This window comes from Salvia miltiorrhiza, chromosome 1 (genome assembly GCF_028751815.1).
Source record: "Salvia miltiorrhiza cultivar Shanhuang (shh) chromosome 1, IMPLAD_Smil_shh, whole genome shotgun sequence".
NCBI lineage: Eukaryota > Viridiplantae > Streptophyta > Magnoliopsida > Lamiales > Lamiaceae > Salvia > Salvia miltiorrhiza.
In genome coordinates this window covers 64,717,246-64,860,163 of record NC_080387.1, presented here as the reverse complement: position 1 = coordinate 64,860,163, position 142,918 = coordinate 64,717,246, and the positions used below count along the sequence as shown (strand labels likewise).

Here is a 142,918-nt window from a genome sequence, read left to right as displayed (position 1 = left end):
TATACTAACTAAATTTCTTAGTTTTTTCACTCTCAGCTTATTGCGTCGAAGATTTCTACTTTTATACCATAACTAGTGTTTTGCTTCAGCGTTTTGTTGAACATCCAAATGCTAAGATAGGTACCTTTTTAAAGATTAATTGATTAAGTCACTTACTTTGCAGCCTAACATTTGTTTGTGAAAGTTGTGGGTGAGCCGCATTCAAGAATTCCGGTTCAACTTATTATGGATAATTTTGTCAGTATTCTCGAATATGTACCAATCAATATGTAGAGCGAGATTATTCTTTCAAAAAAAAAACTCGCATATAAGTAAGTCTTTAATCTTATATTTACAATTAAGTAAATTAGGGTCAGTTCGAATTTCTCGATGATAATGATTTTACACATTATACTTGTCTACGGTGGATAGGTGATCGTTTCTGAATAATTTTACTGAGAAGTGCAATGAAAAACAAGATTCGAATCAATTAACAGAATAATAGTCAATGAAAATGGAATAATCTCTACTTTCCTTTGGTGTAATGGGATAAACTCATGTTTGCGTATAATAATCTCGAAATCATATAGGTCGATAAATCACATTTACTACAAGTCTACAATAACCTGAAAATCAAACAATAGCATGATTCAACTCGATAACTTCCAAAAGCCCGGTGCACCAGACCAGGCGCCTATTTTACCACCTTTAATCAAAAAATTTGAATTCGAATCTACTGTCACGTAATCTTTTAAAATTTTGTTTCAAAGGGACAATAATCATTATTTTTGTTTTGATTGCAGTCACATACCAAGCACCGTCAACAAGTAAGTGAAGTAACTGACAAAGTTGACTAAAATTTACAACTCTAGTACTCCCTTCGTCCACGAAAAAACTTCCTATCTTTTCTTTTTGGGATGTCCACAAAAGAACTTCCTATCTATTTTTGGACTATACCCCACCACTTATAATCCTCTTACTTTTCACTTTTCACAGCTCCCAATATTAATTATAATACCTTTTCACCACTCCCAATACACTCAATTACCTTTTATCCACTCTCAATACACTCAATAATATTTTTTCTTAAAACCCGTGCCACTCCCTCCTAGGAAGTTCTTTCATGGACGGAGGGAGTAGCATTTATGTATATATATATATATAAGTATATATATATATACTTATATATTGGATTTATTTTATTTTATAAAATAAATTCATTATGACACATTATGAATTTAGTGTAAAAATGATTAAAAAAAATAAAAAAAATTGCCATTTATAATATTCGAACTATGGACTAAAAGTTCATTTAGCAAAATCATAAATATGTTGTATATCTTTACAATCTAAAGATTAAAAATAGTTCATATTTTATACTCCTTTCGTTTACGAAAATTATAGTGTGATTTTTAGGGTAAGAATTTTAAAAATAATTAAAAAAAAAAGATATGTACAAAGTGGAAAAAGTGACTCATCAAAGTTTATATGTTAAATAGTTAATTTTTTTATAATTAATGAATAATTATGATTGAAATTTTAAATATAAGAAGTAATTTTCAAAAAATAAAACACTATAACTTTTATAAATGAATGAAAATAATAATAATCTAAACAATTGTAATCTAATTATTCCATCTGTCCACGAATAAATTTCATGAGAATTTTTATACTCCCTCCGTCTCACAAAAACATGAACAAAGAGAAATGCACGGGTTTTAAGAAATGTTAATTGAGAGTTAAAGTAAGTGGAAAATGGGTCCCACTTTAAAAGGTGTTGTGAGAGTAATGAATTAATTAAGGAAAAATAGTGGTGGGCCATGATGTACTAAAATGGAAAAGATTCATATTTTTGTGAGACACCCTAAAATGAAAAAACGTTCATGTTTTTGTGAGACAGATTGAATATAATTTATTAATTTGTATTCGGCGGAAGATAGCGACTGCTTTATGGGTGATTACTGTGAAGCGGACCCCGCGGTATGAGCCCATGGCCCATTTTCCTGACTGCGACGCGTAACTGAAAATACTAGAAACATTCTCTAACATTCCAACACGTATTGCCATTTTCCACTAAAATAAAACCATCTTTTATTGCTTTGAGGTTTTTAGGATGTCTCGTTGGAATCCATAACAGTAGTAAATATTAGCTTATTGACCAAATTAACCCTGCATCAGCACAATTTTTCAGAATCTCTTTTTCAATATTCAATGAAATTCTCAACATTTTTTTCCCATTGAAATTTTGATTGCACTAAAGTGTAAAAAGTGGAAGTATTAAATAAATCTATAAATAAACTCAAGACGAATCAATATTTTAGCAGATTCTTGCTGTCATTATCATTCTGCAAAGACGTTGTATATTCTACCCGATGAAAGGCTCTCTTCAATTATAATATTGTTTGGTTACGAATAAAGAATTATATCGTATACTTTTTTATTTATGGGCGATTTTGTAAATGGACGTAGTGTGATGAAAGTGACAGCAATCCAAGTATTCAAGTCAAATGAATATGGATAAACTCTATTGAATTATTTGAATATACACTCATCACTCAACCACTTCACGAGAAGAAAAAGAAATTAGAAAAGAAGGCCATCAATATGCAATTATGATGATAATTGTGTCACATTACTGAACAATAAACATATTTCTGTACGTTAAAATAAAAGATAAGATAAACACTAGTATTTATTAATAATTATTGAGTCCCAACTTCCCAGTGCTCTCAGCTCCTGAGGTATGGGGGAATTTCCTTTATTTACATACCTCTCTTTTTCACTTTTTCTGAAAAATAAAATAAAATTATTCGATTGATTCAATATTGAGAAGAACTACTCACATTTATTCATATAAGTATCGCCTATAGATTTTATTTATCTCATGCATGTGCATGTATTTGAATAATCACACACACACATGCTTAAAATTGCATGAAATAACATTAATTTCATTTCAGTTCTGCAAGATTTAGTTCTACAAGAATCCAGGGGTTTGGTACTTTCATCAATCAGGTATGCTTGTGATCGAGCTCTGAATTTTCTCTATATATATGTCTCAAGATTTTGAATTTGGTTCAAGATTTAGTGCAGAATCATGCCACTTTTGCAGAAATAGAAACGATTGTCTTAGTTTTTTCTTTAGATTATATTTGTCAGCTTATAACTTGTTCGATTCAATTATCAGTGTTAAACAATGCAACATGACGGGTGCAAGGTTGTCGTCTGGTTCATCAATTTTCTAAATTAAAACAAAAATTAGGTTCATGGGCAATTGAAAAGCAATTTCCAACTTGGTATTATTTTAAAGATTGATTCTTTCAAGAAGAGAGTTAATGGAAGAGGTTTGGAATTATTATGATATTCTGTCTTCATCATTTTCACGAAATATTGGCCTTTCTCCACTGCAGTTTTTCCCAACATTGTTCAATTCAAGAACTAGTGAATTTACATAAAAATGAGAAAAATAATTGGGGCTGCAAGGCAATTAAGGGCAGCTCTTTGGAAAGGAAACTTTCTTGGCGATGGATTAGCAAAAAGACGCGATTTCTGGTTCAGTACGAGTAGCTTCTCTGTATACAACTTAGCAAGAAATCCAAGAGTTTGTGAATGTAAACATCCATCATATTCATACGTGGTATCTCGAGCTATTTCTGCTGGCGTAGCTGATGTTGCTACTGGAGGTTGTGTTAATGTCTTTGAAATATTGCATTAATATTTTGAGATTTTTTTGTACTTTTAACTCGTGTCAAATTAATGATTTGATAAAAAGAATGGGCATTTATTTTCTTGGACAAATTAGTGGTAGAACTAAACAGAGATGGACCTCTCATGGAATATGGTCGAAGAATCGCTGCTGGTGAACTTTTGGATGGAGATGCTTCACAAGTATGTTGCTATTTTTCAAGTATTTTATGAATAATTTTGGTGCAAGATTGTAATTTTGAGAAGATTGGAGTAGTATCATATTTAAATGCAAAGTTATAACTAGATGACTTTGAATTTCTGGATTTTGTTCATAAGAGGATGCCTGTGTTACAGCTGGATACCTTAGGGGAGCTTCAACGGCTACATGATGATCTCGTTGCAAATGCAGGAGCTTGCCGGTTAGATGGATACAGCACATCTCAAGGAGCTGCAAGGTAAACTGTTGATGAGTTCCTCATCACATGATTTTTTTATGGTTGATTTTTACTTGTATGATTGTATATGCTAGCAGAAGTCGGTGGTACTTTCCTCGTTTCATCCCCCAAACTTCTTCCTACACACCTGTGAGAGGACTTTATCTCTATGGAGGAGTGGGCACTGGAAAGACTATGCTAATGGACTTGTTTTATGATCAGCTGTAAGGATCAAAACATGACGTTTTCTTTTCTATTAAGGTAAAGTGTGATTTTGTTAGCTGCGTTCTGCATCTTCCTAGGCCACGCAACTGGAGAAAGAGGAGGATCCATTTCCATGACTTCATGCTAAATGTTCACAGCCTTTTGCAGGTATCTATGATGTTTCTCCCCTTGCATTTCTTGGTACTTCTTTACCCTTAATACAAGAAAAAGCTGCTTTGTGATTGCATTTGCTGGTATAATGGTTTTTGCTACGCTGAACAGAATGAAGTTCATAGAGTTGTAGTAGCAATGAATTAGGCGTATTGGCAACAAATACATTCAATAGGAAGATCAGCCAAGTAAACAGAAAAAAAAAAAAAAAAAAAAAAACCATGAACCCTCAACTTTAGAAGCATTCTTGGAGGTTCTTCTGTTGAAAGGACTCGTAATTATGTATGTTATTGTGATGGAAATTGAAGGTCTCAAGTTGATATTCGCTTGCAGATGCATAAAGGTGTTGCAGATCCTCTAGAAATCGTTGCTGGGGAGCTCTCAAAGGAATCTGTCCTGTTATGCCTCGATGAGTTCATGGTGTGTGTTCATTTTATTGAGCACGTCTGCATGCTTATATAGCCTAGTGATTCTGGCTTAACATTCTATATATATATATATAGGTGACTGATGTAGCCGATGCACTCATCCTAAATCGTCTGTTCAGACATTTGTTCAGCAACGGCGTTGTAAGTGATTTGAACCTCTTTGTCTTCCTCTTCATGAGTAGCACAGTAACTGAATACATTGCAGATTCTGGTTGCTACTTCGAATCGAGCTCCGGATAAACTCTATGAAGGAGGGCTGCAGAGGGACCTGTTTCTTCCATTCATTGCCACTCTCAAGGTGCATTCATGCATGCATGCATTCTCTCATTCACTACCAAAATATGTATTTAATTTCTAGATTCTGTTTTCATGTAGGAAAGATGTGTAGTTCATCAGATTGGTTCATATCTGGACTACCGCAAAATGACATCGGTACATTTTCCATATCTTAAGCCTACCATTTTTAGCTCTATGCATTGATTGGTTTACTACAACTGCAGGCAGAGCAAGGTTTCTACTTTGTTGGAAAACATTTGTCCGATGTTCTTGTACAGAAATTCGGACAGTTGATCGGGGAAATGGTGGCTATTCCGGAAGAGGTTGAAGTGGTCATGGGCAGAAAACTGCAGGTGGATCATGCAAAGTTTATAGTGAGGTTGTCACTGCTTTCTGCTTATAATGGTGCTTGTATACTTGTTAGGTTCCGTTGGGTGCCAATGGCTGTGCCTACTTCCCTTTTGACCAGCTCTGTGATAGGCCACTCGGAGCTGCAGACTATTTTGGGTTATTCAGTAAGCCATTTCTTGTTCAACATTTCGAGTATTAGCATTCGTAATGTTACACGTTGTTGTCTAGTGCTTAATGAGAGTTCAAGCAGTTCATATATAGGCTGAACGGACTCTTCTAGTAACTTGAGTTAACCATTTTTACAGAGAAATTTCATACATTGGCTGTGGAAGGCGTTCCGATTTTTGGGCTGGCCAATAGGACTGCAGCATACCGCTTTGTGACTTTAGTTGATGTTAGTCCTTCACTCTACTAAATTATGTCATCATTTTTTGTGGTGAAAACATCTGAGTAAAAAAAATCATAATTTTCTTGCAATTTTGGATTATAAATGGTCTCAAAGATGCAGAGATCACTTATTTTTCTAACTCTTTATTTTGTTTTTGATATGCATATGCATAGGTGATGTATGAGAATCGAGCTAGATTAGTGTGCAGTGCAGAAGGTACTCCAACGGAACTATTTGAGAATGTAGTGACAATATCTGATGCTACGAGCTTCTCGACATCAATGAGACGCGGCGTTTCTGAGATGTGCGTGGACAACGAGTTAGGCTTCGCTAAAGATCGCACCATTAGTAGGTTGGAAGATCCATCTATCTTATTTTGGTTTGAAACATGATCGTTATAAGAGTTGTGTGATTGTTTTTGTTTATGGATTGAAATATGTAGGTTGACCGAGATGAACAGCAGAGAGTATTTGGAGCAGCACGCCCAACTGCATCAATATAGCAATTAGGTATTTCTGTTAGAGAAGGAATCTTCTAGTCCACATTTGGTATGCAATGATGCAATAATATTTAAAGAAGCTGAAGCCTACTTTTGGCATCAAATCATAGGCGAAAGAAGATTTATATTTGTAAATGATATTTCTTTAGATTGGTTTGCAATAACACTGGTCTTTCTGTGAAGTTGTCACAAATACACAAGAATTGACTACCAAAAAAGACAATATTTTATACAAAAGTAAATGCTAAACCATGCTTATAAATTTCTCACGGAAATGTAAAGGCAACATTTTGTACTGGAATAAATGCTAAATCATACCTTCAAACTTGAGAAATTTAAATAGTGTGGGCGTAGGTGATTTTTTGTAATACGAAATAATCAGCAATGCAACATTTTAATATACTGGCTATAGATTTGGCACACCTATGAACCATAATTAGTGCCGTTTCCCACATCAGGTTTAGTTGGCACGCTTCAAATTTTAGTAACTAGCTAGCCTATAGGTCAGTATTTTCTTTTTAATTTATTATTGATCAACTTTCATTCAAAGAAATTATATTGTAAGCATTCAAAGCAAAATAGACTAATTAGCCGACTATGGGATATAAAAAAATTAATACAAGGTGCGCCATATTTAAGACTCGAGCAAGCAAAAATGTCAAAAAATTCATGCGACTGAATCATTATTTGAAACATTTGCACTTGTCAATATCTCATCTAACAATATGGCCGAATATTTGACAGTCGACGTCAAAAATATTCTTGAGTTTTAGCCATATTGAATTATTAAACTAAGCTTAAAGTCATTATTATTTTTTAAATTATGGTTGTTTGACTTAGAATCTAGATCAGTTTGTTTGCACCGCGTGCGGTCATGATTTTAAATAATTTTAAATGAAATATTCCAAAGAAAAAATCTTGGCGTTTTCATAGTCGCCCATAATCTGGAATCAAAGATATGGTTCAAAACTCTCAACACAGTCACTCATAATTTAGAAATATCAAGACAAGTGGAACAAATCTAAAGTGGTTTCCGAGATCAAGACAAGAACGTGGAGCTCAAGTTTACAAGCAGACGCCACAGCCTTTGGACTTAAAATCTTGGATGATTAAGCCTAAGGTGATGGAGTGAGCTCCTGTCTGCTCCTGCACGGGAGTGATGGACTTGGTTTTTGGTGTCTGTTTTTGTTTGGTTTTTGTTTGCTGAGCTTTTTGTTGGTGTTCTGGTTTTTTGGGTTGTGGACTTTGGTACTACTGGTACCACCCATTTTATTTTATTGAATTCTCTTTTCTCTGATCAAAAAATAATTTAGAAATATCATTTCTAAGAATATTGGTAAATAGATGCTTTACTTATAAGAAGTCAAGGCAGACAATGTCTGGTCTGCTTGGGTAGTCATAGTGGACTTTATTAAATCAAATTATTTGTGATTTGGAGAAGAGGAATTAGATAAATGAAAAGAATATTTGGTTTCAGTTTGATCAGATGGCTTTCATGGTAAATGTTTAACCAATGGCCTAAGTTAAAGTGGGAGGGGTAGGCTACAAACCTCTTTTAAAATACAAATTACAGACCATCAGTTTTGAATAATCTTCTTTGAAATTCGTATATATTTATTGTGAAAATATTTGAATTCAAAAATTAAAATTACCTTCATGTAGGATTTGAACCCAGAATTATGAATTCATCCAATAAAATTATGAGTTCACCTTAGGTTTTCAAGATCTAAGGATTAAAAATAATTCCAAATTTATATTTTAATAAATATTTTTGTTTTAGCCTAACCCCTAAGTTAAAATATGATCGTCATTTAATGATATTTTGCTTTGAATATAAATATAGATATAGATTCATCACATGTCTATAAACTATAGGTAATAGAGTTAATATACTAATTTCCACAATTACATCCCCCATTTTTTTTGAAGAATACAAGAAAAAGGAAAAAAAAAAGAAGGAAAAATTAAAAGAAAACAGAACAAAATTAAGAACACAATAATTTTAAGAATGTGGTTTGGGAAATATATTTGTGAGAAAAAAATAAAATAAATTATTTTAAGAAGTTTGAAATAAAGTTTTTCTATAGATTTCTAAAAACGGTTGAACCTCAACATGAAATTTTGGCGACATTTCCCAGCAGAAATCTCAAAATTATGCTCTTATATTCCTCCCTAAAGCTTTCCTATTTAATTTTAGGATCTCGATTTTATAAATGCATACATCAGATCTCCTATTTTCTACATAAAAACAATAATTATGTGTGGGCCCTACTAATTATAAGCTTAAAATAAATTTAGGGTGGTGTAAATTTAAGATTGAATTTAGGTAGGTGTAAATTTTTTTGTGGACCCCATCCAATTTAGGGGATCTGCTGGATGCATTTTTTTTATCTCATTTTCAATTATTTTAGCCTAAATTTAGAGTTAGTGATGCATTTAGGTGATCTGTTGTGAGTGCTCCAATAGAGGTTAGTACTTATTTTAAGAAGTACTATGAATTAAGAGGTACTCTCTTAATTGGGACAAACAATATACTACTTTTGTTACTAACATTGTAATTTTTCTATAGAAAAATTGACTGTATTATTGGATATAAGTGAATTGGATCAAAAAATTAAGAATAAATCAAATTGGTTATTACAAATTAAATTCATGAAAAATATGTGCTCTGTGTTTCTTCAAAGAAAAACTAGAACGCAAAATCAATAGCTTGTACTCCTATGGCTAGGGATGTAAATCCAGCCCGAAACTCGTGGACTGGTTCGATTAACCCGTCAATTTGAGAGGGTTGGGGTTGAAACTTTTCAATCCGATAAAAATTACAACCCGACTAGCCCGTAACCGAATAACCCGACACCCGATAGGGTTGGCCCGGCTAACCCAATGGGCTAGCCCGAAAACCCGAATACATAACATAAATTATTTAGATATAAAAATAAAAAAATGATAAAATATTATAAAGTCTCATAATTTCGCTTTTCTGTATTTTTGAGATGCTTTGATTTTATGAGTTCAAACTATTGTTGGATATTTTATTATTTTTTCTTTAACAAAGTTGAACATTTTATTGTAACCAACTTATTTTATATGTTATGTAATCTTGATTTTTTTTTCTTCTTCAATATTTTATATTTTTGCATTTCATGCTTGCTAATTGCTATATAATTTAGTGTGAATAGGGGAATCAAGTTGAAGCACCAAATATTATCAATGTTGAAGAAGAGTGTTACTCAAATGTTTAGACTTTATATTTATTTTTGAGATGCTTTGTTTCTTTAATTTCAAATTATTGTTGAATATTTTATTTTTATTTTTTTAACAAGTTAAACATTTTATTGTTATTAACTTATTTTATATGTTATGTAATCTTGAATATCTTATATTTTTGCATTTCATGCTTTGCTATATAATTTATATCTTTAATATCTATGTATATTTTATACATTATACATTAGATCATTAAAATTAATAAAATACAAATGATAATTTTATTTTTACGCCTTTAACCTGATTAGCCCGATGGGCTAGCCCGAAACCCGAACGTTTAGGGTTAGGGTTGAAGATTTACAACCCGAAAAAATCTCCAGCCCGATTAGCCCGCACCCGATTAATCCGAAACCCGATAGGACTAGCCCGAAATTCCGATGGACTGACCCGATTGACATCCCTACACAAGATCAAGATCTCTGTCGAAATAAGATTTTGACTTAGGAGTAGACCATTTGTGATTTTCTATTCGACTCTTCAAGTTAAAAAAATATTGATGTGATTCGAACTCATAGTCTTTCAACAATAGTAATAGGAGCCTAAACTTTCGATCAATTATGTTATAATTCTTCTTACTAAATAAAAAGAAACAAAAATGATTACATAGTATCCTGTTTCCCACGTGACTCAATGTCAATATAGCACCAAAATGACTATTTCACTCAATTATGAGACAAGTTTGGAGTTTGGTACCGTAGGCCTTGCTATTCTTTGTATGGGAAGAGATCTTGAATTGTATTCTAAATAAAAAAATTAAATCAATGTCTACTATGGATCCGTCTCCTGCGATCTCGTTTGCTCATCAATTCGTAAAACCAGAATGAACAACAAGATGCCATTTTTGCAAAATCATAAAAGCATCATGGCCTATATATTTATTTGTCCCAATCAGAGAACAAAGGAAAATTTTAAAAATAATATCAGAATATTATTTATTATCCCAATCTGTGTATTATTCTGGAAACTCAAATCCTAAAAACCACTGCTAGTTGAATGTGAAAAGCTCACGACTCCACCTACAGAAAGAAGGTGACTCTAGAATCCTCATTTGGGAATGGTATTAGGCGCGTGTTTTTTCCTCCTTGATGCTATTTCCAGAGCCCAAGCTTTTCCCATATCTGTTTGGAACTTCCCTGTAGAAAGAAAAGTTACAAGAAAGAACGCTTCACGATTATGAGTTATGTCTATAAAGGCAGCTAAAATGCACGAAACTATTTTGTGCCGTCACATTTGTGATTATGTAGCTATGTGTATAGATGTGTACTTTATTTACTCCTATCCAAGAATATGCCCATGCATGCACCAATGCAATGGATTTGCTAATTGCGAATACTTCAGCTGAATTTTGACAACAAATATATATGGGAAATAAGGTTCACCTGCAGTTGACTCAAAAAACTCTTCCAAATCTTTCCCCTGCTCTGCATATAAGAAAAAATTGCGTTCTAAGTGTCTTTTATAACAAGACATCTAAGTCGGACAACTATAATTGGATGCAGATATCATGGAAGCTCAACGAGAACAAAAATTAGGTAAAGCGCAAGACTACTAACTTATCATTTATCTTCAGGAAAACTTGAGTCATGATTGGGCATATTATATGCTAAGAAAGCCACTTGATATGTTAAAGCAACACTGATGTCCGGTTGACAGCAATGGTTTTTATTTATTTAAATTTTTTTCTATGGTTGGTTTGGGGATGGGGGCTCTTTCTCTTGTTTGTGCTCATTGAAATTTCTTTGAAACACATAACTGTTTCCCATGTACCAACTACAAGTCCATTGCATTCAACCACCATCAATGCATGAAAACAAAATGACACTAGAGACGAGCACCATTTCCAAGACCAGCATTATTAAGATATTATCATGAACTTCATATTGGAAAGATAATTGAATTACTATGGCATGATGAATTACCATTTTCATACTCTAAAGCTTGCAGTATCATCTCCACCTGCGAATAAGGCCAAATTTCAGATGATTGCAAAAAACTAGAACTAAGCAGATAACTTCCCAAATTACCAAATGACAGTACTAAATAAATGCAGCAGTCTTAGTGCCCAATTGACCATGCACTCAATGACTATCAAAATCAAACGTTTTATGTTAAGCTTTTGATGCATCAGTTCTGCAATAATCATTTCTACCCTCCAGTTTGCAATATGATAGATGTGGTAATGTTTCCTGTAGAAATGCACCCAATTCAACCACAATTTACTTATTATATATAAACACACTTTAGAATTCTGAGCCTTGAGCACAATAACACCACATTGGGAAAAATTCCCATTTCTCATAAGAAAACTTTATACATATTACCTTGTCAAAGTCCTTCACAACCTTAGCTTCCATAGAAGAATTCTCTTCATACTCCATCCACAATTCTTTGATCTCCTGAGCTGCAGCGAACATATTATGGCCAGAAAACTGGCATATGAACATGGTAATATCACATAAATTAAGTTCAAATAGAGAAACAATGGATGGCTAAATTATCTCTAACCTCGTTCACCTCCTCCAAGTAGTTCACACATTTTCTGCAATGCTTCTTGCTCACGTCGACTCTTTTCTTCCTTTGGAACCCCATCAGAAGGAGTGATATCACCAACTATAGCTATACACACAAACCAAACATGAAATCTTTTGCAATTGGCCAGAAACATGCTAAAAAGAGATTCGGATCATTCCACAATATAAAGTTTGAGGCAATGTTCGTTAGCCAATCCCCCTCCTTCTCTTGAACGCAACCAAAAGCATCCACATTTTCTGATGCAATCTATTCCTAACATATATACATTGTGCATTACATTGAATCCCTCACCTTCAGCAATGTCATGCACGATTGCCATTTTTATACACCTGAGATTCACAAGGTAACAGGTGTATAAATTTTAAAACAAGACATAGATTACAAAATAAATATAAAAGCAAGTACAAAACCGCTCACTTTTCACGGTTGACACTAGAATTATCAGAAGCTATAAGAGCCATTAATCCCATCCGATACATGTGATCAGCTATCGATTCTGGTTCCTGAACCCCCCTTTTTACCCATCCTGCTCGCTTTGTCGTCTGGTAAGATTGCAAAAAGAAGATCATACTTTGTGCTAATTGATTCAATTATGTAAATTTAGGTAACAGAATGATGCATACAACAGCATATCCATGGAAGAAAACATGGACGCCTACAAATTGAAGCGGTTGGTCAAATTACAAAGTAACTCTTCCCTTACCCCCGTGTATTTCCTTCAGACTACAAGGTTAACAAAAGAAATTCCACAACCAAATGATCTGCTTAGCTTATTGTCAAATATATCGAATCGAAATCACATTGCAATCTATTTCATTATTGATTACAAATAGAAAATATATGAAAAAATTAGTTTTCTTCCATGCTCTATCAGAATTCGTACGAGACGACAAGCGAAGATAGAGCAGCACCCTTTCCAGCACAGCCAGATCATAAGTCATAACAGAGGAATATCAAATCTACAATGTTTTCACGCAGCGAATGAAGGAGACAACTCGCCACCGGATTCCCGACTCTGGCTGCCAATTACATATAGTTTATTTACAAACTTAAGTTGGCACTGATTCAGAAATACAGAAACAGTTACCTTGAGACGGTGGCAAAGAGTGAGAAAATCGACGGCGGCGGAAGGGGAAGGTGAAGGTGGAGAAGAAGAAGAAGAAGCTTCAGCCGCCATTCGCGAAGCCCTTGAGGCGGCGGTGCAAAGAGAAGCGAAGCGGAGCTGAGTAGCAAGGATAGAGGGTGATAGTATGAATTTGCATATCACTCTACTCATTTTTCTTTCCCCCTTTTTTTTCTCTTCGATTGAGGGAATAAGCGCTTTCCCCAATTCTCACTATTCCTAATTTCTAAGTATTTTCGGAAATAGGAAGCAAAATTTTATAATTAAATATTCCTTTTATAATTAAATATTTCTTCTTTTTTCCATTCAAAAGAAATCTTTATCTTACGAAATAGAGAAAAGTGCAAACCAAATTCAAATCACTATTTTAATGAGATTATTCGTCCCACACACCAATTTGACCCACGTAAATAGACCCGATATGGTTTACCTTTTTCAATAAATTGATATGTTTTGTAAAACAAAACAAAAAAAATGTTTCTACTGTTTTATAAGCCTAATTATTGGTTTGAAGTGGGATTAAGAAAATGAAAGTAATATATTAACAAAAAATTCCTGCAAATTATGATCTTAATTTAATGGCAGTTAAATTTTCTTACATTGAATCTCCACGTCCTGAATGATTGATTCTCTTGTGTTGTTATTAACAAAATGCAATTGTCTATTGACTCAAAAAAAAAAATGCAATTATCTACTTTAACTTTTCTGCTTTCCAAATTCCAATTAGGTTCTCCACTATAATTTTATAAATTGTTATCTAAATACTACCTCCATCCACCAATTTTTTTTAATAGGAAATGATACGAATTTTAAGAAAAGATTATTGAATATATTGAAAGTGGAAAAATTGTTGTTGATTGCATTGAAATAGTGAAAAAGGTGTTTTAATTAATATTGAAAGTGATGAAAATGTAAAAAGTAAGAGTAAATGAAATATTTATAAGTGATTGAGGTTTTTTGTGAACGTTCGATAAAGGAAAAGTAGAAAGTTCTTTCGTGAACGGAGAAAAAGAGTAGGAAATACTTTCATTTTATCATTAGTGAGAGAAAAACTTTTCTTGTTATTTGGGCTCAAGGAAACAATATGGGCTTTCAAAATGAGGTGGGCTGTCAATTTTTGACCCGGATCCGAATATTTTATCCGACATGAACCGTTGGCCATGAGTTTTAAGATATTGTTGTGTAGGGTTAATTGCATAAGATGTCACTGAACTATAGTACTTGTATCAAATTAGTTATTAGAAAATTTTAATTTGTTTCAAAATGAATACTAAACTTATATTTTGTATCATTTAAGTTTTTAATTTAAATTCTCTAATAAGTTTATCCCGCATGAAAATTAAAGTGTCACATAATAATCTCCACTTAAGTCAATTAACTACAACATCTGCCACAATATTTTTGTACAAAATAAGGTAAATAAAAGAAAACTAAAGTTCGGTAAAAGAGGAGAACAAAACTCGATGACGAGAAGGAGCATGGGATCGAAACTGATAGTAAATGTAATAGGCTAACTGAACAATTTTTCACTGATCAATGTGGAATTATATCAACTCCGAACTTCCAGTCCAATATGAATAGGCAAACTAAAGAAGAAATTCACTACTTTGAATACACATACCGACCTTTTCAAGGAGCATTGTTCATGATAAAATTTTGACATTGGACATACGAAAATAGCAAAGCCATGTAAGTAAAACTACTTGCTTTGTTAAGAAAACCATAAGCGACAACTGATTAAAGAAGCGCCAAAGATAGAGCTCAAGGCTACAAAGGCACAACAGGTATTCGATGAAATGCCAGAAAGAAGTTCGAGACTATAGAAATGATAAACATTTTTTTTTTCATTTTTTGAGCTGTAGAAATGAAAGACTTTTAGCAGAAGAAGACGTACTCTCTCGTATTTCCACAGTGCCAGTATGTTCTAGTATGTTGTATGAGTTTAAGTTTATTTGGTTGATATTAGGTTTTCTTTTATTTATCTTATTTTGTATAAAAATGATGTGGCAGATATTGTAGTTAGTTGACTTAAATGGAAATTATTATGTGGCACTTTAATTTCCATGTGGGATAAATTTATTAGGGAATTTAAATTAAAAACTTAAATGATACTACAAAATATAAGTTTAATATTCATTTTGAAACAAATTAAAATTTAGTAACTAATTTGATACAAGTACTATAGTTTAGTGACATCTTATGCCATTAACCCTTGTTGTGCATTATAAAGTTCCAAACGGAGTGGTTATACAAATCATATTTATTATATAAAATTAATTTATTATAAGTATAAAATATTATGAATACGTTGTAGAAAATATGAATTAAAGAAAATGAATTTTTGCAATCTATAAAATTCAAATTATAACCATTAATTCATTTATAAAAATTATAAATTCATCATAAATCTTCATAATTTAAAATTTAAAAATAAATTTTATTTTATTCTATAAGTATTTTGACTCGTTTGAACCATCACAAGATCCAAAATATAGAAAATTATTATTCCCATACATATAGGCCCACAGGCTCTGGCAATTTCAAATGTTTTACGTCCATACTATTTCCTATCCAGTATTACTAAAACAATAAAACTTATCAAATATTTAAATTTTGATCGTTCTAGCTTAGCCAATGAGACATAATTCAAGTGAAAAAGTTGAGACATCAAAAAATTCTCATTGGTGAAAATTTTTGGATTCAATTACGCCTGCATACAGTGTGGTGTTTTTTCCTTTGTATGGATAGTGGTCCCACTTATGTGCGGTTATTTTTTTACCTTTATGTGGTGTAGAGGTCTCATCTGTGTGCGGGTTGTTTATTTACGTATCATTTATTTTATTTTTACATATTTTATGTTCATTGTTACTATTATTCTAATGTAGATATCACATAAAAATTACGATTATTCTACTTGCTTTTGGTTCAGTCTTTTTCACCCTGTTTTCCTTTCAAGCCACTTTTAGAAAAGTAACATATACTCTTCAGAGTAGCCGATAATAATTTATCAAATAAATGATTCCCTTTTTATATATTTTCAAAATATATGAAGAGGGTGAAGAATGTGCTTTGACACTATCATAAATACATGAAGGAGGAGGAGGATCAATAAAAACTGAATAGTTTTTTAGTTTAGTTGGAATCTTTAAATTTATACTAACAAGGATGAGAATAATTGCTCAATAGTTTGTCTGAGGTAAGGTTCAGTCTGTTGATTGCTTGGTGTCGGAGGTCAAAGCTCGATGCTGGACTTGGTTTTGTGTTTTTAAGATTGCTGGGTCTGTCAGTAACTTTGAAGAATGGTGTTCTCCGGATTTACTTGCTAAACTCATGTAGCTCCTTCCTTTCGGCATCTCTGGTGCCCTAATGAAATCTTTTTCTTATAAAAAAAAAAAGTTTGTCTGACAACTATACTAATTTAAATCATTCAAAAGAACTATACTAATTAAAAATCAAGCTCTTCTACTAACGGAGGAAAAGTGTCAATTTTTATTGGAGAATATTCTTGAGATTATTAATGTTGCTAGATCCTTTTACTCATTGATGTTCATCATGTCTTTTGAGAAGCTAATAGAGTGAACAGAAGGATAGAGATTCAGTGTGGTACACTTTATGTCTCACTTTCAATTTTATTTAATTTCTTATATATTTTTTCTTCAATTTCAACTTTGTATGTTTTAATTTAATTTTGTGGTTATTAACTAGGGTTTATTCCATCAATCTAGGGTATATAATTATTTTTTATCATTTAATTTCACTTTTATTAGCTAATAATAGACTGATAAATTTAAAGTCATGGTATGTACTTTTTAAAAAATTTAATCTTTTGAAATAAAAATTAAATATAATTCATAGTATTATAATGAATTTTATTTTTATAAAAAATATTTTTAAAATAATAGATATAAGTATGAGACACAGTGGTACATATAAGATTGTGGGACACTGGATCTCATTCCATGAACATATGTAGTTTATTGTTCGCCGCCTTGTTGTTGGACCGTAATTTTTCTTAAGTGATTTAGAAACATTGTTTTGAAAGACGTTTCTCAATAAAAATAATAAAAACAAAAAAAACAAACTCTCTTTTATTATTGGGGTTAATTGCAAAAGTATACGCAAATATTGTGTATTTGTAATTTTATTGGCCGATTTGTGAATATGTTACTATGTAAATTGATCCAAAAAATCATTGTCAACGATTTTCATAAGTAATTGAAACTACTAACTAGTATTATTACTAGCCAAAATCGACTACTAATATAACAAAAGAACTTATTCATCCATTCAATTATATATGTAGCTGAAATCTGAATATGTAGCGTGACACATGCATGTCAATAACAACAAATAAAGTGTTATAAACTAATTTGAAAATCACATAACAAACAATTAAAAATGCCACTTGAAATTTAAATACATGAAAAGATTGTTTTTGATCTACACAATCCAGTTTGTTGTTTGCCAGCTGAATTATCTTAATTTCATTATATATATGTTACAGCACTTAAAAAAATTAACGTTTTAAATTTAAGAAAAGAACACATTTTAGGGATGATTCATAAACTTAACAAAAGAAAAAGTAAGAATATGATTTCAATTAAAAATAATAAAAAAGACATTGATTTTAGTACAATTTTTAGAAGCAAAATTATTGCTCGTGCGGGGGGTGTATTGGTTGGTTGTAGAGTCTGCAGGATTTTTTTGAATTTTGAAAATTGGGGGTATTCAATCCAGACTTTTAAAAGTCTATAAAAATCTAAAGGTATTCAATATGGATTTTAAAAAATCTTTAAAAATCTTTAGGTATCCAAAAGTCTGTAGATTTTAAAATTTTATGAATTTTGATGGATTCTCCTCCAAAAATACAAAGAGAGAAATCTCACCTCATCACACGAGATTTATGTGGATTCTTTCACCTCTATTTTGTAATCTCACCTCATCACACGAGATTTTTGTAGATTCTTTCACCTCTCTTTTGTCCATTGCTCGCTCGAGACCAACTAGCACAAATACCACACCCATTATTACAATCAGTCGTCCCATATCTTCAACATATTCGAGGAAGGAACAAAGTACTCCCTCCGTTCCACCTTTTTGTATCCACTTTTAGTAGTATTTACTACTAAAAGTAGATACAAAAAGGTGAAACGGAGGGAGTATTTAAGGGAATGCATAACCCTGGATTTAGTTGGTCTTTAGGATTCACAATTATCTGGTTAACCTAATGATTAGAATGGGAAGGGAGGCATCATGAAGATGAATTTAATATAGAGAAAAACATATAGTATAATATTTCCTGCTTTTATTCTAATTTTTCAAATTATTTGTACATGAAGTAATTATTTTGTAACTCTTATATGTGAACTTCTCCCTCTTGCTGAGCAACCTGTTTGAAAATTTCAAGGTTCTTAAATTTCTTTTCTATAATTTAAGATTCTGTCATTTCAAGGTTAATATTTTTAGTTTTGACGCAGACAAATGATGTAGATGCTATCGATGATTTTGACAATTAAACCTGAATCAAAAAGTGTTCCAGCTAAGGGTAGAACTGAGAGATGGGTGAAAAATCTGGTTTTGGAAGCGAAAGGAAGACTTTGGAGCTCGATTAAATCTTTCAATTTGTTTGAGGTTGATTGTAGCTTCGAGGCATGGTGTTCTCCGGATTTTTCTCTTTCTTCCTGTATTAACTTTTAGATACTTCTGGTACCAGTTTTAAGTTTATTCTTTTATAATAAAAAAATTAAAAAAAAAGATGGGCGAGGGCCACATTCAAAATACTTATCTCTTACAATGGAAATTCTTTTGATGGGTGGCAGAAACAGTATGGTTTAAACAATGGGTATATATTTTTCCATCAGTGGTTTTGTTTATTTGAATGAGTGTTTTAGTTATCCATTTTTAGGCTGCTACATTTGGTTGAGTAACGAATTTCTTATTACTTTTATGAACAGATTGGTCGAAAGTTCTCTCAGGAAATTTGTTGATGAAAAGAAAGCTCAGATGTTGAAGAAAAGGAAATTGTCATTAAAAGAGCGTTGGCGCTTTGAGCATCAAGCATCTCAGCGGTTGCCGGGCTCCAGCTCCGATTCCAGCGATCGTTGGGCACCGGCCGATGCTGGGTTGCTCCGATTCCAGCGGTAGCTGGGCTCCAGCCGACGCTGAGTTGCTGCCTTCCTAATTCCGATCAAGTCGATGAAAATTAATATAAAAAAAAAAATTAGTCAAACTCTGCATAAAATTTATGAATTTTCTAAATCCACAAAAATTCATGAACTTTTTAAAGTTAAAAAAATCCAATAGAGTTCCAAATCAATACACCCCGTTTTGGCTGAAGATTACAATAAATAGAAATACTTTAATTTGATAACTAACTGAAGAGGACTCCCACCAATTGTCGGTGGTGGGCTGGTAGCGTTGCATTCACTCACACATTAGCCGAAAAAGCAAATTCATTCTCTCAAAACTCAAAAGGAAAAAGTTAAAAATTAAAATTAAAGTTCGCACTACTCTCAAAGTTGACTCTTTTATTTTTGTAAACTTATTTTTTTTTGTGAATCACGAAGCATGACACAGTTTTCTTTTTAATTTATTCCATAAAGTTTGACATATTTTTAAAAATGACAAAATATTTATTTTTTATTACATTAATTTTTATTTTTTCACCTACCATATTTAATACACAAAATATCAATTTCTTAATTTCAGTGTCGAAATGAACTAGGTCATGCTTCATGGGACGGAGATGTACAATTTTTGCGCTATAACTATGAATTTGATTTATAATTATAATATTAGAATTTATTTTTTGACCGACTTGATTTTTAGTTTCATCAACAATTATCTCATGACGGCACTTTTTAAGAATCCTAAGTAATACAATAACATATAGTAGTATATAATTGCAGGTTTATTTATGCCGTGGTGATGTCAGTATTGATTTTATTGCCGACCGCGACAGATGGATAAAATGCATATACATGCTTGTACCATTTTAAGCGTTGGCATAAGATTTTTTTTTTTTAATTCCTTATACTAACTTGACAGTAGCTATTTCTATTTGAATAGCAGTATATTATTTTTAATTCGAAATTAATGTATTTATTTAATAAATGAAACGATTAATATACGTAGTTAAGAAGAAGAGAAATATGTGAAGTTAATAAAACATTTTTAACACTATTTCTTATTTCATTACATATCGCATTCCACTTGCAAAAATCTTATGTATATTATTAAACTTTAATTAATTATCGTAAATAGCACAATATTAATTTCATTGTAATTACTACTTCATTTACCAATGGAAAAACTAAAAAATTGCAAAAGGTTGAAATATTGGCTTGTTTAACTACTAATTTGATAAATCACATCCAATCTTGTGGGGTTGAACATTTGTGGTTTTCGAATATTAATTCGCTAATGAGGAATCTGAAAAACTAGCTTTGGGTAGCACATTTTTCTTGGACGTTTTTTTTTTATTAAAGATCACATCCTAACTATTAGTTAGAGTAAAGAGTGTTTTTTTTAAAAGACTATGTTATTTTTTATAATGAACTCTCGTGTAAAAATCAGGCAATTATATAAAAAAATGCCAAATTCCGATACAGTAACCAGGCATACGAAAAAAATCCAGAAAACTTAGTAGATCTTCAACTTGACCTTGTTCAAGTATGCCTTTAAGATGGAGTTATCCAATCAATTAAACATTTATGGCCAATAGCTCATGTACCAAAATAAAAATTACATATGAAATGTAGACATTTCTGAACCGACAATGTCATTAAATAAAAGAAAAAGAAAAACTAGTTTCGATATAGAAAACGAAAAAATAAAAATGTGTTAAAGTGCAGCAAAGAGAAAAAGATGGGAGTAATAGAAAACCCAGTGGGCCCAGGCCCGAAAAATAAATAGAAGATGAAGCCCAGTTAGCAAGTGTCGGCAGGAAATAGACAAAAACAAGTGTCCGTGTCCGGGCCCAATTGAACGGCTAAAGTGGAGAGAGAGTGAGTGAAAGAGAGAGGTGGTGGGCCCCACCCCACGGCCCTCTTCAGCCGTATTTCACGCACCTGTCCCCACGCATTTATGCTGCTTAGTTGTCATTTGTACCCTCAGCTTAAATATCCTATTTCCTCCCCGCTTCTATATTTACTAAACTGTCCCTCCCTCTCTATCTCGGAATTTTCATTTCCTTTGAAATAAAAAGTTACCTCTCCAGTTGTATTATTCAGTTGGCATGCATTTATGGGTTTACCTCATTCACAACTACAACTCATCTTATCCATATTATGCTTCTTGGTTGGATCCCATCAAACTAAAGATAATTGTTAGTACTATTTTGGCGGAATACAGACATCTACTAATAGTAACCATCGGGCTATGCAGGTGAGAAAATAAAAGCTATACTACCTTGGATTTTTTTTATTCAATGTGATCCTCCTTCCAAACTGCTCATCAAGAGTTTAGTTTTTCTTTAATAATGATAACGAATAAACATTTCATATGCCAAGCATTTACCTTTACCTAAAGGGCTCTCATTTTGCGCGCCTTAAACTGGAACAACCTTTTGGAATAAAAGGTTAGATTATCTAAATAAACTAATACTCCTATATACTCCCTCCGTCCCTAAAATAACTTCATCTTTTTCCATTTTGGGACGTCCCCCAAATAACTTCCTCTTTCTTTCTTTCCATTTTTGGAAACCTACCCCACCACTAATAATACTTTATTTATTCTTACTTTTCACTTTTCACCACTCTCAATACTAATTATAACACTTTTCACAACTTCCAATAATAATTATATCACTTTTTCTCCATTATCAATACACTTTACAACTTTTTATTAAAACCCGTGCCGTCCTCAAAGAGGAAGCCATTTCAGGGACGGAGGGAGTATTTATCCACGTTTAGTGGATCCATCCACGTGTATTTATATTTAAATAAATGAACAATTACTGTTTTGCAAATCTGTTGGCCATATGCACCACCCATTATCCTAACTGTTCATTCACCTCCCAAAATAAGAGCAACAACTATGAATCCATCAAAAATGATTAATACATTTTCAAATTCGTCCATTTTTTAGTCAAAAGCAACAATAATTGAGATTCATGCGCCACAGCCAACGCTTAATTATTAGTATTAGTACTAGTACTACAACAACAAAAAACATTCTTTTCAACTCAAAATGCTGTGAGTTTCTGCGAATATAAAACTAAAGCATACGAAATAACAGCGATTTAGACAAACTTGATGAAAACCTTATGATTTTTTTACATGAAAAGAAAACATACAAATCCTCTAAAAGAAGAAGATAAGAAAATAATGTATTCACCTTTCCTTTATCCATTCCCCATGTTTTTTCTCCTTCGTTCTTTTTTATCAAAAAAAGGGAAAAAAAAATCCCTAAAAATATATATAAAAAAAATATAAAAATCACTTTACAGACTTGCCGTGATTGTAACCATAATACGATAAGTACCATTTGACGAACTTCTTGAGCCCGGTTTGCAAATCGGTTGTCGGGTTGTACGCGAATTCCCTCCGCGCGTAGCTGATATTGGCGTGCGTGAAGGGAACGTCACCGTTGCCGGGCATGTCCACCAAATTCTTCTTCGCCTTTACCTTCAAATGCTTCTCCAATATCCCCACCATCATCGGCACCGTCACGGGTGAGGTGTTGCCCAGATTGAAGATCCGGAACTGAGCCGGGCCCCTCTTTTTCCCGCCCGATCCCGTGCTCTTCTTCGCCGTGTCCAACGAGCCCAAGCACCCCTTCACGATGTCGTCAATGTAGGTGAAATCCCGGGCCAAATCGGCGTGGTTTTTCCCCCGGTATACCGTGATGGGTTTGCCTTGAAGAATATTCCGGGTGAAGGAGAAGTAAGCCATGTCGGGTCTTCCCCAGGGCCCGTAGACTGTGAAGAATCTGAGGCCGGTTATGGATAGACCGTAAATGTGGTTGTATGTGTGGGTGATTTCCTCTCCGGCCTTCTTGGTAGCGGCGTAGAGAGAGGCGGGTTGGTCGGTGCGATCGGATTCGGAAAAGGGGACTTTCTCGTTCAATCCGTAGACGGAGCTGGAGCTGGCCCACACGATCGACGGCTGGGGGTCGGCACTCTTGCATGCTTCTAGAAGCGTGACGAGGCCGGCGATGTTGCTGTGGATGTAGGAATGGGGGTTCTCCATGGCGTAGCGCACGCCGGCCTGTGCCGCCAGGTGCATAACGTGGGTGAAGTGCACGATCTCCAAAAGCTTCGCCAGCATTTTGGCGTCGTTGACGTCGCCCTCCACGATGAACACACCGTGGGAGTTGAGAAGCTCCTTGCGTGACATTTTTAGGGCGGGGTCGTAGTAGTTGTTGAAGTTGTCGAGACCGACAACGCCGTCGCCGCGCTTCTTGAGGGCGAGGGAGACATGCGTGCCGACGAATCCGGCGGCGCCGGTGACGAGGACGGAGAAGCCGTTGCTGCGGTGGATCTGGGCGGAAGCGCGGACCTGCTTCTCCCAGTGGATCCCGCCCCACGCGGTGGTGAAGTACTTGCTGCCGGAGTCGACGAAGGATTGGAAGCTGAGGTAGGCCGCCGTGAGCGCGACGAGGAAGAGCGCCCAGAGGAACATGGTGCTCGTGGAGGCGAAGCAGCGGTGCAATTGGCGGTGCATCGAGTGCGATTTATCCTTGAATTTCCCCGGCGTGGAGGGGAGAAAGAGTTCTTCCGCGGCCATTGAAGGCATTGTGTCGTATTATTTGTCAATCAAAACAAGGAGAAGGGGGAATGAATGGAGGTCTCTTCTCTCTCTGGATATTGAATGGTGGGGGGAATGATTGAGAGAGAGATAGAGAGATCCAGAGGAGTGGGAAATGGGGGAAACAGATGCAGAGAGATTGGTTTACATCTGCTAAGGGGAAAGGGGGAAGGAGAGAGGAATATATAGTGGGAGACCACAGATGAATACGCGTGAAGGGGGGCGGCCAGGGTGGATAATTCAAAACTCTACATTTTTTTCTGAGAGAGAGTGAGCAATGAGTGGACTGCCGATTTTGAAGAGAGGAATGTGAGGTTAGATTAAAAACGCTGGATTTGGTAACTTTGTAAATGTACGGTTTGCTTTTTCTGCTTACACATACGCTCATCTACTTGCACATACTTCACCATTTTGCTCCTTATAATGAAAATCTTATATTAAATACTTATAAAATAAAAAGCTATGCTCTCAATGTCATATATATTAATTTTAAGTGGCTTGACTTTGAAATATGTAAATGTAAATTTGGGCATGAAAATTGAGGTTTTCTAATTTTATTTCTTTAATGTACACTCCCTCTGTTCCACCTTTTTTTGGGCACGAGAATTACAAAAGATGTATTTTGTGTGTAGGTGAAATATGAAAAAGTATTTAAAGAGTAAAATTTTTATTCAAAAAGAAAAGAGTCTCACTTATGGTAGGACACCCAAAATAAAAGGAGTCACAATTATAATGGGAGGAAAGGAATAATACAAAAGTAGCATGCAATACATATACATGAAAGATCGCACGGTCAATTTGCAATGCAAAATCACTAACATTATATTGTTTAATGTTTCATTAATATATAAAGAGCATGATTTATTTGATTAATAAACTTATCATGAAAAATTAAGGAAGATTCTCCTTTTAAATTTTTTATTTTTTTTTTCATATTTCCTACAAAATAAAATTTTATCATTTCTCGTTCATTATTTTCACTTCAAAAAGAAATAATATTATAACACTGGTGAATTACGAAACCAACACCTAAACTACGGAATGAAAGGCGTAAACTATACCTAGTAAAGTTGATCGGAAAGGATGAAGTAACAATCGGAGAATCGAAAGCCAAATATAACTGTAGTATTCGAGAGCAAATGATAGCGTAAAAAATGTAATACACGAGCACGAGGCCTATTTATAGATTACAATTGAGGGTAAAAAGGTAAAATCGATGCTAGTGCATGCGTTTGACGTGATTGAAGGGTATATCAGGAATTTCATCTTCACGCGGGAAAATCCTCCGCGTTTTTGGCGATCCTTCTGAAAGAGGCGATCTCTCTGGCACGGATGACTTCTCTGGCGTGAAGGACTTCTCTGACGTGGATGACTTCTCTGGCGTGGAGGACTTCTCTGACATGGATGACTTCTCTGGCATGGATGACTTCTCTGACGTGGATGACTTCTCTGGCGTGGAGGACTTCTCTGACATGGATGACTTCTCTGGCATGGAGGACTTCTCTGACGATGGTGACTTCTCTGAGGGGAATGACTTCTCTGATGGCATTGACTTCTCTGGCGAGTGTGTCTCTTCTGCCATATTTGACCCGCCAGTGGGGTCGATTCCTCTGATTTGTATTCTTTCCCTACTCTGCACATATTACTCCTCATCAAACACCAAAAATGGAAGGATAATAATATCCCTCCTTTGAGTGAAAAGAATGAATGAGAAATGACGATATCTTCTTTTTGTATTGAATGAGGGAAAATAAATGAGGCATTTAAAGAGAGAATTTTTTATTATCTCTCTTTTTTCTATGATAAATTTATCAATCAAAGAGAACACACTCAAAGGGTATTGTTTCTCACATCATATTGTTATGGAATAAACACAAGTAGTATTTTTTTATTGGAATAAAATTTAGTGTACCACATTTGATGTTCCACTTCGTATCCCACTTTCAACTTCAACTTTTTTTTTATAGTAAAAGCACCCGAGGGAGTGAGGGGCTAGGCAAACCCCCAACCTGTAGATAAGCCATCAACTAGTATCTCATACACGCCGCTGCCCAAAAATGACAACGCCCAGCAGAAATCACAGGGAAAAAATAGAAATCTTACATTACAAAACATACATAGATCTAGCTCAAAAGTGACTACATCCAGAAGAAAATGAAACAAACCAGAACAAGCTAACTATCTACATGAAATCCAAAATTTAAAGTTAAAATAACCAAGTTGATCCATCCTAACCAGAGTAAGAAAGTAACGAGGAGCATAAACATAGTCGAAAGTAGTCAACGCCTGGGCCTAATGCCCTCTCCTCGCCACAAAATCAGCAGGCCGATTTTCCTCACGGTGGATGTGACTTGTGAGTGTAACAGAACCGCCAATGCCTAATAAGCTGTCGGATCCAAACAACAGTATGACAGATACTAACATGACTGTGATGCCCAACAGACATGAGCAAAACGACCGCCGTAACATCTAGGCCCACCTAGATATGAGCAGAGAAAGTAATAGTCAGCCTAAGACTCTCGAGCAGAGCAGCTAACTCAGCCTCGAAATTGGGAGTGACATCACAGGGGGTGCAGAAAGCAATAAAGGGAACTCTAGTGTGATCACAAACTACTCATTCACCAGCACCACGATGCGCCTAAGAATCATAAGAACCATCTGTGTTTAGCTTCACCCATGGAGATTTTGGGGGAAGCTAGCGCCCCATAGTGGAGTGGAAAATCCTTCTCGCGAGAAGCTGGTGGCATGAAGTTAACCAGGATAGCACATCCTTGTCAATGTGTATCAGTGAGTTTTCCCACCGCAACAAAAAGGCGAAGATGATGAGTAACCTGCCAAATCACATGAGAAATGCGAAAAAGAATAGCTCTGTGCTAACAATTTCAACTTTGTATACTTTAGTTTAATTTTGTGATTTTTAACTATGGTTTATTCCATCAAATTAGGATATATAATTACTTTTTTTATCATTTAATTTCACTTTTTATTAACTAATAATAGGTTGGTAAATTTAAAGTCATGATATATATTTTTTAAAAAATATTTTTTTTAAATAAAAAGTTAAGTATAATTCGTAGTATAATAAAATACATTTTAAAATAATAAATATAAGAATGAAACATAGTGGCACACAAAAAATTATGAAACACTGAATCTCATCCACTTTTTTTAAAAAAATTAGAATTACAAGAAGTATCTTAATATAATTAAGGGTAATTTTATACATAACCCCCATTTTACTTATTGTAGCCCACTATTTATAAAATTAACACAAATACGGGTACGCTTCCAATTTTGTCCCTATAGTCTCCGGCCAAAATTTTATAACTTACAAAATATAGTCTTATAGCCATTGATATTTCAGGAGCATCTTTTTATTCTTTCATAGCCTCCAAAGATTCAAATCATCTCCATCATCTGTAACCTAAGAGGTACCGCAAATAACTAAACTCGGAAATGTTTCAATTATATGCAATTAAATTAACAACAATATTTTGTTAAAAAAAAATAGCAACAATATAATCGCTCACTGTGAAAAAGTACAACACCATTCAAATATGGCCTTGCACGGTTCTTCACCATTGTGGTCCAATTCAAATAAACCTCCTCCGAATTCAGATCTATTAAAGTTCTAATATCTTTAATTATCTAAACCTTTGATGAGACATCAAATTTCTCCAATTTCACACTGAATGTCATCTTTTGTTTGGCGACGGTCAGGCAGACGACGGTGCGACGAGGGAGAATCAATTGAGACTCATTTTATGACGGAATGCAATGCTTTGGTAACCATGGTTCTCGGTCTTTTCAAAATCCGTCATCTATGAATCTTGACAGGAAACATGCATATAGTAAATTTAAGAAAATAATAAATTAGGTGTGCTCAAGCTAAGTTATTAAACGAGCTCTATCACTAGATTGCTCACTGATGAGAATAAGGCTTGTATTAAAGGAAAAGAAAAAGAGTACAAAACATCCAAGAAAGCGCAAAAGAGAGCAAACAAAAAACCGAGCCTCATTAAAACCTTCTAAGAAGAAGAGACCTTAGAAGGAAAAAGAGTACTCGTGAAAGACTCACATCCGGTTCAGGAGCGGGAAGAGACAACTTCAGGAGTTCCGGCCTAACCATCACCCCTAAGAAGCTCGGCTCAAGAAAACCGGAAGAAGAAGAACCAAGAAAGAAAACAGGAGACCAACAACAAAAGAAAACAACCCAACCAAAGCCCAAGGGAACCAACGAACCTGCTTATATAACCATACGGATATGACTATGCGTCGACATATCCCTTGCAACCGCAATCCGAATCTCCTCAATCGCAAAAGGCCACCAGCCTTCCTGCCGATCATCATTGGCCATAATATCTGCCGGTTGATTACCCTCACGGTAAATATGCGAGACCATCAAAGAAAAATCCCGAAGCAGGCGAAGAGTATGCTGCCAAAACGCCCTAAATCTCCAAGGAACATCACTCGAGCGAGAGTACAAAAGGTGAACCACATACATAGAGTCAGCCTCAACCCACAAATGCCGCCAGCCTCGGGTATGAGCAATGTGAATAGCATAGATCACAGCCAACAATTCCGCCTCGAAAGCAAAGCCGTTGCCGCCTTTAAAATGAAAACAACCTCGGACATGAGACCACTTGTTTCGAAAAACCCCACCCGCAGCAATAACTCCAGGAGCTCCCGCCGCCGAGCCATCTGTATTAACTTTAATCCATTGACCAACGGGAGGCCACCAGTGAACCTCCACCATACAGGGGGGAGGAGCAGCACGGCTCCTCACCCCAATCGCACGAGTGATCGAATAGTCAGCCCAAGAATTAGAAATATTACCCAACTTCCGGAAAACCCCATCAATCTCCATAAAGTAAGCATTGACAAAGGCCAAAACCGCACGTCTATCAAAGCACAAATCCTCAAAAATAAGCGCATTGCGTCCCGACCAGATACGCCACATCAGAGTGATAATTCCCGCCTTCCAAAAAGAACCAATTTGGGAACTCCAAGATAGATTCCAAGCCAGAACTAAGAAGGAATGAATATCCATGCACCCCAAGAGATTCTCTTTACCAAACCAACCTAAAAAATCAGTCCAAAGAGGGCGAACACACGAGCACTCCCAAAGCACATGCGAAATCGTCTCACTATCTCGGAGACACAAAGAACAAGCATTGGGCTTCACTAGATTGCTCACTACTCCAAAGTCCAGGCAATCTATCTATATTTATGATGTGAAGAAAAGAAACATAAAGAGAAAGAGAAACATAGGAAAACGGGGGCTATACCTTTTATATTTTATTTTTATTAGAATTTTAAAATGGAACTATAAGGGTGAAATGGTAGTTTTATAAATAGAGGGCTATAATGAGTAATATAGGGGCTATGTATAAAATTATCCTATAATTAATTATGCAACCTGCACGCAGACGGGACCTCAACGCCACAACTGTGAAAAAGCTACACCGCACGCAGGCAGGAATGCAACACCACCTAAAAATGAAAAAACATCACTGCACGCAGGCGAAATTGAACCCAAATTTTGGGTTCCTCAGCTTTGCCACTAGAGGAAAGAGTCATTGGTTAAAACTTAAAACCGATTTACAAGCACGTTTACTATATTTTTACGGTATGACACTCAGTTTATCTTTTTTTAATATAATTAATGATATAAAATCAAAATTTCAATATATAGCATATATAATTCCTATTTAATTAAAATCACAGATTCACAATAGATACTTTTTTGGGTCAAACTTACAAAACCAAATGTTGTATGCTTAAAATAGTGTTATAAGAACACATACGCGGTGGCTTTTAGAAAATTTTATTTTTGATTTGATTTTTTCTAATGAACACTAATACTATAACATACGCAGTTTTAATCAATATAGTATAACATTTATATAAAAAAAACTAAAACTTTATCGATATTATCAGTTGTGCACCTCGCGTTAATTTTCCGTTTCTTTCTTTCTCATGTTTAATTTTTGCAAAATTAATTATAACAATCTAACAAAACTGAAACTCCTAATTTGAGATTATCAAACCTAATTTTAATCTCAAGTCAAAAAAAAAAAACCTAATTTTAATCTATACTATATTAGTGAAATGTTCAATTTCAAATCAATTTTAAATTTTCGTAAATAAAGACAACTCAATGTCATCATTGATGCAAATATTCAAAATTATTTTTAATTTATAATTACTTCAATTTCAAATCAATTTTTAAATTTATTTTAACTTGATTTGATGTTAATTTCGTAAATAAAGACAACTCAATGTCATCATTGATGCAAATATTCAAAATTATTTTTAATTTATAATTACATGATACCAAATTAACAGTCACTAGTTAAACTTTTATTTTTAGAAGAAGGCCACTAATCATTTTTTTGGGGAAGAAGGGGAAGAAGACGCTAATCATAAATTTACATACTTTTATATAAGTATATTTACAAGAAGGCAAAAATTATGAATTTAAAGATGGATAAATTTATATAAAATTTAACAATTGGTATATAAAATAAAAAATGCACATGTTTGCTATAAAAAAAATTATAGTTAAAGGTAGTCTTAATTGAATTGAAGGCAATTCAATATTATATTATATTATAATTGTTTGATTCTAGTATTAAATTAGTAGTGAATCTATAATTTTGACAAATATTATACTTAATCTTGGCATTAATTAATAGATTATTTAAAATTGATGGACAATTGGTTAATTAGAAGTTTGAACAATATTCAATATCATTCTTAATTTACTTTTGATTTATTCCCTTCTCTATGGACAAATAAAAAAAAAGTAACAGAATTTCCCTTTATGCATAAATCCATATTTTATTTTTCTACACTCTATTTTTTAAATGAAAATACACATAAAATTTTAATCTATTGCAAACGTAATATATTGATTTAAAAAGATATTGATTATATTAAAAATAAATTACATTTCATTGAACGAGATCGTCACTTCAGCAGCTAAGCCACCGACGAGTAATTTACTCAGTCGTACATTGGTGTCTTTCTTTCTAATGAGCGAAGCACTATAATGAAATTGCAATTATGCAAGTTCGATTTGTCATTAAATAGTGACGACAGCAAAATCTCGGTGACATTTGGACGCAATCCGCAATCCTTCCAAAAACAGTTTATTCGATACATACAAAGAACGATCATTGTTATGTTCGATGTTCTTCCTGCTGAATAACCAAATATGTCATCAAATAAAATAAAGATGTCACATAGTATTTAATTAGGAAAGAATTCCTCGTCGAATTCAGTAACTAACAGCCGCTCAACTAAATTCATCGTGCTGTTAATTCTACCGATTTAGTTATTTGTCTATCTTATTGTTTTTGAGTTGGTTTCTTTTATATATGAAATTCCGAAATTAAAAATCTGGTATTTTCACTCATTGGTTCCATGTTACTATACAAAAATGTATATTTTGGGGTCATGCGACAAAATATAACGTTATGGTTATTTTATAAAGTTTGTTTGTGTGGTCTTAATTAGTTGACCCTCTATTAAATATTAGGGTTAATTTTGGGCAAAAGAGAGGTCTAATTTAAGAAATAATACAAGTCTAGCTAATTCATATGTAAAACACATGTTTTTTTAGTAACATTATCTAAAGCGTTTAAAATATTTTTAAGTATGTGATAAGAAACAATAATAATGGAAAAATGTTATCAAGTAATAATAAATTAACACTTAAAATGTTTGATTATAAATCAAATTTAAATTATGGATGTTGCTCCTACGTACAGCTACAGTTGGAATGAAAGTGTTGTAATTACGTATGTTTATATTGGTAGTAGAAAATTATATTTTTGCTGTTACTTAAATCTGATTCCGTCCCGAATTATTTAGATAGTAAAAAAAGGGTCAATACTCTTCTTCTTCTCTCTCTTTTTTTAGGCGGTCAATAGATTATTTGAACCTCATGTCATGAAAACACGAATTGTTTCAGGCGAAAAATCATGATTCTTTTTTTGCTCTTTGTTAGCCTGTTTTTCGATGGATTAAATCGATAATAATCATACATTTTTGGCTAGGAAATGAAATTAATTTCAAAAAACAATCTGAATAAGTTTGTTAATTTCATTTAATATACTATATATGGATCGGCGCTCAGACCTCAAATTACAATTAAATTAAATTACTACGTACTATTATTAATGTCGGTTCGCAAGTTAAAAATTAATTCTTTAAATTGAAATTGATATACGTCCACCTCGTTACCCCTGCAAGTCTACAAATTTGAAATTTGGTTTTCTCCTATATTTTAATTTAGTAAAAGTTGAATGTAGCTTTGATCTGGTGCAAAATTTCACTATCAAACAAAAAACATTAATGACTCCGTACATTAAATATTTTCAATTTCAGTGTTTATATAACGTTAGTTTTTATGGATAAATTATTTTTTTTGCGAAATTTATAAACATTGAATATGTCAATAATTTCTTATGAACGTACCAATAATTTTATTGAACGTTTGGGGATTGAATCCTGGAGTTCGAAATTTTCAATAAATATGTTCGTTCATAAAAAATTATTGACATGTTCATCACAATTATTGATATGTTCATTAAAATCTGGAGACAGAATTTATTATTAATTATTGACCGTTCAATGGATCATGATCAATGGATGAGATTGTTTCTCCATTTTTTCAGCATTTACCTTTCTCTATTGAACCTTTTCGTGTATATATATATATGGTCAAGTTAAACAGAGAATTATTATATATTTCATTTTGAACAAATCTATACATTTTACGAACAGATCAATATAACTAACGAACAGACGTATTTGGTAAAAAAAAGAGAAAAACTCGCCACCAGCAGGATTCCAACTTGGGGCAAATTGTTGTTCATGCGGTACATTGATTTGTTCATCAAATTATACAATTGTTCGTTTTTGTTTCACGAATTCTCCATTCTCTAAATATTTAGCATTCTCTGTTTAACATTTCTCTCTCTCTCTCTCTCTCTCTCTCTCTCTCTATATATATATATATATATATATATATATATATATATGGGAGGGCTAAAATAAGTACACTTCTTATGATATAAAATAAGAATCATTCAGCCCTTAGATCATCAAGATGTACAGTTGATTCATCATCCTGTTGGATAAATTCATGGTCCTGAGTTCGAATCCCAAAGGTAGCAAAAAATTATTTTTCGCAATTCATACCTTTATACAACGAATTCATACGTGTTCTACATAAAATTCATACATTTCAGCCCTTAGATTATCAAGATCTACAGTTGATTCATCACTTTGTTGGATGAATTTATAGTCTCGAGTTCGAATTCCATAGATAATAAAAATTTATTTTCCATAATTCATACATTTACACATCAAATTCATACGTGTTCTACATAGAATTCATACATTTTAGCTAGTTTTTATTTTATATTTTAAAAAATATTTATACTGTAACCCTCTCCTATATATATATATATATATATTAAGGGGAGAAGATCAAATGAGAATGGACAAATGTGATGAGAATGGAGAATGATTGTATAAGTTAGTATATATGTTGCATAAACTGTTTTGTAATGACTGCATAACGAAATTCAATTAATTAGATAAAAAATTTGTTTCCTCCAAAATTTGAATCCGGGTAAAATATTTGTGTAGTATTACACTATAACTTATGCAACACTAACTTATGCAATCATTCTCATTTTTCACGAAAGATAACATTCTCAGTATAATTCATCCCTATGTTCTCCAACAAAAGTGTCAAAATCAACCTCCTATAAATTATGGGTGATTTAGTGCATAAACGACTTCAATTTATTTTAAATGACTACTTTTCAACGTTTATAATATTTTATTATTTAGTGTGCCTATTAAGTAAAAGCGACATAGTTTCAAGTAGCTGATTAAATAGTTTTTTGTATTTATTATAAAAATAAGAAGATATCGTCATTGACTCGTAGCTGCAACGCTATATAACTATGAAATTTTTGAGGCTTCAAATTAAAATTTAAGATCGATATCTTATTACGGTAGTACCTTGTAGCCGTTTTTTGAAGCAAAACAGACCACTGCATTATAAATGGATGAGTATATATGTTTTTTTTTATAATTGCCTATAAATGCATAAATTATATCCAATTTTGATTTTTAACCAAATTTATTTTTTTTTATCAAAAAATACATAAATTTTATTTTTTTAAAAAAAATTGACCTAAGCCCAAAGTTCGTTGGCTAATAACTTAATTGTCAGAATTACGATGGACAATTTGAAGTTATCTTTCTAATAATATACTTACATTGTTGGATTTTGGTCATCAAACTCTATATTTTTTTTTTCGACCACTTTCAAAAACCACAACCCAATAATATAGGTATTGTTAGAGAGTATCAAGATGTTTTCAGAGATACCTTTCAATTGCATGCCCACCAAATGCCAAACAATTAAGTTATTAACAAACAATCTTTTGAAATTAGGACAAATTTCAAAAAATTAAAAATATGATCAGTACTAGCAAATTCCACTAGCGTATTGTCGATAATGCATTAATTTTACCTCCAGTTTTATCTTAATTATTGCAAGTATTTAGTGTTGCTACGTTGTATAAATCATGTAGTTAATGAAGTTGATGAATTGTTTTACCACAAAATACCTTGAGATTTGTCCTATACAAACAATACAAGGATGGTGTTCATCTAAACCCTCTTTATACAAACAATCATTAACATGTAAATGTGATATCAGTGAGCTAGCTAGGTGATGGACAAACTAAATCAAATCCTATATTTGTTAAATATATATGATTTAAATCTTCTTAAACAATGTAAAAAATTGGCATCTTTGTTGATTTAACACTCAGTGCACACTATGTAAGTATCCAAGAAAAAAACAAATTCCCGAAAATAATCACCTTGTTTGGAGCAGCGCAAAGCTAGGGCGAGTTGACTTTTTTGCCACTTCGCACAAGGTAGAGACTAGTCCCACTCAACGAGGGTATTTAAGTAAATTCAGATTATAGAACATGGCCACCACCATTTGTCTCACACCGTCGCACGACTTCCGCACTACATTATCACTATTTCAAACTTAATTTACTACACATTTTGTTCTACTTCATTTTTTTCACAAATTTTCTTTTAGTTTAAATTTTATATACTTTAAATTATTCATAAAATCTTGGGTACACCCGGATTAATCAGTACCCAAAATAGTTTTATTTATATGATTTGGGTCAAGATATGAGTTCAAGTCAGGGTACGAGTTTAAATCTAAGTGAAGGTGCAACCTAGTTGTACGGTACACCCGGGTGTACCTAAGACCACCTCTAAATTATTTTTGTAACTATTAATTATGGTTTATTCCATTCAACTAGGATCTATAATTATTTTTATTATTATTTATGTTTGCTTTTATGAGTTAAAAATTAATTATTAGGATTAATAAATCTAAATTTATGATATATAATTATTTTAATTGTAATTTTTTGAAATAAAAGTCAAGAATAATTAATGATATTATAATAATTTTTTTAAATTGTTAAAATAATAAATACTAATGAGAAACAATAATATACACAAAATTACGAGATATTGGATTTCATTTGCATTATCACATTGTAAATGTATACAAGTTGCATCTCTTTAATACTATCAAGAATGATAGAAAGTGTATTGTATATTTCAAGGAAAGACTGTTAATTTCAAGTTCGTGTGTTATTTTCTCAAGACGAGTTAGGAAAAATCGCACAAATTGAATAAGCCGGAATACAATATTAAATATCCTTATTATATGATGTTGAATAACAATTGTTAGAGTATTTTCATACTCTATTTAATTGTCATTGTGTAGACAATAAGTGTGTAGAGTTTTCAAAGATCTGAACTGAACTGTTGCTTGGGGAGTTGCTTCTCGAATTCTTCTTGTTGTTCCTACTTGAGTTGCTTCTGCAGTTTCATGTTTCTGGCAATTTTTTTCTTGCGGATTTTTGGAGATATTTTTAGAGATATACCTGAGCCTTCTTACGGATATATATTTATTGCTGCTGCGTTTGCAAGGGAATCTTCCTTCCTAGGGTTTCTGTGAACCCTAATTTGTGCCGCCACAAGTGGACCCTAATATGGGCCGGACCTCAACCCAACATCTTCTAGGGTTTGGCTATATACGGAAAACGCAAAGGACCTGTTGCGGCTGCTGATTTTCGTGCTACTCTATTGCCTTTAGAGAGTAATTTCGTGAGTTAGATTCAGGGCATACAATACATGTAAGTATGTTCTAGTTTATTGCTTATTTCATCTTGTAAGCATTGTGGGTTGGATTACTACGTTGATTCCTTGCTCCAGTCTGTTGGAGTAAGTTTATTTGTTGGGTTTTAGCGTTAAATGTGTAGCATTCAAGCTTAAGCTTAGGAAGTGAGTTGTTAATTTGCTCTCAATTATTCACCTTGGTGGAGGTTTGGGAAGATATAGAGGCTAGGGAGAATAAGTCTTCGTGTGTAAGTCCTTTGCATATCTTATCATCACTAGTGGATAATTTACCCTGGGTGTGGCCCCCAGACGTAGGTGTTTTATCATCGAACTGGGTAACCATTGTTGGTGTTCTTGTGTTCTTCATATTTTCTGCACGAGTTTCAGTTTAAGTCTCTCAGTGAGTTATAACTTCTGCGTGTTTCAACTTCAGTCTCTCTTCGAGTTATAACTTTCTATGTGTGCGAAATATATGTGTTTGGATAGGCGAAACTTTCAACAATATTCAAAAAATGATAAAATATTCGCTACTTTCAAGATTTGAATTCGGGTAAAATTTTGCTTCCTCCAAATAGGAGTATCAATTATAGAATACATTAAATCAATATCTACAAATCACTCTAAGATTTTATCATATATTAATTGTATACATATTCCGTGTGAGACTCAAACCTGTGACCACAATGTTATAACATGTTAAAATGATGACAAATTCAATATAAAAAATGATAAACTTATAACGTTGAAAATCTTAAAAAAATTAAGCTCTTAAGATTGAAAATGATTTTTTTTTTGTTTTTGTAATATATAACTTTGAAGAAGGAAGAGCAATGAAATTTCAACACTAATTTTTATTAGAACCAAATCGTATGTGTACGTGACCGTGCCATGAATTGCATTTATTATGCCCCAAAATCAAAAAGTTAATGTATAAAATATCTATGGCCCATCACGCTAGTGGAGCATTAGTTATATACTATAAACGTAGAAAAATAATTAAATTTCTTTTACTTTTATGAAATTCTAGTTAACTTTCGTTATCGAATCAAGTTTCTAGAATGTCGAATTTGTACCATAAACTCTCATTAGTCACTATCTCTCTTTATATACACTGATAAAAAGTTAAAGTGATTATTGTTCGTATTAAATGTATATATTTGCACGGAATGTGGGCTTCTATTTCTATCTTAGAATAACACAATTGACGCAATTAATTTAATCGCATCCTACATAAACCTAAATTTGCATTAAGAGCCATCATAATTTTGAAAAAAATAAAATAAAGTAATTATTTAATATTCAATAAATTCGCATAAATATATTTACTTCTTTAGTGAAAAGCTACAAGACCTAACCCAGCAAAGGACGCAAACTAGGTTATATTTAGGTTGCTTAATTCATAGATTCTCATTTCTCACTTTTGGCCAACTACTACCTTCAAAGTGTTATTAAATTTTCTCCTTCGTACTCCATCCAATCCAAAAGCAGAAAAGAAAAGAAAAAAAAGCCCAGATTTATGGGATAATTTTTTTTTTTTTTTTTTTTTTTTTTTTGATCGGGCAAAGTCATGTTAGATGTTAGTAATTAGTTCCCCCATCCACTCCAATAACCACCTTATCTCTCCATTCACCAAATCCACCTTATATCTCCAATCTCCAATTCGCTCCCAAGAGGGATCGAACCCGGGTCACTTCACTTAAGTGAGGACCCGGTGGCCAGTGGGCTAAGCTCCCTGGTTAGATTTATGGGATAATGCCTCACTGGATCTTGTGCTATTTTATCCATTCGGTTAATAAAGCATTACGGTTGCTTAATTCAAAACACTAATTATTTCTACAATCGCAAAAGTAACTATTCGCCAAAACTAGTACTATTAGATTCTTATTTATTTCTGTTTTGAATTAGTAATCAACTTAATTATCTCAAACTTCTAATTTGTGTTCATTGCCGACACAAAAAATATGTAAATTTATGCATAATACAAATCAATAAATAACATTTTTCACTGCCAACATTAGTCTTTGTCGCTAGTATCAACTTATATATTGACGTGTAATTGTTAAAAAATTGCTGTATGGAATTACTTCAAATAGACATTTAAGTTTTTTTTTTTTTTTTTGGATAGAAATAGACATTTAAGTTAAAAATGCAAATCGCCGCACCTAAGTATTTACACAGTATACTGAATAATGAATACTCACAGTTGCGGTGGTTTTTGATAACAATAAATCAAATTAAAAATTAAAAGAGAAATAATGAGAATTTGATGAAAAATGAGAAATTAGCCGAAAAGTGAACTAGATTTGAAGAGAATCCTTCAGGTCTAAGCTTTCTGATCAAATTTGTAGCCGAATTCTGATGACGTTAACAAAGACCTTGACTAGAATCGACAATAAAAAAACGTATCAACTAGAGCGGGGCGACGAGATCAGGGGCGGTGTTGAAATATTGCAAGGAATTGGGGGGTGGTGGTGGTGGTGATCGACATCGGTATTTGGCAGGCGGTGGTCGTGAAATAGCAGGGAATTGGGGGTGGTGGTGAACGAGATCGGCGAGGGCAGGCGGTGGTGGTGAAATATTGCAGGGAATTGGGGGTGGTGGTGAACAAGATCGGCGAGCGCAGACGCTGGTGTTTGGCAGGCGGTAGTCGTCTTCAAAAATTGGAATTTTGCTATGGGAATTGGGGGCAATTGTGCCAAAGAAAAATTAAATAAGGGATCAGCTTGAGATGTCAATCGGGCCAGCTCACTTAGTTTTGGGTCAACCCATTCGATTTTCGATTATTTTTTATTCGGGCTAGTTGTTTTTTTGTTTTTTTTTCCTTTTTTTTTCTTAATTTTTTGAGCTAAAATTTTTCGGCCCTAACTCTAACCTACTCGGTATCCTGTTCGTGCCCGTAAATTTACGATTTTTTTATAGAAAAAATTGCACCTAAATACACCAACTTTTTCGAAAATCCATATTTGACACGAACTTAGGAAATTTGCATTTTAATACACCAATTTAATAAGTTGTTCAATTTTGACTTAATTTTCATTTTCGGCGACCGCATTTACAGACGTGGCACTTACGTGTCACTAACTTATCCAGCGTGGCTACATGACGACGTCGTTTTGTTTTTCTGAATTTTAAATAGGGTTTACTCATAAAACGATGTCGTTTTGACCACCGTTTACTATACCTCTCATGCAACGTTTCGGATTCTTCATTCTCACTTCAGTTTTCTCCTCTGATCAACCCTCGTCTTCGCTCGTAATCTTGTCCTCTTGGTATATTCTAACGCCGGCGAGAGTTTGATAGTCGCACGAAGTGGCGGCGCACCGTTCCGAGATGGCGGATGACAGGTATTTTATTGAGCATCATTTTGCCCTCTTTTCACTAGAATTTTCCGTGATTACGTGAATGTGTATGTTTGGTTCTTGATTGTATCCTTTTTAGTGTTTTGGTTCTTGATTGTATCATTTTTAGTGTTTTGGTTTTTGATTGTATCCTTTTTTTGATATGTTTTTATACAGTGATGTATTCGGTGTTTATATCCATCATGGGGGTTCATGGAGACAGTTAGGGAAGCAAAGAATAAGATTTAAGGAGAATAAGATTTATATACTCCCTCCGTCCCAAATGAAATGTCCTGTTTTCCTTTTTGGGTTGTCCCAAACGAAATGTCATGTTTCCTTTTTTGGCAATACACTCTCTCTCTATACTTAATATTTAAATAATTTACACCAACCCACTTTATCTACTTTATACATATTTCTTAATCTCCGTGCCGAAAAGAAATACTAGTACATTTCGTTTGGGACGGAGGGAGTACTATTTTTTACTCTCTCCGTCCTGGTCAAAGTGGTGCACTTCTTTTGGACACGAGATTTAAGGAGAACAAGATTGTAGTGTAAAGGTATGTAAATGTATGTGGGGCCACATTGTTTGTAGTGTAAAATTATTACCAAAAAAGGAAATGCACCACTTTCGGTGGGACAGTCCAAAAAGGAATACGCACCACTTTCGATGGGACGGAGGGAGTATTTTTTATTTTTTATTTTTATTCTTATTTTTTGTTGTTTGTTATCCGCCGTGGATGTTGGTTTCATTTGTAAGATAGGCACCATTTAATTTCAAAAATCTCATGTACTCAAACATTCAAGCAATACGAGTTTAATTTTCTGCTCATTTATTTCTTCTCTTAGTGTTCTTCGCTTAGTTCTTGGGTGATTCTCTTGTTCTACCCATCAAAATCGCGATTCTCACCGAGTAATGGGGAGTTTAGCAACAGGCGTGGTCATAAAGCTTGGATGACCAAGATTTCTGTGATTTTCCTTGCCAAAATCTTATTTCACGTCAGCTTCTATAATTTCCCCTTTCTTTTTTCATGGATCATGTGTTGAGCTTAATTCCCCACCCAACAAAAATCATATTCTTACTTCATAAATTTTAAAATACTTCTTTATACATACATTCTAAGTAGTAGTTGAATTATTTACATTGTTATATAATAAAAATCCAGTTTACCATCTTACATAACAAAAAGATAAATACAGAAATAATGATATACTCCACACATTAACATCAATAGTTTCATTATTGTGCACATTAACGTCATTATGAAAATATGATGAATCACACATTACGAATTTGCTTGATGGATTAAAATAAAAGTTGAACTTTCTCTCAAAAACAAAAAAAAAAAGCTGAACTTTCTCCTATTATAGAATTGGAAGTCAGCACCATGAATTCATTCTCCACAGTGATAAATTTACAATAAATTTTTATGAAATTAATAATTTTTAAAATAAATATTTAGTTCATCCAATCTATAATGATATTGCTAATATCGTCTACATATATACTGGGGTACGTCTATATAATTTTCATCATATACTTGAAAGATCCAAATCACGAATATTAGCAGTAGTGCTAAAATAGATATATAATACGATCCTAAACATTATGGTATCATTTATTGAAGATTATAATGACCAGATAGTCCCGTATTCGTGTAAGATAATACAAAAGTTAATCTTATGCCTTCATACTGAAAATAATTATCTATTCCATCCGGCTACAAAAAAATGTATTAAGTTTGTCATTTTATTCTGTCAACAATAAATGTATTCAATTTATTTTTGATAAGTTTTTTTTCATTCATAATAAAGTGGAACTATTACTCCACTCACAACATATTCAACCATTTTAAGTGAGCACATAAATTATGGACGTAGGAACTAGGAAGTATATTTTAGACTTAATAGCCTATAAATTATCGAATTTTCATCAATTTTTGATTTTGCATACAAACTTCGAAATTGAATTAATAAAATTTTGCACCAATCAAAATTTCGACAAAATTAATTTACTGTTGACATGACTAACCAAATGATTGACGTGACGTGACATAGTCATTCTTGCGTCGATTGAGAAACGATGTCGTTTCTTATAAAATACTAACACAAATTATTTGGCTAGTCATGACTCATGTCACTAGTAAGTTCGGTCGAAATCTAGCTAAGTAATTGGTAATAAAATTAGATTAAATCAGCAGGTCAATAATTATCACGTCAAACTTTAAAGTTTGTATGTAAAACTTGAATTCGATGAAATTTCAATAATTTATAGAAAAATTAATATATGTATTATACATGGCTTTGGTTCATAGAATTCTATCGTGTTACTTAATTAAAATAAAATTATTTGGGGAACTTAAAATAAAATTATATTAGAAGTTACTAATAATGACTAATTGCTCATAATTAAAGATTTTACTAATTATTGATTGAATACTATGTCAATCCAGGGATGTATTCTTTCTAATATATCTTTATAGATTTTCATTTATTGGTCAAACATTTTTTGCACATTTTGCATTATATATACTCCAGTCTTGAATAAAAAATAATACAGCAACTCATATCTGCCGTACTCTTTCAACAAAGAAAACAAATTCAGTTGAAAGAAAATGGCTGTCTACTCAAATTTCTGCTTTCTCTTTCTTCTTCTACTTTTTACATCAGGTTGGATTCATACATATATATTCTGATCACTAGTATGTGCCTATATACATTCCTTGCCATTTTATATAAAATATTCATGTTTTTTTTTTTTCTAAGTTTATATATTTTCAATATAGAATACTAGGCGCATACGAAATCAGCAACTTGACTCCTATTTTTTACATTTTCAATATAGAATAATATATTGCGCCCACAAAATTAGTAAATTAATTGACTCCTCATCTTTACATAAAATGGTGAGTGTGACCACCACTCATGTTTAGCATATATTTTATTTTATATATTTATGTTAATTTTAATACCTCAAAATTTTTGATTCGTACGCTCCTAATTTAAATAAAGAATTTTATTTAAACCTCCTCGTATGTATATATGTTAAATTCTGTTATGTGTACATATTCCCAACCTTTCATTTTATGTTAAATCCAACCCATTATTAAAATTTCAATTTTTTTTTCAGTTATTAGTGAGGATTATATTAATGATGGACGTGGGAAAGAATGTGTTTGTGCCAGTACATTGGGAATTTGTAAGGGTTGCGAGGAAAAATGCGAGGCTGCGTATAAAGCCAACTTTACTCAAATCGCCTGCACGCCCCGCCAACCCCAGCAAATCCCATCTAAATGCATTTGCGTTTATAAATGTGGGTGTGACCTGATCGACATCTAATGTCATATCATATAGGCTTTACTATATTGTATTTTCAACCATTAATTCATCAAATAATACTTATATTATCATCTAGTATCTATGAATATATGTTGCGAACCACAAAAATTAGTTAGCTTGCTGTCCAACATCGATCGGTCGTAATCCTATATGTGCCATCATATATCTATTCCTCACTATTAATTTTACTATTTTAATAGTATATGTTATAAATAATAAATTGTTATTATATAATGAACCATAACTAAATTATACTATATCATAATTTTGAAATAATAACTTAAAATATCATTAATATTGTTTAACTAAAAACTTAAAAATTAAATTAATATAAAAATAACTATAAATCTTAATAAGATTAGTGAACCCCTAGAAAATAATTGTAAATTAAGTTAAAGTAAATCATAACATATTGAAATTGAAGAAAATAAAATAAAAGAATAATTAAAAAAAATCAATAATCGAACATGAAATGAGACACCGTCATTGGGATGGAAGGGAATTTAGGGGTGATAAATCGGGTTCGGTTATTCGGTTATAACCGTAATCGAACCAAAATTTCAGTTAATCGATTAATTGATAACCAAAATTGATCGGTTCAATTCGATTATCGATTATCAAATTGTAAGTATACCGGTGATTCGTTTTAACAGGTAACCAACCAGTTAAACCGAATTAACCGGCTTAGGACTATATTTATTAATAAAACTAATTCGATCAGCTATACTAACAAGATTCTTATTTGTACAAAAAATAAAAAATACTTGAAGGAAAAAGCCAACAAAGCACCGGATCGTACTAGGATCGCAACTAATATTTGCTCAACAACAAAACAATTAATTCACCTTTCTCGTTCTGCTCCTTATGTCTTTTCTCTCATTTTTTGGGAAAAGTTCATAGTTAAAGTTATAGAGATGAAACGAATGTCCTCTTCTCAAATAACTTCCTTTTTTTTTTTCTACCTTCTTGTTTTAATTTGTGAAAAATCTGTCAAATTTGTGGGTATATATTTCATTTTCTCGGTGAGATGTTTATCAGCATTTCATTTGAATCACATCCTTGCAATCTACAGATTCAGTTAAGAAACATATAAAATTTAAGCATCAATGTGATGTATTCTAGTCCATCAATTTCTTGCAACGTTCACGCATAAAATTAGTTTTTGTTCTATGTAAACATAAAAGACAAGTTGGTGGAGTGAATAAGGCTTTAATTAATTTCATCCAATGGTCAAAGGTTTGAATCTCATTAAAGTGCCATTTTTTTTAATTTTTTTTTAAATTGAAAAAATCGGTTATTTTCAGTTAACCGAACTAAAAACCGATTCAATTATCGGTTATGAAAAAGTCCATAATTCAATTTAAGTTAACTAGTTTTTCGATTCGGTTATAATCGAACCGGACCGAATACCACCCTTAGAGATAATCAATTAATTATCCAAATTAAAAGCATCTACAAAATCCGCATACATTTTTCAAATACAAAAAGTAACCAGTTCTTTATCAATAATTACTAGTTATAACCCTAACAACAAACACTTTAATTAAAATCTAGCTCCGTACCGTTTCTTCAAAATCCGAGAAAACAAAAGAAGTACTGTAGTAACTAATATCCTCTACTCTCCTCCAAAAAAAAAAAAAAACTTATATCCTCTACTAGTTCGCAAAAAAAAAAAAAACTAATATCCTCTACTTTTCTCAAATACTATATATACTTAGATCAAATATATATATAATTACGTGCAGTAGAATTTCCTGACATGCGAAGTTTAATTCAATGTTAATTTCAACAGACGAACAGCTCAGTTAAACTTGTAAGGCCAAACAATTGAATCTAAGTTATATTTCAAGTATCGTTTATGAGGGATTTCAGCCCTGTGTAATTAAGATCTTGTTTTTTGGACTTATTACTAATACATACAAGTACAAAATTTATCGAGCAAAATTTCGCTTCTTATTTATATATCTCTCCTTTTTGAAATAGAGTTGTCGTCCTCGAGTTAATATTGGAAATAAATTATGCTCCACTGAAGAATGATCAATTGAAAATTAAGCTGCAACACATATATATATTAATTTGTTTCTGAATCTTGACTGGAATGATATGATCCATATATCATACTCCATTTGATAATTTGGATTTTTTGCACCCCATTTATTAATTTATAGTGATAATTATATATTGCACATTACATTAAGTTTTTATATGGGATTGGATCATCAAACTCGACCTTACATAATATCATGGATTCAATTTCCACCACCTCCGCCATAACCTGATCCATGCCCCCCTCCTTCGCCATGACCGCTTCCCTCACCGGCCCCTCCACCGTGGCCTGATCCTCCTCCACCACCGGACCCTCCTCCACCACCACCGCCGCCACCACCTGCTCTTGATCCAGCGGAAGAGCCCGCTGACGAGCCTGCTTCTGAGCCCGCACCACCACCACCACCACCACGTGAACTTGAACTTGAACTGGAACTAGAACTAGAGCTAGATCCTCCAGCTGAGCCGGACCCTGCACCGGCTCCGGAGCCGCTGCCACCGCCTCCTATGCCGATGCCTATTCCAGTACCAATGCCGATGCCCAAACCGCCCAAGTCGAGGCCTAGGTCTTTCCTTGCCACCCGGCTCTCGGAAACACTTGCTAGGGTGGCTAAGATTAGCATCGATGCATAAATGTATGACTTCAACTTAGCCATACTTAATTATGCCTTAGAGATCTCAAAAGTAGCAAGTTTTGTGTTTCAAATGCTTTGATTTTGTTGTTGTCAATGCTGCACTATATTGGGATGTATTTATAGTTGCATACCTGGGTGAGGTCGGCCTATGAATAGTGCCATTTTTTAAATACCAAAATGTGTGTATGAGATGAATTACATTTTGAAGCGATTTTGTGGATGAGAAAAGTTAAGGCATGCAGTGGAAATCCTGTTGGATTCCTCTTCTGCTGGCCATTATGTACTACTCCATAATTTATAGAGATCATGTTGCAGATCCAACTAAGATCATTTATAAAGTATGTTATTTATTACCATTACCGTTAATTTTTAATGTCGAATGATGTCGCATGTTGTAATATAGTTTCACGCTAGATGTTACGGTGAAAATTAATGACTATTTTTCGTAAAGAATGAGAATAATAAATAAGTCAATATAAATATGTAAATAAATTGTTTGTAATGCACAAATTAAATAACCTATTTAGTTCATATGTTGAAATTTTTGCATCTTCCAAGATTCAAACTCAAATTTAAACGGTTATTTATGCATTAATTACAAGCGACTTATTCGAAGAGTTATATTGTCTTGTTTGTAAATTTATACCGATTTATTCGTTATTATCATTTTACTCATTGTATTTGAATAAATTTATATCAACTATAAGATTATCCGATGTTTCAGATTCATTTTCATTTCTCAACACATTTGATCATTTGATCATATATATATAGGGGTGGGCTACCGTGAGAGCACATCTTAAAATAAGAAATAAGAGCAATTTTTAATGTATGAATTTTATGTAGAACACGTATAAATTCACTGTATAACGGTATGAATTGTGAAAAATAAATTTTTGCTACCTTTGGGATTCGAACTCAGGACCATAAATCCATCCAACAGGATTAGGAATCAACCATAGATCTTGATGATCTAAGGGCTGAAAATGATTATTATTTTATATTTTAAGAAATGCTCTTATTTTAGCCCTTTTCCATATATATATATATATATATATATATATATATATATATAGAGAGAGAGAGAGAGAGAGAGAGAGAGGATCAATTAAGATCCACAAGTAGTGTGAGAAATGAGACTACGTCTGAACAGTAGCGAATAAGTCATTTCATTTTGATGAACACATCAATGATTTTTATGAACAAGCATTTTGGTATTGTGTTCGAATCCTAAAGGTAACGAGATTTTCAACATATAAACAAATATGTTTGTTCATCAGTTATATTGGTTTGTTCATAGAATTTATTAACTTTGTTCGTTATTCTCATTTCTCACGAAAAATCAAATTCTCAATAAACCTATATATATATATATATATATATATATATATATATGGGGAATGGCTACCGTGAGAGCACCTCTTAAAATAAGAAATATGTATGAATTTTATGTAGAACACGTATGAATTCGCTGCATAAAGGTATGAATTGAGAAAAATAATTTTTTGCTACCTTTGAGATTCGAATTCAGGATCATGAATTCATCCAACAAGATGATGAATCAACCGTAGATCTTGATGATCTAAGGGCTGAAAATGATTCTTATTTTATATATTAAGAAGTGTACTTATATATATATATATATATATGTATTTTATACAGTAAAATTTAAAATGCTCACGTCCACTAAGTCTAAATGAAAATTACCATTTTTATGAATGTATGTATTTTATGTCCAAATTCTCTGGAGGTTTTAACGAGGCTCGACCCTTAGTTTGCTTCCTGTGCTCTCAAGGGTTTAGGTTTTCTTTTTCTCTTTTAATGAATTTTTATTTTAATAATGTATTTTATGTCCAAATTGACCGAGTTGCCCCTAATTTCTTAATTATTGTACATGGAAGACAAATAGACAACACATTACACATTCATGACACATTTTGAAAAAAAAATAATTTGACAACTATCAGACAAATTTATCTAGCCGACAACTAGATCATCTTATTGTTGCAAAATAATTGATGCTTATAAGACTATAAACAAATTAAATTATTAAGTTGAGATTATTTTTAGGAAGTTTATAAGTTGTTGAAATTTATTTTTACGATTTATAAGTTATTTAAAAATTTATTTTACCACACACTTTTTAAGAGTTTGTAAGCTTAATTAGTTAAACACTCTCGTAATCTACGAGATTGAGTGAAATGCAAATATTAAAAAAAGTTGCCAGAACCATTAGATAGTGAAAAATTGGTTTAAAACACAAAATAATTAGTACTCCATGTTATTCTAGCCTCTTTTTGAGCGAAGGGACCAAAATGTTAATTATTTATAAATTATATGAATAAAAAGAATAAAAAACACTAATCCGTAATTTTAGGTGAATATTAGCTAGGAGTATTAAATATTTTTTTGAATAGGTAGGGAAACAGTGGAGATTAATTGAATCTTGGACCTCTCTGTACCATATAGAAGGTCTTTACCATTTGGAATTTTGGATGTCTTGAGAATTAAGGACATTATATTACATTTTTAATCGCACTTAATAATATTATATTAATTAGTTATAATTACATTAGGTTCATTTTGGATGTTTGCCTATAACATAAACAGATCGTTAGTAATAGTAGATCGAGCTGTAAACCAGAAAAGAACAATAGTTAAAGTAAACCAAAAAAAATCACGATATATATATTGATAAAACCACACATAAATATTGACATTATCGACTCGACCCTCAATACTGAAGCTGACAAGGTACAACCATGACGTAGCAGTAGCACAACATTACAAAGCTGGGGATGAGATCCAGTGTTCCACAATTTTATGTGTGCCACTGTGTCCCATTCTTATATCTATTATTTTAAAAATATTTTTTATAAAAATAAAATTTATTTATGATACTATGAATTATATTTAATTTTTATTTTAAAAAATTAAATTTTTAAAAAGTATATACCATGACTTTGAATTTATCAACCTATTATTAACTAATAAAAGTGAAATTAAATGATAAAAAATAATTATATACCCTAGATTGATGGAATAAACCCTAGTTAATAATCACAAAATTAAACTAAAGCATATAAAGTTGAAATTGAAGAAAAAATATATAAGAAAATAAATAAAATTGAAAGTGGGACACAAAGTGGGACATAAAGTGTGGTACACTGAATCTCATTCCTACAAAGCTGTACATTGATAAATTATTTTCCACTGACTTACTAATTTATCTTTTATTCAAACATACATAAGATAATTACGCCACTCAAACTTTCTATAGTTATTTTTCTGTTTAAACATGAGATGATGCAGCCCTTCAGTCATGGCCACCCGATCCAGCTCGTGATCCAGCACGTGAGCCAGCTTCCGACCCGGCACCACCCGACCCAGACCCAGCTCGCGACCCGGCTCGTGACCCAGCAGATGAACCTGCTTCCGAGCCAGCGCCCCCCCTACCGGAAGACCTTGAACTCGAACTCGAGCTCGAGCTGGAACTAGAACTAGAGCTCGACCCACCACCGCCAGAGCCCGAGCCTGAGCCTGCCCCGGCTCCGGAGCCGCTGCCGCCACCGCCGCCGCCGCCTCCCAAACCAATGCCAACGCCGGCACCCACTCCGACTCCGACGCCACCACCTAAATCCACGCCCAGGTCTTTTCTTGCAACTCGGCCTTCAGAAATCGCTGTAATTGTTGATAAAGTTAGCATTGCAACAAGAAATAATGAGTTGATCACTAATTTTGCCATAGTTTCGATTTTTTGTAAGCTTCTTCAACAGAGCAAATTAATCAGAAGAGAAAGGTTTTTTATATATGTAATGTGTGAGATTTTTGTGGTGATTAATGCATGAGTGAGATCATATATAAAACGCGGTATTTATAGTTGAGAGGCCAAGGTAAGTACGTGAAGTGTCCAAAATTAGAGAATTTAGAGTAAGTATCGTAGATTAACACGTTGCTCGATTAGGATAAATGGTGTTCGACACAACAACTCCACTAACAAAGTGGATTGCATGCAATTACATAAATGATATATGTGTATTAATTGAATCTTACATGAGTACTAGGAAAAAGAATGGCGCCACACGGTTTCTTGAATTGGTTTGACTTAAAAAGCTCCAAACTTAGCACATACTAATTGTTGAGATGCTTCTCCATATCCCGGAAACTAAATCTCCATTTTTACAAGGATTTCATAAGAATTGACTGAGGTTGGCAATGACATATTTGATCGACTGATTATAGGTAAAGAGTATATAACTCCATCCGTCCCACGAATTTTGAGTCACTTTCCTTTTTCGGCCGTTCCATGATTCTCGAGTCATTTCCTTATATGGCAAAAAAATTCACCTTTATTCATTTTTTTTTCTCACTTTTTCACCTACCACACTTAATACACTAAATACCACTGTATTTTCTTTGTTCCGGTGCCGAAAAGAATTGACTCAAGATTCGCGGGACGAAGGAAATATATCATAATTTATTTTGTTTAAATCATATAATTAATCAATCAATTCATAATTTATTCGACGTCTCCACAAAAATATAGTATTATTTTTATAATTATAACGTTAACACAAGCTCCACTTTTTATCCTTATATTTTTATCTCATGTGATTTCACCCACACTTAATACTTATAATTCAACGTCAATAATTCATTTCTAGATAATGTGACCTTTATCCACTAAAAATACATGAACCTACTATTTTATAAAAACTTGTGTCAAATTCTATGCATGTTACATCCACAAGTGTCAAGAATAGACATGTCATCTATACCCTCTCAATAAGATGACACTTAAGAAGCGTCATCTATGCGCTCATAGATGACGCTTTTATAGTATAGATGACACTTAAGAAGCGTCATCTATGAACGTACAAATGACAAAAGTGTCATATTTATGATAAATACATGACGCTTGTAGTTTTAATAGATGACGCTTTATAAGTGTCATCTATAACAACTATACATGACGCGCTTTAACTGTCATGTATCCATACAATAGATGACATTGAATAAGCGTAATGTAAGATATAAATAGATGACGTTTTTATGTTTTAGATGACAGTTTTTCACCGTCATCTATTATTTTTGAAATATATTTTTTTTTTTGAATTTACTATTTTAAATTTTGAAATATAGTAAATTGTAACATTTAACACATAATTTAAATCCTCAATAACATATCCATAATTAATTATCCAACATTAACAATCTTACATCCATATTATATAATACAATATCCTACAAGTTTGGATTAATGTTTAAATTCATCCTAAACTAATACAAACAAAAAATGTTCAAAATAGTAGCCGTTGGAACATCATATCCAAAACTAATAGAGGTCTTCATAACCAATATTGTCCTTTCACTTGTCAATCTACAAAGCAAAGTAGTTTAAAGAGTTATATACATTATTTAGATATTACAATAGAGAGATATAAATTTTATGGATTATTTGACAAACCTCATGGATCACACAAGGTATTACTTCAAGAAGCTATAAAGCATTTACTCCTTTTCCCCTGCACCTGTCCAAGCAACACATTTCTAAAAAATTAACCTTGATTTCGATTCAATCAACAATAAACTTCTTACAATAAAGGCACAAAGGTCCAAGTGAAGAATGAAAAACAGAAATCTTGAATATCATATTATGTAATACACATAACAAGAAGCACTTAGGTAATATATTCATTTCGAATGCATTATTTTAACCATAAAGCAGTTTAATGAGTCGGTAAAAAATGTCGGTAATATATCTACGGAGGACTGAATATCTTGTCTTATTGCAATTTGCACAGTTCAATATTAGTATATTACCCTCTTCGAAACTTTAAAATACACATAATCAAGTTACCAAGTGCATTTTTACTTTGACTGATGAATAAAAAATGTTCGATCTCACATATACACTAATTCAATCATTTTAGTAGAGATAATATGTCAACAAGCTGAAAACTACACAACACCAACACAGAAAACCTTGGAAGTTCGAGAAGAAAGCATACCACAACACCGACAACTGAGAGGATCCCCAATAAGCCATATAGTGAAGAATCATGTGCTACGGCACCCTTGAATATGCATGGATTGCAAATATCAGAAGAATATTACAAGGTTTGTAAAACCAGTTCGCTAACTATACATAAAATATTATTATTTCTACCTTAAGAAAGAATGCGACAGCAACAACTAGGAGACTGAGAGCCATCCCAGAAGAGGATATCTGAAACAAATATAAACATTTTTAGGTGATCCAACTAATCGTAGACCAAATATACAAATTTTATTGAACTTACAAGTAAAAGAACCCTGCGCCCGATTTTGTCCACCAAGTCACCAACCATGTTGAAACTCCAGTAGCAATGACCTAAACATAGGTATCAGTTTATATTTTCAAAAGGATTGGTGCCCAAGAAGAAGAATAAGACCAAGCTTAACCTGAATAATGCCGACTCCTACTGTAGCAGCATTGCTTAACGAGATTCCTGGTACAAAGTAAACATGTGAAATTCCTTCAACTGAAACTAAAAATAAAAGTATAGTAAACTAGATATATGAATTGAAAGTGAGTCTGGAAAAAGATAATCCCCATGTCCAGGAACGATGCATCATTAAGCCACTCAATGCAAGTCATAAACAACAACTAGATCATGGTCAGCCTAACGAGCACTCCACTTGCTAAAAATCGAGATATTGAAATGCATACAATACTTAAAATCTGAACTATTACTATCTTTGACTCAGTAGATAAATGATAGACATTCCAGCGCAGAAACCTATTTAGAATTCAATAGATAAAGAGCATTATCTTCAATTTTTTGCTGTGGGATGAGGATGTTTGTTCACCTACCAGCTGACTCAAATATAGTAGTGGAGTAGAAGATAACACCATTCGTTCCAGATAGCTGTTGGAAGACAAGTAATCCAATTCCTATCTGAAGGAGAAACAGACAATAAAGATGAGCATAATAGATTTGCCATTCTAAGAGTAGAAGGGGTGACATACAAAGGCATACTAGATGCCTTGTGAAGGATTACACACCATCAAAGGTAGCCAATATCGTCTCACTTTGAGATCTGCAAACCGGATAGCTGTTCTTCGGCTTGTTGAAGCCACGGACCTCTGCAACCCAAAATTGTGATATGATATCTAACACCGTTAAGAAATCTACCAGAACTATTGCAGGTAAGACATCATGTCCTCTTCCTCGGGCATTATAGATTAATGGAAGAAGACAAACCTTGATTTCATTTACTTCAACTGAAATATCAGTGTCAAAACCACGAAGTACTTGCAAAGAAGCTTCAAAGTCATCAGTCATGCCCATTTTTGCCTAATGTTTGCATTTGAAGAAGTACATTAGTAAGTCATGTGTGTTTTAAAGCTCAGGGAGGAAAATAAGGAAAACTTTGTAATCTCACCAACCACCGAGGAGATTCTGGGATGAAAAAGAGGCCAGGTATCAATATGAGGCAGGGTAATATTCCTGTGAACTTCCAAGGTTTTCTGTGTTGGGGATTACTCAAACTTCCAAGGTTTTCTGGCAGATTTCCTTCAAGTAGATTATCTTCCAAAATCCTACATTTCAGATAACAGCAAATAATTGATATTAAAAAACTTTCTAGAGTAGCAATGTCTCCAATTTCAGCTGAGATCTCTGGAATAGAGGATCTGGAATAGAGAAGTACAATCAGTCTTCTTTGTTCAGTATACAACTATGGCGGTGTGCGAGAGAGACTAAATTTCGAAACCACAAAGTAAAAATGATGAGTACCTGAAGATGGAGGCAGCTGATCCTCTGAAGGCGGTTTCGACGGAGAATTGGTAGCGCAGCAACGGTCGAAGAAGCGAGAATTGCGTTTGAGGAAGGGAAACGAACGGTGGAGATTGATTGAGAAGGTGAAAGTGAGCAGAAACTTATCGGGTGGTTTGTTGTGGTAGCTGAGCAGTAGTGTGTCGGAGGCAGCAGAATGAGAGAAGCTCCGACCGTGAATGTTGCTCCAGAGTCGTCGTCAAAAGGCGGCGGTTGAAATCGCATCGTCGGAGGTGCGGCGGTGGTCGAAATCGCGCTGTTGGAGGCGGAGATTCAAATGCAGCGGAGATTCAATTGCCGAGATGGAGATAGTCGGAGATTGAAACGCGGCGGTGGTCACAATGGAGGAGGATGCGGCGGCGGTCACAATGCGGCAGAGATTGAAATGCGGCGGCGGTTTTTGCTGAGGACGAAGGGTATTTGGCTGAGGACGATGGGTTCAAACCCTTTTAGAAGTTTTTTATTTCTTTTTATTTCCTCTTGTAGCTATGCACATATTTTATTCTTTTAATTTTATAAAAGTATTTCATTATAATTTCTATATTATTTCCTTTTGTAGCTATACACATATTTTATTCTTTTAATTTTATAAAAAATATTTAATCATAATTTCTATAATAAAAATTGACTATATCAAAATTTAAATAGTTTAATCAATAATAATAAAATTATTAGAAACACTACTTAAAAATAACTATATAAAATTTTAAATATTAATATCAATAATATTTTTTTCTTTCCTTTTGTAGCTAATATACACATATTTTATTCTTTTAATTTTATAAAAATATTTCATCATAATTTCAATAATAAAAATTGACTATATCAAAATTTAAATAGTTTAATCAATAATAATAAAATTATTAGAAACACTACTTTAAAAAAACTATATAAAATTTTAATATTAATATCAATAATAATTAATTGATGGTGTTGTAGATAAATGATTAAATGTTAAAAAAAATAAAATATAAAAATAAAATTAAAAAGAAATTAAAATAAATTTTTGAAGAACACTATCATAGATGACGCTGTTCATAAAGTGTCATCTATTTTAACTCAAAAACACGCACATAGATGACACTTTTCATAAAACGTCATCTATATTAATTCAGAAACACGCACATAGATGACACTTTTATACATCGTCATCTATGTTATGTATACATGACACTTATGCATGACGCTTCTTGTACAAGCGTCATCTATTTCAATCTTGACACTTCATATATGACACTTTTTTTACAAAGCGTCATCTAAACTAAAAACGCGCTCATAGATGACGCTTTTTAGAGAAAAGCGTCATCTATTTAGCGTCATCTATGTGCATTTTTCTAGTAGTGAGTCCTGATATATGGTTAGAGGATGATTAATTAGATTATAATTTTTTTTTCACCATATCAATTGTGAAACTATATATATATAATATTTTTTTTATGTTCATAATCATATAGTATAAATTATGGATAGATCAATGATCCAGCTGACTTCTTATTAATTGAATAAATTCTTTTTTTATTAATTTGATGCTCTCGCTATATATACGTATATATTTACACAAATTCTCCCGTGCACCCAGGTGCACGGTGCACTCGGGTGTACAGTATCATTTCGATAACATGATAGTGTCATTTAATGTTAGTGTATCATTTCAAATAGTGTTAGCGTCATTTCGTGACAGTGTTATTTATATAACATGATAATGTCATTTGTAAAACAAAATAGTATTAGTGTTAATGTCATTTAATGTAAGTGTTAGTGTCATTTTGCACCCAGGTGTGCACTCGGGTGCACAGGAGACCACCTCATATATTTATATAACACAGTTTTCGAGATCATAACCTTAATCTTTTTAATGCATCGTTCGGCAAGAACATATCTTTGATATGCATGAATCTTAGGATATTATATAATATGAATATGAACGGCTTAATTATTACAATGTTGGCGGTCGCACTAGCGAGGCACTTTGTGTATGACAAAGAAGAATTGGCGAGCGAAGAGGTAGAGTATTTTGTTTAGTAAATCACATAATCTAGATCAATCATATGCTGCATTACCATTTTTCATAATTATGACCAACATGCAAGTGTTTTGTGGCTAATATGTATGCCTTGATTTTCAACTCCAACAACTCTTGCTCGATGTAACAAGTGTCTCGTAGGTGTACACGACAATTCGTAGTGGAGAAGTATAGGTGTGGTTTTCTTGATCGATCAATTCAGCAACTCAATTTAATGCATATTTGATTTCGGTGTTTACAATTTCTTTTGTTAAATTAATGCTACCATACTATAGTATAATCAGTTTTATAATCAATAAATTAGCAAGTATTCCGTTGAAATTCGACGTGAATTCATTATTGTATAAACTTATGAAATTATATAATGTAATTTTTTATTATGAATTTAATTTCACTAAAATACAGTACTGCATAAAATAATTTGGAGAATTATAAAAAATATATATTGCTTTCTAGCATCATGTTTTTTTTTTTTTTTTTTTTTTTGAGGTAGAACGAGAGACTATATTAAATCACGAGAAGCAATATCTGTAAACCAAGCAGGAAAGCTTGACTTCCAGATCATTACACCAGAAGAAGAAGCGGCAAAGTTCGCCAAACAATGTGCCGCCCGGTTAGCTTCTCTCCGGGCATGGCAAAAATCAAGGACAATGTGGTGTTTCATCAATCTTAGTTTTTGTGTATATAATTATATTGAATATTATTTCGATTACATTATAAAAATTGCCAACTTTTTAAAGCTACAATGTTACATACTTTTATTCTTTCGTTTATCTGTAATTTGTCATCTTTCCTTTATACCCCCTCCGTCCATAAAAGAACTTCCTAAGAGGGAGTTGCACGGGTTTTAAGAAAAAATATTGTTGAGTGTATTGGGAGTAGTGAAAATGTGTTATAATTAATATTGAGAATTGTGAAAAGTGAAAAGTGAGAGGATTATAAGTGGTGGGATATAGTCCAAAAATAGGTAGAAAGTTCTTTTGTGGACGTCCCAAAAAAGAAAGTGATGAGGAGTGATATGTACAGAGTAGAGAAAGGATACAAATCAGAGGAATCATCCTCATCAGAGGAGTCATACTGGTCAGAAGAATCATTCTCACCAGAGGGATTTCATCCACCAAAGACAACTCATTCGCTAGAGGAATGGTTCTTGCCAGAGGAGTTACATTCGCCCGAGAAATCATCCTTCGCCAGAGAAGTCATCATCGCCAGAGGAATCACGTTCGTCAGAGAAGTCATCTTCGACAGAGAAATCATCCTTCGCCAGAGAAGTCATCATCGCCAGAGGAATCACGTTCGTCAGAGAAGTCATCTTCGACAGAGAGATCATCATCGTCAGAGAAGTCATCCACGCCAGAGAGATCACCTCCATCAGTGGGATCGTCAGAAACGCAGGAGACTTCCCGCGTAAAGGCAAAATTACTGTTCTACCCTTCGACCACGCAAGGAGCATGCGTGGGCATTGATTTTACCTTTTTACCCTCAATTGTAATCTATAAATAGACCTCAACTCATGTATTACAATTACGCTATCTTACACTTTTGAATATAACAGCTATTTTCTCTCTAGTGCAAGGTTTCCGATCATTCACTTCGTCTTCTTCAGTCAATCGCACTAGGTATAGTTTATGATTCCACTTTGTAGTTTTAGGTGTTGGTTTCATAAAATACCAGAAAGATAGGAAGTTCTTTCGTGGACGGATGGAGTATAATATATCGATGAACGAAAAAATTGAAGAAGAAAAAAATATTTATTAGTAATAGTTTTGTGGTCTCTATTTTGTTTAAAAAATAATAAAACTTGAGGCATGTTACATTACGTCTACCTATAATAAAAGATGTAAACATCATGATATATTATTATTAAAGGTTAATTGTCTGTAAATTCACGAACTTCTGTTATCTTCTAGTTTTTCCCGCGATATTTTTTTAAAGATAAAAAGTTAATCCATCAATTTAAAATTCATTCTCAATGTTCCCAAGGGGTATAATTATCTCCAAATTAAAGTTGAGCTGGACATCGAAATTGCTAAGATGGCGCTATTATATAAGGCTAGTATCGTTTCACTCGTCTAATGGTCGCACCATGTTTGCAATTCAGATGTCCAGCTTAACTTTAATTTGAGGATAATTATAACAGTAGAAACATTAAGAATGGATTTCCAATTTGAGGATAAATTTGACAATTTTAAATGTCGGGGATAAAAAAATTATAAAAGTTTGTGAATTTATAGGCAACAACTCTTTTATTAGTTGTAAAAATTTAGCTACCATTTATACCGTCAATATTTATATTACTCCATTATTTACTACGTACACATCCAGTTGGAATATAAATATTAAATGGTGTAAAATATTCTTTTGTTATTATTAAAGAATTTTTTAATTCATATAATAAATCAAAATTACAAACTATAAAAAAAAATTAAAAATAAAGAATATAAAAAAAATCGACCTTTTAGAATAAGAAAATAAGAAGTGAAAAAAAGAATAAGAGGTAAGAAAGGTAAAATAATTTTGGATAAAACTTATATTTTGTATAATTTTTAATTTTAAATTATTTTTTTACATAATATATCAAATTAAATTTTTTATCATGATCTTTATATTGAACATTTTATCATTAGTTATATTGCATTATTTATTAAAAAATTGAAAAATGAAGATAAAATAGAGATAAAACACCGATGATTTATTATTATTATTATTATTATTATTATTATTATTATTATTATTATTATTATTATTATTATTATTATTATTATTATTATTATTATTTGTTGTAGTTTTCTTGAGAGTTTTTTTTTTATAGTTAAAACACCCATCATCATTCCTCTTGAACCCTAATTCCCCTTCTCCCTCGTCTGCATCTTCAATTCCAGAGTTTGGGGGACACAACAGCATATTCAAGAAAAGGTATTTATGGAAGATGATTTCACCTTACATTTCTTTTTTATGGTGAAGATATTGAATGAATTTTGTTGGTGTGATTACTGAAATCGATGTTTATGCATAAAATTGCTGAAATCACCTCTGAAATTGTTGCCGAAATCATGTTTATTTAATTGTCTGCATCTCCCGATTCCTACATTCTCGCATAGCCTCAGCGCCGCCTCGCATCGCCTCAGCCCTCCGCGCGTTTAGGCGGCCACCTTTCGCCGACGAGGAGCGTGTACACAAAAATCTTACAGAGGCGCACATATTGGTGCGCTTCAGCGTCGCCTTGCCTTGAGGCGCGCCTCAAGGCGTCCGCCTCCAGCGATTTTCACAACATTATCAACTATGAAGTAGTAGCAGGGCAATTTTCTGAGGCATATTATCTGAAGTAGGATGGAGACTTACCTGAGAGTTCTTTATAACAAGACTAATATATTTTCCACAAATCTCAGATCTTTGATTTTCTCAATTGACTACTGAGACCACTCCTTTATTTTCAAGAATTTCGCTCTTGCTTTCCATAGTCATTTGTTCTCTAACTTGCAATTCTAGCATACTGCATTTTTTATTCTTATAAGTTACTATGACCAAATGGAAGTACTTTCTCTGTATATGCTTCTCCCCTCACAGAAAGGAACCAGCAACGAAGGCTGGTGAAATTACCTTGTCGAAACTTTGATATAAATTCTATTCTAATTGATTTTCTAGGAAAGAAATGCTACAGATATTCTTACAAACATATAGTACAATCATGCTAAAGAGGGGAAAAAAAAAATTAGAGCATTAGAGCATCATTCTAGTAGTGTAGATGATTTATCTCCTCTAAGTGAGGCTACCTGTTGGCTGTACCTTTCGACAATGTTCTCTCTGTATCATTTAGATTGTGTGTTCCCCCCTTTTTTTTTACTATCCAAAGAACTAACACGAAAATGTTCTAATCTGAGTCCTTGTGATTGGAAATAGTCTTAGTTATGGATTCAAGAAGAAACATACCACCAGCATATGATGAGCACGCGAGGATGATGCGTCGTGATCCGTTACCTTCAATACACCATCACACAGAACCATTTCCTCCTGAACTACTAGAGCGCAAATTGGCCTCCCAGACAGTAGAAATAGAACAACTTACTATGGACAATCGTAAGCTGGCTGCTAGTTACATGGCCTTGAGGCAAGACCTTGCTAATGCAAAAGGAGAAGCAGACAAAATAAGAGAACATATGAGAAGTATTCAGAATGAAGGTGATATTCAAATTAGCATCTTGTTGGACAAGATTGCCAAAACGGATGCTGATACTGGAGTTGGGGACAGTATAAAGAAAGAACTTCAAGCAGCCCATGCTGAAGCTCAGAGCTTGATGACAGCTAAGCTAGAGTTGTCTGTTAAACTTAAGCAGGCTACGAAGGAATTGGACATCACACGCGAAACTATTAATAAAAATACGGAAATGCGTTCGGAACTTGATAGCTTGAAGCAAGAATATCAAAGATTACGGTGAGCGAAGCTGTCCTTTCATGTTTATTATTTTCTTCTATGACCCCATAATCATCTCCATGGACCTCCATTTTTATCTTACATTCTGAAGACTATATTCTTCTATGATGTTTTTTCCATTATCAACCTGGATTCTGGATCTCTTTTATTCTTTAAAATGGTGGCAAGTAGGTTGTTTTACCATTGCAGGAACCCTTTCCTGCACAAAATAAAATATATCTCTAGCTGCATGTAAAATTAACTGATCACTTAGAGGTTGCTTAGTCTACTTTTTTATATTTTTGAAGATGATTGATAAAATTGGATTTTTATTATAGGAAAGAATGTTGTTGATCATGGCAATTAATCTTGTATAGTTTGTGCAATGACTTCTTTGTATCTTTTCTTATGTGTCGCATAAAGCAGATTGAGAGTCGCTAGATATCTGAAACTTTAAATAGTAGTAATTGAATATTGGCTCACAGCCCACAGCCTGTTAACCAGTTGATTGCCTTGAACTTAGTTACTTAGATTCCTGTTTTCTTTTGTGACACATCTAGTTCTCATATTTATTTATTTATGATTTCTTATTCTTTATATCATTGTATGTGGAACATATAGCAAGACTTTTGAGTATGAAAAATGCTCAAGCGTGGAGAAAGTGGAAGAAATGAAGATTCTGGAGAAAGACCTGATTGGGATAGCTGAAGAAGTGGAGAGGTTACGTGCTGAGGTGTTAAGTGCTGAGATGAGGGCTAGTGGTACTCGTTTCTCTTCAATTTGAGATCACACCCATCTTCCTTACTGTACCACTGGTTCTAACTGCACACGTATATCCTTGTAGGTGCGGTCTCATATAGCAGTTCATATATGAAATTGGATAATACATATCCACTTCCGCACCATGGTAATGGTGGTTACACAGGCAGTTTCGGCATAGCTCATCCTCATATAGTTAATGGAGCTGCAGTGGAGATGATGAATCCATATGCCAGTGGTGGATTTCCAGTCGGCCCCCAAGTAATCAGTGGCCTCGTTGGCAGCGCTGCTGGCGTTAATGGTGCTTGGGGAGGGGTTTATACTTCATCACTAGCAGTTGACGCTCAGCCGATCAGTGCTCCTGTAAGTAATGCTGTTTGTGAAGAGGTTTGTGATACGTCTAGTGCTCAGACATAGATGTCATTAGATCTTGAAGAAATGGCATTTTGATGCATGACGTTTCTGATCAATCAAATTGGATCAAATGTATCTTCTGTCGTCTGAGAAAATCATATGCTTGTTGCTGTTTGTAGTTGATTCATAGGTATTTTAGGGTTTTTATTTAAGGGCCTTCTGTAGATATTGTGCAACATTATTCTATTGGGTAAAGAAATGCCACACAAATGGAAATATGAAACTCGTATCCATTCTGTCTCTGTTCTGCTGTCATGTCCAATGCCCATTCCCTTATATTTTGCATTATCACACTGATGTATACTAGATTATACTGCTCCCACCTCCGTGAAATAATTGCTTGAGGTTGGATTAAAGATAATTTTTTTTTTTTGTAAATAAAAGAGTACTTGTAAAGATAAAAGATAAAAAAAAATGAAGTTATGTTTTAAAAAGAAAGTATTATATTTTTTATGAACACTAAAAATAGCAAAAATATCATACAATATTTTTTTGTGGACGTACGGAGGGAGTAGTATAATACCCCTTATTTTAAAAAAAATCATCCCTTATTCCATTTTAATAGCTCATTTTATACAATGATAAAACATGTTCTACACTAGATAAAATCATCAATTATTCTATTAAAATCCTTGTCAAGCTAAAGTGACAAACTTTTGACGGACGGAGAAAGTATTACTCCATTTAATTATCATTGTGAAAATTTTACATTAATTATTTAATTTTAATAATTGATTAATGTGAAGTTCTAAATCGTAATGCATCACATACACTCTTTGCTAGTACATATAAGATGTGTAATACCTATTGGTCGGGAAGACAAAATTTCTTCGCCCGACTGTCTTTGTTCTCTTGGAGGAATGCACGTCTCCTTTGAGGTACAACGAATTGAACTTCTGGTTTGCCCGGAAAATCCTCTACGCGTTCCACCACGTGAATGAAACGCCCTTGCTACGCAATGTGTATAACATTTGGGCCCTTTCCCAAATCACGACGCCGGAGTGCCCGGATGGCCACTTGGGGTTGGCTTCAACCCACGCACTCAACATGGCGTTTACTTTTTCTACGACTCGCCCCAATATGTTCACTTTTTTAATCTACACCACGGATGGAATCGTTGACCTCCTCAACCCACACACGAGCGATGAGATCGGTCTCATCGAAAGTGTAAGAGTGGCGCTTCTTGTTGCCTTGTAGCTCCGCCGGCACCTTCGCCTTGAACGCTCGAGCCTTCCTCCATTGTCGTGGTTGTGGCCCATCGCGCCTTCACCTTCGCCCGTGCCTTTAGTCTTGTCGTCCAAATTAATCGTCGAAAGGTCAGGATGTTAGTATGAACCGAAAAGATCACGGTCCAATTAGGAGAAAAATAATCAGAGGTATTGGAGTCATTGAGATCCATTGGAATTGAGAGAAAAAGGAGATAGAAAGAGTAGTGTGGAAGAATGAATTTGATTTGAGGTAGAAATAGATATTTATAGGAGAAGGAAAAAAAGAGGGGCAATAATGCTTGTTGAGAAAAAGAAAAGAAAAAATAAAAAAATTTAAAGGCTGAAGAGCCGTTGTAAAAGAAAAAGAAGAAAACAAAACAAAAAAAATTCTAAAATCAACAAGAATGTCGTTGAGAATTCAAAATTTAAGATTTTTTTTTTTTATATTAGACGTGTGTAGACACGTGCTCACCTAAAAGAGCGGATGAGCTCATTCAGATGAGCTGTGACTCAAGTCCCCCCGCGTGTATTGGGTGGCTCATTGCGCAAATTGACTCAAATCGGTGATAAAATCACCACTGATGTGAATGTTCTAATTTCGTAATCGTGTAAACTTTAGTTTTTAATGTGACTTTCTAAATTATTGTATCGAAACACAATCTTAACAACTCTGTCAAACATTGATTCGGATTTTCCTCAATTAAACTTACTTGCAGCATTTCAATTGATCAAGGCTTCTTCTTGTTGTTGTGTTTTTAGGGAGTTTTGGTCAAAGTCTTATTGGAGGCTACGTAGCCAATATTTTATTCAAGGAAAACTCCCTTTCAAGTAAAAAAAGTAGATAATTAAACAAGAAGGGAAATTTATTTGGGTTTATTTACGAAGTATACATCTTTTCAAACTCGACCAAGTCAAACAGTCGACAAGTTCAAAAAACTAAGGAATCCAGAAAACATCATCCCTCTAAATATACACACATAGTCGATGCACAAAACCTATTACAACCAACTGAAACCGCCATGATGGAATGCTTTCAGTTCTTTAATTTCATCATAATTCTGAAAGATTCCATAAAACTATGTGGCCAAAACTGGAGGTTGATGGCCTTAGTAGCCACACTCTCCATGATCTCTTCTTCAATCTTCTTCTTCATCTTCTCGGCCTCGTCGACCGCGCTCGTGCTCCACGACCTGCTCGTGAAGGAATCCGTGATCCCAATCTTCAGCTCCGTCATCTCCAAAATCATCAGCGACGCCACAGGCGTCACCTCCAACCTCCCACCCGGTTTCGTGCCCCTCTACTTCCTCATCACATTTCTCTCCATAACGGCCACCGTTACCGTGTCAACGCATTCTTGTAACGGTAACCGTTTATCGTTAAAAGAGCTGTCTACGAGCATCGTCAAATCGTGGACTAGGCCGTTTGTAACTGCGTTTTACACGACGGTTTCCGTCGTGGGATACGAGGCCTTGGCATTGTACATGGCGATTCCGCTGCTCACTTCTTCCCTCGTTTCCTCGAACGTGTCTTCCCGAGCGGCCGCCGTTGTCTACGGCATCGCCGCCTGCGGCTTGTATCTGTACGTGTGCGGCGTTTGGATTATGAGCTTGGTAGTTTCGGTGGCGGAGGAAGATGGTGGGATTGCTGCTATTGGGAAAGCTGCGATGATGATGAAGGGGCGGAGATGGGATGCTTTTTTGTTGAATGTTTGGATGAATTTTGTTGTATTGGTAGGTTTGATTGCGGTGTTGGGGAGTGGGGGTGGTGAGATTTGGTTGGTGAACATTTGTTGTTTGATTAGGATTTTGACGTTTGTGGCTTACACGGTTTTGTATTTTGGTGGCAAGGAATTAGGGGTTGGAGAGGAGGTTGAATTGGATGTTGAGTATGCTAAACTATCCATTACTCCACTTGTCCAACTATACTCGGGCATACAGAGATGATCTCTCCTTTACTTTTGTTGAGTATGTAATTAATCTATTTTTGTAATTGGATTTTTTTTTGTTTCATTCTCGACTATATGTGGGGATGATGTTGTAGTTATAATAATTTTGAATTTAATTTATCATTGTATTTGGCCCAACCATTGAGAGATAAAACATTGAACCAAAATATGATGATATGATGTTTCTATATAATCCTTTTTACAATTAAAATGAAGTAATATTCATTGCTTTGGCATTAAATTATATTATTGAAATATATACTTATTCGGATAACAAATTAAGTTATATAGGAAGCAGATCATTTAGATCTTCTTTTTCCAATAGTATATAGATTTAAATATAAACCACACATTCTATGTGGCGCACTGATAACGTGATACAAAACTTTCAAGGCATTCCAATGCAAAATACATAGAAAATAGTATTAATTTTAATTTGGACATTATTATTATTATTATTATTTTTTTTTTTTGCATAGTTCGCGAAATGTAACATAAATATACATATAGTTAAATACATGTTTAAACCTTCCTCGTTAATTATTAATTGAATTTAAATTAATTATATTAGCCATCGTCGCTTGTTACGGAAACGCGAATAATAAATTTAGTTTTTATTTAATTTATTATTGAAAATAGTGGTGTTGATGCCTTGTTAGTATTAATTTTATTTACACCTTTAGGTTATATAACTTTTAGCCGTGTTGAAATATAGGTTCCTTTACTTCTAGATGGAGCGAATAGTTTCATAAATAGATATTACAATAAATATGAGTGGTAGCTCATCAATATTAGTGCAGGGGTTAGATATACAGAAAAAAAAGAAGTAAATTTATCACTAATTAATCGAAAGTAGAAACTGTAAGCCTATCGAGTAAAGATAAATGGAAATCTTGAATACATGTCTCATTCAAAAACTTGAAAAAACAAAAATTGCTGGCAATTGCCCAGTCAATACTTGAAGGCGCTTAAGGACTTTGTAAGCCTGGAATAGGGCTGGAAAGATATACCGAAAACCCGGTATATCGGCCATACCGTACCGTAAAATATCGTAAAATACCGAATTTAAGGTATACCGATTTATTTGGTAAGGTATGATACCGTACCGAAGATTTACGGTAAGGTAAAGGTATGGATTTTCCAGATACCGAGGTATACCGGTGTATACCGATACCGCGGTATATACCGGAAAAATCAATAAATACCATATTAAAGGAATATACCGGAACACGGTATGATATCGTATTACTGGTATACCGAATATTACTGTATATACCGGTGATGCAGTATCATATCTTATTCTGGTATATTTTAATATTCAGTATATACCGGTAATAAGGTACAATAATATTCGGTATATACTGGTAATAAGGTACAATACCTTATTCTGATATACCGCAGTTGTCCGTATATATTGGTATACCGAAAATCGCGGTATATATCGTATCAAAATCTATAGGTTTAAAATATATAATATATATTTTTATGTTTATATTTTTAAAAATATTTATAAATTTTATAAAATGATGTATATATCTATATTATGTGAATATATACAATTGTACATGAATTTATAAATATCATCAAATGATACAAAAACAAATAAAATATAGTAGTATAAGTCATACAATAAAATAAAATTATTTATTTTGATATTATAGTATAGTTATAATATATAACTAAAATTATTGTTTTACAATAGATTATACATCTAACTTATAATAGTTACATATATAATAGCATAGTTATAATATTAGTATTATATTATAAATAATATTACATCTAACAGATAAATTATGTAACTTATAACATCTATATTATTTACTATATATTACATGAATGCATACAAGTATGCGAATATAAATATCATCAAATGATATAAAAGTGAATAAAATATAATATAGTATGTAAGTTATATAATTTAAATATGAGACTAATTATATGAAAGTATTGAATACTTGGGCACGAAATGATTGATTAATAGTGATTTTAGTTTTAAGTATATGTTCTGTCTTGGAGTCTTTGATTTCATTCAGTATGTCTTCTATTTTTTTTGATGAACTAAATATATTATATTCTCTATAGTTTAAGATTTTCTTTCTCTATATATAAAATATAATAAAAATTACACCTGATGGGTGTTAATTTACATGGATATCATTAATAATAAATGTATTACTTTTTGTTTATTTGTGATATATTTTAATTATTATGTCATTATTATATTCGTTAAATATTATTCATTATCTAAACATGTTTTAAATAAATAAGTTATCAATTTTTTACCAAATTTTTTCGATTTCGGTAATACCGATTATTTTGGCATACCGTTAAAGTGCGGTATACCGTGAAAGTACGGTATACCGAAATTCGGTAAGGTATACCGAAATAAAGGTACGGTAAAGGTTTTGTATATTCTCCATACCGTACTTAAGGTATACCGAACTAAGGTATACCGTAGGTAAAGGTAAGGTAAATGTATGAATTTTCTCCATACCGGAGGTAAAGGTAAGATATAAGGTATGGTCAATTTAATAAGGTATACCGTACCGTCCCACCCCTAGCCTGGAAATACCGTAAATAAACCGTCGGGTTTGCTTAATTTTCATTATTCAAACAGTTAAACTAATTCAATTTTATCAATATTAAAAATTACACATATATTACCAGGTCCAAGACAACATATAGAAGATTTCAAAAAATTAAAAAGAAAGAAAGAAGTCAAAGTCAATGAAAGCATTGACCCCAGCCTAGCAAATTAGTATATACAGAGTGGATGCATGAATGAAGGCAAGCCATGGATTTGTATCAAACCCTTATTGGGTTGGCAGATATTCTGAAAGCCTCCGTAAAAATTAAACTCAAAAATGCAAAGTTGATGGCTCTTCCCTTTATTTCCTCTTCAATCTTGGTCTCCTTGTTCGACCCGAATCCGATTTCCTTGGCGTGCGACATGCTCCTCAAGGAATCCTTGTTCCCCGTCGCAAGCTCCATCACCACAGATTTCATCACCAAACGCCCAGGAATCGCAGAAAACGTCCCCTACTTACTAACACTCTTTTTCGGTTTCTTTCTTTCTTATTTCATCATCTCCTTTTTCTCTATGATGGCAGCCATCGCAGTTTCAGCCGACCAAAAATTATCATTCAAGATTCTGAGATGTTGGAGGAGGCCATTTCTTACAGCATTTTACACCACGGTTTTCGCCCTAGGCTACGTTTACTCTGCCTTGTACGTGGCCACCCCTCTGCCCGTTTTTTCCGACCTCTCTAACCTCAAAGATGCTGTCTTATTCTCTGCGGCTGCCTACATTTTCTATCTCTATCTCTCAAGTGTTTGGATTCTGAGTTTAGTGGTGTCGGTGGTTGAGGAAGACGACAGCGCTGGTGGGATTGCTGCACTTGGGAAATCTGCTGAAATCATCAACGCCCACAAGATACATGCATTTTTTATCAACATTCTTGTGAATCTGATTTGTTTCGCGGTATATTTTGGCTCCAATTTGATTATCAATGTTGGAAAACATCGCATGATTTATGGGGTTTTGTTGGTGAGCTTTTCATGTTATATGAGGATTTTCACATTTGTGGCATACACCGTGTTGTATTTCCGTGCAATGGAATTGAGGCTGAGTAGTGATGTATCTTGAAATTGAAATAATTTGTATTTTATTGTAATTATTTAAATTTCTCGGATTGGATTTGGTGTTAGTATTTTATTGAGGTTGCATGATTCAACCAAATTTATAGTATGTCTGTCCAAAGATATTTTGAACTTTTGTCACATTATAGTATAGTTATGATTGAATTTGTATGGATACTTTATCAAAGTTCTTGAGGAATTTAATTTATAAACGAAATGTGTATGGCTAGCCTGCAAAACAATGATACAGTCAAAACACAAATTTATAAAAACGTTTTGTAGAAGTCGAATTTAAAAATTTTGGTCTCAGACATACTCACTCTGCCACTAGATTATGAATGAGACAGTAGTCCATTCATATTGTAATTTTCACTTTATATGTGAGAAAACTACATTACAACTTATTTCTAAAATGAAGGAAAATAAAATCCGTAAGCGTGATTGAATAATGACAGCAGGCTAATAATGCATCAGATTTCCAACACAAATGCGTCTCTTGATTTTGGTTGATATGTAAATATGCATTAAAAGGCCTGAACCGTTGAGGCCCAGTGACACTTTTAGATGTTAAGAAAAGCCCAAGTCCAGCCCCCCTCTCCAGCGACCTCCTCGCAACGCCTCCATCGCTGCCTTCTTTCTCTCTTTAATTGACCAATCTCAGCGGGATAAAATTCTCTTCTACCTCTTCACAAATCCGACCTCTCCCTCTAACTCCTTTCTATCTCCTGATCCTTATGTCGACAACAGCCCACAAGTAATTGCCGTTTCCGTCGCCTCCCTCGTCTCACAACAACAGCCGCCCGTCTCCCCTCCATCTCTCACACAGTGGCCAAGCCGAGGCTCGTCCCAATTTTGACGGGAATAGGTCAATTCCATTCTATTGTTGTTAGAGTTTTTGAATCCGACTCTACACATAATTTGTCCCTCCCCTTCCGAAGGTGATATGCACTGTTGAAATTTCCAACTTTGTAGTTGCTAAGTACTAATAATTTGGATTAAAACTTGTGAGGGATTTGAAATGTCTTTACTTGTGAGCTGTGACTTGGTTTCTGAGGTAGTTTATTTGTTGGATGTTTTCTGGAATCAAAGTTTGTGCACTTTAGTATAATGGTTATTCAGATTTTGTTTTTTAAAGAGTTTCAAGTCTAGCAATATTCCTCATTGTATTGTGGCGATGCAATTCATTTCTTTCTGACTGTAATCTTTATCATTTGGCTCAGTTATTTCCACATTTTGTTTCTCAAAATGTTATGATGTAAATTCAAGTGATTCCTTATCAGGAAAAAGATCTGAAATTAAGCTGACTTAGGTCTGTGTTAATGGAGCAATAGAATTTCTCCTTCTTGTGCATAGGATAATCAACTCTGAGCTTTAACCAAAGCTTTTTGAGAAAACCTCCATCACACTATAATGTGCTTGCACTTTCCAATTCTATGCTCAGCTTATTTTATGCATCTTCTTCACATATATTGTTAACAGAGTTTGTTTTTCTTTTTTTTTCTTTTTTTTCTTTTTTGGTGATACCTACGTGAAAACAGGTTGAGGTGTTTAACACAATGAGTGTGAGATGGCCAAGGCTTTTGACACCCACTCATCTCTCACAGCTAATACGTAGCCAGAAAAACCCATTAAAGGCTATGGATATTTTCAATGAAGCAAAGACAAGATATCCAAGTTACCGCCACAATGGTCCCGTGTATGCTACCATGATCAGAATGCTGGGGAGCTCAGGGAGATTGACTGAAATGAAAGAAATTGTTAATCAGATGAAAAGGGACTCTTGTGAGTGCCAAGATTCACTTTTTGCCGGCATAATCAGAACTTATGCCGATGCTGGTTTGTTTGATGAAGCTTTTTCTCTATTCAATAGTCTTCCTGAATTCAACTGTGTGAAATATACAGAATCTTTTAATACTCTGTTGGAGATAATGGTGAAGGAATCCAAGCTAGAAGCATGTTATCACTTTTTTGTGGAGAATTGTCATGGTTGGGAAATCAAGTCTCGAACCCGTCCCTTGAAACTGCTCATGGCTGCTCTTTGCCAGATACACCGTTCAGACCTTGCACTTCACGTATTCCAAGAAATGGGCCATCAGTGGTGCTATCGTGATAGGGATACGTATAGGATCTTGATGAAGGGTTTGTGCGAAGACGGAAGATATACTGAGGCAACTCATTTGCTGTATTCTATGTTTTGGAGGATTTCTCAGAAGGGTTGTGGTTCGGACGTGTCCATATACAGAATGCTATTGGAGTCTCTATGTGACAATGGACAGGCCGGAGAGGCTGTGGAAGTGCTCGAGAAGGTCTTGCTAAAAGGCCTTCGGGCTCCAAAAAGATACATGAAGCAGCTCGATTTAAGTGAGTTCCGCTACAGAGGTGATGTCAAAGCTTTGATCAACGAGGCTCTGATCAGAGGTGGAGTTCGAAGCTCAGATGGTTACAAGGCCATGGCTATCGACCTCTACTCAGAAGGAAACATTGCTGAAGGTGACAAGGTGCTCAGCGAAATGCACAAGAAAGGCTTCAAACCATCTTTGCCAATGTACGAGGCGAAGATAGCAGCATTATTCAACGCAGGCAAGGTGGATGAAGCAATGCACGTGGCCAGCAAGGAAATGATCGAGAATGACTGTGTTCCAACTGTGAGGTTACACAACATCGTGATAAGAGGACTCTGCAGCACGAGAGAATCAACCCGAGCTATCAGGTACTTGGAGAAGATGTCTAGACAAATTGGCTGTGTTCCTAATAAAGAGACCTACTCCTACCTTGTTGATGGATTGTGTTGTGATGGTAAATACGTCGAAGCTAGTCAGATGTTGGAGAAGATGTTGATCAACGCGCACTGGCCTGGCGAAGAAACATACAATAAGATCATCAAGGGACTTTGCTTAATGGGGGAGACATACAGAGCTGTAATGTTGCTGGAGGAGATGATTAGCCAAGCTAAAATCCCTCAACTTTCTGTTTGGTATTCATTAGTATCTTCTGTTTGTTGTGAGAGCCACCGCAGTGATGATTTGTCTGTAAAACTAGATCACTTATAGAAATGGCTTGCTTTTCTTGAAAATCATCTGCTTTTTTGTTATGTTATGTTATATTATAGTATTATGATGATTGTAGGTAGTACTATTCATATAGTGATGAAGAAGTTGAAGCATAGAAATGAAATTTGGGCTGGATTTGGTGTAGCTATGAAATATGGGACTTTTAATTATTTTAAGATGAATTGACAATCATAATTTTGGGTTCCATAAACTATAAAGGCATGAATGGTGTTTCTCATATTTCAATCATTAAATAACCGCTTCGTATATTTATAAAATTTTCATGACTACTGTAATTGAGGAAATCGACAACATCAAGAGCATATATAGAACTAGTATAATGCAATTAAATTGTGTATGTTGCATGTAAATAGTAGTAGTATTAAATTATTGACTGATACATCCGCTTTGGCCTGCGGACTGATCCACGTGTACGGTGCGGCTAGCGAACTGGACGAACCGCACCGAAATAACCGTTTAATTATTTCTCAATTAGTCCCGTTCATACTGGTGGGTAAAGATTGAAACTGAAAATACGAAGCAACAACTTTTGAATTTCACCCGCTGAAAATTTCTGATTCCGATGGCCGAGGTACATTTCTATCCTGTAAAATACCTAGTTTTACATACAAGTGTTCCTTCTTCCTCATTTTGATCTGTTAAGGATTCTCCATTTTCATCAAATGGATGCATGATGTTGCGATTACTTGGGTTCAATATCTTGATCTTCAGCAAAATGTAATGTATCGATAATGAATTGTCGCATGATTCTTGGCCGTTGAATTATTTGATGTATAATTTTGATTCTGGGTTATTTGGTTTGCTCGTCATTAAAATAAAAAATAAAAAGGTTTTAGCGTAGGTTGGTGGAAGGGATGTCGAAGTACCTTCTGCAGAATTAAGGGCTTCCTTTACTTGTATCTGTTTCTGATTAATATTCCTTTTCAGATTGAACTTAAAACCGCACCAGCTGATTTTCGATTCCCCACTACCAATCAAACCCGGCATTGTTTCACCCGTTACATTGAGTTCCATAGGTTGGTTGAATATAGTATTGCAGTGTATTTTTATTTTATTTTTCTCTTTTTCTCTAATGTTTGTTGCGATAACTTGATATGTTGTTGATTTTCTTAATGAACCAAAATGCATCATCGACTGTATTGGCTTGTATGACATCAAATGAAACAAGTGTGGAGAGCTCGCATTGGATGAGCAATGAGACGAGAATAGCCTCTGTGATTCTTATATTTCTTCGTAATCTCTACACTTACTTGGTCCCTTTTTAAGTTGTCTTATTTTGCATTGTGTTATTTTCTTATCTTGTACTCCCTCCGTCTCATTGATAATGACTCACTTTAGTTTTTCGTCTGTCCCATTGATAATGGCTTGTTCCAAAACATGGAACCACCTTCTCTCACAAAAAGTTGTATCGCTTTTATCCTTTAATCACTCTTCATCTTAATAACCGTGCCGAATAGTAATGAGCCATTATCAATGGGACGGAGGGAGTATTAGCTAAGACTTTTCTTTTTACTAATAGTAAGAAATTGTGCATTATTCTGCATTTGCATATGTGAGAATTGGAGGTATCTGATAATTATCTAGACCTTACATGAGAGATACTGAGAATTGTAGTTCATCTTCAAGTGTTCAATTAGTTCCGCTACTTACATAGGCAATTAAATGCTTAAACCATTTAAGGTCTAAGTAAGAGGGGTGGTCCCTGGTAACAGAGGGGGAAGCTTTCTCAAGTCAAGCTTAGGTAATACGGTGTTCTAAATATATGTGTAGTTGTAAAGGCTAAAGTTATTCTTTTGTGTAGTTATTTGAAATGCTAGAACTGCGACGTAAGAAGGAAGAAGATGAACAATATAAGTACAGATTTTTTGATATATTTATAGGTCTTGATATAGTGTACTATTTTTGTGTGTATTATTCCATGAACTTATTGTATATCACATTTCCAGGTGCGTTGCTGCTAAGGGTGAAGAATATAGTGACTGTGATAAGTTTGCCAAGTACTATCGTTCCCTTTGCCCTGGAGAATGGGTAAGTTTATATCGACTTCTCTTCTATGTTCTGACCATGCATGTGTTAACATGTAGATATGTGTTTAATTGTCCTTGTGATTGTATCTTACATGGAGAAGAGTTCTTGCTGATTAAATAATTAACAGTTAACTGTATAATGACTTGTGTATCTACTGTTCATACAGGTTTTTTAGCTTCAATTCATCCCTTGAATAGTAGAGAATCTTAGAATCTTGCTACTTCATGTTTATTCCTAAACATTTCCTGATATCACACTGCCATATAGGTCTGTCTTGCTTAGTTGTATGAGTTATTATTAATGTGGTCAATTGACTTGTTTCGAAAGGTGTTCTTGTAACATATTCTAAAAGCATGGACTTGCATTCAGATTGAATGATTTGAATATGTCATTGAAATCCACAGTTAGATATGCGTTTGTGGTTGTCTCAATAGGTTCATTGTATAATGGATTGGAAGGTCATGACACAGTCTGAAGTATTTTGGAGTGATTTTGATGGATTTGAATCCATTTTATGTTGAGTCGTATTACTCGTATACATCCCTCTGCTAAAAATCCTTCATTTTTTCAAATTCATCATTCAAGTTTTTCAATCAAAATGCAGCAACTCAGTATTTTACTTTTTGTGGGCATTTTGGATTCACTAGTAAAAGTCTTCTCCTCACTATTGCTTGTGGTGATTGGCAATATACCTCCGGTAATACTATGAGATTTTCATGTCTGCCTGATCTCCTGAAACTTATGCCTCTAGTGTCTCAATTTATGCTCTTCCATCGATCATATCGTTTCTCTCCTTTTGTGCATGCAGGTCGAGAAGTGGAACGAACAGAGGGAGAATGGGACATTTCCTGGGCCTCTATAGTGTTCTTGGACATCAATGCTTGGATTTGCTATTTCACCATTTGTCTGAAGCTAGTCACTAGTGTTTGATTTATAAAATCACTATAGCAAACTGAGCCTCTTCTTATTTATCTCGAACGAAGAAAATAGCCTCATGCTCCTTCCTTGCAATTAACTCTCTCTCAGTCTCATCTATGTCTGTTTCTTCCTTTGATTCTAATGATAAATAAAGCCGCATTTGGTTGTCACAATCACCAATGTCAGCTGGCCGAATGGGTCAGAGGAAATATCTGATTTTGAAAACGATATCTAAATAAATTTCTGAAGATGATAACATGCTGCAATTCTATTTGTTAATAGCTTCTCCGTCTAATTTAATTAAGTAATACAGTGTCAGATTAATAAGTATACTGATTAAAAAGGATTGTTTGACTAGTAATGTGCGCGGTATTAGATAAAAAAAAACATTATTGTGTATTGATTCTCGGAGATAAATAAATACTAATATTCTCCACTTTTGAGTTTTAATAGAATTTATTAGTACAATAATTATAGCTCTGTAACTTTGACCAATATACCTTTATGTATATATACTACATTAATGATAAAGAGAAAATCGAAATCTTTGTCTTTGGGAAGTCCGTTAGAACTAAGAACCTCGTCAAATATGTGACCCATTCTTCCAACAATTTAAACTTATTCAGAACTATAGAAATCGATGGGCTCAATCAATTGTCTCAATTAAAATTTGAATAGAAAATGAAAATAATCAATGAAATCAGAATTTATCGGCCCCTTCAATTTGATTGGAAAATTTTTAAATCCAAACGGCAAAGTTTTATATATATATAAAAAAATCTTCTAAAACTACAATGTGGTTTGTCATAATATCCAACAGTTTGATCTCTATGCCTGAGAACATTCGAGGCAAATTCATATGCAAATGTGAAAGGAAAATTAATAATAATAATAATAATAATATACGGTAACGCGGGGATGACCTATTCTGTTCACATGTCAAAGTCCTAAATACAAAATAAAGGCCACGTGTGACAACTTGCCTTCCAGCCTAAGAATTTCCTTTTACTTAGCTCTCAAAAAAAAAAATAATAATTTCCTTTTACTTAAATCACATTTTACAAGACTCGGTCGGAATATTAATATTTATTCGATGGCACTTCACTCAACTTACTTTTTTTTTATAGGAGAGTAAATTATAATGAAAAAATATATAAATTTAGAGTATTTATTATTCTCTTCGTCTTGATTAATTTGAGACAAAAAAAATTCAACACAATATTTAAAAAATTAATATTTCCTCCGTCTCATTAATAATGATTCTCTTTTTTTTTGTATGTCCTATTAATAATGGCCCATTTCATAAAAGAAAATTACTATCTCACACATAAAGTTGTGGACCCTATTTAGTGAGACGGATGGAGTACTATTTACTATTTCAAGTGTGATAAATAATAAAGTGAAAAAATAATTAAAATTTTATTGTGTGAAAAGGTGTGATAGGTAATAAATTGAAAAAGTGATTAAAATTTCCATATAAGGAAATGTATCAATCATTTTATTACTTTATTCATAATATTATTGTAACTAAATATATATACAACAAAAAATACTTTTTTCATCCTAAAAAAATTGACTAAAATTATTATGTTAGAATGTCCACAAAAAATAGTCTTAATTTCTTAGGACATTTACTTTGCATGATTGATTATATGCATGATTTGAGTATTTTTATTTTCAAGAGTGGGATAAGAATCAAGCAAAACTAGCTTGAATGATAGAAATAATTAAGTATTTTGAGATATCTCAAAGTTGCAATCCATAAAAGTAAATAAAAGATTAATTTTACTATTTTTATCTATTAAGATTAATATTCCAGAGTTCACGTCCCCCTTACTGCTAAAATATGATATCTGTAATTTATGAAATTTAAGAAAATTAAGGAGTTGATATTTTTTTTTCTCAAAAAGTTATAATCAGAAACTATTTTATGTTGAATATTATATTTATGAATTGATGTTTATTAATACGTAAAACGTTCAGCCGTTCAAATGGTCTAACAATTTAGTACTCCTATTTCTAAATAAAGATCTCACATCTTATAAATGAGCATCTCAAATAAACTTGCCACAACCCCCTCAATTTAGTACTCCTATTTCTAAATACGTAAAACGTTATTCCGTGTCCGTAACGACCGCCGTTTTACAGCCTCAGGTACTGCTAAGCAATTTTTATTAATTTTTTTAGCCTTCAATTAATATTCTATTTGTACAAAAAAAAATGATCACATTCTAAACGTCATAAATTTTAATAAAATATAAATAAAATTATTATTAAAATAAGAGTCATTTTAAATGTGAGTAACTAATTTTTTCATAAAAACCTAAATCCAATAGAAAATAAAATACAAAACTTCAATTATATAAAAAAAGATAAATATCATGAAAATCCATGAATTATACTCACTTTATCAAAAATACCCTGAAACTTTTGAAATGTTTTTTAAACCCTCAAACTATCAGTTTTTTTTTATCAAATATATCCTGTATCTATGTTTCGATTACCAGAAACGTGATGTGGCTCGCCGGATGTCACAATGTAATCTATATTCTATTTTTTTTAAAATGACATTGTAGTGACCCAAAATTTTCAACTACAAATAAATTTATTTATTTTTCCTTAAATTATTTTTCCGTTAATTAAATTTTTAAGTCTTATAAGTCGCGCCTAGTTATTGCATGAGCATGAGCATTTAATCACTTCAAGCATTTATTATTATTATTATTATTATTATTATTATTATTATTATTATTATTATTATTATTATTATTATTATTATTATTATCATCATTATTATTATTATTATTACTATTATTATTATTATTATTATTATTATTATTATTATTATTATTATTATTATTATTATTATTATTGCATTTATTATTTTAAGTAAGATTTACCCTAATTCATATTTCCTTTGTTACTAAATCAAAATTATGGAAAGATTTTTCTTGATTGATTTCTCTACCAAAAATAAATCCCTAGCTCCTAGTATAAATAGTACATCTTTTCATTCTTTTTCTCACACCAATTTCCGTCTTCTCTGGAAATCCTCTCTGCTTACTCCCTCTCACTTTTTCGACAACTGTGAGTGTGCAACAATTGTCCTTTTCTTTTTTTTCCTATCTCCTTTAATATTTATATATACGAGTGTAGTTTGATGCATATAAGGTTACGTATATGAGTGTGTTATTCTCTTTTATTATTTTAACTTATGGCCCACCTTTTCATTTGTTTTTTTTATAAAGTTGTAGTTACTCATATATAGGTATGCATATATATATATATATATATAGGATTGATGTGCAGAGACTTCTTTTCTTTTGAGAAGCTATATATATATATATATATATATATATATTGAGTTTTTAAGGGGATGACATGTGTTTGCTTAAAAGTGTTTTCAATGCAGTTTATGTTCCAATATGTATTATATACGTGTACATATATACGTTAGCTAATTAGATGATTTTACTTAAGATTTATAAGGTTGATGAATCATTATATATGTTCTCTATATATATATATATTATTGAAATCTGTATAATAATATTTGTTTCCAACTTGCGTTCCGCCTATGTATATATGTGTTCTTAATTTTTATCTATGGTTAAGTATTCTAATTTTATTTATTTAAATAATAATTATTATATTCTTTCTCGGTTATTTATGTTAGTAAGTTGAAATTATTATTATTTTATCAAATACGTATTGTAAATATTGTATATATTTTTTTGATTAGTAAATTATTAGTAATAATAGACAAAGAGTTTATTTACAAATTCATCTTCATGTGCATTCATTGTTTAAGCATATTTTTAATTATGATTTCATAATTCATTTTAGGAACGGCGCGCGAGACTTAATTACTTAATTGCAAGATTTATTGATCAAGAAAGGTTAAGGTGGGGTTATAACGTTGCATTTAACATTTATCCTTATTATACGTTTTACTCAATTTATATGTGTGAGAAGCAGGCAGAGCCTCCGGGCTATGAGACAGAAAGTTATAACCTACGGGTTATATGAGACAGAAAGTTATAGCCTACGGGTTATATGAGACAGAAAGTTATAGCCTACGGGCTATATGAGACAGAAAGTTATATAGCCTTCGGGCTAAGAGACAGAAAGTTATTGCTTTCGGGCAATATGAAAGAGCAGACAGTTTTCTTTGCACTTATATTTTGTTGTGATTCTTATAATATGGATAAATGCACCCCACTGAGTTTATTGTACTCACCCCAAAACAATATCTTTTTCAGGAGATGACTCGGGCGATGAGAGGCGGGGCGAGTGATGGTCAAGATAAAGAAGAAATAATGTTTTATTTTCAATTGGAATAAAGACTCAGTTTATGATGTTTATTTACTTTTCTCAGTTGGATTTGAGTTTTAGTTATTTAAGTATTGAAATCTTATTATTTTTATTTAAAGTGCATTTTATTATTTTAAAGAAAATTGGGGTGTGACAGACATGGAAAAAACGACTTCGTTTCGCACCATATTCTATCGTATTTATTCATAATTCTAGGTTATTAGCATGAATTTCAAACACGATAGAAGTGAATTTTAAATTTCATAGTGAATTTTTTTATAAATGATATGGTACGAAACGACGTTTTTGTCATTGCATTTAAAAAAATAGAATATAAATTACATTGTGGCATCTGACGAGCTATATCACCTTCTTGGTGACCGAAAAATAGATATGGGGTATATTTAATAAAAACCTGATAGTTTGAAAATTTAGAAAATATTTTGAGAATTTTAGAATATTTTTGATAAAGCCGTGTACTTCGAAAGTTTTGATGATATTTATCTTAAAAAGGATGACTGAAATCCCATTATCAAAATACGAGAAAAGGAAAGTGAAAAATGAAAATAGACGGCGTGAGAAATAAAAGCCGTCGCGCTTTGCTACACGAATCGTTGACCGCTACATGCCACCAAAGCTGGGGCCCAGAGTATCCGTTAGTTTAAAGTGAAAAGCTTTTATCTATCACAATTTGCCGAAACAATTTCTATCTTCGCGTCGCTGCGGTAAGAGAGACAGCGAGTATAGCTATTAAACGCTACTCTCAAAATTGTACACGACACCTCCCCACTCGCCAACGCGTTGCTTCATGTCAGTTTCCAATTTCTGTATCCGATTCCTTCCAAACTCTTCCCTATAAAAATCCCAAATCTTATCGGTTTCAAATTCACTGGCATTCATTTCTTCTGCATTCACCAGCTCATTTAACTCATCAAATCTCGATTAATTTGGTAGAGAAACAAAAAGAGAGAGACAAAATGCGCGTGAGCAACAATCTGGTAGGAATTCTGAACTTCGTGACGCTACTGCTTTCGATTCCGATAATCGGCGGCGGGATATGGCTGTCGAAGCAGGCGGACACGGATTGCGAGCGATTCCTGGACACGCCGGTGATCGTGCTGGGGGTGTTCGTGCTGCTCGTGTCTATCGCGGGGCTGGTGGGGTCCTGCTGCCGCGTCACGTGGCTGCTGTGGGTGTACCTGCTCGTGATGTTTCTGTTGATCCTGCTGCTCTTCTGCTTCACGATCTTCGCTTTCGTCGTCACGAATAAGGGCGCCGGGAAGGCTGTTTCCGACAGAGGATACAAGGAGTACAGGCTTGGGGATTACTCCAATTGGTTGCAGAAGAGGGTCAACGGTAACTGGGGTAAGATTAGGAGTTGTTTGGAGGATAGTAAGGTTTGCCAGAAGCTGCTTGCAGCTGGGTCAACTCCAGTCACTGAGTTTTATAAGGAGCATCTCTCTGCGCTTCAGGTAACATTTCTCTCTCTGTATGTGGATCTATTGATGACTGTCGCAATTGAGTCGGCCATTTCATCATACAGTTGAGATGCACGATTTAGATTTTTGTTCATATTTTGGGAGGCTACGCCTTTATTTGTTAGTGAATACTGAGGATGATGAATCTCAGACAGTTTTAGATCTGGAGTAGTCTATTTGCGTCATGGTAATATTTCGCCAAATTTAATCTGTGATGCGGGTAAAATTTTTGTTAAAGTGCGTTGTTTTTGTGATTCGCATGGAGTATGATGAAATTGTGAATCGTGGAATTATATTCGAGAAATCACTTATGATTGTTTGACCTATGCTTCATTATTGATGGAGGGGGCCAACTTTTCTGAAATTATAGCAAATTGAAATACAGTAGACTTGATCAACTACTTTTTCTTTTCCCCCTATTTCTCTTAAAAAGATGGGTGCCTTTAGCATTAGAAAAAGTTTCCATCTCGCATAAAGTTGCGATATTTTTCGAATATTCTGGTTTGGTGTTTTCCCTTTTGATCTAGCAGCTGGATTCATATTCAATACGAATGGACAAAAATGTATGTAGCTAGTGAATTATCGATTGTCTTTGTATTGAGATTACATTCTTGTTGCTTTATTTTATTCCCATTTGGTTTGAGTGAGTGATTGACGATAGTGATGCCCCTTTGGTTTCAGTCTGGTTGCTGTAAGCCATCAGACGACTGCAACTTCCAATATATCAGCCCAACAAACTGGACTTCTAGCGCAACTCCCACATCCCCGAATCCAGACTGCGCTAAATGGAGCAACGAGCCAAACAAATTGTGCTACGAGTGCGACTCATGCAAGGCCGGGCTGCTGGATAACATCAAGAGTGACTGGAAGAAGGTGGCTGTGATCAACATAGTCTTCCTTGTGTTCCTCGTCATCGTCTACACGGTGGGATGCTGCGCCTTCAGGAACAACAGGGAAGACCACTCTTGGAAACGATACCCTTGAATTGATTCTTCAAGGTATCGAATGTAGGTATAGTATCGTCGGGGGCTGCTTTGTTTCCAACCTCTCTTCTCATTTCTTGCACCTTACATATCATCAGCCTGTTTCTGCTGGTTTTCTTTGGTGTACAGTGCATTTTTTGTTTCTTTGGCTTTTATATAACCCTTCCCTTTCTAGACCATGTTACTATGTTGATACTATTTTATTACCTATTATTTTTGTGACTTCATTCTATACAAATCTAGCATTATGCAGAAGTGTGCTTGTTATTGATATATAGTAGTATTACCTATTATTTTTGTGACTTCATTGTGCACAGTTAAATTTTGCAACCTGTTTTATGTGTCCTTTTTTGGTACAGGCTGGAAGAGGCTTATTTAAGAAATATTAGTCGTTATTTCTTATTTTACTTATGCCCACAAAAGATCATATAATACGAGACTGGTTGTGAAAAAGTTATAGTTGTGTAAGGTTGTGTGGAATTGTAATAGAGGAATGGTCGTCTAATCACGTTACACAGTTGTCAAGTGTGGTAGGTTAAGGATATACATATACATATATATATATGGATAGATCTATGGTCATAAATTTAATAAATAGTTTTGAGTAATATGTTGGCATAACATAATAAAAGTTGATGGTGAAAAAGGAAAAGATAATGGATGAACTGATGTGGGTGCACCTACCTTGACTATAGTAATTTGGAACGAGGCCTACGTACAAAATTGTTTCGAAGGTGCTGGTGAACAGGCTGAGGCCGGTGTTGGCGCGTGTTATTGACCAAGCACAGAGTGCTTTCCTTAGAGGAAGACTTATCACTGATAACGTGTTGATTAGTTTCGAATGTCAACACTGGATTCGAAACAGGAAGAACGGAAAAAAAGGTTTTGCGGCTTTAAAAATGGACATGAGTAAAGCTTTTGACCGGGTGGAGTGGAACTACTTAGAGGCAATGATGGAGCAATTGGGACTTCCGAATGAGATGAGCAAGCTTATTATGAGATGTGTGAGATCTGTTTCTTTCTCTTTTCTCCTCAATCGGGATGTGTATGGAGAAGTGAGGCCTTCCATAGGTTTGAGGCAAGGTGACCCACTTTCACCCTTTCTTTTTGTGATCTGCGCTCAGGGGTTCTCTTCTCTTTTTAATCACTTTGAGAGGAGGCGGCAGATTTGTGGAGTTCCGTTGATTCCCAACAGTCCGAGCATTACCCATTTATTCTTTGCAGATGATAGTCTCATCTTCTTTCAAGCCGACGGACATGAGGCAGCTCAGATTAAGAGTATCATTACTTGCTATCAACAAGCTTCTGGCCAATTGATCAATATGGATAAATCATCCATAACTTACAGCCCCAACACTTCTGACAAGGCGGAGAAGTCTGTTTTTAACTTTTTGCAGGTGAGGCCAGGAGCTGGAATCCAGAAATATCTTGGATTACCTTCTTTCTCGCTTCGCCAAAAGCGTTTACAGTTTGGGTATCTTAGAGAAAGAGTGGAGAAAAAGTTACAATGCTGGAACCAAAGAGAATTCTCAACCGGAGGTAAAGAGGTACTTATCAAGGCGGTGATCCAAGCTGTGCCGACATATGCTATGCAATGTTTTCGGATTCCAGACTCCATTTCTGAGGAAATTCATAAACTTTGCGCTGGATTCTGGTGGGGTGATAAGGAGGATAAGAGGCGGATTCATTGGAAAAAATGGCAGGATTTGTGTGCCCCGAAAGAGAGAGGCGGAATGGGTTTTCGGGATTTGAAAAGCTTCAACCGGGCCCTCTTGGCTAAGCAAGCATGGCGTATTCTCTCGAAGCCTGATTCCTTGGTTGCTCGGGTGTTCAAAGCTAGGTACTTTAAGGAGGGAAATTTTTTACAAGCCAAAGTTTCGTCATCTGCTTCTTTTGTTTGGAGGTCAATTGCATGGAGTAGGCCCCTCATTGAGAAAGGATTACTGTGGAAGGTTGGCAATGGTAAATCGATTAGGGTGATTTCTGAACCTTGGATCCGTGACATGCATGAGCTGCGAGTGCAAGGCAAGGACCAATCTTGCCTGGCTAATTGTGTGGTGGCTGACTTGATCGACTCGAATGGAGATTGGAATGAGAAGATTCTTGAGGATAATTTTTTGCCCCATGAGGTTGCTGCCATTAAACGCACGCCGATCGCTGAGCATGGCGAGGAAGACAAGATGGGCTGGAGGTTTGATGAAAAAATGGAGTTCTCGGTGAAGTCGGCGTATCTTTTGGCCTCGGGATTTTATCTTCAACACCCTCATAACAGCTCGGGAGATAAAAAATGGTGGAGTAGACTTGTTTGGAACATCAATATCCCGCCAAAAGTTAAGATTTTTCTGTGGAGAACAATGAATAATATCATTCCGACGGAAGCCAACCTTAGAGCTCACCACGTTCCTGTTGACGGAGTGTGTCAGTCTTGTGGAGACAGATGGGGCGCGACCGAGCATGTTTTGCTGTTCTGCCCATTGGTTCGAGTGATCTGGAAGAACTCGAGGGTTTGGAGACTTCTTAAATCTGCTTTTGGCCTTTCTTTGAGGGATATCGCTGAACTGATTTGGAGAGAAGGAGAAGGTGATGATTATGAGATCTGGTGCATTCTTCTTTGGCAGACTTGGAGCTATATTTGTAAAGTCAAACACGGTGAAAAACATAAGGAAGAAGCCCCGAATGAAGAAGCTAGCATGGCCTTCTTAGCAGCTTTTGCAGCGGCAAAACTCTCCTTTTCGGTGGAACAGGTTATGGGACTGAAATTGGGCAAGAGAATTTGGGAACGACCAAAGAAAGAGCAGTTCAGAGTGGATGTCGACTCTATGTTCGATAGAGATAGGAATGTGTTTGGTGCAGGTGTGATCATTCGGGACCATGAGGGCCGCATGTTGGTGGCAGCTTCGAAGAGATTCAAAACCATGTCCAGTCCACTCATCAGTGAGCTCATGGCGGTTGTTCAAGGGATCATCACGAGCACGGAGCATAATATCACGCCTTTTGAAATCTTTACTGACTCAATGCTCGCTGCTAGAGTTATGGCTAACGAAGATGAAGAGGAAAATTTGCTTCCTCAAGATATCTGCGAGATCTTGCAGCTCGCTAGAGAGAATAGCCTTATCCGCGTGAGTCACATGTTTCGTGAGACAAATAGCGCTGCGCATTGCCTCGCCCAGTTTTCGCTTTCTTGTCCGGATTATGTTGTATGGACATCTTCTTTCCCTAGCTGGCTTACGGCTATTGTTTTGGCAGATTTGAAGTAATATGATGGTTTGGTTTCAAAAAAAAAAAAAAACACTTGTTTCTTTTGTCAACGTCAAGGTTTATAATGATGTGGCCTGATTTTTGTCGAGGATTAAATTGAAAATTGCGTAACAAATTCTAACATTCAGTATTAGTGATTATCTACAATTTTTTCATATGTACACTCAACCACAAATTTTATATATAAACAATCACGCATGTTTTGTTTAAGCAAAACTCAAGTGTTTTTCCAAGAATTTTTTTTTGAAAATTGGATCTCATCTTCTAAATTTTGACACAGTTATGACGGTAGATATTTCATTCCAAATTTAACTGTCGGATCGCATCCTCCAAAATATCAAAAAAACAAGGCTAAATATGAAGCCGTGTTGTAAAGAATTTAGTCTACAAATTAAACACATTTTTAATACTTTAGAAGATGTAATCCAGCAGTTCAAATTATTTGGAATAAAAGATCTGCTGGTCATAACTGAATGTAATACTATTAAATTTTGGAATCTCCATTACATTTTATTGCTCCAAACGATCTTGAAGGACCAAGTTCATACAAAAGCATAACCAAGAGGCTATATATATGTGAACAAAGCAACACGGCTATAACATTCTAAAACATGCCCAACACACACATTCAAAACACGACAATATCATCTTTACTGTAACACATGTAAGTTAATTACTGAATATCATATTTAAGAATTTGTTTTAGAGCCTTTCTTAATTATAAAAGCCACATTTAGTTTCAAATTAGTTCATCCAGATCGAAATGATTCAAGAGATTTAAAGCCTATTCCATATTTAGGTGTGTTTGTTTTGAGGTATAAGGAATCATCTTATATCTCGTTTGCTTTGACATAATAAAAGATCCGGGTGGATTATATAAATTTTCGGGCAGCACTTTTTTCCTTGGAAAAATGATAATTTTATACCTAAGGGAGGGTGATATAATTTTATACCACCTTATGAGGAGTTGATAAATATATTATCATCTAAACCAAACAAGATATTAAAAATATGGTCCCCACTTAAGTGATAAATTTATACCTTATTATATTATCCCTCTATTTAGAGGAGTATGTTTAGTTTGACAATAATCAAGGGAATGGGAAAAGAAAACTTTAATATCTAATTATAAGTTAGTAAACAGTTTTGGGTTCAGGCCAAGATGTAAGACTTGAGAGGCCAAAATGTCATTGGGCATTCTCGGCCCATGCTAGATGTTTTTTTTTTCAACGATGATGATAAATAAGTATTGAATTTCGGACATCATTGGGTAACCCATTTAGGACAAGGAGGAAAAGAAGGTATAATTTTTTTACGGGCAAATTGCATGGAAATACCCCACTTTAATCAAATTTTGATTTTTTGACAATCTTTTTAATTGTTGCAAAAAAATTAACGAGCTTTCAATTTGTTGCAATGTCCGTCCGGAGAAATTTTTCAGCCAAATTAAATCTGAGTTGGCAGTCGGAATGCCAACGTGGCATCAGAAATGCCAAATCATACCCACCCTCCCCTCCCACGTCACCGGGCAAATTGCATGAAAATACCCCACTTTAATCAAAATTTGATTTTTTGACAATCTTTTTAATTGTTGCAAAAAAATTAATGAGCTTTCAATTTGTTGCAATGTCCGTCCGGATAAATTTTTCGGCCAAATTAAATTTGAGTTGGCAGCCGAAATGCCAACGTGACATCAGAAATGCTAAATCACATCCATCCTCCCCTCCCACGTCACCCTCTCTCTCTCTCTCTTCTTCCATCCCCTTTCCCCCTCTCCCTATTGGCTCTCTCTCTCTTCCCCCGGAAAACGTCGATCATCTTCCCCCTGCGCAGACCCCTCCCTCTCCTCCACCCCGACGCCGCCGCATCTTTCTCCAGCTAGTGAATCCTCCCCTTCCTCCACCCCTCCGAAGCCGCTAGTGTTGGCTCAAATTGGTCGCCACTCTCTCTCCCATCTCTCACTCCGTTGCGGCCTCCCTTTTCTTCACCAAATCCGCCCAGATTCTTGGGTCTCCCCGCTCAAAATGATGAGGATTTGCAGGGGCGCGAAAATTATGGGAAAAGAGGCGGAGGTTGATGAAGGAGGAGGAAGGTTTGAAGGGGCGCGAGGCGGCGGAAATCGTGGGGGAAGAGGGATGGCGACGGAGGTCGATGAAGGAGGGTGAGGGTTTGCTGCCCCGTGAAGGAGAAACAGGGTGGAGAGAGAGAGAAATGGTGACGTGGGAGAGAGAGTGACGTGGGAGGGGAGGGTGAGTGTGATTTGGCATTTCTGATGCCACATTGGCATTCTGGCTGTCAACTCAAATTTAATTTGACCGAAAAATTTCCCCGGACGGACATTGCAACAAATTGAAAGCTCGTTAATTTTTTTGCTACAATTAAAAAGATTGTCAAAAATTCAAATTTTGATTAAAGTGGGGTATTTTCATGCAATTTGCCCAGTGATGTGGGAGGGGAGGGTGGGTGTGATTTGGCATTTCTGATGCCACGTTGGCATTCCGGCTGCCAACTCAGATTTAATTTGACCGGAAAATTTAACGGGTCGGACATTGCAACAAATTGAAAGGTAGTTGAAATTTTTGCTACAAAAAAAAAGATTGTCAAAAAACCAGAATTTGGTATAAAGTGGGGTATTTTCATGCAATTTGCCCTTTTTTTACACATTCCAGATATACATTTATGGAATGCTATAAGTTCTTAATTCATTCTAGATATAGACATTTATGGAATGCTGTAAGGTAAATATAATTAAGATTAAATTGAACTAATTTATCGTTGATGTGCGTTCTAATATGGCCTAGAAAGAGGATAATGATATAAACTTTTTATGTATTCTAGGTTTGGAGATTTTATATGTCATAACTTTAATGTAAGTTATGTTTTGGTTCACGGATCATATAAAATACCTTATATTTTTTGCACCAAACTATATTTTTATAAATTAACCAAACAATGTAATCAATCTATTATATTATAATAAATTATTATCTTCGTTATATTCCTTTCAATTTCATAATTTATACTGTTAATTTCACTATTATATTATAATTTTAGATACTCTAGCTAATATATTATAATCTAAATTTTAACGAATTAATAATTAGTTTTAATTAACTTAGAAAATAGTATAATTAATTAATAATATCCATCGTCCAAAAATTATATACAACTAGTTCATAAAAGAAATTGTTGCATATCTATTAATGTTAGTTAAATTTTTAAGGAATAAATCAATGGTTTATATATATATATATATATATATATATATATAGGGAGAGGTTCAGGAAAGAACCATAAATAAAAGAAGACCGGAGAACCATTTTCAGCCATTCGATCATCAAGATCTACGGTGGATGCATCATCTTGTTGGATGAATGCAGATCCTGGGTTCGAATCCTGAAGGGAGCAATTTTTTTTATTTTTTTGAGTGCATTAATTTTAACAGCGAATGCATTAATTTTTACAGGGAATGCATTAGATTTGATGGTTCTCCCGTTCTCGCAAATAATGTAGTTCTCCCATTCGCTGTTAAAATTAATGCACTCAAAAAAATAAAAAAAATTGCTCCCTTCAGGATTCGAACCCAGGATCTGCATTCATCCAACAAGATGATGCATCCACCGTAGATCTTGATGATCGAATGGCTGAAAATGGTTCTCCGGTCTTCTTTTATTTATGGTTCTTTCTTTGTTGGATGAATGCAGATCCTGGGTTCGAATCCTGAAGGGAGCATTTTTTTAAATTTTTTTAGTGCATTAATTTTAACAGCAACTGCATTAATTTTTACAGTGAATGCATTAGATTTGATGGTTCTCCCGTTATCACAAATAATGTAGTTCTCTCTAGAACCACACCCTATATATATATATATATATATAGTTTTGATATGCTGGGCGACTCAATATGAGCGACTTCTTGAGCGCCAGCATACGCGTCAGATTTTTCTTAATTCATTTCCTTATGTTTTCTTCTTTTTCTTTTATTATATTATTTTTTCTTCTCTTCCTTTTGTACTTTTCCAGTGCCTCATTCATTTTTTTAGACCAACACCTTTTTCTTTCTTTTGCGATAATTGAAAATTAATTAAGATTATTCCTTTTTATTTGTTTTTTTTATTTGATCGGGCAAAGTCATGTTAGATGTTAGTAGTTAGTTCCCCATCCACTCCAAGAACCACCTTATCTCTTCATTCACCAAATTCACCTTATATCTCCAATCTCCAATTCGCTCCCAAGAGGGATCGAACCCGGGTCACTTCACTTAAGTGAGGACCTGGTGGCCAGTGGGCTAAGCCCCCTGGTTATTCCTTTTTATTTGTTGTTACTTGCTTTCGTCTTCTTCGTCCTTACACTCTATATACGCAGATTCAAATATGAAATAATTAAGTAAATTCTAATTGAGGAATGGGGTAAGAGAGAAATATATCAATGTTTCTACTCATCACTTCTTTACGGCTATTTTCAAAATTAAAGAAAATTAATAAACAATTATTATTTTTCTATACATAGAGGAACATGTAGGTTGAAAAAGTACGAAGAAAGAAAAAGACAAAATAAATTCAAAAAGAAATGAAAAAAGTAGGAAAAAAAGAGATGGAAATAAAACGAAGGAAAAAAAAGAAATCGAAGAAAAGGAATTAAAAATCTGACGTGTACGCTGGCGCCCAAGAAGTCGCTCATGAGTTATATATATATATATATATATATATATATATATATATATATATATATATATATATAGGGGAAGGCTAAAATAAGAACGCTTCTTAAAATATAAATTAGGAACCATTTTCAGCCCTTGGATATATATATATGGTCGGGATCTAATAGACCCTCTTTCCAAGGTAGTATTTATTCATATGGACATATAAATCGGATACGTGACAGAAGCCTTCCAGTTTTAAAAACGCGGAGGGTAATATAGAAAGATATCAATTTTAGGAGGAAACAAAAACACGCATGTGTATTACTAAATTCACGCGGAACACAGAATTATGCATATTTGTGTGTAACTAAATTCATATTGTGTTCAAACAATTTTATGTAATGCATATTTTATCTTTTAGGATGGTCACCGTGTGAACTGCGTGAGTTAGGCGCGACCGTCACCGTCGTGGCGGCCACCACATGCTCCTCGTCTTTGATGTCGCATCACCTATAGCAATTCCGACGACGACGATGAGGAGAAGAAGAAGAAGGATCACATGAGAGAGAAAAGATGAACAATCATTTTAAAGAGGAGAAGATGAATCACAAGAGAGTGGAAAGAGAGAATGAACATATCAGGATCATAGATGATTGGTAGTATATTAGGGTAACAATTAAGAATTATTCATGCACTTTTTTGTGCAACATTGCATGTTTATATTTAACATTACATTATTTATGTCCAATATTTTCCATACTAAAAACGAGTTATAAAACTTAAAAAATGCAAAAATTTATATTTAAGGGACAATAATATTCCTCAGCAAATATTGTCTTATAAGGCTCCACATGTCATGTTTTTAGTGTATCCATATAAACACAATGTATAATGATCACTATTTTTATAGTAACAAAAATACTGCAACTAAAACGGTGTAATCGTGTTATAAATAACAATCGACAAGCGAAAATACTTTAAGTAATCCTAATAAATCCTGTAGCAATATCCAGGTAATTAAGCAGAAAAATATGATGAAGAATAAAAATACTAGACTCAAGAGAATAACTCAAATAATAAAGACACTAACCCTCGGGAATGTACTATCGTAAATTAAACACATGCACTCAACTCATTAATTCAATTACCAATTTTAATTCAGCCTTGATGAAAGATCACATCTTATTCATAACCTTCTCTAACGAACAACTATGAAAGTGATTAATAAATTTTCTATCACATTCAAGTCTCAAGAGAAAATAAATTAGCACCCAATAATACACAAAATTAAAAATAGCTTCTTATAGTCAACCTATCGCATTCAAGTATCAATGTGAAACTATAGTATGCATTCTTGAATCGGTTGAACAATTATCACATTCAAGTCTCAAACTGAACAACTAGACATGCGAATTATTGATCAGATAATTCACAAGAAATCAAACACCAGGAATCATGAATCACAAGTTGGAGGGCAAATTGATATCAATAAATCAAAAACACATATTCAATCAACTATGTACAAACACCCTAGAATCAAAAAAGAAATTAATCAGACATAAATAAATAAATAAAAGACATAATTAAAAGGAAATAAATTAACATAAGTAAAACTCGGTAAGAATTCTGAAGGAATAGCTGGAATCTTGAATCTTGAATTTTGCAAAAAAAAAAAAATCTTTAATTTTGCAGAAAAATAAATCTAATCTATGAAAGCTATAAAAGAAATAGATTCTAAGTCTAAAATCTTAAAAAAAATATATGAAAAGAGGGAGAAATGAGGTGAAAAGGGGTGTATAATAGATCAATGAAATGATCTATATATAGGCATAGAGGATACTGATAAAAGCCCAAATATCCGCAAAAATGCAGACAAAACAACGAGTTCAGCAACCCCGCCGGCGCTCACTGCCTGGGTCGCCGCAGTTCCGCTGCTGCGCGCGACTTTCTTGTTTCAGCCATATCTCCCTCGTTCAAATTCTGATTTGCGATCCGTTTGCGCCGACGAACTTGTATCACGGTGATCTACAACTTTCATTCAGACCATGCTTTCAAATTCAGCCTTTATATTTATGTAAAATCCATCAAAGTTCGAACTACATGTATCACATTTCACAAGATAACCCCATATAAGCACAAAACAACTATCAAACACTCAATTCCCAATAAAATTGACATCATAAGAACATTAAAAATCATGAAAAATTGAGTGTTGTCATATAATCCGAATTTATATCTATATACTACCTAAACTGAGAGATGTATATATACTGTGATATTTACCTTGCATATGAAATATAATGGAAGTGGGTAACAGCTCCTAAATCTCTTTACTATTTTTGTTCCGCATTTTTCATTTGTTTTTCAAGTCTGCCTAGTTTTTTTCAAAATCGATTTTATTAAAAAGAAAAAAAAGAAAAAACCTAAGAAACCCTTGAAAGCACAGAGGAGCAGACTAAGGCAACCTATTTATACCTAAACTATTTAAATAATTTGATTTGCATTCTATTTTGCTTTACCCCCAAATTCTTACTGACTTGGCAGCTGAAAAATTTGATGTGGCGCTATCGCCCGATAAAGCAAACCGTTTTCTCCTAAATAAAACGTCGTCGTTTGAACTTAATTTAGTAAATTTAATTATAGTTTGAATTAGGATTCAAATCCCCTAAATTGATATAGGGTTTTAGGGTACCTCTGTGCCTCAGAGTTGTACATTGCTACACACACACGCAAAGACACATAGTAGAGAATAGAACTAACTAACTAAAAAAGAAAAAGCAAGTTGCGGTTGAATTCTTAAGCCGCCTCTAAAAATATTCAAAAATGTCTTCTCCGAATATGTTGTTTGAATCTCCTTATCCAAAGAAACGACATCATTCGACTTCACAGTCGCTGTTGCTGGTCTATCTGGACCATCAGCCAGCAACCTTGTTCATATCTTATAGTTACCAAACTCAAAACCCTGTGGTCTAAAACCTTGAAAGGAAATGGTGAAGGAATTAGAGTCGTCTCCAATTGCGGACGCCGCAGAGACGGAGTTGAATTGTTGCGACAATGGTGGGTGGTATGATGAGAATCTTTTTCTTTGGGAGTAAGTTCTCCGGATGTTAGGCGTCAAGTAGACGAATGAGTATGAAGGGAAAATTCAATCTCTTGTTGCGGTCGTTGCCTCCACCGGAGACATGGTCCACGGCTACGAGCCATCGGAGTTCAAGGGCATGTTTGGAATTCTACGATATTACGAGAGGTAATTTGATAACTGTAAATGTGTAATATATGTTTTAGGAGCAGTTAAATTATGGGATACTATTAGATATGCGTCACGTGATAAATTAAATTGCCACACGTTGATTAGGAGTTCATCGAAAGTTGCTACACGTTGATTGAGGAGATTAAAGTTGTTGTGCGTCTTGATATGGCTACTCACAATCATACTCGTATGCTCTGATGGTTTGTTTTGGTGGTTGTGGTGTGGGAATGTTCCATATGGTTTTTTTTCAGTTTTCTGGTGCGCTAGATACTGGGTCATATGGAGTCGGGTTCCGTTGGATGCGTCGTGGCAATGATTTTGCCAGCGACAGGAGTCTTCAGGCAAGACCTTTGGTTTGGTCTTTGCTTCCGCCGTTTCCTTCGTTGATGATGGTGGAGCTGCCTTTTGGTTTGTTTTACTGCTACTTTAGTTCTTGTCCAGACCGATCGGTTTGGCCTTTCGGGTTTCGGTTCTTTCCTGTCTTCTTGGGGATTGTCTATTCGGGTTTGTTTTCTGTGGTTTCGTTTTGCTGTTTTTTGTTAGGGAAACGAGCCGGGTCTGCTTCAGGATGATGGTTAGGCAGGAGTTCTGGAAGCGGTCCCATTTCCGCTTTTTTCCCTCTTGCTGGTTTCATCTTAGACGAGTACTCTTTTTCCCTCTTTAAGGTTTTTCCCTTTGGGTTTTCCTTAGAGAGGTTTTAACGAGGATCGGCCCTTAGTCTGCTTTCTTGTGCTTTCAAGGGTTCTTAGGTTTTTTTTTCTTTTCTTTCTTTAATAAAATCGCAATTTAATAAGGAGTTCATCGAAACTCATTGTCAGATGCAAAATCAAATTAGTTTAAATAATATAGATATAATTAAACAAGCCTTTTGAAGTAAATACAAAATTAAAAAATGAAAATAGTTAAGGAAGTTAAGGCCATTCCCTCTAATGGAAAGCCTCGTTCTTTTGACTTTTGAGGCGGTACACACAATGTATTATCTAACAAATTAATCCATTAAATTCTAAATAATGCGAATGAGTCATCAAATTAACTCTCCTTGATTTTTGGAAAGGATATGAATTGTTTAATTGATAGTTGTCTCAACTATCGAGGAAAAATTGAATTTAGTAAGGAAATTAAGTATGAGATTTTATTTTTTCTTGGCATCTATATATCTGTTTGTCAAGGGAGATTTGACAAGGGAAATTATATGGAGCCATAATTATGGCTGCCATAATACCCTTGAAATTGTATGGAAACTATCTATGGCTAAAATGTCCTTGAAATATTTTGATATATATTTTACAATTGCCAAGCGTGTAGATTAACTCCTCTAATTTCCAAACATAACAAAATCCTTGAAAAGAGAAAGAAGACTGAAAGCAGCATAATTACCTCCTTAAATTAATTCTTCAAATTGATATGGGTGATATTAAAATAGGACGTCTAATGTCATACGAAAAAAAGGACGTCTAATGTCAAATTTAAAGTTATTATAATTTTTTTAATATATATTCCTAATTATAAAAGAATCTTTTTACATTACAAAAATTTTAATGTATTGAAATTTTATAATCCATGAAAATGTTATTCATTATTATTACTATTATCCTTGTCTTTAATAAAAACAATGAGAAATTAGTAAATTGGAATTGAATTGGAGAAATTATAATTTGAAGCCGATATATATATATATATATATATATATATATATATATATATATTTGTGCGAATTTTAGATTATGTGTAGATTGTTATTTGTGCGAATTTGAGTGTTAACATGACTTCAAAAATTCATTATTAATATTTATAAAATTAATTAATAGGATAGTAGGCAAATTTATATTACAAATTAGATATTTGAACTTTAGGTACCCATTTACGTACCTACTAACAATATGATTGAAATTTTTAAAGAAATTGCGACGTTCTAAATTTGAGGATCGTTAGTAATATTTTTTGTTTCTCTCTTTATCTTTGGATTCCCATCTAATGATCAGGGGCGTAATCCTGGACGTGAAGAATAAAATAAAAGGTTTCTTGATTAATTTTTAAATTTTCTTAGTATTTTCTCTATTCACATGTTCCACTGAGATTTTCAAAAATTGAAAAAAAAAGGAAATAAAAATAATAAAATAAGATATTAACATATAAATAAAATATAAATATAAATATAAATATAAATAAAATCTTAACCTCGGTTCGTTTCATATTGACTCAATCCACACACTTTAGGTACCCATTTACGTACCTACTAATAATATGATTGAAAATTTTAAAGAAATTATGGTGTTCTAAACTTGAGAGACCACCGAAGAAAATTAACTTAGAAAAAAGAAGATATGTTAAAGAAGTTTCTTTTAAGAAAGAAACAAAAAAAAGTATAAATTCAGTTGATTTGGTGTGGTTTAAACAATATATATAATGCAAATTTTATTTGACAAAAAACAAAGTGAAGATGAAATTAATAATTATTAGATGAAAATAAAGCATAAATGCACCAAAGAGGGACTAATCCCTAGTCAAGACAAACTATGAGAAAGCCTTTACCACTATGTTGTTTAAACAATTCAATATTAAAAATGAGTTTTAATAATAATATACATATAATAATTATGTGGATCTATAAATTAATTTTCTAACTCTTTATAACAAAGAAAATTCGAAATGAATTGATTATGATCGTTTAAAATGTCAAAATTATTTTATTCTATTATATAGATTTATTTAGTTATGTGTAGGAATTGGTATATTAAACAACTATTAACTTTGTTATATTGATGGTTTACCGTTATTTTTCTCAAAATGATATTTAACTTAATTATTTGCGTTACAATCAATAAATTTAACCATTATTATACAATACACATTAAATTTAATATTATACTCATTAAGATGATAATATTATTATTATAAAGTATTTTAAATCATATACTAATATAAACATTTTTTTTTTGTTATCAATTAATCTAACTCATAAATCATACTAACATTTTGATATTTTTACATAATTTAAAATTTTGTAAATAAATATATCATAATTCGTGCATCGCACTCGAAGGCGTACTAGTGTTAACAAAACTCAAGTACGAAGGAAATTGGTCTCATAATCAACAATGATTAATTACATAGGTAATTTTTAAACTATATATTCTTAGATAAATTAATAAAAACTATCAACAAATTTTTGTTAGTATTTATTTTTTCCTAAAAAGGGTGGTGATACCTCTTTCTTTTTTTGGGGGGTGGGGAGGGGGAGGGGCGGGTGGCTCTCATGGGTATTGCTCCCTTTTTATGGACAGTAATTAGTCCACTATATATGTATAAGGAAATAATGGACAATAATTAGTCCACTATATATATAAGGAAACAATTTTAAAGTAATCAAGGAAAGAAATAAATGTAAGGGTAATATTGTAAAATAATAAATCAATTATTAAATATAATTACACATATAATTATAACAAATATAAAATGACTAATTTGACCTATTATGGCTGCCATAATTATGGCCATTTAGCACTACCCATTTGACAATAAGCCAGTTCATTGTTACTCACATGTTTTGGTAGTTGTAGACTAGTTAGTCCTCACATTAAATCCTGTTTTTTCCAGGCTACATACTACTTGGCAAATTGAAATTTATGAGCTTTCAATGATGTTTTGACTTACCTATTACGTACTGTACATGTAATTGACTAGTATTTTCTTCGAATTGGTGAAGAATTTCAATTAATTAATTAATTAGTACGATGTAAGTATCTATTAATTATCTGATATCTTTATTTTTATTTAAAAAGATACAATCATGTAATTATATTTGTAGATTTTTTTTGGTGAAAACCTTCAACTACTATCTTTAATAGACACTTGGTAAAATTTACGTTTTTGTGCCACAATTAAAACGAGTAAACAAAACTTGAAAAATCAGGTATTTATAAAGATATTATTATTATTATTATTAGTGGTGGTGGTGGTGGTGGTGCGCTATATATAAAATTAGAGAGAGTGCGATTATTGTTAAATAAATAGTTAAAAGCGATGACTAATCAATAACAAATAACAATACTTAAAATAAGGTTTCAAATTGAAAAAAAAAAGTATGGTCATACTCTAATAAAAAAATATAATTATACTACTAGCTAGTCATGAGATCTATCGACGTTTCATACTGTATGTATAAATCTTCTTTTATCAATAAATTTTTATATTTTGAACCTTATTGAGAAATAAAATACTCTTGTAATAATTTAATGCAATGCCCATAATATGTTGGCATTGTAATAAATGAGCTGTAGCAAATTGACTAACAAAAGCACATAGCCCTGCCATCCCAGTTGTATAAGCACATACATGCATGATAGTTAGTTTACATAAAATGTGGTGCATTTTAAACTCATTTACTTTAACATATTCTTAATTTGAGTAACTCTAACATCAATAAATAATTAAAAAATAAATATGAACGTATTACTTGTATAATAATTTCTCCATCACATGCACACACTCACACACATGTATTTGTTTCTTCAAATTTAACTTTCAAAAAAAAAATCATCATGTCCGGAGCCCTAGCTACGAGTAACGAATTTTGATAGATAGTAGTATTATATATTTAGAAACTATTTTCTTCTTTATTCCATGCATGATTCAACGAATTTGATCTTATATATATATATATATATATATAGAAATGTTTTCTTTATTTCATAATACATTGATAGATTTTTATTTCCAAAAGTATACTCCTAAATGTACTGATTGGGACTTGAAATTTACTTCTTTTCATTTTACTTGAAGCCATATATAACATGAAAAGCAAAAATATCCTTGGAAAACTATTTAGTAAAAGATAATGTTATTTGAGTGAAAATTAATCATCGTGTAGCATTGATAAATTTACAGCCTAGATAAGGGCGGGTCACAAATTACTAGTAGTAATTAATTAGTTGGTATTTTGGTGAAGATGAGCTGCAAAATTAGTGGTGTGTACAACGAAATTAATGACCCACATGGGGAACACTAAAGTGCATATCATGTGCAATGTGTGTTATAGTGTGGTAGGAATCCAATTTTATATCTCATGTCACTCTCACTTTATTCATATACACTACCTACCTTCTAATTTTTGGATCTATTATTTTTCCTTTTGATTACAGGCTTATACAGTTTTGTTTTATAGTATAATGAATATCTTACAATAGTTAGCTTCCATTATCGCACAAAGATATAAGCACTTGCTTTCTTAACTTTATTTTAATTTGGAGTCGTAAGTCATAACTACACGTACTACGCATATACACGCACGTCATTACCGCTTACCAATTTGTTTGGTACATAAACAAAATCATATCGTAAAAATTCAAATGAATTATCATTTGCACATCTAGGGAATATGTATATTCGATTCGAATTAACTTCTAATTAAGAAGTTGAATTTATTGGGTTTACATTATCCAATATACTAGTATTACGTATAAATATGTGGAGTAATACTTATATATAACTCAATTGATGTACGTGAAATAGAACAATTTATTATATCTTTTGCCAGTTATAGAAACTCTAAAAGTAAAATACTAATTTGTTTTATTTAGTACTATTCATTATCCCGATAACCGCAATTTTGTGATACTATACGGTCGGTAATGTTTATATTTGTAATGATATATATAGCTAACTTTTTTGTATCACATATGTTGACATGTGTAACTTTATGTTGGAAAGTTAAATTAAATTGGTTGATGTACGAAACCTTATCCCATGAACTTAGCTATACGAATAGACTTGATTGATGCATGAATTATTCCTGTGTAAAGAGAACAAAAGAATCGGGTGATTTTATTCGATGTAAATTACTTATCGATCCATACCAAAACATTACTGCATATACCTGCAGTTTTGTTGCCACATTTATATGGAAGATTTTGTTGTGATTTGTATATGATGTAAGTTAATTTCTGAGGAATGCATGTGTGCAATATTTTACATAGACTATACTATTTAGATCTAATAATTGAAGCAACAGGTAACGATTTTAAGCATGCAATTAATTAATGGGTGATTCTATTCATAGCCCCCATTTTACTCCTTATAGCCCCCATTTTAAAATATTAATAATAATTAATTAAAAATTTACTATTTTACCCTATATTTTATAAACCCCAAATTACATTACAATTTAAATTTTATAGCCCCCATTATACAATGCTTATGCATCGACTTGAAGCAGTTAAAAGAATCTGCATCGCAAAATTTCACTGGATATTTTAATTTAAAATGGCTCCAGGAAACTCATACCGCACATAATCATAAGAGTCAGATTGTTGCAATGTGTGATCAAAGTTTGTGGTGTGATAGACTGTATTAATAGTGGGTTTGAAATTGGGAGATTTTAATTATGGGTGTATGGGGATTGTTAGCTGGCAGTGGAAATAAAGAGATCGAGAATAGAAGTCTCCAGCCCTATCATTTCTTTGTACATGAGAGTCAGATTGTTGGAGATCATCTGCACGGGGTCGGTGATGCCGCTATTCAAGGCCAGATCCACCACGGCGGGGCGACGTTGGTCTTGGTTGCAGTTCTCGTCGTAGAGCGCCGAGGAAGGGTTGTCGAAGGCCGGCGGCATGCTCATGCCCCTGGGGTTGTCCCAATTTCAGTAGGTGGAAGGATGTACCTGTCCTGCTTCGGCCTCTGCAGGGGATCTCGTGCAGCTTTTGCACCGCCTTCACATACCCGCAGCGGTCCAGGACGTGCTCCATTAATTTGGGGCTATGCAATATAGGGTAAAATAGTAAAATTTAATTAATTATTATTATTATTTTTAAAAGGGGCTGTAAGGAGTAAAACGGGGGTTATGAATAGAATCACCCTTAATTAATGCATGATCTCACTCATAATAGAAAGATCAAGATGGAACAACAGCATCTATATATACATGTACGCACTATATTTTTTAAGTTAAAGACATATCCATTGACAATCTATTATGTCATTATCTGCTTTCAAAAATAAAATGTCTATTATCCTTATTTCAGATTCAAAGCATCCGCAGCGGGATTTAATGGGCAGGCTCGAGCCTTGCCCTGGGCCTGTTGCTGAACGCCCCTGGCTAGCTAGATGCCAAGCCCGGCTTGTTGCGCTTTATAGAAAGCACATGCATTGCATGCATTATTTATAAAAAAAATGAAATTAAATTTTGAAATCAAGTCATTATTTGTTTAGATTTTTTTATTCCTGAGTCATTGAACGGCACTTTTCCTTTATTCTTTTTTTAATCAAATACCTCCTATTTTCACTCATTTTTTTACACCAAATCTAAATATCTTCTTCTACTTTTATGATTTATTTTAAATTAATGTAATTTTAATTATTTTTAATGTAATTTTTTTAACAGATTGCCTTTTTTTAAAATAATATATTCAGTTAATAAAAAATTAATTCAAAAAATAAAATAAAAAAGAGTAAAAATAAACGTATAAGCAAATTTTCTACTTTATTACCTACACAATTAAAACACTAATCACTAACGCCTAAAATTCAGTGCCCAAAAGAAACGACTCATGTTTCGCGGGACGGAAGGAGTACTAAAATAAACTTCAACAAAAATCATATATTTTAAATTGGTGTAAAAATTGCAGGAACATATCTACTTATGCATTCACACAAATTTACTATGCTCGACTTCGATCAAGAATTTTCTTACTTATTTAGGATTATAATGTTTTATCTTCCCTTAAGGGTGTTCTCTTGGATTATATCATTAAAAAAGATGGAAAAATACTATTACACTTTTAACTTGTGATAATATTATCATGAATTTAAGTGAAAATATGGGAAAATCGGCTGCTCAGAAAAAGTCTCCTTGACAAAATTTTACAACTAAGAGAACGTGTGAAAGAGTGGAAAAATAAAGGAAAAATATATGTATTTCATCATTTGTCATCAAAGAGAATGCATCCTAATAAATATACATTGACACTCGGATGCACGCTCAATTTCCTCATTCACTCATATGCTACCATTTTGAGTTTTCTCGTATTGATACGATGATGGTGACGACAATGTGCGGAGGTTAGCTCAGTGAATGGCTGGCGGTGGGTGGGAAGTGGCGGTCGGTAAATATAGTAGGGCAGGCGGGAGATAGCGTCGCAAGAGGCGAGAACTGGGAGGGGGATTTTTTATTTTATTTTTATTAATGGTAGATTAGTCTATTTATTTACATGTAAAAGTGGCTACTTTTATTATTTTATTAAATTGGTGGCTCTTAATTTTATTTTCACTATCCAAAATGACTACTTTTCAACCATGGATGGAGTCGTTAGATTATATATTAGTGCAATCTAGTCTTAAAATGGGATAATTTAGGAGGGATGGATGTTTGAGTGTGTGTGATGGAGCAGAGCAGAGGCCATAAATATGGAGTGCAATTGCAAGCATGCATGAGCGATTAAATTATGTAGTTTTTGTACATGAAGTAGAATTAGATTTAGAGGCTGAGGGGCTGTATTGTGTTGGCAGAAATAAATGCATTTAAACGCCAACTAACACTTTCTATCTCTCAACTTGCAAATATTATGGCCTCCCATTGATGGGGACATTCGCATATATACCTAACTTTTGACATTTTTCTATAGTTTATTACAAGTACTGGGAATATGTATCGCCCCATTCTTGGCTGATGTACAAATAAATTGTCTACATTATATATACATGTACACGTACGTATACATTTTTTTTTATCGGGAAAAGAAGTTTAAATAACCCATCCACTGGTACCAGAGGTACCGAAATTCAACCGACAAAAAACACAATACTGCAATAAAAAAAGGATGCAGGCCATTACAGACTTTCCGCAAGCAAAAAAACGGATCAGCCTCTATGGACAGGGACAGAGCCAAGTTCCGGACTTGACTCATGCGGTCGCCCCAATAATTTTTTTTAATTATTATATTGAAATTGTATTTTATATTTTTATGAATAAAAATATAATTTCATTTGCTCAAATTTGTTCCTAAATATAAATATACAATTTTACCCGCCCATTTTTAATTTCCTAGCTTCGTCCCTAACTATGAACCAAAAATTGATATCATCACATATTTTATTATATTCATTAGGCTCAAGAACCTTAATAGTTGTACCAAAACAATTGTATTAAATTCTTATAGAAATTTTAATATTTTTTACGAATAGCTACAAAAATACAGTCCAATGCAGCATCATTAGCCGTGAAGACCTACATCTCTGAAAACAAAAGGGACAAATAATCAAATTAATTGCTAGCTAGATTTAAAATTAATTTTACAACTAAAATTTGTCACTTCTAAATACGAGAATAATTAAAATACCTCAAATTAGTCAAATACATAAAGTTGTTGGTAAGATTTAAACTCAAATACATTACATAAAGTTGTTGGTAAAATTTGAGCTTAAAGCTAAAATACACATTTCATATTTATATATGTTATTCCGAAAAAACTGACCCTCGGATTCATACAAACGAAATGCATATACTCTATAAGTGGGAAAGATATATATATATATATGTAAACTTTAGCCCAACATAAAATAATTTCCAAGTTATATAAGAATTTGTTTCTTCCTTTATTTAATAAAAATTCATTGAAATTATTGATATAAATCCTATGTTTGTCCTCGTTTGGAAAAGATAAATCATCTAACCTATTTTTGTACTCAACCTAGCTAGTATCCTATCTCTATAATAGTAATATAGTTTATTGTTATCACATTTATATGCATCAATATAAGGAATACACGCCGTCACAAAAGGGGTGTAATCGAACCGAGCCGAACTGAATAGTGGTGTGCTCAAGTTTGGTTTGTTAAGTATCGAATCGAATCCCGAACTTTACTTACTGAATACTTTGAGGCTCACGAGCCTAATCGAGCCTATACGAACTTTCTAAATTTATATTTATATTCAAAATATTGATTATTTATTTAAAATAATAAATATATTAATTATTTTCTTATAACAAACAAAATTAATTAGAGATTTAATACAATTAATATTAATTTTAGTGGATAAATATAAATTATGTCTACTAATAATTTATATTTTTCAAACTGAATCACTTGACGAACATGTTCACGAGCTAACGAGCCGAATACTACTAAGCTCAAGTTTGATTTGTTTATTTTACGAACTTCTCTAAACGAACTTGAACGAGCTTTTTCGAGCCGAGCTCCGAATAGTTCGCGAGCGGCTTGATTTGTTTACAGTCACATAATGGAATTGAAGACTCCCATATCTAACTAACATCCTCCAACTTGTGCATTAGCCACAAATTTCCAAAATTACCCTTGGAACCACCTACCCCAATGACACCATATTGAAGTCGTCGATGTTATTACATATCTCTGTTGCCAACCCATTCTTCCTCAGCTAGCAATTGGACATTGAATACCGCTGCCCCTTCAGACATATCCCATCGTCCACAAAAAAAAATTGCTACGTTATGAACGAAACGAGTTTTAATAAAATATAAGTATAATAAGGGTCTCACTTTAAATATGAGTGAAATTGAATATGAGTCGCACTTTAAATATGAGTGAAGTTGTACGGACCCTAATTACTACTATAAATAAAAGTAACAATTTTTTTGCGAACAAATCGAAAAGGAAAATTGTGACAACTTTTTGTGTGGAGGGAGTGTGTTGAAATAATTCGTTTTCTTATCCTCATGGTTGGCAAAAAAGTGTGTTGATTGAGACTCTGGAACAAACATGTGCAAAACATACCCTCCGCACCTCAAAGGTTTCAAACTGTGTGACTATTTTGAAGGTCTCTTGATTTTTGTCGCGCAAGTTGATAATTAACATCAAATGAACTGTAACACGCCTGATGTGTTTAATTCGAACTGTAATGTCAGCCAATAGACTATCATGGTGTTTGACTATGCTTATTTTAAAATTTTTATAAAATGTAATGTTTCAAGAGCTTATAAGTTATTAAAGTGGTTAGATATTTGAATTTAAAAATTAGAGAGAGAAAATTTAAAATAGATAAAATTAAAAGAGCATATAATGAAAATAATAAATCATATAAAAATTGTTTCTATTAAATATACAATTGCAAAAGAATAAGTTAGAGATAATGAATTTATTTTTTTGGGTAACTTATTAATTATTGGAACTTATTTTTATATTTTATTAATTATTTAAAAAATTATTTTATCAAACAACTTATAATTTTTTTAAGAAATTATAAATTCAGTCAACCAAACAATCTCTAAATTTGAACCGCAAGTGGGACACTAGAAACGCTTAGGCTATGTTTATTCATAACCAAAAGCACCGATCGTGAGGACAAAAAATTTAAACAAAAATATATAAAATATTGATTGAGGGCATAACCGCTTGTGTCTGCATTCTGCAGACCAACCCTTCAATAAACTTTTACAATAAAATCAGATAATGCCATTTGGCATTTTATAATTAAAAAAATGATAATAAATAATAGAAAAAGAAAAAAAATATTTAGATTGTAGTTGGCATTTTATAATTAAAAAAATGATAATAAATAATAGAAAAAGAAAAAAAAATATTTAGATTGTAGTGAATTATTGATAAAGTATAAAATTATAGAATTTTAATTAAATTATAGATTGTATATGTAGAATAAAGATAAATGACTTTTTTTTTTTTATTAAAGATTGGATTATTGAGAGTCATTGATAAATACCCCCTCCAATTCAAATTATTAGTCATTTTGGTGTTTTTAATTATTTGTATGATAATAGTCGTTTTGGCTTTAGGTACTAAAACTGCCCCGTTCAACTCTTTATTAATTATTCAAAGTATAATATTGATTTCCAAAGTAATGAAAATATGGGTTCAACTGTTTATTAATTACTCTTTTTTCTTTTTTTTTTCTTATGAGATAGTGACTGTAAAATTAAAGAAAATATCACTAATTATGGTTAATTTAAGTAGTTTTTTTATTTATTAATATGTGTGCTAAATTTTAGGAAGATTTATAATTTGAATAGGTGGGAATATAAATTTTTGTAATTATTTCATTACTTCCTCAATTTCGTACCATTTCTGGTGGCCCTTACATATGGCTATTCTATGAAAAAAAAATTACATATGGCTATTGGATACACACGTGTCATGTATAGAAGTTGTCAAAGTCTTATCTCGTGATTTTACATCAAAACACATGCCAATAGAATACAATTATAATTAAGTGGATACCCATATAATATCATTCGCTCCAAATCAGTTCTCATATTAATTAGCTAGGAAAAGAATACGAGAAATATTAAATGCTATTAAGGACAATATACATATGATATAACTTAATATAATAGTGACACTTAATTTCATAAGTATCAACCTAAAACCAAATAATAATAGGAAAAATCTAAATGCACATAATATGTGCACACTTAATTGGACATTTTTGTCAATTTGTATATTTTTATTAATTGAGGAATTAATTTAATTTTATTTGAATTTACAATTTACCTCATTACCCATGATAATTATTAAGGAAATGATTTCTCATAATCTTTCCTTAAAATTCAAAATCTTATTTCCTTTCTCATAATCTTATTATCGGCCTCACCTCCACACTCACAGACGCTCCAACAATGGTGAACTTCGACGACGACTCTCGCAACCGCGCGCCCTTACGGTCACTGCCTCGTTGCTGGCATCGCCAAGTACGTCGTGGATCTCAAGGGCGTCATCTCCGTGGACGCGCTCGTTTCACAGGACAAGAAGGTGTCTACCTGCAAGGAGGTCAAGAGCAGGTTCGAGGAGAGGTTCAAGACCGGGAAGAACAGTTGGTTTTTCTCGAAACTCAAGATTTGAAGCGGTCATTCAACCTTTGGTTTCCAATTTTTTTATGGTTTTTTTGTAGTTTTGATTAATGAAGTTGTTTGTTTATGACAATGAAATTTTCATATGACCATGATTTGAATTTTATATGGAATCTCAAGTTTACATTATACAAATTGAATATTAAGAACATAGATTCTCATTCTTTTCTCTACAAGATTTCATTTGTTTATGAACAAGATCCAAAAACATATAATCTACAAGGGTTATAATGAAAATCTTGATTACAACAAGGTGAAATTTCAACCAAATCGCAATCAAATACAATGCCCACAACCTGTTCAATGAAATTCTTGAGTGGGTCGTTCATGTATATTAGATTCCACCTTTTTTTCATTCGCTTTTTCTTTCCACAAGATACAAATAACATACTACAAATTAATTGTTGAATTAAAATGTGTTATAAACATTTGCTCAAAAAGCATGCGTGTCCCCTTTGCATTTGAATTTGGAGTATGCCAAAGGTGTCACCTAGTGTTGTCGTTCACATGCTTAGTTGTGAAACTTCAATTTCATCTTTATTTATTTTTGTGAAGAGTTTCATTTTTTTGTCGATTACTTTACATGTGAAACAAAATAACTAATCAAGCTCAAACAAAAGAATATAAAACACAAATAATATATTAATTGGAATTCAAATTGATAGACCTTATAGACCAAAATTATACATTTTGGCCTATTTAACACAAAATAACAAAAACTTGAAAATATGGAATGACCAACTTTATTTGTGAGAGGGGGTGGTGTCATTTTGGTCTCACCTCCAATGGTGATATTTCGTGTCATTTTGTTATGTATTCTCTAAAGAATGATTGTTTGAACTTTATTCATGTCAAAAATTAAGGTAGAATATGCATTGACCGTTTCTCCAAAAAATATAATTTATATTAATAAATTGGGCATATTTTAAGAACAAATTAATTATTTTCCAAAATTATTGAAGTTAAGAAAAAGGAAAAAATATCATTAAGAACAAATCAATAACTTCTTAATATAGAATAAGGATAATTCAGTCCAAGATAAAATTTGAACCGGAATATAAAAAATAAACCGGTCCGGTTTATTAAGTGCGCACATATTATGTGTGTTTAGCAGTACTCATAATAGTTCGATCCAGAAAGAATGTAATTAACATAAATGTGAACAAAAGACTAGCTAATTCTAGATTCTAGTGGATGAATCAAGTCGATCGTGTTTGCAACTAAGACAAATTAATTAATACAGAGCCTCAAATGCAGCAAATTAGGCATATTGCTGTAGCAATAAATGTGTCATTCAACCTATTCGCAAACACCACTCCAAAGAAACAGAAGCAAAACTCTAGTATTTGAAGCATTATATATATCCCATCCTAAAATCTGCATTCGCTAGTAACAGAAAACAAACTTTCATTCTCCAACCGCTAATCTCTCATTTGGAAATCGCATTATTTTAGGCGCTCAAAGGTTTTAGGAATCTCGAGACCATGGTTTCACCATTGTCTGCTTGGCCATGGGAATTCTTGGGTAACTACAAGGTACTTGGACACTAAAATACGATCATATTTGTATAAAGAAGAAATTTTAATTTCTCGCAGAAAAGTTTTAAAATCTTGTGTTTGATACTGCAGCTTGGTGTTTATGGGGTTTTCCTGGGGAAAGCAATATATTCAAGATTTCAAGAAGAAGGCATGAAACAGACTAATTGGTTTCTTCACATCTTCATCATATGTATGCTGAGACTCTTTGTGCACCAGCTATGGAGTTCTTACAGCAGCATGCTCTTTCTCACTCGCAACCGACAGATTAACAAGCAAGGAATTGATTTCAAACAGATTGACAAAGAATGGAACTGGTAATAAATATGACGCTAGTTTTCTTTTTTGTGTTGTTAATTAAGGTGGAAGAAGTCATGGTTTAATTTACTAAATATATATATATTGTAGGGATAATTTCATTATTCTTCAAGGCATCATTGGTGCTCTAGTGTTGTACATGTTCCCAACTTTTGAAAGACTATGTATATGGAACAAAAATGGGCTGAGTGCAGCACTGGTTCTTCACGTATCTATCTCGGAGCCTCTTTTCTACACCATTCACAGATGCTTTCATGGAGATTATCTCTTCAGTCGCTATCACTCTTTCCACCACTCTTCCCCTGTACCACAGCCCCTTACAGGTACAAGTTTAATGCATAAAAGTATTCTACTCCAAATAGATTTTTAAGCCATCACTTATTCATATAATTGGTTTATATTCTGCTGCAGCTGGAAATGCCACATTCTTGGAACATCTTTTGCTGACTGTCGTAGTTGCAGTGCCAATTATCGGTACTTTTGCAATTGGCCATGGATCCATAAGCTTGATCTACGCCTACCTTCTGTTGTTCGACTGTCTGAGATGTTTAGGCCACTCCAATGTGGAGTTCATTCCTCATCAGATATTTGATGCAGCACCATTCCTCAAATATCTACTCTATACTCCAACGTAATTGAATTTTCTTCAAACACATGTCTTTAATCCTTTACTTTGATATATTATTGATTTTTATTTGATTCTAGCTAGCTACTGCTAAATTCTTTTAGCTAGGATATAATTTGGTTCGAGTCACTGATCTCTCAACTAATTTATTAGGCGGACAACTACTTTTTATATATGTACAACTTCTCCAATAGTCCAACCCCAATTTATTTTTATTTTATATTTTCTGATATATTGACTGTGCAGGTACCACTACCTACATCATGTTGAGAAGGACTCAAATTATTGCCTTTTCATGCCTCTTTTTGATGCATTAGGAAACACATTGAACAAAAAATCATGGGATGTGCAGAGGAGAAACAGTTTAAACTCAGGTCCCTTCAAAAGATCCACAAAACTGCAAGCATTTCTCTATTTAAAATGAATGGTACATGATCATTAAACTCTTTGAGAATTCTTGAAAAAAATGCAGGTGTAAATGGGAGGGTTCCAGATTTTGTATTCCTTGCACATATAGTGGATATGTCATCTGCAATGCACGCGCCGTTTCTGGTCCGATCAATGGCCTCGTTGCCCTTCTACACAAGACTATATTTGATTCCATTATGGCCCATCTCTTTCGCGGTGATGTTCCTGATGTGGGCTAAATCTAAGACTTTCTTGGTCTCTTTCTACTACCTAAGGAACCAGCTGCACCAGACGTGGGTTGTTCCCCGGTTTGGTTTTCAGGTAACTAAGTGCAGTTTTAATTGGTCTAAACATGAAAATGTAGGCACATTCCTAATGTGTTGTTGTGCATTGTTGCAGTATTTCTTGCCATTTGCAGCAAAAGGCATCAATAGACAAATAGAAGAGGCTATTCTTCGAGCTGACAAATTGGGAGTTAAAGTCATTAGCCTTGCTGCTTTGAATAAGGTCACTCTCCTTGTTTCTATTTGTTCTCACTCTTACATCATATATACATGTCTACAAACATATACACATTCTAGGATTGGTCTCTGCTTAAGCAGCTAAACTAATTAATAATGGGGTTCGGTCCAAATTGCAGAATGAGGCTCTAAACGGAGGCGGAACAATCTTTGTGAACAAACATCCGAACCTTAAAGTCCGCGTGGTGCACGGGAACACTTTGACAGCAGCTGTGATTCTTCATGAGCTCCCTCAAGATGTAACCGAGGTGTTCTTAACTGGAGCCACTTCGAAACTGGGAAGAGCTATTGCTCTTTACCTTTGCAGAAAAGGAGTTCGAGTTCTAGTAAGTAGCCATACCTGCATTCTTAACAAGAAATGATGATGATGAATTAATAAAACCAATCTTATGTGCAGATGCTGACTCTATCAACAGAGAGATTCCGAAAGATCCAGAAAGAAGCACCAGGTGATTGCCAGAAGTACCTTGTCCAAGTAACTAAGTATCAAGCTGCACAAAACTGCAAGGTATAGATACCAACATTTGGTAATATTAGACATACATATACATAAGACTGACACACACAATATGGGATTGTTGTAGACATGGATAGTAGGAAAATGGATCACACATTGGGAGCAAAGATTCGCCCCGGCTGGAGCTCACTTCCATCAGTTTGTGGTTCCAGCTACAAAGCCATACAGAAGGGACTGCACTTATGGCACTCTTGCAGCCTTGAGGCTACCCGAAGACGTGCTAGGGCTGGGGTCGTGTGAGGTAATCAATTACTCTCACACTCAAATTACATGTTTTTACAAAATGCAGAGGAATAACGTACTTGAATGTTTTGCGTTGGCAGTACTCAATGGACAGAGGGATTGTGCATGCTTGCCATGCAGGTGGAGTGGTTCATTTCCTGGAAGGATGGACTCACAACGAAGTGGGAGCCATAGACGTTGACCGGATTGACTTTGTGTGGGAGGCTGCAATGAAGCATGGTTTTAAGCTCGTCTCAGATAATGCCACCAAATACAAGGATTAATTTAGACACTAGCTACTACACCAATTCAAATATGTATACTAAGAAACACCATTTTCTTCTTGCCTTGACATCATCATCGCTTTCTAACAATTATTTTGATCGCCAAAATGTAACATTTGTTTGCATTGTATCATCAGTTGAGTTAATCAAGATTCTGTTGTTGGAGATTTTCTAGCAATTGATGATGGAATGATTCTTGAAAAAATGGAAACACTACTTACTGCCAGTGCCAGTAAATTAGTATTAATAAAAGATGGTGATTTTAATTAGGGTTGTCAATCTGGCAGAAAAGGGGAAAGGACGCCAAACGGCGTCGTTGCGGTGAGGATTGGAATGAATGTCTCACCTCACCGCCATAGGATATTTGGAAAGTACACGTTTCGGCATTTGCAGCTTCAAGCGTGTCCATCACCGTTTTCTAATTCCACAAACTCTCTTTCTCTCTCTCGCCGCGTTGCGTTAGGTTAGCTACTGAACAATGGCGAAGAAAGTCGTCTCTGTTGCCGTTTCTGGGTGGAAGGCGAAGCCAACAAAACGCATCAGCAAAAGGAGAAAACTAAAATCGGCGTTGAAGATGATCTTCAACTATATGAAATCGGACTCTTACTTGTTTGCGCCCTTGATCTGTCCCCCCGTCTCTTCTGGTATTTCAACACTAATTCTCGTTTTCTGCAAATTCGAGTTACTTATTCTGCATTTGTGTAAGCAGGTGAAGTCTCCTTTAAAGGCATGGAAAAGAAATTGGTTGAAGATGAGTATCTGAGATGTGACGCCTACATGTATGCCCCCTTAGTTATGGATCCTGCATATTGTTGGGAAAACTGGTGAATAAATATTCACGAGTGTCAAAATAAATGACACTTGCACAGCGGAACCAGGATAATTCTTTTCCCTCTTGCTGGATTACAAAATGGGATCCAAACCAAGAAAAATATTTGGTGCAAAATATAAGAAAAATATGAGACAAGAATTTTTACGTGGAAAACCCAAATTGGGAAAAACCACGAGACCGTAGTCTAGAAATCTTCCACTATGTATATAGTAGGCTTACAAAATTCTCCCTACACAAAATAGGGGAAACACAAATCTCAAGTTTAATAACTTGGAAAATACAAGAGGACTGAGCTACTATTTTAAGAGAGATGAAAAATCCTATGATTTTTCCTCACAATTTTCTTCTCTCAAAAAAGCACTCACCAAACTCTCTCTTGTTTTGCCTCACACCTCTCGCACTTCTGCACATCTTTCCTTCTGCAGAATGAGCTCAATTTATAGGCAAAATTGAGCTGCCGATTGTTGAAAAAATGAGCAGCAGCAATTGTTGAAGCTGCAATTGTTGAACTTCAATTAATCTGCACAACTAATAGTCAAAAAAGTTGTGGCTCAAATGTCAAAAGGTTTGGGGCCCACATCAAAGTGGAAGACAAACTCAACAATTCTCCCCCTCCACTTGATGTGGGGATTCAACTAGACCTGCTTCACGTTTGCAGATCTCAAACTTATCTCGGGGTAAGGACTTGGTAAACATATCTGCACCATTCTCATCGGTGTGGATCTTCTCGAGCTGCATTAGTTTTCTTTCAAGTACATCTCGAATCCAGTGATATCTCACATCAATATGTTTCGTTCTCGAGTGAAAACTCGAATTCTTACTCAAGTGAATTGCACTTTGACTGTCGCAGTAAAGCACATGCTTCTCTTGCTTCAAGCCCAACTCTTGTAGAAACTTCTTCAACCACAACACCTCTTTGCAAGCTTCCGTCACAGCAATGTACTCAGCTTCCGTTGTGGATAATGCCACGCATTTTTGAAGTTTCGATTCCCACGAGATAGCTCCCCCTGCAAGTCTCATCAGGTATCCAGATGTGGATTTCCTGGAATCTATGTCACCAGCCATGTCTGCATCCACATATCATTCAAGTAGAATATGGTTATCACCAAACTTCAGACAAAGTTTAGAAGTACCTCTCAAGTACCGAAATATCCATTTCACTGCTGTCCAATGCTCTTTTCCTGGTTTTGAGAGAAATCGACTAACCACACCAACTGCGTGAGCGACGTCAGGTCTAGTGCATATCATAGCATACATTAGACTCCCCACCGCAGAAGCATATGGAATCTTTTGCAGTTCTTCCTTTTCTGTCTCACTTGTCGGGCATTGTGCTGAACTTAGCTTCATATGACCCGCAAGTGGAGTGGCGACTGGCTTCGACTTGCTCATTCTAAATCTTTCAAGAACTTTCTCAATATATTGTTCTTGAGATAACCAGAGCTTCTTGCTCTTCCTATCCCTGAAGATTTTCATTCCAAGGATCTGCTTAGCCGCGCCTAAGTCTTTCATCGCAAAAGACTTGCTTAGCTCTTTCTTCAGCTTATCAATCTAGCTGGCATCATGGCCTACAATTAACATATCGTCAACGTAGACTGACAATATGATAAATTCACCTCCTGCGAACTTCTTGAAGAAAACACAGTGATCTGAGGTGGTCCTGTTGTAGCCATGGGTTGACATGAAGGACTCAAACTTCATGTACCATAATCTGGGAGCTTGTTTCAGGCCGTACAAGCTCTTCTTCAACCTGCATACAAGGTTTTCTTTTCCTTTGACTTTGAAACCTTCAGGTTGGTCCATGTAGATTTCTTTGTCTAAATCTCCATGCAGAAATGCAGTCTTCACATCAAGTTGCTCGATCTCCAGGTCCAAACTGGCAGCAATCGCGAGCACCACTCTGATTGAAGACATCTTCACCACTGGTGAGAAAATCTCTTCAAAATCAACACCCTTTTTCTGACTGAAACCCTTCACAACCAGTCTCGCCTTGTACCTTGGTTGTGAGCTATTCTCCTCAGCCTTTAATCTGTAGACCCACTTATTTTTCAGCGATCTCTTGCCGGCTGGCAACTTCACTAAGTCATAGGTGTGATTTTCAACTAAGGAGTTCATCTCCTCCTTCATGGCTTCTAACCACTTCTCCTTTTGGTCATGCGCCATGGCTTCTACAAAACTCTGTGGCTCTCCTCCATCAGTGAGCATTACATACTCATGTGGGCTATATCTGGTAGAAGGTTGTCTTTCTCTGGTAGACCTTCTGACTGGAGGGACATCATCTTGTACAGGTGGAGTCTGATCGTCACCTGCTTCATCATCAACCGGATCACCATGCTCCGATTGGGTATCTCCCCCGTAATTCTGGAGTGTCGGTGATGGAACTGGATCTAAGTTGACAGGAACTTCTGAATTAGATTCAGGCTTTTCCTTCGCATCATCAGGAACTTGATCTTCAAGGAATACAACATCCCTGCTTCTGATGACTTTCCTGTTAACTGGGTCCCATAATCTATAACCAAACTCTTCATGAGCGTATCCCAAGAAGATACATGGTTTGGTTTTATCATCAAGCTTGGATCTCTCATCTTTTGGAATGTGAACAAAAGCCCTGCAGCCAAACACTCTCAAGTGTTTGTAAGACACGTCTTTCCCGGACCAAACTCTATCTGGAATGTCACCACCCAGAGGAGTTGATGGAGAAAGGTTGATCAAGTCAATTGCGGTCCTCATAGCTTCACCCCAAAAGGATTTTGGCAGTTTGGAGTGCGACAGCATGCATTTGATTCTCTCACAAATTGTTCTGTTCATCCTTTCTGCCACGCCATTATGTTGAGGGGTCTTTGGGACGCTTTTCTCAAGCTTGATACCATGGTTCCTGCAGTGTTGCTCAAACGGGCCTTGGTACTCACCGCCGTTGTCTGCACGAACACACTTCAGTTTCCTTCCTGTTTGTCTCTCGACTTTTGCTTGAAAATTCTTAAAGACCTCCAACGTTTGGTCTTTGGTTTTCAAAGCAAAACACCAGACTTTTCTCGAAAAATCGTCAATGAAAGTGACGAAATATAGTGCGCCACCAAGAGTTCTGTCTTTCATGTAGCACAAATCTGTGTGCACCAAATCAAGAGGTTGAGCTCTTCTTGAGGGAGAGAAGCTCTTGAATGCAACTCTGTGTTGTTTTCCGGCCAAACAATCAACACAGGTTTCCAAGTGCATTCCTTTAACCTCAGGGATGAGGCTTCTTCTAGCCAAGATCTCCAGACCTTTCTGGCTCAGATGCCCAAGCCTCTTATGCCATATCTCAATGGAGGAATTTTTGACGACTGCATTCACCTCTCCATTGGACAACGTTGCATGCATCATGTAGAGAGAATTTTGCTTTCTGCCCTTTGCTGCAATTAGAGAGCCTTTGATTAGCTTCCACTTTCCTCCGCCGAAATGGTTGATGTAGCCATTATCGTCGAGCTTGCCAGTGGAAATAATATTGAGTCTGATATCAGGAACATGTCGGACATCTTTTAAGATAAGCTTACATCCAGTGTTAGTAAGCAGGACAATGTCTCCTATACCAGCAACTTCTGTCACACCATGATTGGCCATTCTGACTTTGCCAAAGCTGCCACCGGTGTAGGATGCAAACATATCACGATGTGGTGAAATGTGATATGATGCACCCGAATCAACGATCCAGTCTGTTTGTTGGCATGACGAACTCACAAAAGCATCATCGCAAACTACGACAACATCGCCATCAGTTGCAACTGCTGTTGTGTCTTTCTCAGTTTTTTCATTATTTCCACGCGCTTGATCTCTTTTCTTCTTTCTGCAGTCTCTCTCATAGTGGTTTGGACCACCGCAATAATGGCATTTGAAGTCTTTTCTGGGTTTAGACTTCCCCCTGGATTTATCTCTCGAGTATTGAGAGCCTTTACTTTTACTTCTCCCTCGATCTCCGTTTTCAGCAATCATCGCCTTTGTCTCAGAAGAACGTTCTTGATCTTTTCTTCTGGATTCTTCATTAAGAAGACAATCTTTGACCATCTGCAAGGTCAGTGCTCCACCTGGAGCCGAGTTGCTGATTGACACTACAAGAGTGTCCCAACTGTCCGGCAACGAACTGAGTAGCAATAAAGCTACGACTTCATCATCAAGAGAAATCTTCATGTTGGTGGATTGGTTGATAAGACCCTGGTATGCATTGAGGTGCTCCGTCATGTTGGCACCCTCCGCATATCGCAAGCGAACGATTTTTCTGATGATGGAAGCTTTGTTTAAAGCATTTTTCCTTTCAAACATAGCTTCCATTTTCTTCCAAAGAACGTCAGCTTTTTCCTCATTAGCAAAATGATGAAAAATACTGTGTTCAATGAAGCGCCGGACGTAACCAACTGTTTTTCTGTGCATGATGACCCATTCATCATCACTCATATCCTTTGGTTTGGCATCATCTCCATGTAAGGGCAAATAGAGATCCTTACAATAGAGAAGATCCAACATGCTTGGCTTCCAAATTGAGTAATTTGATCCGTTCAATTTGAACATACCACCAAGCGACGACGATTCCTCCATTTTTAATCCGCCTCAGAACCAAAGTGGCTCTGATACCACTTGTTGGGAAAAGTGGTGAATAAATATTCACGAGTGTCAAAATAAATGACACTTGCACAGCGGAACCAGGATAATTCTTTTCCCTCTTGCTGGATTACAAAATGGGATCCAAACCAAGAAAAATATTTGGTGCAAAATATAAGAAAAATATGAGACAAGAATTTTTACGTGGAAAACCCAAATTGGGAAAAACCACGAGACCGTAGTCTAGAAATCTTCCACTATGTATATAGTAGGCTTACAAAATTCTCCCTACACAAAATAGGGGAAACACAAATCTCAAGTTTAATAACTTGGAAAACACAAGAGGACTGAGCTACTATTTTAAGAGAGATGAAAAATCCTATGATTTTTCCTCACAATTTTCTTCTCTCAAAAAAGCACTCACCAAACTCTCTCTTGTTTTGCCTCACACCTCTCGCACTTCTGCACATCTTTCCTTCTGCAGAATGAGCTCAATTTATAGGCAAAATTGAGCTGCCGATTGTTGAAAAATGAGCAGAAGCAATTGTTGAAGCTGCAATTGTTGAACTTCAATTAATCTGCACAACTAATAGTCAAAAAAGTTGTGGCTCAAATGTCAAAAGGTTTGGGGCCCACATCAAAGTGGAAGACAAACTCAACACATATGAGGGTACAACCAGTCCTTGTTGAGCTACAATCATAATATATCCCCTGCTTCTTATTGTTGATATAAATTTGGGATGAAATGCAGAAAGTGGAAGAGCGTGTGATAATGAAATTGAAACAGCGGGAGAAGATGATGTGAGGCTAAGGCGAGTTGTTGTTGAGGTGCAGTCGGAAAGAGTAAAGCAGATACTTGACCACAACTGTCGCTCTACAGGTTGAATTTGCGTGTCTTCTGGTTCATGTTCATCTTCTTGGGCTACAATTAATGTTGGGATTGGGTGTGATTGCAGGACAGAAGAAGCCACGCAAAGCTCATACACACCCGACCTAGGCTCCAACTATGCTAATGCTATCATCTGCTTTCATTGGATTTCAAATACATTGCTTCTTTTCTTTCTTTCAACCCATATGTATATACTTATCTGCTGTCTACTAACAAACAACCGCGCTTATTACAACTCGATGCTACTCTAATTATGCAACTCTCCTACTCCTTGCTCAAACTCTCTTCAACTACATCATTCTTTCCCTTTCACTTCAACAAAACCACATCCACCACTTCTTGCTCTCTTAACTTCCAACAAACAAAACCTCTACACAATTTTCATTATTTTGTATGGAACTCTTCAAATCCCTTGCATTTCAGTTTCGGAATATTTGAACTAGTTCTTTTTTTTGGGGCTGCCATGAATAGATTTTGGGTTTAGATGTGGATATTGAGTTGAGTTGCTAATCCAATCTAGGCTTATAATTGAGTTGGTTTGGGTCAGTTAGTGGGCCACAGGCCCGATCCAACCCTAGCAGGCCAATGTATAAAATCGATTTTTAGTCAGCCTACTAATTTTGGGAGCCCACTGAAGCTTTAGAACTGGGCAGATAGGGTCCATTTTAGCTTTATTTTGATGGCGCACTTAAAAAAAACAACATTAAGAACGCAGATAATATTTTCTTTGTTTTTGTTGTTATCTATTTCTGCATTATTGCTGTGATAATAATATTTTGCTGAAGGGAATGGTTTAGATATATATGTGCGGAATAACACATGTAAGTTATATTTATAGTATATAATAGTGCCGATTATCATAATTTCTCCGAAGTTTAGATCAAGCTTGTTACTAGCTTTAATTTGCTATCTCAAATTTTGTGCGCCACTATGGAGGTAGTAAATTGGAACTTCCTCCCACGGTGGACGTAACAGTGTTTTCTTATGGTAAAATGTATTTATTTATTCGTAGTTTGCGTATTATGAGAAAAGGAATAAATAATACTAATAATATGGAAAGATCATCAAGTACAGTGGCACTATTTATATTGTTTACAAGACAACCCACACAGTCCGTTAGGTGGATACGACATGAATCCTTTGCTTCTAATGTCAACTACTGAAAGACACATATGAAAGTTTTGTGGTCCTTTTAATTTGGAAATTTTAACTTTTTTTTCTGAAAATTTTTATAATTTTCATCCAAGTTCAAAGTGGATATGTATCAGTGCAATGATTGACCTTGGTGATAAACTCTCATCTCTGCTTCATCTTATCTATTATACGACGATCCTTGAATTCTTCTGTTTGAGTCTTAAGCCCACGTTTGGTTGGGTGTTTTTAGAGGTTGGAAAGGGAATCAAGTAATTGAATCAATTACTTGTTGTTTGGTTTGGGTAATGAGATAATCATTACCCTTACTTAAGGGTTACCCAATCACCCAATTTGTTACCCCTCAAAATATAGGGGAAACAAAAGAAAGGGATTTCCTTACTAATGATTCATTTTCATTGTTAAACCAAACACTCAATAAAAGTAATGGTTATTGTTACCATTCCACTCCTTTATTTGATTCCATTCCCTTTCCATTCCTCTACTTGAACCAAACGAGCACTTAATTAAACTCCGCTTTTTTCTTTTTTCTTTTTAGTTTTTCCAACAACTAAATCAACTTATATATATATATATATATATATATATATATATATATATAGGGTTAGGTTATATTGAGAAGCTCAAATGTGTTGAGAAGTTGAGAAGCAATCTAATAGATGAACATACCAATTAGTTTTTATGAACACGAGTTTGATCTGGGGTTCGATCCTTGGCGGTGACGTATTTTTTAACAAATTAAATAGATTCGTATGTTCGTCAGTTATATTTGGTATGTTCAAAGAATTTATTGATCTAGGGTCTAATTACCATGTTCATCAAAATGTACTAGCATGTTCATCTATTACATTGCTTCTCAACTTCTCAACACATTTGAGCTTCTCAATTGAACCACTCCCTATATATATATATATATATAGGATTACAATTCTAACATAATATACACAAACGACTGCACACAAACATGTATATATATGTAGATGAGTATATCTGTGGCACTGCACTGCACTGCACAGCTTGATGTGGTTAGACATGATGGTGAGAGATGGTAGAGAAATGACATGTATCGTCCATGGATAGATAGTGAAAGGGTTTAGCTATCTCAAAATTGGGGGGCCTCGAGAATTAATGAGGCACACGTGCATGGCTTCTTCATAGATTCTGAAGGGCAACATCATTTTCATGCACCTTTATTATTATCATTATGCTCTTCCATCAATGGTCTCCATCTCAAGTAGGCCAAACATGTGGTTCTGCCCTTTAAGTCTTGTTAATATTCATGGTCTACGCTCAATTCTATCCTCTCATGGATGGAACAGCCTAATCCATCACTTGCGTCATCCCACTTATTATTTCTTCATTTATCTTTTCTATATATATATATATACGCAACGCAACGTACTATATTCAATGGTTTGGATTAGAATTCCTTGTTCATGCACCACAAAAATTTATTCAAAAATCACTCCATCCTAATTAAAGTAAGTCTTAATTATATTATGTGTAATTGTAAATACAGTATCTGATTTGGTAGGATATGAAAGTATGATAAGTTACTACGAAAATGAAAAACTAAATATATTTGAGTATAAATAAATGGAAACATGAAACAGGGATAATGATTGCAGGAAATTGAAGGGTGTTTAGCTTTGTTAAGACAATCCCATGTGTGCACATGCGTCCCTCATCCCAAATTTATCATCTTAAATGCGTCCGTGCGGCCTCCCTTGTTTCACAACATTTTCTCATACATCTACTCGTCTCTTTTAAATACCGTGCGAGAGGATTTTCACATGTATGTATATTATTATACTCTCTTCTTCCCTCTTCTTTTTAAAAATAAAAAAATAACTAATTAATTAAAAGTGCATGATAGCGTTTAGACTTAGAATGCCTTAAAATGAAATGCATACCACTTATAAGTAGTATCATAGAAAATACCAATATTATGTTTGTCTAGTTATATATATATATATATATATATATATATATATATGAAAATATGTTCAACATAAATATATTTAATTTATTATTTGATTGAATGCACTAAAAATTTCGACTAAGCTGTACTCCCTCCGCCCACAAAGAGTATGCACGGCCAATAGAAAATTTTCAAACATTAAAAAAAGAAGCAAAAAATCAATTTAAATCTATGCAAGCCCACAAAAGATGGAGGCTCACCAATACCGAGCCCCCTGGCTCTCATGAAGGGGCCCATCATAGAGCATGGTCTGTTGGCTCGCTAGTGTTGATGCTCTTAATAAAAAAGTTAGAAGATGTGATTTTAGTGTTAGAGAATAGTATTGGATTTACCAAATTGTAAAAGTAAATGATGAGTATTTTGTAAATATTAAGTGTGAATGAGGTTTAAAGTATAAATGAGGTTTCTGAAAAAAGAAATCACTAGGGGTGAGCAGAAACCGAACCGAAATGTAAAATCGAACTGAACCATTTCGGTGCGGTTCGGTCCCGATTCCACTGGTTCGGTTTTCTGTTCGGTTCCGAAAATTAAAAATCGATAAGTTTCGGTTTTCAATTTTTGGTTCGGTTTTAAACCGAACCGAACCAATAAAGTAATATTTTATTATATATTTATATTATATATTCAATTTTCTAATTTTTAATTGGTTTATATATTTATATTTTATAATGTTTTATTATATATTTATATTTTATATATTTTAGAATATATTAATTGGTTTTTCCGAAAATTATATATTTATATTTTTGCATTATTTTATAGGTTTTAATTGGTTTTTTCAAAAAAAAAAACTTTGCATCGATTCAGTAAACTGAACCGAAATCGACGGTTTTACCGATTCGGTTTCGGTTCGGTTTGGTACACAATCCTCGAAAATAGTACTAATAAACAAACAGACGGATGGAGTATTTCCTAACTTACAACTTTTGTATAGGATGATGAAAATATGGATAGTTTGGTCGAATAATAAATTAATATATACTACATTCTTCTGTTATGTTATGTATTTAATCTCGCTCTCATACACACACATATATATAATTATATATTATATATTTGGATAATACATACTTCCTTTGTCAAAAGCTTTCGTATTTGTAGCAATGACACACTAATTAATGACGTGTAACAAATATTTACCTAAAATATTAAGATAACCTTTTTCTCGGAAAACATTTAAAATCTAAATTTTAGTCATGCTCGGTATGTCCAAAAATGCCTTTCAGTCAATTTAGTTAACAATTTATTTCAATATGTAGTATTTTAACTGGAACCCGATTTATTAATTGAGCTCCTTACTTCGTTTCAAAAAAAAAAAAAAAACTAAGCTTATTGGAACACCGGATTTTTAATAGACTTCATAACTGATTAATTACTCCATAAATGAGACTAGGGAGTCTTCGGATTGCATTGGAATCGCATGCAAAAGATTTTATAGTCTTGTAAATATATCAGGTGGAATTATTAGTGGGATAACACCATCTATTTATATAGTACAAAATTACACCACTATTTAAGTACTAGATTGTATGCAATCAAATTCATAGATATTACATACCCAAAACCTAGGATCCTCTTAAACTCAGGCAGATCTACAAGAATCGATCAACCCACTTTCCGGCGCCGCTTTGTTTTATAGGATTCGGGAATTTTGGGAATTGAATATGTGTTCTACCTAAGTCACATTGATGTGAATTTTTGCTTTAATCAAAGAAACGTCATCGTTTCTTTAGCAGGTGGAATTATAACATGTACAGTCAGTTTTTCGTCTGCCAATTTCTCTACCACTCAACACTGGCATGGGAAATTGAGTCCGTCTAAAATTTGAAAACGAATTATATTTATTTATCTATCAAGTCCTGTTATGTCAAAAGCTACCATGTAGTGTAGAACTGAAAACAAGATAATACTATTATTAAAGAAACTGCAATCCAAATCCAAATAATAATTTAATTTTGTTAAGCAATGTAAGTCAATATCGGTTAGCATGTTGGGCCAAGGCAGAAAGAGATATCATCCAATAATTGCAAATCACTACAATCTCGACAAAGCAACGTCCCACAATCGTCAAACCGACTGAAACAATCCCATGGGAAACATATACTCATACATGGACAGTTTTCAATTTCTTTATTTATTATTTTTGTATGAATGATACATGATTTTCCTAAATAAACACATTATGTATGTTACATATTCATCAACACTATGTGTCTAAACAATAAATCTATACAGCTAACTAGTTTAATAGGGAAAATTTTAATTTATTTAATTTATTTTTTAAAATAAAAATTAGATTTGGTTAGTTTATTGTATTCTCTACATTGTACTTTTTTTTAAATGCATTTTTTATTTTTATTTTATTTTTTAATAAAAATAAAAAAGTTACATTTTTTTTAAATAACTACAATATAGAGAATACAATAAAATAACTAAATTTTATTTTTATTTTAAAAAATAATTTAAATAAATTAATTTTTAATTTATTTAAGTAATTTGTGGGTGACCACAATATGGTTGTTTAGCACCACTCGAGTCTAAAATACATAATGTATTTTATCATATATAGATAGGGCATGCAGTTTTGTAATTTGTGGGCAAGGAAATTAAATAAAATGAACAAACATAATTTGTTACTCCCTCCGTCCCACGAATTTTAACACATATTTCTTTGTGGGCCGTCTCACGAATCTTGGCATATTTCGAAATAAAGTACTCCTCGTCCCATTAGTAGTGTCCCACTTTCCTTTTTGAGTTATCCCATTAGTAGTAGGGCTGTAAATGAACAGAGCTATTCGAGATTCGGCTCGAAAAAAGCTCGTTCGGAGCTCGATTCGATAATAAACGAGCCGAGCTCGAGCCTGATTTCGAGCTCAAAATTTTTATCGAGCCGAGCTCGAGCCTGACAGTGCTCGACTCGTTGAGCTCGCGAACATGTTCGAATTCGATTGTTCACGAACATGTTCGCGAGCTTGTTCACGAACCTTCAGTCGAGCCTTCAATCGAGTTAGTACACGAGCCTTAAACGAGTCGAACTCGAACTCGAATAACATATTAATTAAGAAGATTTTCTTAAATTTATAACAAATCCGAGCTTGAACATCATATATACGAATATCTAACGAGCCGAACTCGAGCTCAAGTTCGAATTCGACATTATCGAGTATCACCCGAGCCGAACTCGAACCGAGCTCGAGCTTAGTAAGTGGGTGACGAGCCGAGCTCGATCATCAAGATAAAAGCTCGAGCCGAGCTCGAACACCCGAATATTTAAACTAGCCGAGCTCGAGCCTGCTTGTATTCGGCTCGGCTCGGCTCGTTTACAGCCCTAATTGGTAGTGTCTTATTCTCTTTATGACAATATTCTCTCTCTCTCTCTCTATACCTAATATTTAAATAATTTCCACCAACCCCATTTTATCTACTTTCTATATATTCCTTAATCTCCGTGCCCAAAAGAAATGAGACACTGCTAATGGGACGGAGAGAGTAATAATTAGTCCAAAAATAAGGGGTCTTAATTACATTCTCTCTCCTACTTTATCACTTTTATACGGTATTACCTACATACTTAAAACATTAATTAATCTACAATTTCTTAATTCCTGTGCCGAAACCAAACGTGTCAAGATTTGTGGGACGGAAGGAGTATTTACTAGGGAGGCGCACTCCTCACCATACATGCTCATTGAAAATTGTCACTTTTATTTATTATAATTATTATTTTATTAATTAGAACTGTCATTTTTATTCATAATTGTTAACTTTGTTCATAATAAGAGCCACTTTAATTAATTAATTAATTTATAAGAATTGTGACTTCTCTTAATGCATTTATGTATTTACTAGGGCATACCATCGAGATTAGGGAGAGGAGAACAACTCAAATTAAATGAGCAGGGAGGGGGTGTACCATAAAAGGGTCTCCACAGCCTCATTAATATTTTGTAAATTTCAATATGGATATCCCTTCATTATTAGCAAAAGAAGAGTACTTACCATTATTTCCCACGGTTTAGGAGTAGGAGCTATACCTTCAATTCCATGTACTTTTTGTTTTTAGTTTTATTTATTTTTCAATAATTGAAACGAAGAGTAGATGAGAGTGTATTATTGCGAGACCGAGACGGGTCAATTTCTTGATCTAAATTTGTACTAGTATTTATAATTATAAATATATGATTGATCGAATAAGATTGAAGTCGGCCTTAACTTTCAAGTGATTTTGATTTGTGAGGCCTTTCATCATGTCTGCATATTTTCCGGATCGTGCCAAATCCTACTTTTCGCTAGAGAGCTAGTTCTTGATTCGGACCCCTGCCCTCAAATATCGATAAACACATGCTTTCTTGATTCTATAAAAATAAATCAGTATACTGTATCTATCTGTTTTAGAACATAGACCACCTACTATCTTGAGTTTTTCTTTAATTTGCAACATCCATAGATACTCATACTAGCTAGATGTGCTTTTCAAAAAAATAAATTGAGATCGAGTTATTAAACTTTAATCAATTCGGCTCAATACAAAGATATCAAAATTTTATTTATTCTCTTCCGTTTTAAAATGATGAAATATACCAAGTATCGGCCGAGAATGAGTGTCGTCGTTAAAGGGTCACGAATTCATATTTGTCTGCCATCAACTAGGTCGAGCAGCTCAAGGCTTGCTCAATTACAAATATTTAATTATCTTTCTCCTCTATTACTATTTAATTTGCAACTAATGCAGGCTTGAGGCTTATCATATCATCTAAAGAAACTTGGTGATCGATCCTTGATCAGGAGAGGAATGTCCTAATTAATATTCAGGACTATATATGACGAAATTATTGACTTATTTAGAGATATATAATCAAATTAAATACATATAAAAGCTAATTGTTTATATATATAACTAATTGTGAGATCTATTTTATTTTTTCTGTAATTTTGTATATTGTATATATGTCAATGTGTCGTGCATTATTACCTCATAATATAAAATGGATAAAATATAAATAAATAATGCAACTTCGATTATCCTATTCCCAACAAAATGCAAGAGTACGTATAGAAGAGAAGGGAGCCAGTCTCCGACTCTCAGTCTCAATAGAAAGAAGATTACTGTTTTTTATTTATTTTTATATTCACGTGAATATGCAATCGTGCTTGTGTACCGACTAATTAAACCACATTCTTATAAAGAAAAAAAAAGTACTATTTTAATTAATACTTGTGACGATAACGCAAATGTCAAATGTGCTAGTAAGTAGTATAATATTTAAAAACTACAATTATATAGAAAGTTACATGGAAATAATTGGATATATGGTTTTCTAGAAATATAATAAATTAATTGGCCGTGATTATAGCATTCTGTTACTGGATCAACAAGTTACATCACGCACTTGGTTTCAAACTCCAACGGTATATAGTTAATTAGTTATGCAAGAATTTCAAGGGAAGTCAATAAAAAATAGATAAATATCAAAGGACCTTGTTGAAATATTGATAAATTATGGGGATGTCATGAAAACTTCGACAAACATCGGATAGGTTTATTATGTCTTACAAATTTGACAGATCAGCAGACTTTATATATATATATATATATATATATATATATATATATATATATAGGGTTAGCTTATATTGAGATTTTAAATATTTTGAGATTTTGAGATAAATGAACATATCAATAAATTCTTTGAACATAACCAATATAACTGATGAACATATGAATCTATTTAATTTATTTAAAAAACACGCCACTTGTAGGGATTGAACCCTAGACCAACGCGCGTTCATAAAAATTAATTGACAAGTTCATCAAAATGTACTTATATGTTCATTTATCTCAATATCTCAAAATATATATAAATCTCAATTGAACCAATTCCTATATATATATATATGCATACTCCCCTAATACTAGCAACATTTGTATAGTAAATGTAAAATACATATCCTAATTATGGAACTAGAAATACTATTACTTCCCATAATTATAGGTTAAAATGTTGTTTACCTCTTATACACTTATAGCAACATTTTTATAGCGGTTACCCAAACATAATAATTTAGTGATATATTTCTCATTTATAACTATGAATCTCAATTTCTCAACCACAGAGTCAAAAATACATATTTTCTATGATTACTCATGATTTACTCTACAGACCATCACATGTATGAATCTTAAAGAAATACTACTCTATTCATCCACGTACAATAAAATTTTATAAATTTTTTTCGAGACATTGATAAAAGAAATTTTCTTTTTGTTTTTGGACCATACCCCAATGGATAATATCTCATTTATTCTTACTTTTTCACATCTTCACTATTCGCAATACATTTAACAATCTCGGCTTAAAACTCGCGCCACTGGAGTTTTATTATAGAGGGAAAGAATACTAATTAGTATTTTCCGTCGTGACATATTTTGTTTTCCAAATATATATTTCGATAGAAAATAAATGTTTATTTTCCCATATTTCAACTCCTTAGTTACACGCTTGTTATGTTTATTTAATTTGTACGTGGGTGTTGTATTGTCACAAGGAATGTTACAAATTAGGTTTACATTGCATCAAAAACGTATAATGTGTATGCATACAATTAGAGATATACGTGCATAAACACCTATAATCAGCCCCAAAAATGTCAACATTATCTTAAATTAGGGGTTTGACATGTGGGCCATGGAGTTGCATGTGCCCGCATGTGCTGTGTCTTTCTCCCACTGCCCCACCACCAACCCCTTCTTTCTCCACATAAATTGGCTTTATTCACTTTCTTCACTTCTCTCATTCTCCTCTCTCTCTCTCTCTCCTTGGCTTCGGCTGCACTTATTCGTTGGATCCCAACAATTTTTTTCAATTTCTTCTGCATTTTTTCTATCTGACCTCACACCTGGATTTCTGCTGCTATCCAGTCGGTACGATGAAAGCAAGGTATGTAGTAATCATCATGAATCGTCTTAGTTTCATATGCTAAGCTAGCTAATACCACTAACTTAGATATATATATATATACCTCTTCATATTCATATATGATATGTATAGTTTAATTTAGAATTGAGAATTGTTTCGTGACTGCTAGAGCTAGGATTTATGTACAGGTTAATTAACAATCATTTATGGTAACTCTTGAGTTGATAGTTAAACCAAGTTTTTGGTTAGATTTGATGCCTCGTATCTTCATGCAATGTTGCTCATTTAATTTCACATACAATAATTTCATAATTGCTGCTTAAATACGACTGGTCCATATATAATTCCTTGGTTGTTTCCCCCTTAGCTTAACAAATTATATAATTATCAGGCGCAGATCATCATCGTCACTGAAACGCGAATTTGTGAAGAAATGGATAAAGGGGCTTCAGATATGCAGAAATAGGAAGAAAGATTGGACGATTTTGGAGAGGAAAAACGCCATAAAATTATCAGCAGATGTAGCCATGGCTGCAACCAGGAAGGCGGGGACCCAGTGGCGGCGGGCTCTGCTGTGCGACGTCGTTTCACAAAACCCAACCAACAAAGCAGTCGTCGAAAAACTTTTAGGTCGGAAATTACAAAACAGTAGAGTGAGGTCATGCAGTCGGAGAATTGTAAGACAAAGCCGCATTTGTAGTGGGAAAGCAGGAACAAGAGTTGTACCAAAGTCGAGCTCGATTGCGCGCAGATTGGTGAAGAACAGAAGCCGGACGCTTCGAAAGCTTGTACCTGGAGGAGAAGAAATGGATGGGGTTTCGCTGCTTCAAGAAACCCTAGATTATATCGTCTCGCTTCGACTTCAGGTCGATGTAATGCGACGTCTTGCTGCCATGGCATCAAACTAGCTGGACTACTATTTATGCCTTCTGCAATATTATTGTATGTATTTTTTAATTGTAGATGATGGTGGCTATCAGAAAATGTAATATAAATATTTATATATATATATACATAACATATGCGTGTGTGTACAGACTGTAGGTGAAGCCATGAAAGCGTAGTCATGCCAATTACTATATCATTAATTAAATTTCTGCTATACCCCTCTCTCCTGCAGACTATTTATTTTCGTCAATGAATTATTATTCATACTGCCTACCTAGATAAACATCCCTCAAAAAAATTGTTTGGAATTATCTCTAACTAATTAATAATTAACGCTATAATTATTAATTTCAACATTACCAATGAATTTATAGTGCCGGCAATTTTAGTCCTGTGAATGTGATGAATGCTACAGTTTACTTGAGCTATAAATTACAGGATGAGATCCTGTCCCACAATTTTATGTGTGCCACTGTGTCTCATGTTTATATTTATTATTTTAAAAATATTTTTTATAAAAATAAAATTTATTATAATAGTATGAATTATATTTAATTTTTATTTCAAAAAATTAAATTTTTTAAAAAGTATATACCATGACTTTGAATTTATCAACTTATTATTATCTAATAAAAGTGAAATTAAATGATAAAAAATAATTATATACCCTAAATTGATGGAATAAACCCTAGTTAATAATCACAAAATTAAACTAAAGCATATAAAGTTGAAATTGAAAGTTGAAATTGAAGAAAATATATATATAAGAAATTAAATAAAATTGAAAGTGGGACATAAAGTATGGTACACTGAATCTCATTCCATAAATTACCGATACTCGGAAATTAAATTAACTAGGTCACCGAAAATACATTAATTTAATCCAATAATAATAATAACAACAACACGATCTAGTCGACAAATGATAGTAATATCAACTAGTTTGGGCGCACAATGTCATTTTCGTGAACATGTACATTTATATGTTGTTTTACTAAGTTACAATAACAATATGTATATAGTATTTCGTAAAAATGTGGGAAGCATTATAATTAATGCATCAACTATTAAAATTAATGCACTCCAAAAAATTAAAATTTTCCTTCTCTTCAAAATTCGAGATGATGCATCAACCGTAGATTTTGATGATCGAATGATTGAAAATTGGTGCTTCATTCTTAAACCATTAAATAAAATAAGAATGAAGAATCATTTTATTCAATCATCAAGATTTACGGTTGATACATCATCTTGCTGGATGAATGTATTACTTGGATTTCGAATCCTAGAGGGAGCGGATTTTTTTTTCGAATGCATCAGTTTTAACAATGGATGCATTAAATTTTATAACAGATGCATTAATTATAATGATTCTCAAATTTTCACGAAAATTATAATTTTCACGAAAATTATAATTTTCACTAGAATCGCACTATATGTGTGTGTATGTGTGTTTGTGTGTGTAAAGACACATAGGAATTGGTTATCGTAAAATTAACTGCAAGGTTCAATACAATATTCTCAATTTTTACGTTAATCAAACCATATACATTTATACATATCTATAGACATCATTTGAAATTTTCGAGCCGATTTTGCATTATTATACATTTAACCGTATATTTGTATCTAATTAGGAACTCTAACCTAATCTTCCACGAACCTATACGCCAATGGTATCACTTGGCCATTATAAGGGTGAGGCGAGTGTTTGATCTCCAAATAATTTTATCTTCCTAAATCCTAATTATTTGAAAAGATAAAGAAAAAGTAATTCACAAAATAATCATGTCATGTGGTGTGAAAATTACTGATCTGGTCCATTAATGTGTGTGGCGATTGGTTATGGTTAAATTGGGCTAGGGCCTAGAGCCCACTAGGATTAGGCCATAGCTTGCGAGAACCACAAAACAAATCCAGGCCCAACATGAACCACTACACTGTGAGTGGCATTAAATCTTCCAAATAAAATACTTACTACATTTTAAAAACAAACATTTGCACTGTAAGACTAATATTTCATTAGCTTATTTAAATTCATTAGTTTATATATATTTGTGGGTAGTAAAATATTGGTCAAAATTGTTTAAAATAAAATTCGAACCCCATAGCAATTTTTTTATGATATTTCATCAATGGGAATCTTACATCGGTTTTTTATATGACTTCATCATAAATGATAAACTAAATTTATAAACAAAGGAACTATTAAATAACAACATATACTAACATTTTAGTACATTTAAGTAGTTAATTAATTAATTCTATGTCATGCTTTACTGTATAAAATTAAAAAATATCAAATAATTTAGTTTTGTTATTTCTTATAAAATGAAATCAACTAACCTCAGTACAAATTATTACTAATTTTTTCAAAACTAAAAATGCTACTTGATTTAACTAGATTAACTAATGACCGGATTGAAAATTCAATTATTTGATGTTGGTTCGAGGGAAATTCAACTATCCGTAGATGTGAAAACTCTAAATTTAAATAATCTAATTCAATTTTTAAAAAATGACGAGTTCACCAATAAGCCAACATTGAGAAAGCTAGAAACTATAATTGTCTGGTAAACATAAGATGATTTTTTAAATATTAATATATATATATATATATATATATATATATATATATATGTGTGTGTGTGTGTGTGTGTGTGTGTAATAAATTAAAAATATAAAAAAAAATTGGCTTAATATATTTAAAACTAATTCATATTGACAAGTCTGCATAAGTTTTTTAACAAGGCACAATTATATTTTGTATTAAATTAATGACAATACAGATTGGTCAATTAATTGATAAACATTTCTACCAGGTATATGCTTCTTTATAGCTCTAGACGAGATAATTCTCAAAATTCACTTCTGGTCATTCAAACTCCAGACGAGTTAATGTTAAAAACTTAGAGGTGATCTATCAAGCTCCAAACGAGATGTGCCCAGAACTCAGTTTTTGTTCTAAACAATATGATGCTCACAAGCTAGAAAGTAGTTTGTCAAGTTTCAAACGAGATGAGCTTATAACTTAATTTCATCATTTTAAGCTCCAAATGAGGTGATGCTTAGCACTTAACTCCAATCTTTTAAGCTTCAAAATAGTGATGCTTAGAAGTCACCTTTGGTATATCAAACCATGTACGAGATTAGTCACATATGATCTTTCAAACTTTACACAAGATGATGTTCACAAGTCAGTTATGATTTTACGAGCTCTAGATGAGATGTTGCTCACAAGTCAATTCAGATCTTTCAAGTTGCAGATATGATGCTCAAAAGTTAGTTATACTCTTTTAAGCTCTAGATGGTGATACTCGTAAGTCAAATGTCAAGATTCAGATAAGATGGTAATTAGAAGTTTGACGTACAAAAACTAAATGTGAGCTACACACAATGATGCTCAAAAGTCTTGCAAAGTTCAGATGAAATGATGCTCAGATATAAGATGTGGACTTAAATTATTTTTTATCTGCCAATTTAAAATATATATATATATATATATAGGGTGTGGTTATAATGAGAACCACACTTATCGTGAGAACATAAGAACCATTAAAATCAATGCATCTGCTATATAAATTAATGCATTCGCTATTAAATTTAATGCATCCGAAAATAATAAAAATTTTGCTCTATTCAGGATTCGAACCCAGGATCTGCATTCATCCACCAAGATGATGCTTCCACCGTAGATCTTGATGATCGAATGGCTTAAAATGGTTCTCCGTTCTAATTTTATTTAGTGGTTCTTATTTGAACCTCTCCCTATATATATATATATATATATATATATATATATATATATATACTCCTATATAATTAGTAAATCTTTTCTATATGCGATTAATAAGAAATACGATGTATTAATCTTCCATCATATTTTATGTCAAATTTACATATATATTTTTTCAGCTTATTATTTTTTTAAATCTCCAATCCCACATCAATTTTTTTATGAAATTTTCATCAAATGAAAACTTATATAAAAAGGCCATCATTCTATCTCTCAACAAAAAATTAACATTTATTAACTGGCGAAAAAGTTAACATTTATTATCCACAACGATGTATTGGCTTTGGAAAGAGAGAAATAGAAGAAAATTTTGTGATGAGAGTAGTACAGTGGAAAAAATGGTAAGACAATGTCAATTATCCATTGCCACAGTAGGGGATCAATATTGCAAAGTGATGCAGTATTTGAAGTTATAGAGGTTAGAGTAGATGATAGAATTAAGTAGTTTGTTGGTTGTAAAATTATGCTTACGCTGCTTCACTTGGTAATAAAAGTAATTCTAATTACAAAAAAAAAATTGAAATTATTATAGTTTGAATTGTATCGTCAATTTAATTTGATAGAATACAATTAATTAAAATATAATTTATATATAGAGATTATATACAATGATTATAAATTAAAATGTAAAAATAAAATGGTTCGTCATCAAATTTGGATGGATTACATGCTAGTTTAATAGAACGGTTGTATCAAAAGCCTTTGGAGAGGAATTGAAGTTTTCATGCAAGATCTGTTTCAGCACAATATTCACGCTTTTTCCCCCTATCTTCATCGATGTAAAAACAGTTATCATTTTGTATTTGATTTGAGTTATAGAGTAATTTGATTTTAAAAATTTAAGGAATTTAGACTCACAATCTTATAGTCACGAAATTTCGGGTTCCACCATCAAGTGTGAAATAAATGTGCACAAGAGTTACTTATTTAATTGAGAGTTTCAATCACTATATAATTTTATCCTAAGACTAATTTGATTGATAACTTTCGATGTTTGTTATTGCTCTCTTAGTTTTTGAGTCTTCTCCGTCAATTTGAAAATAGAGTGGAATTTCCTGCAATTAGAACATGTATAGTGTCTTCATCTCCTTCACAAAATAGTTTATTCTCTTCATATTTCCCTATACTTGGGTAATAATTCAAGCCTAATCTCGTTAGATTCTTCACATTATTACATAGACCAGACCCTTGTGATAACACAATAGAAGAAAAAGTACTAGCTAATGAAGAATTCCAAAGTCAATAAGACCTAACTAGCTCATGTGGCAAAACAAAGGCACCTAAAAGTACTTTCTTTTGTGAGAGGGTCTTGGATTCAATCTCATCTGCGTGCAGTGTAGTTTTCTCTTTTTTATGAGAGATCTTGGGTTATCGATTCCTCTGTGTATGGATGACTTATTTGATTATATCAATAGATATCTCTTGTAATTCTTAAAAAGAAAATGAAGAATCACAACAAACGTACGTGAACTTATACGTTACATTAATTGGATCATAATTCATATTTATCATTTTGTAAGTATTTACAATTACAAATACGACAACTGAATTAGGACAAATTCTTTATAATTAATGTGGAGTTGCTTGGAAACTTCACAGTAATGATAGCTTGAAATCGCTATTGCCAAAATCAAATGATTATCACCAGGATTTTTCCCGTATTAAAACATATTTTACGTTTCTTTTCAGCAATAAAGTATCAATACTTAATGCTATTTACTTTTGATGTTACATCCCTATTCATTGCACATGCAACAATATGTTTTTCAACCTCAAATTATATTATTATTAGTTGGTTAATGAACACTTAATATTAAAAATTCTCAAACACTAACCACTCTATCCCTATACCAATATTATTATTATTATTATTATTATTATTATTATTATTATTATTATTATTATATCGGCACTTACTAACTAGATCATCATCACATTGGCTGAGATCATTTTTCAGTTTTTTTAACATACTTCCTTCCCATTAGGCTTGTCCTATTTTTTTTAACACAGTTATTAAAGAGAGTACAATTAATATAGTAAAAATGTCTAAATATGTGAAACTATATTGTTTGTAATGTAAAATCATTACTAAATATAGAAATAAGGACAAGATCAATTGAACAACCCAAAAAAGAAAATATGACAAGATCAATAGGATGAAGGAAGTATTATTTATAAGTCGAATTTGACATATATAGATTTAGCTATATATCTAACATTAAGTCTCAGTAGATTAATTTAATTGTGATTTTTTAATTATATTAAATTGTGTTTTGGAGGTACATAATTACATATTTAGACTAGTATTTCGGACTTTTTACTAGTATTTTGACAAGTCTCTCTACATTATATATATATACTCCATCTATCTATAATATTGTTTTCATTTTTGGCATTTTGATTCGTCTATAATATCATTTTCATTTTTATTTACAACATGGTTCACATAATACTTTATTTCCCTCCACACATTTATAGTGGCATCCAAACTCCATTCACACCAATTAGGGATGTCAGTGGGTGGATATTACCCGGACCAGAACCAGAACCGTTCATTACCCGTTGAGCTATAAAGCAACGGTTCTGGTTCTGGTTCTAGACCCGACCCATTTAGACCCAAAACCTGACGGGTCAGATCCGACTCGACCCGTTTGTTATGGGTCCGGTCCGACCCGACATGTTTTGCCGCTAACCCACCACCACTCACCCCCACGCCCATCCCATCCACCCCACCCCCCCCCACCCCAATTTTTTTTTTTAATTTTTTTTAAAAAAATTTCTCCCCAATCCCACCCCAGCCCCGCCACCCCCACCCACCCCCACCCACCCACCCACCCACCCACCCACCCCCCACCCAAAAAAATTTTTTTTTTTAATTTTTTTAAAATTTTTTCCTCCCCAATCCCACCCCAGCCCCGCCACCCCCACCCACCCCACCCACCCACCCCCCACCCCCCTCCCAAAAAAATTTTTTTTTTTTAATTTTTTTAAAATTTTTTCCTCCCCAATCCCCCCCCAGCCCCGCCACCCCACCCACCCCCCCCCCCCCCCACCCCCCCCCCCCCAATTTTTTTTTTTTTTTAAAAAATTTCCTCCCCAATTCCACCCTAGCCCCGCCACCCCCACCCCCCACCCACCCCACCGCCCTCACCCCTACCCACCCCCCCAATTTTTTTTTAATTTTTTCTCCCCATCCCTCCGTCCAAAAAAATTATTTTTTTATTTTTTAAAAATTTTCTACCCAGCCCCACCCCACCCCCACCGACCGCAACCCCTTCCCCATTTTTTTAAATTATATTTATGTCGTTCGGCTCTATAGCTTCCGATCAACACTCGCACTTTTGTTACGTAATTTCTAATATAATAGATCGAACTATTTAATAAACGATAACAAAAAATTACAAAATGATACACGCCGTTTTCATTGTTCAATCAAATTCTTGACCTATAAAGCGGTGGGGATAAAATTTTAAAAGGGGGGGGGGGGGTTGGTGGATGGGTGGGGATGGGGAGAAAATTTTTTAAAAAAAAGTAATTTTTTTTAGGTAGGGGTGGGGGTGGCAGAGGTGGGATTGGGGAGAAATTTTTTTAAAAAAAATTAGGGGGTGGGGGTGGGTGGGGTTAGGGAGGAAAAATTTAAAAAAAAATGGGGGGGAGGGAGGTGGGTGGGGGTGGCGGGGCTGGTGTGGGATTGGGGAGAAAAAAAATTTTTAAAAAATTTTTTGGGGGGGGGTGGGTGGGGGGTGGGGGCGGTGGGGTGGGTGGGGGGTGGGGGTGGCGGGGCTGGGGTGGAATTGGGGAGGAAATTTTTTTTAAAAAAATAAAAAAAAATTTTTTGGGGGGTGGGGGGGGGGGGTTGGGGGGTAGGTGGGGGGTGGCGGGGCTGGTGTGAGATTTGAGGAGGAAAAACATTTAAAAAAATTAAAAAAAAAATTTTTTTTTTGGGAGGGGGGGTGGGGGGTGGGGTGGGTGGGGGTGGCGGGGCTGGGGTGGGATTGGGGAGGAAAAATTTTAAAAAAAATTAAAAAAAAAAAAAATTGGGGGGGGGGGGGTGGGGGGTGGGTGGGTGGGGGTGGCGGGGCTGGGGTGGGATTGGGGAGGAAAAAAATTTTGGGACTTGGTGTATCGAGACCATGGGCTTTTTTGGTCTTTTTTGGGCATTTTTAAGTTTGGTAATGGGTATTATTGGATCTATGGGTCTTATAATACCCATGGGTAATTAACCTACCCGCACCATTTAATTTTTCACTTAATGGTCTGGTCCGGTGTGGATCCATTAAGCAATGGGTCGGTTCTGGTTCCGGAACCGTAGCAATTTTAATAGTTCTGGTCCGGGTAAAACCCACCCATTGACATCCCTAACACCAATATCTACTATTATCAACTACTATTCATCATTTTTTTAAACTCGTAACGTCCATAATAGGGAAATGATATAGTGGACGGAGGGAGTATTACAAAACCAAAAAAACCTCAAATAAAATGAGGCAAGCACAACTTAGTACTGTCTTATCACATGACCTTAATGACTATTTCAAATATTTTGTGACACCTCAATTCAATAATCTCAAAAGCTAATTATACATGCCTTTGTCGACAACTTGAAACGCGATAACAAGCCTAGTGAGGAAATTAAAGTAGTTTTGCTCATTTGTACAACATCATTACATTCTAAAAGCTAATCTTAATTTAATTTGTTTATCAAGGCGATAATCATTTATACATAGCTTTGCTTTTTAGATATAATAATCTAACTTCAGTTATACACATCTATCTTCTTCTTTTTTTTAAATAATTCAGGTAACATTATCTGGATTAATCTTGGACCGTGATAACCTTCTAGTACCAACTTATATATACAATGTATTCAACATTTAAATCCAAAGAGATATTGGATGAATTATGAAAGTATGTGATCGCTTAATTATCGAACCTAACAAGACGTCGTATTTCATGATCGTATGTTATGGTTTAACGTTTTGTTGGCGTCGACTCGAGACATGGCCCAAGACAGCTCTTGCTACTCATTCTACCACTTATGATGTTATGTCTCAAAATTTGTACATGCTTAGCTAGACTTTCTGGTATCAATTTAAAGACGCCAAAATATAGGACCCAAAAAGATTTAAAAACACCTATTTATCAGTACTAGTCATATTAAGTTTTTATGCTTCATGAGTGGCTAGCATGTGTTGTTTTTTCCCGTTGTAAATTGGGTGCTTTTCTTCAACAAAATCTGCTTATCTACATAAACATGCATATATGCCTCATGGGGTCCTCCTAACTTCCATCAACAATAAATCCAAAATATAATATTCCAAAGTTGATAATTTTAAATCCTTTTCCAACTGTAGCTGCATCTCTCATCAATCAAATTCTTTTAAAGTACATCTAGCTAGAGAGTTTTCGGTGAGACAACACAAAGAAGTGGCTCTTTCAGATAAGAATAACCTTTTTTTTTTAACATCTAAATTGGGTTTAATCTTGATTTTAATGATGGAGGGATAGATCATTAGATAAGTTTTTTTTTTTTTTTTGATGAAATTTCTAAATAAATAATACAAACCACTCACACACTCCACCTATGGTAGTAATAGTGGCCGAGAGTACTCGAACCTGTGACCTCTTGGACAACAGGCAACCACTCCATCCACTAGGTCATCCCAAGGGGACATCATTAGATAAGTTTTTTTTTTTTTTTTTTTGATGAAATTACATTATAAATAATACAAATCACACACACACCCCACCTAGTAGTTATAAGTTTTGATTAAACAGGACTTGGATCATGTTATAAGTTCTATAAGTTATATGTATGTATCTAATGTTTATATATTCTTAATAAGAAAAATTAATACATTAAACTTAATATAGTTGTAGTTTATTAGAATTAAATTAAGAGACATCTTCATTCTTTCCTAGCCAAACTTTCTTTGGTCGTTTCATTTCACAAGTTTCATAAAAATTAAAGGTCTAGAATCCCAACAAGACGAGGCATTATTGCAGTTGCATTAATTTGTTTCTCAGTTGATACATGCATGGAATGCTTATTTAATGGAAAGTAACACAATTGAGTAAGGTTGATACAACGAGTTCTAATGATGTGGTAGGCTCTCTTGTTCCCCTATTTTCATTCTATTTTTTTGGGTTCACAATACAGCTCCAAATCAACAACTTTATAGATGCTTATGGACCATATGCTGCTAGTAAAGCTCAATATAATGTATATTAAGCCACATGAGTAAAGAAAAAACATCCTACAATTTTCCATAACTGAATCAACATATCTTCTCCCAAACTCCATGGTCTTAGCAAAGATGGATTCAGACTTCAATCCAACACTCTCTCAAGCTCATCCGGAGACGATGGATTTCCTCTCCCACGCTTGGTGCGACTTTGCAGTTCAAGCTCTGCAGCCTCCGACACATGAGCAATCACTCGTTCTTCACGACAGCTCTATAAAGATATTTGAGAGCGACGCCAAGCCTCCTTCCGTAGTAAGTTGGCTATAGGGCTTTAAGCTTATTCTGTTATCACAAACAATGCAGGTTTATGTGACAGAAAATGTCTTGCAGAAGACCAACAACAGTGCGAAGTTAGACGATGGGGATAAGTTCTTGCCTCCTTGGAAATCCAATGATGTTAAGGTAAAGAGAAGATGAAATTATGGTTAAATATTATCAAGATTTGTGTAGAATTGATAGAATTATTGGAATCTATTTTCAGTCATGGATATGGATGCAACAAGCTATGCACCCAGAAGTGAATTATAACAGCTACTTCAAAAGGAAATGGGTAAGAGTGTGTGTGTGTGTGTGTGTGTATTTCTGATATAGAGATTCAACATGTAACTATGAATGCAGATGTCATGGAAGCTCGCGCCATTTAAACATGTCTCGATCAAGAAATGGCTGAACGAGATGAAGCAGAGGCGAAAAGAGGAGCAGAGATTACAGAAGGCGGAGGTCCATGCAGCGATATCAGTAGCAGGCGTTGCAGCTGCACTCGCTGCATTAGCAGCAGAGAACTCAAAACACGGTGAGAGAGAGGAGTCTCGTGCTGTTGCTTCTGCAGCGGCCTTAGTGGCTGCACAGTGCGCAAAGGTGGCTGAGGCGATGGGAGCCAAGAGGGAGCAGCTGAGCAGTGTGATAGGCTCAGCAATCAGCGGCACAACTGCCAGCGAGATAGTCACGCTAACGGCTGCTGCTGCAACGTGTATGAGCTATTACTTTCATATTAGGACAACAAAAGTTTGTTAGTCATAATATCTTCTCACTTGTCCAAATATGCCACTTTGTAGCAGCAATAAGAGGAGCTGACACTCTCAAAGCCAGATCATCATGCAACAACAGATTAAACAGGAGCTCACCGGTGCTACCACTCGAGGATGGTAATGAAGCCGATTTCAACTTTGAGAAATGCAGAGAAATTCTGGCCAAAGGTGCAGACCTCAATATTGAGATGGCAGATGGTATGAGTTATGATCATTACTTTTTAAAATCAAGATGGAAGATAAAGATAATTAAAATAGCATAAAATATCAAGCTATGTCTTCTCTCTAATTCCCAAAGTTGAAACAGGACGGTATTTGCTGAGATCAGTGGCAGTGATCTTAAATAATGAAGGAAAGGTACTCATATCTCTTCATGCTAATAGCTTACAGTTTTGGTGATGTTTAGTAAGATGAGTGAAGTTGTACTAAATTCAAACTGAAAAACTATCGACCTCATCACGTTCTAGAGTTCATCAGCTGCATCAAAATCTCATTCTTTAAATCATACAGGTTGTTCTCAAGATGAAGAACCTCAACATGCTAAGCGCTTTTGCAAGACAAAAAGAAAGTAAGTCCTTTTACATGTCTAATCTTTAATCTTACTTTCCTACAACTCATAGGCTCCTCAATCTAATGGATATAAATATATCGTTTTGCACGCATGAAAGTTAGTATACCATAGAGGCTAATGATGATAAAAACTGTCCTAGGTACTGTCCTAGACTGGCATGTAGAGCTATATAAAGAATCAGAAGGTGGGGATACTGAAACTGGCTACCTCGTAGTGTTATCGACGAACAAGGGGATGGTGAAGCTGGACATGATGAGTGATTATGAGCGCTACAGAATATGGTCTATGACTATAAATCACATGCTAATGCTCTCAACTACATTTACCAAGTATGAGCTGCAATTCTACAAGAATTGAACTTGAACCCTAGATTTTCTTGGGTAAAATATCTTCTCTATCATCAAAGTCCTCTTAAGTCTTAAGTCATTGTCATTTCTTTTTACGTGTCTTTATAATTTGAATATTGGTGATTCAATCATTTATGAATATAACCCTTGTTAAACAAAACTTCTGAGAAAGTATATAATTGCATAATCTGGCATAAACATTTTGTGACTAGTTTTCATAACTGTTTAAGCTTTTTGCTTCCAGAAGTGCTTACAAGCAAAAAGTTTACTACTTATCGTTATCTTTCCATATACCATCGCTCATTCGCTCATAAATTCATCGAATATATATAATATGAACAAGAAGTCATAAGCTCGACTAGATAGAGCAAACTGAATGCAGATAACGATTGAAAATTCAGCTTATGACCTTCAATGAGTAGTGTTCTTGATTTCAGAGAAAGTAAGGACCCAAAGGTCGTATACAGATGACATGATCCAAGAATAAAATATACACGAAGAGAAGACAGTAAGAAAAACCATTGAATACAGAGAAAAATTTGCATTGGAGAATGTTTTAGGGTATTACAATTGGTATGTAATAGGAAGACCTGTCCACAAAAGAAGCCTTCGGGGGCGATCCAAGAACCTGGCTTGCCAAGCTGGTTCGTCGCTCTCTACGGTGAACCCACTTTTCAAGTAGAGATTTTTAGCTGCCTCATTATTCACAGCCACATGAACGTATAAGTCACTTATTCCTGAAAATTCAAGATTCATAGAAAAGTCTAGGTCATTCACCGCACATACCTACTACAAGGAAGCATTTTCTCATAAAAATTATAGCATATACAGAGCACATAGCAAAGCTGTTACTGGAGGGACTCCCAAGTTCTGACTGGCAGGAAAGGGATAATGAAAAGATGAAAGAGAGCAGAACTTTCCCCTTCTATAATTTTGAAATTGGACAAATTTCCAAGTTGAAAATAGTTAAAAAAGAGGTACTCAACAGCAGAAAATGCAGGAATGTACTATCTGAGTTGATACATTTAATGATCTATGGGTGAAAGTGTCGAAAATGTTCTACAAACTATGATGCATCAACTTGAGAAATGGTTCAAGTAGGCACCAGTATCCACATATATACATGTAACAATATATTTATGTAGTGCTTACCCCAGTCTTGAGCAACCCTCTTAGACTCTGCAATTAGTTCATATCCCAAACCATTCCGATGCAGCTCTTCAGCCACACATACATTGCTAATATAAGCCCTCGCAAAATCAGATCCAATCCCCTAGTGAAGTGGAAAATAAAGTAAAGTAAGAACTTTTCAGATGATCAACTGGCTTAAACTAAATGATTTAAGAGACAATAGGATATGTCCCTATCGAAACCTTCACTTCAGCCACGTAATAATATTTTGATTTCCTAATTACTAACCAATAGAAGAAAACACTAAGGAAATGTACATGGATAGAAAATACCTGAGGCTTCATTCCTACTAATTCATCAGGAAGGCCAACACATTGATTTAGATCGAGTGTCCCAACAACAACTCTGTCTTCTCCATTTTGTGAAAACTGTAAAAAATGGCAGAGACATCAGGTAAACTATAGATTGTCGTTCACTGCAATACATGTACAGAAACTGGCTGAGCATAAAGACAGCACAAAATATACGCAAGCACACTATGTTTAAACATATTAGTGGGATAATTCAGAATTTCAGTGTAAGTTAAACAAATTAGAACCAGACGAGAATTAAGGGCTGCTGAACAAAGAATAATTAAAAATTTACATGTGCGGATGTGCCACCAATAATTTTGTGATGTTCAAACAGAGAGAAACTAGCTAACAACCAATCTAGATTTGATGACCAAACCAAAGAATATCCATCTCCCAGCTCTAACACAAGAAAATTAGAGGTACATCAGTCATCAAGTAAGCAAAGAAGGGTGGTGCTTACTTTACAAGCAGCACACAAGTCTTTGGAGACACGCATCAGCCATGACATCGGCAATGTAGCATTGATGCAAGAAACTTTCCTAAATCCCTTTCTCTTTCCGGCTACACGTTCACTTAGTGCTTCGAACTCACGTTCAACCAAGTACCTTTTATGATCCTAACAGAACTTGACATGTAAGAAATAACATCAGCTTTATATTACCAAATATAACAAGAGCGTGTGTGAAGCAAAACTATCACAGCAAGTACTACAAAATCGTAGAGAAAGCACCAAAAAACTATAGTATAACAACAAATAAGCCTATTGTTAAGGCAGAATGACATCAATAGCAACCAACATAGGCATAATTTTAAGATCATCCATCGCTCATTCAAAAGCTCAAAACAACCACATAAATTCTTTAATTACGCTAAGAATTTTACATTCTGAGCGACAGCAGCAATCCAGCACAGACGTTGACTTGGAACTGGGCAAAATAACGGTAGCGGAAACAGTTACAGCATGACACTCACTTCGATGCCGAAAGTCTGTTCGTTGAAGTCGTAGAAGGTTCGGACTCGGAGGCGCGTGGCGGCCAAGAGCTCGGCCTCCGAGCACGTCGCCGACACAGACAGCAACGATCTATTGATCGTAACTGGTGGAGTTGCCAATTGATGTGCTGTTTGGTGGTCGGACAGCTGGCAGTAAAGACCGAGCGACGGGCGGCGGGGGAGAGAGGCGGCGCCACCGTGGACGTGGTTGAAAGGGGCGGCGAAGGAAGCGTGTGGAGGAGGGGTAGGAATATAGAAGATCAACATCTCTCTTCTCCGCCACCCACTCAATTCCGGTTCCGGTATAATCAATATCGTCAATTTGAATGAATTCATGAAAAATAAGTCCATTTCTTTTCTTTTTTCGGTTTTTTTCTTCTCTTTTTTGGATAAGTCGCTCAAAATATCACTATTGTTGTGAAAAATATTACTCCGGCTTCAAATGATCCTAAATTTTTCGGCACGAAAATTAAAGAATATGTAATAAAGGTGTAAATGATGGTAGGATCATCCAAAAAATAGTGTTAAATATTTTTAAATTTGAATTGAATCATTTGAAGTGAGACAACCCAAAATAAAAATAAAGTCATTTAAAGCGGGACAGAGGGAGTAATATCTTTTTACTCAAATTTGACATTTAGAGCATCACATCCATTAGCTCCTTTGGGGGTTCTAATAAAGTGGACTCACTTAAAACCTTTTTTTTTTACAGTCATTGCTTCTAGAATAGACTCTAAAATTTTCATTTTCATTTCTCCTCATTTCTCCCATTTAAATGTGTTTTAAACTTAAATTGAAATAATTCTTTATTAAATTTAAATTTAAGAATTACAATAACTAAAAAAATTATAATAAAATAAAATTTAAATTACAATTAAAAAAGGAATTATGGCCAAAAAATACATGAACTTTACAAAAAGTTGTAATTTTCACCTGAAGCTTCAATTAAGCAAAACAAAATACATAAATTTGTATTTTTGATGCAATTTTCACCTCAGCTTGACTTTTGGCAAAATTAGAGCTTAATTGCAATTTTCACCTGATGTTAGTCTAACTTCTGATGATTGGAGTGTTTAGAAATTTGGAGGTCTAAGAAGGTAAAAATTACTCCCTTCGTCCACCAATTTGTGTCCTAGGGGAAGGGGCCACGGGTTTTAAGAAAAAATGTATTGTTTATTTGTTGAGTGAAGAAGGGGATACAACTTTTAAGAAAAAATAATTTATTTGTTAAGGAAATAGTTATTAAAAATGAGTAGAACACGAATTGGTGGATGAACCAAAATAGTAAATTAGGACACGAATTGGTGGACAAAAGGAGTCATACATTTGACTTAATTTCGACTGTCAACTAAGCTCTAATTTTGTTGAAAGTCAAACTTAGGTAAAAATTGCAACAAAAATATAAATTCATGTATTTTTTTGACTTAATTGAAAGTTCAGGTAAAAAATGCAATTTTGTTCAAAGTTCATGTATTTTTTTACCATAATCCCTTTAAAAAAATAGTTTCATCCTCGACGATTCTTGACTTCCTCAACAAGCTTCATGAGAGAATTTGAAAGTCGAGAGCTTCGCGTTAAGTGCGGCTGAAATCCTTGATGCCTTTTGCGACTCAGCCCATTACGTCATAGTATTTCAGCTTTTCTACGGCCGTCGATGACTCCACCTTCCTTTTTTCCCTTATCTTATTTTGCCGTCTTTTGGCCGATAGGCCTTGTCGCTATGCTCAGGTCAGAGGATGTCTTCGTGTACGCCCCATCAGAGGCCTTCGAACGCTCTGATTACTTACTTATGTTTTCAGTTTTGCCGTCTTTCTTATTCATTAATTGCTTAGTTTTCCTTCAGTGTATTCACCCAGTATAGTATATTGTTTTTCAATTTTCAGTCGTCATTTGTCTTAGGACTGATTGTATGATTTTGGCATCATCAAAAATGGAAAATTGTTGGAAAATTAATGAAATATCCTTGTCCTAGTTTTGATGATACCAAAATCTTTAGATTTTCTTTTTCTAGACTATAACTTTTAAACTCAAGTGTTAGAGTTCAGTTTACTAGCTAAACTGAAGATTGAATACTGAAGACCGCTGGACTGAAGATCGAAGAACTGAAGA

The 142,918-nt window shown here is 33.9% G+C and overlaps 15 protein-coding genes and 1 long non-coding RNA gene across 29 annotated transcripts; 11 read left to right on the top strand and 5 right to left on the bottom strand.

Moving 5' to 3' along the window:
- The first annotated feature begins 2,557 nt into the window (after positions 1-2,557).
- Positions 2,558-6,599, top strand: LOC131005026 (uncharacterized). Of its 3 annotated transcripts, XM_057931814.1 has the most exons (16): positions 2,558-2,720; positions 2,940-2,994; positions 3,390-3,662; positions 3,782-3,867; positions 4,021-4,121; positions 4,199-4,324; positions 4,403-4,472; positions 4,809-4,895; positions 4,979-5,044; positions 5,109-5,201; positions 5,279-5,335; positions 5,404-5,532; positions 5,604-5,694; positions 5,836-5,924; positions 6,092-6,270; positions 6,361-6,599. In XM_057931814.1, exons 3-16 carry the CDS (start codon positions 3,437-3,439, stop codon positions 6,425-6,427), a joined length of 1,467 nt encoding a protein of 488 aa, XP_057787797.1. In that variant the 5' UTR covers positions 2,558-2,720; positions 2,940-2,994; positions 3,390-3,436; the 3' UTR covers positions 6,428-6,599. The 3 variants fall into 3 exon arrangements, with proteins under 3 accessions (XP_057787797.1, XP_057787799.1, XP_057787798.1); XM_057931816.1 differs by having other exon boundaries at positions 2,702-2,994; XM_057931815.1 differs by lacking the exons at positions 2,558-2,720; positions 2,940-2,994 and having other exon boundaries at positions 3,022-3,662.
- Positions 6,600-10,522: 3,923 nt separating this feature from the next.
- LOC131005025 (uncharacterized) lies at positions 10,523-13,556 on the bottom strand. Of its 2 annotated transcripts, none has more exons than XM_057931812.1 (8): positions 13,304-13,555; positions 12,634-12,758; positions 12,508-12,545; positions 12,190-12,300; positions 12,006-12,085; positions 11,604-11,640; positions 11,064-11,105; positions 10,523-10,817 (listed from the first exon to the last, which is right to left on the bottom strand). In XM_057931812.1, the coding sequence occupies exons 1-8, from the start codon at positions 13,490-13,492 to the stop codon at positions 10,729-10,731; spliced, it is 711 nt and encodes a 236-aa protein (XP_057787795.1). In that variant the 5' UTR covers positions 13,493-13,555; the 3' UTR covers positions 10,523-10,728. The 2 variants fall into 2 exon arrangements, with proteins under 2 accessions (XP_057787795.1, XP_057787796.1); XM_057931813.1 differs by having other exon boundaries at positions 10,726-10,817; positions 11,064-11,100; positions 13,304-13,556.
- A 9,023-nt stretch (positions 13,557-22,579) lies between these two features.
- Positions 22,580-24,482, bottom strand: LOC131005024 (UDP-glucuronate 4-epimerase 1-like). The gene has a single exon (XM_057931811.1). It carries the CDS (start codon positions 24,073-24,075, stop codon positions 22,777-22,779), a length of 1,299 nt encoding a protein of 432 aa, XP_057787794.1. The 5' UTR covers positions 24,076-24,482; the 3' UTR covers positions 22,580-22,776.
- A 20,572-nt stretch (positions 24,483-45,054) lies between these two features.
- Positions 45,055-45,860, bottom strand: LOC131005023 (putative glycine-rich cell wall structural protein 1). The gene has a single exon (XM_057931810.1). The coding sequence runs from the start codon at positions 45,713-45,715 to the stop codon at positions 45,263-45,265; it is 453 nt and encodes a 150-aa protein (XP_057787793.1). The 5' UTR covers positions 45,716-45,860; the 3' UTR covers positions 45,055-45,262.
- Positions 45,861-50,860: 5,000 nt separating this feature from the next.
- Positions 50,861-53,955, bottom strand: LOC131005022 (sugar transporter ERD6-like 4). The gene is made up of 11 exons (XM_057931809.1): positions 53,476-53,955; positions 53,123-53,279; positions 52,942-53,034; positions 52,743-52,823; positions 52,551-52,635; positions 52,139-52,185; positions 51,997-52,067; positions 51,864-51,923; positions 51,706-51,771; positions 51,162-51,225; positions 50,861-51,074 (listed from the first exon to the last, which is right to left on the bottom strand). Exons 3-8 carry the CDS (start codon positions 53,026-53,028, stop codon positions 51,890-51,892), a joined length of 405 nt encoding a protein of 134 aa, XP_057787792.1. The 5' UTR covers positions 53,029-53,034; positions 53,123-53,279; positions 53,476-53,955; the 3' UTR covers positions 50,861-51,074; positions 51,162-51,225; positions 51,706-51,771; positions 51,864-51,889.
- A 4,359-nt stretch (positions 53,956-58,314) lies between these two features.
- Positions 58,315-61,363, top strand: LOC131005021 (protein FLX-like 4). The gene is made up of 4 exons (XM_057931808.1): positions 58,315-58,453; positions 59,438-59,969; positions 60,570-60,709; positions 60,793-61,363. The coding sequence occupies exons 2-4, from the start codon at positions 59,446-59,448 to the stop codon at positions 61,122-61,124; spliced, it is 996 nt and encodes a 331-aa protein (XP_057787791.1). The 5' UTR covers positions 58,315-58,453; positions 59,438-59,445; the 3' UTR covers positions 61,125-61,363.
- Positions 61,364-63,096: 1,733 nt separating this feature from the next.
- On the top strand, positions 63,097-64,451 carry LOC131005020 (uncharacterized). Its single transcript, XM_057931807.1, has one exon. The coding sequence runs from the start codon at positions 63,349-63,351 to the stop codon at positions 64,270-64,272; it is 924 nt and encodes a 307-aa protein (XP_057787790.1). The 5' UTR covers positions 63,097-63,348; the 3' UTR covers positions 64,273-64,451.
- A 2,620-nt stretch (positions 64,452-67,071) lies between these two features.
- LOC131011519 (uncharacterized) lies at positions 67,072-67,923 on the top strand. Its single transcript, XM_057939303.1, has one exon. It carries the CDS (start codon positions 67,072-67,074, stop codon positions 67,921-67,923), a length of 852 nt encoding a protein of 283 aa, XP_057795286.1.
- A 528-nt stretch (positions 67,924-68,451) lies between these two features.
- LOC131005018 (pentatricopeptide repeat-containing protein At1g05600) lies at positions 68,452-70,989 on the top strand. Of its 2 annotated transcripts, none has more exons than XM_057931802.1 (2): positions 68,452-68,781; positions 69,455-70,989. In XM_057931802.1, the coding sequence occupies exon 2, from the start codon at positions 69,473-69,475 to the stop codon at positions 70,964-70,966; it is 1,494 nt and encodes a 497-aa protein (XP_057787785.1). In that variant the 5' UTR covers positions 68,452-68,781; positions 69,455-69,472; the 3' UTR covers positions 70,967-70,989. The 2 variants fall into 2 exon arrangements, with proteins under 2 accessions (XP_057787785.1, XP_057787784.1); XM_057931801.1 differs by having other exon boundaries at positions 68,452-68,854.
- A 373-nt stretch (positions 70,990-71,362) lies between these two features.
- On the top strand, positions 71,363-74,106 carry LOC131005019 (cytochrome c oxidase subunit 6b-2-like). Of its 4 annotated transcripts, none has more exons than XM_057931804.1 (5): positions 71,379-71,558; positions 71,915-72,003; positions 72,156-72,220; positions 72,934-73,015; positions 73,824-74,106. In XM_057931804.1, exons 1-5 carry the CDS (start codon positions 71,550-71,552, stop codon positions 73,936-73,938), a joined length of 360 nt encoding a protein of 119 aa, XP_057787787.1. In that variant the 5' UTR covers positions 71,379-71,549; the 3' UTR covers positions 73,939-74,106. The 4 variants fall into 4 exon arrangements, with proteins under 4 accessions (XP_057787789.1, XP_057787787.1, XP_057787786.1 ...); XM_057931803.1 differs by lacking the exon at positions 71,379-71,558 and adding an exon at positions 71,565-71,704; XM_057931806.1 differs by lacking the exon at positions 72,156-72,220 and having other exon boundaries at positions 71,363-71,558.
- A 4,682-nt stretch (positions 74,107-78,788) lies between these two features.
- On the top strand, positions 78,789-81,010 carry LOC131005017 (tetraspanin-8-like). Its single transcript, XM_057931800.1, has 2 exons — positions 78,789-79,719; positions 80,407-81,010. The coding sequence occupies exons 1-2, from the start codon at positions 79,225-79,227 to the stop codon at positions 80,707-80,709; spliced, it is 798 nt and encodes a 265-aa protein (XP_057787783.1). The 5' UTR covers positions 78,789-79,224; the 3' UTR covers positions 80,710-81,010.
- Positions 81,011-105,925: 24,915 nt separating this feature from the next.
- Positions 105,926-109,288, top strand: LOC131005015 (very-long-chain aldehyde decarbonylase CER3-like). The gene is made up of 11 exons (XM_057931799.1): positions 105,926-106,228; positions 106,322-106,545; positions 106,637-106,869; positions 106,958-107,177; positions 107,418-107,545; positions 107,644-107,900; positions 107,979-108,086; positions 108,220-108,426; positions 108,498-108,608; positions 108,685-108,858; positions 108,941-109,288. The coding sequence occupies exons 1-11, from the start codon at positions 106,178-106,180 to the stop codon at positions 109,121-109,123; spliced, it is 1,896 nt and encodes a 631-aa protein (XP_057787782.1). The 5' UTR covers positions 105,926-106,177; the 3' UTR covers positions 109,124-109,288.
- A 5,900-nt stretch (positions 109,289-115,188) lies between these two features.
- Positions 115,189-115,690, top strand: LOC131005016 (uncharacterized). The gene is made up of 2 exons (XR_009095190.1): positions 115,189-115,401; positions 115,478-115,690. It is a non-coding gene; the product is annotated as an uncharacterized LOC131005016 (long non-coding RNA).
- Positions 115,691-125,313: 9,623 nt separating this feature from the next.
- LOC131005014 (transcription factor IBH1-like 1) lies at positions 125,314-126,496 on the top strand. Its single transcript, XM_057931798.1, has 2 exons — positions 125,314-125,481; positions 125,852-126,496. The coding sequence occupies exons 1-2, from the start codon at positions 125,471-125,473 to the stop codon at positions 126,366-126,368; spliced, it is 528 nt and encodes a 175-aa protein (XP_057787781.1). The 5' UTR covers positions 125,314-125,470; the 3' UTR covers positions 126,369-126,496.
- Positions 126,497-136,046: 9,550 nt separating this feature from the next.
- LOC131005011 (VAN3-binding protein) lies at positions 136,047-138,495 on the top strand. 6 transcript variants are annotated; one of them, XM_057931793.1, is made up of 9 exons: positions 136,047-136,250; positions 136,457-136,641; positions 136,720-136,791; positions 136,871-136,939; positions 137,008-137,359; positions 137,448-137,615; positions 137,725-137,774; positions 137,928-137,985; positions 138,128-138,495. In XM_057931793.1, exons 2-9 carry the CDS (start codon positions 136,462-136,464, stop codon positions 138,343-138,345), a joined length of 1,167 nt encoding a protein of 388 aa, XP_057787776.1. In that variant the 5' UTR covers positions 136,047-136,250; positions 136,457-136,461; the 3' UTR covers positions 138,346-138,495. The 6 variants fall into 6 exon arrangements, with proteins under 6 accessions (XP_057787776.1, XP_057787775.1, XP_057787773.1 ...); XM_057931792.1 differs by having other exon boundaries at positions 136,089-136,250; positions 137,445-137,615; XM_057931790.1 differs by having other exon boundaries at positions 136,232-136,641.
- Positions 138,496-138,740: 245 nt separating this feature from the next.
- Positions 138,741-141,223, bottom strand: LOC131005013 (GCN5-related N-acetyltransferase 7, chloroplastic). 2 transcript variants are annotated; one of them, XM_057931795.1, is made up of 5 exons: positions 140,792-141,223; positions 140,280-140,435; positions 139,799-139,894; positions 139,488-139,608; positions 138,741-139,072 (listed from the first exon to the last, which is right to left on the bottom strand). In XM_057931795.1, the coding sequence occupies exons 1-5, from the start codon at positions 141,158-141,160 to the stop codon at positions 138,900-138,902; spliced, it is 915 nt and encodes a 304-aa protein (XP_057787778.1). In that variant the 5' UTR covers positions 141,161-141,223; the 3' UTR covers positions 138,741-138,899. The 2 variants fall into 2 exon arrangements, with proteins under 2 accessions (XP_057787778.1, XP_057787779.1); XM_057931796.1 differs by lacking the exon at positions 140,280-140,435 and having other exon boundaries at positions 140,792-141,174.
- Positions 141,224-142,918: the final 1,695 nt, after the last annotated feature.

What these genes read in the sequence shown, in the direction of transcription:
- LOC131005025 (XM_057931812.1), bottom strand. Translation starts at nt 13,492, where the DNA reads ATGAGTAGAGTGATATGCAAATTCATACTATCACCCTCTATCCTTGCT. An exon ending in ACTTGGAGGAGGTGAACGAG is followed by an intron (nt 12,086 to 12,189) that starts GTTAGAGATAAT and finishes TGTTCGCTGCAG; the next exon opens with CTCAGGAGATCAAAGAATTG. An exon ending in AGCTTTAGAGTATGAAAATG is followed by an intron (nt 11,106 to 11,603) that starts GTAATTCATCAT and finishes TCTTATATGCAG; the next exon opens with AGCAGGGGAAAGATTTGGAA.
- LOC131005013 (XM_057931795.1), bottom strand. Translation starts at nt 141,160, where the DNA reads ATGGACTTATTTTTCATGAATTCATTCAAATTGACGATATTGATTATA. An exon ending in ACTTGTGTGCTGCTTGTAAA is followed by an intron (nt 139,895 to 140,279) that starts GTAAGCACCACC and finishes CATTTTTTACAG; the next exon opens with TTTTCACAAAATGGAGAAGA. An exon ending in TAGTAGGAATGAAGCCTCAG is followed by an intron (nt 139,609 to 139,798) that starts GTATTTTCTATC and finishes CCACTTCACTAG; the next exon opens with GGGATTGGATCTGATTTTGC.
- LOC131005024 (XM_057931811.1), bottom strand. Translation starts at nt 24,075, where the DNA reads ATGCCTTCAATGGCCGCGGAAGAACTCTTTCTCCCCTCCACGCCGGGG.
- LOC131005020 (XM_057931807.1), top strand. Translation starts at nt 63,349, where the DNA reads ATGATGGAATGCTTTCAGTTCTTTAATTTCATCATAATTCTGAAAGAT.
- LOC131011519 (XM_057939303.1), top strand. Translation starts at nt 67,072, where the DNA reads ATGGATTTGTATCAAACCCTTATTGGGTTGGCAGATATTCTGAAAGCC.
- LOC131005026 (XM_057931814.1), top strand. Translation starts at nt 3,437, where the DNA reads ATGAGAAAAATAATTGGGGCTGCAAGGCAATTAAGGGCAGCTCTTTGG. An exon ending in GACTTGTTTTATGATCAGCT is followed by an intron (nt 4,325 to 4,402) that starts GTAAGGATCAAA and finishes GCATCTTCCTAG; the next exon opens with GCCACGCAACTGGAGAAAGA. An exon ending in AAAGATCGCACCATTAGTAG is followed by an intron (nt 6,271 to 6,360) that starts GTTGGAAGATCC and finishes TGAAATATGTAG; the next exon opens with GTTGACCGAGATGAACAGCA.
- LOC131005017 (XM_057931800.1), top strand. Translation starts at nt 79,225, where the DNA reads ATGCGCGTGAGCAACAATCTGGTAGGAATTCTGAACTTCGTGACGCTA. An exon ending in AGCATCTCTCTGCGCTTCAG is followed by an intron (nt 79,720 to 80,406) that starts GTAACATTTCTC and finishes CTTTGGTTTCAG; the next exon opens with TCTGGTTGCTGTAAGCCATC.
- LOC131005011 (XM_057931789.1), top strand. Translation starts at nt 136,447, where the DNA reads ATGGTCTTAGCAAAGATGGATTCAGACTTCAATCCAACACTCTCTCAA. An exon ending in ACGCCAAGCCTCCTTCCGTA is followed by an intron (nt 136,642 to 136,719) that starts GTAAGTTGGCTA and finishes AATGTCTTGCAG; the next exon opens with AAGACCAACAACAGTGCGAA. An exon ending in TTTTGCAAGACAAAAAGAAA is followed by an intron (nt 137,986 to 138,127) that starts GTAAGTCCTTTT and finishes AAACTGTCCTAG; the next exon opens with GTACTGTCCTAGACTGGCAT.
- LOC131005023 (XM_057931810.1), bottom strand. Translation starts at nt 45,715, where the DNA reads ATGGCTAAGTTGAAGTCATACATTTATGCATCGATGCTAATCTTAGCC.
- LOC131005022 (XM_057931809.1), bottom strand. Translation starts at nt 53,028, where the DNA reads ATGGGCATGACTGATGACTTTGAAGCTTCTTTGCAAGTACTTCGTGGT. An exon ending in GATATTGGCTACCTTTGATG is followed by an intron (nt 52,636 to 52,742) that starts GTGTGTAATCCT and finishes TTTCTCCTTCAG; the next exon opens with ATAGGAATTGGATTACTTGT. An exon ending in TACTATATTTGAGTCAGCTG is followed by an intron (nt 52,186 to 52,550) that starts GTAGGTGAACAA and finishes ACTTTGTACCAG; the next exon opens with GAATCTCGTTAAGCAATGCT.
- LOC131005021 (XM_057931808.1), top strand. Translation starts at nt 59,446, where the DNA reads ATGGATTCAAGAAGAAACATACCACCAGCATATGATGAGCACGCGAGG. An exon ending in CAAGAATATCAAAGATTACG is followed by an intron (nt 59,970 to 60,569) that starts GTGAGCGAAGCT and finishes TGGAACATATAG; the next exon opens with CAAGACTTTTGAGTATGAAA. An exon ending in TGCTGAGATGAGGGCTAGTG is followed by an intron (nt 60,710 to 60,792) that starts GTACTCGTTTCT and finishes ATATCCTTGTAG; the next exon opens with GTGCGGTCTCATATAGCAGT.
- LOC131005019 (XM_057931803.1), top strand. Translation starts at nt 71,654, where the DNA reads ATGCATGATGTTGCGATTACTTGGGTTCAATATCTTGATCTTCAGCAA. An exon ending in ATCTTGATCTTCAGCAAAAT is followed by an intron (nt 71,705 to 71,914) that starts GTAATGTATCGA and finishes ATTCCTTTTCAG; the next exon opens with ATTGAACTTAAAACCGCACC. An exon ending in CGTTACATTGAGTTCCATAG is followed by an intron (nt 72,004 to 72,155) that starts GTTGGTTGAATA and finishes AAATGAAACAAG; the next exon opens with TGTGGAGAGCTCGCATTGGA.
- LOC131005018 (XM_057931802.1), top strand. Translation starts at nt 69,473, where the DNA reads ATGAGTGTGAGATGGCCAAGGCTTTTGACACCCACTCATCTCTCACAG.
- LOC131005015 (XM_057931799.1), top strand. Translation starts at nt 106,178, where the DNA reads ATGGTTTCACCATTGTCTGCTTGGCCATGGGAATTCTTGGGTAACTAC. An exon ending in ATTGACAAAGAATGGAACTG is followed by an intron (nt 106,546 to 106,636) that starts GTAATAAATATG and finishes TATATATTGTAG; the next exon opens with GGATAATTTCATTATTCTTC. An exon ending in GAAAAGGAGTTCGAGTTCTA is followed by an intron (nt 108,427 to 108,497) that starts GTAAGTAGCCAT and finishes TCTTATGTGCAG; the next exon opens with ATGCTGACTCTATCAACAGA.